Source organism: Panthera leo, chromosome A1 (genome assembly GCF_018350215.1).
Source record: "Panthera leo isolate Ple1 chromosome A1, P.leo_Ple1_pat1.1, whole genome shotgun sequence".
NCBI lineage: Eukaryota > Metazoa > Chordata > Mammalia > Carnivora > Felidae > Panthera > Panthera leo.
In genome coordinates this window covers 218710187-218854365 of record NC_056679.1, presented here as the reverse complement: position 1 = coordinate 218854365, position 144179 = coordinate 218710187, and positions in this window count along the sequence as shown.

Genomic DNA, 144179 nt, shown 5'->3' with positions numbered 1-144179 from the left:
AATTCCTCAACAAATCATTATTTGCACTGTCATAACTCTAAGAGCTATTTTATAAAAGTTCAGTATAATTATGAAATTCAATGTTCTGTCTGTATACAAAGATTAGTAAAATCACAGAATTAAAAAGTGTACCACATTCAGGGATGTCTGGGTGGCTCAGGTCATGATCTCATGGTTTGTGACTTTGAGCCCCATCTTGGGCTCTGTGTTAACAGCTCAGAGCCTGGAGACTGCTTTGGATTCTGTGTCTCCCTCTCTCTCTCTGTTCACCCTCTGTCTCTGTCTCTCAAAAATAAACTTTGAAAAAAACTTATTTAAAAAATGTGCTGCATTCAGATTTAATGTCTACATATAATTGTTCTTGAGACAATTATCTCTGTATTGTATTTCTTGAATTTAGAAAGAAAACACAACTGAAATGACATAGGTTATAAATGTGTACGTTTGTGAGCAGGTATTTACATGCTTATTTTATATATTAATACATATAAACACAAAACTAGGCACTTAAAATTTTCATGGTGTTTGTAGTTTAACTGTTGAGCTATACCCAAAGCTGAATTTTGTCCTCTATTTATCCATACCTTGTTCGGCAGTGAAAATGTTGGTATGCGTAAATTATCCCATAGATCCTAATAAGAACTCAAAGATAGTAACTTAATACAAAAGAATGTTGTATCAGACATTTTATCATAATGTGGTGCAAAAGGTTATGAGAATGGCTCAAAACAGTTATAAGGAATGGGTTAAAATAAGTTAATGGCCACAAAGGTACCTGTATGTTTTGTTTAATTTTAACAAAAATTTGAAGCTGTTTTTGAAAGATTCTGATGTGATGAGTAGCATCTGCTCTTATTTTGTTATATAACAATTTGCATAAAATCTATTAAGTTTGCTGTACTGCATGCTTCAGGAATTTAATAACCCAGAATTATGGATGATATACAGTACTTGGTAACAAATGTTAATAAACAAAAATTGTACTTCTAGCTAGAAATACATATAGAAACTAATATGTAATTTGAGGGAGAATAAATTGATTGCAAATTGTTTTCATCATTTTTAGTAATTAATTTGTTCTAATTAAGAAGGTGTGATTTGTATTTCTATGCTTCTAATTCTTTGGAGTACTACAGAAAATGCAGTTTCATCATTAACTTGATTGCACATAATGGGTATCATAAAATGCCTTTCATAGACTCTCTTTCTCTCTTGCACTCCTTCTTCTTTATAAAGTAATGAATCCATATGAAATTATCTGTTAGTTGTAAAAATGAGAAGGTTACATGATATCTATGAGGCCTTGGGTACAACAAGGTTGCCATCCCTTTCTATTCTTCTAGAAAAGTTATTGCTCTCTCTCTTCCAAAATGAATTATTTCTGTTTGACCTCCACTGGGGCAAAGAATATACTCAAGACATATTTTTACATCAATCTTTTAGCATAATATCTATACTTTAGGCACATACATTCCATTCCTATACTGTGCTAAAGCCAAGGTTATTACATAATGCAAATGTATTCAGCCTTTCATTAACGACCTTTATTATAAACTGTAAAGGTTTAAGAGTCTGTGCAGGTGTTTCTGAACAAGTGGAATATAGGACGATACATTAAAAACATAAGGTTTAGAGTCTTAGATCCCTATACCCAAATTTGGATTTTACCTCATATTAGCTGAGAGAACTTAGACAAAGTTATTTTCTAATCATAAGATTCTTTCCAGAAATAAGGAAACCCAAGGATTAACCTGTAGATTAAATGGAACAGAAAATATGTAGCTGGTGCCCAGCACAGAGAAATGACATAATAAATGCTGGTATCTTTAAAGCAATTCATGTTGATGTCTGTTCAAAACCACGAAGCATTCTGACTTTGCAAACAATAATTTGCAGAGCCAAATAGAAATTATTATAATATTCCTGACACATTTTATTTTGTCAAACAGTGGCACAGAGAGACATTCTAAGTGTGTGTGGGGTGTGTGCGTGTATTTTCTCCTTTGTATCTGTCAGTCCATTAACAATAAACAAATAAGGATAATTTTGAGCGACAAAAATGAAGTATTTTCGGTATATTCTGGGCATTTCAAGTCAACCAAAGCCTATTATTCCAATCTATTAATCTTTGCAAAATTGTTATTTTTGGAAGTGGCTAAAAATAATTTTGCTTTTATTTATCTTAAAAGTTTCTCTTAATTCCTCATGTTTTATTCACTTTGAACAAAAATTGACAAAAATGGCCTCAGTCAGCCAGCCAGCCAACCAATCAAAAATTGAATATCGAGGATGTATTATATGCCAGACACAGATGATAGGCCTCCAAGAAACAATAAAATAGTCATATTTCCTACATGAAGAAGGTCTCAGTTTAGTCAAATATACACAAGTACAATGCATTAAAATGTGTTTTATATCAGGAATATATAAAAGACACTAAAAGAACACAGAGTGAATGACCCTATTATTGGCTTAGCAGAGATATGATAGTCAAAATAATCCTTGAAAATGTTCTGGAAGTATGAAAAGGAATTCATGGTAGGGAAAAAACATGTCAGTTTTTTTTTTTTTTTAATAACAACAGAAACTAAAGTCCTAATAGGATTGAAAACAGGAAGAGTTTCAAATGATTACAACTCCTAATATCTCTATTCAGTATCTTTCCCAAATAATTATATATTACCCCAACATAAATCAGTACAATCTTGCTTACAGTAATTATTTTAGAGTAAAAAATTGAGGATAATAAACCATATTTAACTATTATTTTACAATGTTATCAAAAACTTCTAAATATCAAAAGCCTTCGACATAATATTTGATAATGTTGCTATTATCTCTCTAATAAACACACTGTAGTGAAACAGGATAACAATGTCATCTGTGATCATATAGCCAATAAATGAATGCAGTTGTATCAAAATAACATCCAGCTTACTAAAACTTGTGCACTTTCGACTCTACCACTTCTGACTCTTATCATTTTTAAACCCTTTTATCCTTTTGTTGTTGTTGTTGTTGTTGTTCACAGGGTAACTAGTTTAGTGGCTTGGACAGACCTATTTATCTATATCATATTCATGTCACTCAAAACACATGCAGTGAGTGCCTGTTATCAACCGAATACCCTTCTCGTCATGAGACATACAGGAGAAAACTAAACTACTCTTGCCTAGGAACCTGCCCAATGGGCAAAATCCATTGAACACAAGTAACTGCAGTGTGTAATCTGAACAAATGAGTCTAACATGCCTGGAGTATAATTAATCACATTCCTCCTATTTCTCTAAATGAAGTTTAAAATGTTGAAACACTGTCAAAACAAAAATTACACTGAACAAATTTCAACAGTCAAGGAAGACTTTCTTCATGGCTATTGGAAGAGTGGAGAAGGGACAGAATTCACTTTGACCTCAATTCCACTCAGAGGAAAGGTGGGAGGGTTCTTAAGCCCTGGAGTAAGTAAGTTAGTACAAAAGTACTGAGGACCTCAGAGGGGTGGCATTGGTGTATAGGATGTGCCAGGTGCATTCAGTTTTTCCTGAGTTTGCAAGGGTTTTGTTTTTTTTTTTTTTTTTTTCACGGTCATTTGTATTTGCTCATTACTGCCCATTACAGTTAGCCTCTTGCCTTCTTACTGACAGAGGCAGATGGTAGTGCTGTTATCCTTGATGATTACAGTTCAAAGGGATGGCTCCCAGGAACTTGACAAGGGCTTTACTGGTTTGTAAAACTGGCAAGAAACTTCATCTCAACAGGGCACAGAAAGAGTTTATAAGTTTTCTAGAGTAAATATTCTAAGAAAAAAAGAGGTCAGGGTCTAGAGTCAGGTAGAAGCATCTAAAAGTTAGTCAAGCTGAGGGAAACGTAAGTCTTCCTTGGGTACTAAACATGTTTGATTGCCAGGAGCACGGTTTTTACATGCTGTTTCTTCCTTCTTATCTCCACTGTATTATTCAAGGCCCTTGGGCACTTAAATCACACTCTGGTCACTCATGTGGTAGAAACGTCTTGTTTAATGTATTTTGTTTAGACTGCAAATTGTTGTTTCTAAAACTAATATAGGCAATATTTTCAATTGGGAAATCTCATATATTTCAATAACTAGATATTTTGCTGTCCCCTTCAAAATGTAAAAAAAAATCTGCCTTCTTGAGCATTTGTATTTGCAACCCCCACCTTATATAATCTAAAGGAAAATAACACTCTCCATAAGCAAGTAATAGGAAGCCTGGTGTCTAAAAGTCCACTGTTGCCATTTCTGTCACTGATCCACTCCACCATGTGGTGTAGCTGTTGGATATTAATTAGCTTTCTTTAAGTGTTCTTTGGCTTTCTCTAAGCCCAGCACAGTGTGGTCTTCCAATGAAGAAATCTATGAAGAAACCTGTGTTTGCATAAGCCATAATGAATTCACCTTATTTAAGTAGACTTACCTATAATCAAGGCATAGTCTGTATTTACTACAGATAACTAATTTCAGAGCATGTTTTAAGAACCTTGTATCTCAGATGTACACCAGATCATGTTCTTGTTTGGAAGGTGTTCTATTTAGTTGAAAAACTGTTGAATAATGGACCATTTTCAAATGTCATCATTACATATAAGTACTTCTTTATTTATTCAATGACTTAAATGGAGACATGGAGTTTGATTTAACAATATTAGCAGATGTCTCTGGGTTATTTGCAATAACTAATTTAACTCTTTTATATGGTTGCATTGCACTAGACATCTTGACCAGCATTGAAAGGACAAAATTTAGCAGACACAATTTTTGGAAAGTAATCAGTCCATGTAAACAAAGGGTTTTAGAATTTTAGTTCGTTTGCTTTACGACTCTGCTTCCTGAAACAGTTAATCAGGCTTATTTACATTACTCAACTGACAGTATTCAGACATAAGGGTAAAAAATAACAATTCTCTTAACTTATATTAGTGAAATATTTCAGTAGTGTTGAGTTCAGTCTGCAGGCAACCTTTAGGAGTGGGATCAATAGTTTACAGTAAATCCAGTAGCTATACATAATTATTAAATCAATCAATAAACAAATTAATACAGACCTTATAGGAGGTCTGAAAAACTTATAATTCAAGGGAAAGAGAAGGCTAACTCTGTTAGTTGATAATAAGGCTATATTGTAAAAGATGAGCCTATATTTTTAAGTGTTCTCCTTAAAATAAATTATGTATTTTTCTAAAGAATATTATTTTTATTTTACATTTCAATATTCATTATGATAGTATTTTACATCTCTATATGTAAACCGATGTTGAGGACCCAGAATAATAAAATTTGAACAAATATGCTGTAATATTGGCACCAATTGATTTGTGATTTAACACATACAAAAAATAAGTTTTAAATACAGTCCATTAAATTAAAATGGGACATTTATAATTCAAATTCACATAGATAATCCTATATAAATAAATAATCCTCAGAGTCTTCATACACCGGACAAAATTCTTCTGCAGTGTTTATCTAGCAGCCGTTTTTAAAGCTGTGTCTGGAAAAATCAATAAAAATAAGATTCAGGAAGTTTTTGTAGTTTAATTTTAACACAGAGCTTATAAGATTTAGCCTAATAAAATTGGAAAAACAAGAAAAATTAAGTTTGTAAAATTGATTTTTAAGGAGTAGAGATTTTCTAGAGCTCAGCAGGTATGTGATAGGATTAAATACTTTCATAGCTAAAAATATGATTCAACAAACAAACGTGTGTTCAACATGAGCTTGGATGTTATAATTGTCTGTGGAATCAGGATTTAACTATAATTTTTAAATTATACTTTAAAAGCGGTAATAATGTAAGTGTGTGTATGTGTGTGCATGTGTAAGTTTTTATATTTTAACACAAAATATGGTGAATAGAAACTATCCGGAGGTTAATTTTAATTAAGTTGCACCAAGAAGCAAAACACAGAACCATTTCAGGATCAGAATGATGCTGGCTCTCTGGTAGAACATCAAATAAGGGAGATTTTAAAAGAGAAGCTTTTCTATTTATTGCCATTTCTATAGTCACAGAGTAAATCAATTAAATGAGACTCCTCACCTTCAAAGGTCAAAATATGGGCATTGTAAGTTTGTAGAAAACATACTGGAAGTTCTATGGCCATTATCAATTTTAGCTCTTTAAAATGCAAATGATCAAAAACACATATTGACTTAAGAAAAAAGGAACATTTATTAGCTTATGTAACTCAAAGGTTCCAATATGGCTATAGATGAACATTCAGATGGTCTAATAACATCATGCTCTTGCTTCTTTATTTCCACCCTAAGTTCAGCTGAATCTCCCCACAAAACAAGTTGATCTCCAGCAACATCTAACTTTACATTTTATTTTTTTGGCAACACAAAGAAACGGACTGATTACACTTATAATAGCTCCAGCAACAATTTAAACTAAGTCTCACCGGCCTGGGGTTGCATGCCCATCCCTGTCAGTCGGAGTAGGTTTAGGACTTGCTGCAGTCGTAAGTACATACCGTAATGGTAGCTTAACGTAAGGAAGCATTATTTGTTGCTCAAGCCATGACTGATGTAGGTCAAAAGACTCTTTCCCACCCTTCCGTCATGCCATCTCTAACTCATGACCTTAAAATCTCCATAGCAGGGGAAGAGAGAGAAAACACACACACACAAAAATACACTCTGAACTGACTTGCCAAGAATTCAGTAACATCCAGCTACCTGAGTGAAGGAGATGCTGGAAAATATATTTTCTCATATGTCCAGAAAGAAGGAAGTGAAACAGGATTTGTTTCTGCCATGTATTTCCTTTCCCAATCACTTTTCAGAGAGGTTTGGTTCTCTAATGGACCAGACATATCCACTCCTCAATTGGGGGGAATTAGGGAGGTCAATACCATTCAATTGCAGTGACAATGAAGTTGGGCTGTTTGCCAAAAGAATACATAGTTGTCTTTAGAGCCAAATGAGGGAAAGGAGGCTCAAAAAACAAACTGCCCAGAAATATAAACAGTTGTTCTTTACAAAGTGCAAATAGTGAAATATATCCCTTTTCAACTTTACCAAATGATAATGCAGTCAGTCACACTTGAGTTACTGGTTTTTAAAATTATCCTTATCTTCTCCAACCAAACATATATAATTAAACTGATAGGCTAAATCATTGATTAAAAAATGTGATGGAAAATGTTATGCTTAATGATGCTGTATTTTATTAAGTATAATAAAAGAATCAGATTACTACATGTTACAGGTAATTTGTGGAGTTACAGGTAATTTGTGATACATAACCAAATTTGTGGAGATACATTTAGATTTTTTCAGGAATAATATATTCATAGAATCTTGAAATTTGAAAAAAACATTAAAGTCATTTAATTCACCTAAAATCTTACGTGCAAATAGCTCATCTATGACTGTATGCAGAGTGTATTGAATACATGGTGACTGTGGTCTTTTTTAATGTTTATATACCAATATATTAATAGCTACAACAATTTTATTTATAAAACTATCATCAGAGTTTAGTGAAAATTGAATTTCACCCAAAAGTTTTAGTGAGATTAATAGAATGTTCAATTGTAACCTAATAAATGTGTGGTACAAACAGGAATCAGAGGTTCTGAACAATATTGTATACAAAGCTAACATAACTATTTTATTTCTTGGCATTTTATTTTTCAGGTACGAAGTTGGATTAATCCGCTGTCTTTATCTGAAAAAACAAAAACAAAAACAAACAAAAACAAAAACAACACACACACACACAAACACCTTCATCATAATGTATTATGTAAGTTATTTCTGGTCCATCATAGTCTCATTTAGTTCTTTAAAATATTATACAATAGGCTTAGATTAAAAACATGTGTGGCTACATTCAGTCTGGATGTACCTTTTATTTAGCCCTTTTTCCCACGCCTTTGAAGAAATTCTGCGGTTATCAGGGATCCTAAAAATAGAGATTGTTCAGGGTCACCTGGAAAGGGATCCTGCTGGCTTTGTTATGAGGACACAGCCTAGCTAAGGCTGTGTTGCTTTAGTTAGCAGGGGACAACGATATTTATAAAAGTATTTATTTTAAGAGAAGTGCAGAGATTAGCAATGTAAATCTTTTAAGAAGATGCTGCAACCTGGTGTATAAAAAGATTATTGAAAGACAATAATGTCTCTGTGTTTTCAACTCTTAACAACACATAATCTGCATGTAGTATGTCCCTAGAGAAGAAGAGTAGGACAGGGGAAAGCCATTCTAATTTATATTCATTTACTCGTGCTCTGTGCAGGCAATTACTGAATCCTCAGTTAAGTAAATCAGAAATAAATATGTCTCTTCCCATCAACCCATATTCCATTTGAAAATTTTCAAAGAATATTCATCGAGTTTCCATTTCTATTATAGCTTATTCTTGCAAGGTAATTATTTAACTCAATTATTTAAACCATTTTCCCTTATCTGAGTAACTCAAAATGACCTTGCTAGAATTTATCAAGTGTCAAAATCGTACTTCCCATTCACAGAAAACTTAGGCCATATAGAAATATGCTAAATGATACCATGAAAATGAAACAACCTGAATAGAGAAAGTGGGAAATTCTACAGAGTACAAGGGGTTACATTTAAATAATGAATAAATAAATACAGTCGACCCTTGAACAACATGAGTTTGACCATATAAGTCTACTTATAGGCCTATTTTTATTTTTATAAATGCAGTACAGTACTGTAAATCTATTTTGTCTTCCTTATGATTTTCTTAATAATATTTTCCACTCAGAGAGAAATAAAACAATAAATAGACTCTTAACTATAGATAACAAACTGATGGTTACCAGGATGGAGGTGTGTGGGGTGATGGATGAATAGGTGATGGGGATTAAGGAGTACACTTGTGATGAGCCCCTGGTATTGGATGGCAGTGTTGGATCACTATATTGCATGACTGAAATTAATATTACACTGTATGCTAACTAACTGGAATTCAAATAAAAACTTGAAAAAATTATTTTCTTTTCTCTAGCATACTTTATTATAAGAATATAGTATATAATATATACAACATACACAATATGTTTTAATCAACTGTTCGTGTTATTAGTAAGGCTTATAGTCACTAGTGGGCTATTGGTAGTTAAATTTGGGGGGGATCAAAAGTTATACACAGATTTTCAACTGCATAGGAATTGGCACCCGTAATCCCCATGTTGCTCAAAGGTCAACTACATTCGGCAAGAAAAGATAAACTAAGGGAGAAGCTATAATAAGTTTAAAAATGGGCCATATTTGGATCTTCAATCAAATATCAAAGACAACAACAAAAAAAACAGCAGAACTATATTTTTGATACTCTGGAAAAATAACATAGACTGTAGTTACATGGTATGAATTAATAATTTTAAATATTTTGGTGTGATAATGATATTATAGTGAAATCCTTATGTATTTGTGATACATAGTAATGTGTTTATAGGGGAAAAAGGTGTTATTTAGTCTCCCCTTTTGGGGAAGATGAAGATGAAGAGGAAGTTGGGAGAGACTGCTATTTCAGTGAATTTCCTTATAATTTTATGATGATGACATTCTGAGGTAATAGAACCATGTAGCTGTAGTTAACTGAGAAAGAAATGAGATTATGCTTAATACATCAGGCAATATCACCACACAGGTGGCAATCAGAAGGGTCTGATGTTCAGTTACTAGCAATATTCATTATTACTTTGCATGCATATGTGTAAGTTTTCTTTACCTTTATTTTTTAATGTTTATTTGAGAGATAGAGAAATAGAGAGTGAGAGACAGAGCGGGGTGGAGAGAGAGAGAGAATCCCAAGCAAGATCTGTGCAGTCAGCACAAAACCTGGTGTAGGGCTCAGTCCCATGAACCCAACTCAAGAGTCAGATGCTTAACTGACTGAGCCATATAATATGGCCATAATATATATATGCAAATATGGCCAGAATATATATGCAAATATGCAAATATATATATATGTATATATACACACACACACACACACACATATATACATATATATATATTTTTTAATTTTTTTTAACATTTATTTATTTTTGAGACAGAGAGAAACAGAGCATGAACAGGGGAGGGTCAGAGAGAGGGAGACACAGAATCTGAAACAGCCTCCAGGCTCTGACCGGCAGCACAGAGCCCGACGCAGGGCTCGAACTCACGGACCATGAGATCGTGACCTGAGCCCAAGTCGGCCGCTTAACCGACTGAGCCACCCAGGCGCCCCTATATATATTTTTTTATTTAAGAAATAACAGGTTCACAAATTGAGTCACTTGTGCAAAACTCCACATCAGCAAATGAAGACTGAACACCTAACCTAATTGCATTTTAAGCCCCTCCCAGGAATCTAACCTTAACTAGTCAGTCTGGAATTTCCTTGTCAGCACTACTGAGGTAAGCTGTCCAACAGACCCCTTTCATTCCCTAAAGGAAAGGTGACCTTTCCTGGAACAATCCACTCTTTCCCCATTTCTGGCTATAAAAGCCTTCCATCCTGTACAGCTCATTGGAGATTGTTTCTATTTGCGAGAGGGGATGGTGTCCAATTCATGAACCACTTAATAAAGCCAATTAGATCTTGAAATTTACTCAGTTGAATTTTGCTTTTTAACAATGTTCATGTATATACATATACACATAGACATACACATTTACTTAGTTCTTTTTCTTTTGACCTTGAATATTTCTCAAACTTTGAGGAGGAACCAAAACAATTTAAATTGGCTGTTTAAGAAATTCTGTTATAAAATCTAAAAGTGAAAACTGAACTTCATCCATGCTTAGAAAATTATCATCCCTTACAGTTTGAAAGGGACATATGCCATATTAAAGACAAAAATTCACAACTTTCAAGATTCCTCTATATTTTTATTAGCAAGATGGATATATTTTATTTGAGACCTAGTTTCAATATAACTATTGACATACGAACACCATTAAAATCCTCTAATAATTGGACATTAAAAAAACCCCAAATATTTTGATATTTTAATATGAAATTTAATAAAAACTCTGCATATAGGTACTTTTATAACCCTAACAAGATCTTTAAATAAACATTTAGACATTATGGGCAAGACAGTACCAAACGCTATGATTAATGTTACTAAACAGTTTCTGTTATAAACTTCTGTTTTCAGAACCTGACATGATTCTGAAAAAGTCTCGGTTTGCACTAAAGTGTCGCATGTTTTGCCTCTTTCTCTAGGTGATTTTCTTCTCACATGTGGGAGGAAAATCTGTTCCCTTTTTCCAACAAGTGACAATGTGGAAAATATATTTTTCATTGTAAAAGTAATTTGCTTCCTATTTGTATTTAAAGTAGCTCAAATGACATGCTTGTATAACTACTCTAAATAATTTTATACATTTTATTTTGATTATAAAAATTATACATAATTATTGTAGAATCATTTAGAAACACAGAAGAATTTAAAGAAATATAAAAACCCACACACAAAGATCACAATTCATATTTTTTCTTTTTCTTTGCCGCTTTTAAAAATATATACATATCAAATATTTTAAAAATAAGAATATACAAATATATAACAGCAAGCCAAGTTTTAAATATTTTAACTTGTAATTTTAAATGGCTTCATAATAAATTATTAATACAAGAGCTATACTCATTTAACCAATCATAAATTGTCTCCAGTTTCCTATTATAAAAATTACAACATGATATATAACCTTGCATACCCATATTTGTGTGGCCCCGAATATTTTTACAGAAACTTTCTTGAATTGGGAAAGCCTGCTTGCTACCAACTGACATATGTTCTCCCATTTATTGAGGACAAAACTAGATTATTTTTCCATCCTCCTTTGCAATTAGGTATGGCTATGTGGTTAATTTTTCTCAAATCAAAGATAGGCAGATTCAATAGGCATCACTTCCAGATCTTCCTAATAAAATCTCCTGGTATGATACTCTATGTTCTTTTTCCATCTTGGATGATTGGCAAGTTGCCCTTGGAAACACTGGTTAAATTTAATATCTGTTATGGCCTTAGTTTCTTAATGCATATTCGGCAGAAAAGTGTTCCACTCACCTGCATACTTGTTCAGGACTGTTACTTGAGAAACAATTTCTTGTTCTTTAAATGACTAAAATTTTTGAGTAACTTATTACACTACAGTTTAGCCTATTCTAACTAATAACTTTTGAGGATTTTTAATACATATGATAAAAATGCCTTCTGAAAACTTTGCAGTAATCTATAGCTAAAACAGTACTTGAAAATATTACCAAGTCAGCACTCTTGCAAATATTGGGAACCTTATCGAAAGGGCCCTACTAGGAAAAAAAATGAAAAGCTTATATTCTAATATACTGAACTTTTATTTAAAACATTATTTACAAGAGTATGGATTGTGTGTAATGAAATTACAAGGGATAGAATCCTGCGCCTAGTAATAATTGGGCTTCACTACCACCTCAAGACCTGAAACACAAAGGGAGGGAGGAATTACCTCAGTTTGAGACAGAGAAGCTATGTTGAGTGACTGCTTGACAGAAGCCAGAAGGCAGAAATAGCCAACTTTGATTTTGTGCACATATCCCAGACACTTAAGCATAGAAAACAAGGTCAGAGAGTAATTCTAAAAAGAAACCTAAGAGAGTGGGCCCAATGCACCTCGTTTGCCCCTTGGTGTATATTTTTGTAACTTCTGTGGGCAAAAGGTACACAAATCTCTTCAGTGTCTCTCTATTGTCAAGAGTTAGTGAAAATTTGGTCACTGTTACACATGAAATCTAAGAGGTGAGTTGACAATATTCTTCATACAAGATAGTGTGAAACAAAGAAGGAAAAAATAGCCAAATTTGGTCTTTGCTATTTTTTTAAGTCTAGAAACTGTATTCTTTACCTTTGTTGAAAGGAAGACACTCATTCAATATCTGCAAAAGAAAATCTGAGCTTTAATGCATGGGACTACATTGCTAACCAATCAAACTGCTAAGGTTGGGGGAAGCATGGGATCAGGAATTACATAACATGGCTGCTTACCTCCCTACTTTAAGAGCTGTTCCTAAAGCCTAAGTCAATGCTTCCTCATATATGGGGCTCCCAGTGCGGCTGGTTAGGGATTCTTTACAAACCTGAATGAACCTTTGCTTTCGCGGAAACTGAGTTTTTGGCAATAATGTCTGTAATATTTATTGGATGATTGTGGATTACTATTGAGTAGAATTTAACAAGAGTCATAAATAACACTCCAGTCAATTTATTGTGTTCTGAACATAGTCAGCATTGCACTGACTATAGAGAAGCATTCCAATTTGCCTGGTAATTCACTTTGGCCAATAGAGGGACCCACATATCTTAATGTTAGTTAAACTATTAATCTAAAATGGCCAAGAGAAGGTCCATCCCCTGCAAGAAGGGAACTGGAGGAAATAAATATCTAAATATCATTCTCCTTTTTTTATTGAAACCTCTGTCAATGCCCTAAGCTGGAGAATTGGCTAGAAGCCAGAGGGTAAGGGTATATACAGACCACAGAAGTTAGCATTGGTGAACACAAAGAGTGAAGAAGTTACAGTGTAGATCAGAAGGAACGAAATAATGATAGCCTGGTAAAATTATATTTTGATATTTCATTTTAAATGGCACTACCTGAATGAATCAATGTTCATCTCTTCCATTTTCAAGTCACGTAACCTTTTAAAAATATACTTATCATTTCTATTCATCACTTCTCTATCTTTCAAAATTATTTATTATTTCTCCATTTGTTTTTAATTTGCAGTAAATTTATGCTAAGGTGTTTTTAATTTTGATTCATCCCTTAGTTGACTAGTCCACATTGTCTGGTATTTTATGAAATCAGAAACAAAGCTTATTTTTCATATTTATGCCTTGCTGCTTAACATAGTGCTTTTATTGGTGTTCTGATGTATGATTACTATCTAGTAGATACGTTTTAGCTTGGATTTAAGAAATCATATTAGGAAACTATGGAATAATATCATAGGCAATCATATGAGAATATGCAACAAATAGGTCAGTAGATGTTTTTAATAACTTGAGAGACCCTGCAATTGGGGCCTGATGACTTTCTTCAGTTTAATGAAATGTTTCTTCATTATTTATGTTTCTTATTTTGTTTCTTTTCTATTTAAGATGAAATATCATATTTCCCATTTTTCTATAAACCAATTGAGGAGGAAATTATGTTCTTCAGCTTTAACTCCTACCACATGATAGGTATTAGACAATTTATTGTTAAATTTTTAAGTTAATTAGGAATTTATCATAACATAAATATAAGCATGCCTTCATTTCCTAACAGAAGACTTGTAGAGTTCATGGGGTCTAGAAACAAAGCAAACCAAACGAAAACAAAACAGGGTTAATAATTTACAATTTATGTATACGATTGTAACACTAAATAGTGCTCTTGAGAATAAAATTTGTCTATGTGGAGAAAAAATATAATTAAAACAAACTAGAAAAGAAAAGGTGATGAAATAGAAAAATATGAATATTTATTACCCTACCACGACATTTTCATGGAAAATAATCCCTTAAAATATCTCACTCTAGGCCTACTGAGTAATAACCTAATTTATGGTTTAATCTCCTGACATTCAGAGTTCTTTGAACCTAACTGGCATAATTCAGCATTTGAGATGCATATGTCATTTTAAATCACGAAGTTGACATTTTTGTTTATATATTAGTCTTATATTAATTTCTTTTAAGAGTGTTTATGACTGACATAATCTTGACCCTTCTTGTTTAATGTGAGAAATTGAATGCAGATGCAAGATCTTCAAGTAATCAGCATCTGTCCAAGACTATTAGAAGAAATTTCTAGAAACAGCAAGTAGCAATTTTCTCAATGTCCTTTGCATAGTTTTTTTTTTCTTTATTCTTTTGGTTATGCCTTTTCTCATTATTAGTTTAAGTATATTTTCATATACAAAGCCCTTAGTACATCACAAACTAGTTTAAATTTTAGGCAATTAGCTGTAGAATACAAAACAGTTTCAGGAGTTTTATTTTGTTTTAGGCTTGCCAAGAGGGACATAACCACTACTAATGCTAATATTTTACAAAAACATTACAATCTAAAAGAAGGGTTACTTGCCTATCTAAGGTAGACTTGGAATCATAAAGGCTTGTTTTCTTGGTAATATCTCAACAATGATACGTTATGACTACAGAGTGCATTCGGTACCTTCCTAGAATGCTTTTCATTATTATTTGTTTCACATATCTGTTGTCTAGAATCTTGAATGTCTCCAGGCAACACAGATTTCAAAAAAAAAATTAAAAATTAAAAGAGGATGAAATAATATTGATCAACTTTCAAACCATGTATACAACCTCCACATGATCTTCTGAAGAAGAATCATGAAGAATCATGAAGAATCAACACACAGTTAAGAATCAGGACAATTGATGATGGGCTCTCCTACAGGAATGATTCAAAGGGGAGAAAAAAATCACACACACACACACACACACAAAAGTGAACACAAAGAGTGAAGTTAGCCTTCTAATATATATTTAGTGTGTGTGTGTGTGTGTGTGTGTGTATGTATATATATATTATATATATAATATATATATATATATTTTATATATAATATATATATAAAAAATATATATATAATATATATATAATATATATATAATATATATATATATATATATATATATATATATATATATATATATATTAAACTATTAATCTAAAATGGCCAAGAGAAGGTCCATCCCCTGCAAAGGGAACTGGAGGAAATAAATATCTAAATATCATTCTCCTTTTTTTCTTGAAACCTCTGAGCTGGAGAATTGGCTAGAAGCGAGAGGGTAAGGGTATGTACAGACCACAGAAGTTAGCATTTTATATACATATATGTATATATATATATATATGATTATATTAGCTAGAGCTGCCATAATACAACACTATGAACTGGGTGGCTTGAGTAACAGATATTTATTTTCTCACTGCTCTGCAGAGTATAAGTCCTAAGATCAAGGTACCAGTAGGGTTAGTTTATGGTGAGACTTCTCTCCCTGGTTTGCTGATGGCTACCTTCCAGTCCTCACAAGGCCTTTCCACTGTGCTTAGCAGTCCCAGTGTCTCCTCCTCTTATTATAAAGATGTTAGTCTTATTGGATTAGGGCCCCACCCTGATAACTTCATTTAACCTTAATTACCTCTTTAAAGACTTTATCTCCATATACAGTCACACTGGGGATTAGGGCTTCAACATATGAATTTGGGGGATGCAGGAGGCACAATTCAGTCTGTAATACTAACCAATCAATGACAACCTTCATTAGTAACCAGCTTCTGAAAGCCAGTGAAATCAACCAGAAATATCCAAATTCTAGTCAATATGCTTCCTTGACTAAAGTTCAAACTCTCTATACACACCTGCTTCTAAAAGAGTACTAATTCCTGATCCCATGCTTCCCCCAACCTTAGCAGTTTGATTGGTTAGCAATGTAGTCCCATGCATTAAAGCTCAGATTTTCTTTTGCAGATATTGAATGAGTGTCTTCCTTTCAACAAAGGTAAAGAATACAATTTCTAGACTTAAAAAAATAACAAAGAACAAATTTTAAAGTGTGGGTTTTACATTAATTGCATGATGACTTCTCACCTAAATATCTCCCTATCTCCTCTTTGGTTTATCATCACTCTTTCTTCTCATTGTTGTTCCTCCACAAATACCTTTTCCCTTTTATGCTTTCTTCAAATCACTTAGAATAACTCAGTTTTCTTTAATCTCCCCAGACAATTTCTAGTGACACTGGTCTTGAACTGTAGTTTTTATTACCTGGTATCTTATATTATTAGGAATATAGAATAGCAAAATTAAGAAAATGTTCTAAGTCCCTTTGGGTATTTTTATATATATATTTGCTTTGCCACCTTGGTATTTGTAAGTTATATGGCATGTGCTTTTAAAGAAACACAACTGCACAGTTTTTAGTTTTCTGTCTTCTTGTTTTCTATGTTTCTTGAGGAAATCAATTTTGGTTACTTTGTCTAATGGTGCTAATATAGATGATTTAGGCTGTATGGGGAATGTACTAAAATATATATAAAAATATATTCATAATGGTAAGAATGGTTTGTATAGTTTTCAAGAGAACTTTTATTATTTAAGATGTCATATTTAATATTATATTTTATATTGTTACATTTAATATGCTGATAATAATTTTATTTTTATTTTAAAGCTACGGTATGATCTTTAAAGTTATTATTTGCTTGTACACTTATAATAATTTACATTACATATTGTACATGACAATTATTTATATAACAAATACAATATATTGTTTATATTCCTATAAGATATGTATCAAGTTATCTTAAGACTAGATTTAAAAACTTACAAATATACTAAAAGGCAATATTTCATAAAATAATGAAACCTTTAGTTTCTCTGGGATTTTTGCCATAACTTAATCAAATCATTTTTGAAGTTCTTTATTTTTAGAAAGAAAGTATTAAAGGTTTCTAATAATCATTGATATTCATTTCTGAGTTTAAAAATAGTTCCATAACTATTTCTTACATATAAATATTATGTATATTCATATCTTATCTCTTCTCAAAATTCTCTTTGATTTTGCTTTTCCCAGGTTCAGGATTCAAATTCGGATTAATATAACTGTTAAGTCTCTATGGCCACAGGTAAAGCAAAGATTTGTTTCCTCACCTTAAGAAAAAGAAAAATAATGGGAATAGTGTAGTTTGTTTGACATACTTTAGATTTTAATTATCTCTCATTGTGAGAGCTCCTTTATTTACCAAATCTAGGTATGCCAAAAGAGATATGCCAAAAGAGAAGTGAAGGCTTCTAGGTTAACTACGTATAATTAAAACATATTAATATGACTATGTTTTAATGACTGCATACTTCTCAGGTTAAAAGAAGCATACTTAAGTTTTATTCATGGAATGATATAATAACTATCAACAAATTAATTTTCAAAGGAACAAAACAACTTGTAGATACTGACATCCACAATACACTTCATAGGAAAATTAAAGTCTCCAGAGATGTGCTAATGTCCTCATTGTCACGTTTCTCTCACTTCACTATCCATCAATGTAACACCCTGAACCCACTGACTCCATTAGGGAAATATTCATGCCTAATACAGACCTTACAAAAACTCCTTTGAATAACCCTGATTTAATGTTTTGTGTTGATGATTCATACCAAGCAGGTGTAAAGCTGACTACAGTACCATAGACATAAATTCACCATTAAAATACCAAGGTCTCCCAGAAGTTAAATCAACTCAAATAACTAAATTGCTCATACTTACCCAAGCTTTGCAGCTAACAAAAGACAAAAACTGAGTATTTATACAGATAGTAGGTATGCTTTAGGGGTGGGCCTTCATCATTTTGAATGATTTGGCAAAAGAAGTTTCCTGAACTCTTTGGATCTCCCATAAAAATAGAACAAACCAATTGAAATGAATTTTACATGACTTGCTGGTTCATTGGTAGCTGACATAAAAGTGGAATGCCAGCCGAAGCACTGGCTTAGAATCTCAGAATGTCTTAGCTAAAAACCACTATTAACCAAACCAACTGCCCTCAGGAATGAACTATAAATATTACGTGGTCATTGTCAGATCATTTTCATGATGGATTGATTGAGGCTTGTCCTTGCCAGAGAGCTACCATTTAATAGTAGAAAAAAAAAAATTGCTTGTTTTTCTTCAACTGGGGAATTCCAACCTACCTTTCTGGTGTCAAGGATACAATTTCACTGGGGCTATCTTGAAAGAATTTGGCATAGCCTCACTGTTAGTCAAAATATCCATTTGCCATATCATACTCATCTATAGTGTTAAGGGTATGCAGAGAAATGTAAAAGAAAGCAAGTGTGCTTAATTTAGGAGAGCTCCCTTGAGGAATAATAATCTACTCCCTCCTCACGTATACTTTGTGAGCTGCAATCCAGTTGTGGAATAATGCAACTAAAAAAGAGTTCTGAATTTTGTTTCTGACTTGTTTTATTTTTAATTTTTTTTAATGTTTGTTTATTTTTGAGAGACAGAGTGTGAGCAGGGGAGGGGCAGAGAGAGAAAGAGAGAGAGAGAGAGAGAGGGAGAAAGACACAGAATCTGAAGAGGCTCCAGGCTCTGAGCTGTCAGCACAGAGCCTGACGTGGGGCTTAAACTCACAAGCCGTGAGATCACAACCTGAGCCAAAGTCGGACGCTTAACCGACTGAGCCACCCAGGCACCCCATGTTTCTAACTTGTTTTTAATCACAAATGACCATAAGTCTGCTCTAGAGGCTTAACCAAGTAGTTTAAATCTAAGAGCTGGTGTTATTTTAGACAATCACTTGGGCCCCGAGTTATCCTTGGCTAGTCAATGGTAACTTGTGCTCTAGAAAACACTTCTTGTACCTATAAACAAAAAGCAATGATTGGGTAGAACAATAAATGAATAGTCTAATGAAAATGACCACTTGGCTGTCCAGAAGAAGCCTAGCTATTCTTTAAGATATGTTTTCCTGGGGGCGCCTGGGTGGCGCAGTCGGTTAAGCGTCCGACTTCAGCCAGGTCACGATCTCGCGGTCCGTGAGTTCGAGCCCCGCGTCAGGCTCTGGGCTGATGGCTCGGAGCCTGGAGCCTGTTTCCGATTCTGTGTCTCCCTCTCTCTCTGCCCCTCCCCCGTTCATGCTCTGTCTCTCTCTGTCCCAAAAATAAATAAAAAACGTTGAAAAAAAAAATTAAAAAAAAAAAAAAAAAAGATATGTTTTCCTGGTCTGTGGTTGTGATTCTATCTTTCTGCTTTCAGAGTTTATTAGGACTTATAATTATTTTCCAAATGGAAATTGCCTGTATTAAAATTGGCCAACACATTCTGTCCAGAGACTTAAATGCTATTGTGCAGGCACTGTCACAGAACATGATTAAACAACACATCTTGCAGTCAAACATGAGATAATTATTCTAGTTCAACTTCTCATCAACACAACTCTAAAAATTTATGGAATTAGATTCTATAGAACAAAATATGAGTTCCAAGTAGCTAGGCCATTACAAAGAACACTCACAGAATATACACAAAGATCAAACAAGGCCCCTCTGTGACTACCTTCTGACAATTTGTAAAATAAGACAGATACAAAGACACTACATATTGAAAACAATGACTATGCAGTCTTCATTTTCAGACTACTTCTTTTACACAACATTAGCCAAGCTTCTTCTCCCCTTCTAGATAAAATCAAACAATATGCCCAATAACCTAATTAATAGCACCTGCTTCCTGCCAGCACTTAATCCAGAAGTATTGTTGGTTACCTTAAATCCCCTTGAGCATCATCCAGCCCAGTCCCACATCCTATAAAAAGCCCCTCACAACTTTCTCTTACCAAGAAAGTCCTGATTCTCGTATTCTCTTGCTGCTGAACTCTAAATAGGCTCAACTATGAATTCAAGAATGGTTGTGATGGTCTTTGGTGAGCTCCTTTTTAAGAAATTACTTTTTTAGGGGCTTTATTTATTTTTTTATTTTTTTTAATGTTTGTTTATTTTTGCATGACAGAGAGAGAGAGAGAGAGAGAGCTCACAAGCAGGGGAAGGGCAGACAGGAAGCGAGACATAGAATCTGAAGCAGGCTCTAGGCTCTGAACTGTCAGCACAGAGACCGACGCTGGGCTTGAACTCACGAACCTTGAGATCATGACCTGAGCCAAAGTCAGATGCTGGATGCTTAACCTACTGAGCCACCCAGGTGTCCCTACTTTTTAGGTGTTTTAAAGAAATTCTTTAATATTATTCTTTTAAAAGTTATTCTTTTATTTACTATTAGAAAAAATAGATAAAACACACAAAGACAAAAACAAATGATATATCACTGAAGAGACAAAACCACTAAGCTTCATTGGGATAAATATGTACCTCAGGAAACGGCTTTGGCTACCAGCTGTCAAATATCACAAATCTAATAATTTCAATTGATTTCTCATGTATATCCAGATCTGCAGGGCCCACAAATCTCCAAACCTGGTTTCTTCTATTTTCCAAAATCATCATCCACAAAGTCAGTGGAATTCTTCACTGTTCACTCAGCTTTGTTAAAGTCCTCTGAGTCCACGGATATCAAGACATGTAAGGTGAGTTGGGAAGTAGATGTTATTTGAGTTTCAAGGAGCACAAAAATTTATTTACAAAAGAGTGAAGTTCACGTGTGACATTTGCAACATTTGTTCACGTGCAACATTTGTTAAAAGGAAAAATATATTCTTTTTAATTTTATTTAACATGTAAATGTCTTTCATATAAAGATATGGGTAAAATTACTTTTCCTTAGCTAAAGGTGTGTTGAAAAATTACTATCAGACCTGAATGTATTTTATGAGTATGAAGTATATGCAGCAGTAGAACTTTGGAATACGTTTCTCACGGTGCCACCTTTGCGAGTGGTTTCTTCTTTGTCTGGAATGACTTTTGTCCCATCAAGCTGATGGCTAATTTGCTGTGTTGTCTTTGGCTCATGTGTCATCTCTGGGAATCTATCCTTGACCTGTTTAGACTGAATTAGTCTGCCCTTTTCTGTGATTCCATGATACTCTGTACAAATCTATCATTCCATATACCTAAAGGATGTTTTTCTGAGTCTTTATGCCCCCACAGACTATGGGTTTCTTGAGAAAAACTTATCTAACTCATTTTGCATCCACAGTGTCTAGCTCAGTGATTGTACAATAATCTTCCAGTAAGTGTGTGAAAAAATAAATGAATAGATATAATCTCTTCTTATTTAAGAAGTAAAATCTTAGTAGAGACAACCAGGTGCTTCTTATTTAAAACACATCACTTTGAAAACCTAACAAATACTCCCATATTTGCTATTATGACTGATTAATGTTCTCTACAGTGTATAATGAAATTACTTTCTTTGTATTGAGAGAGATTCTATTGCACTATTGAAAAAATATCAATTAGATACTAATTAGTCTTGCTTTCTGCTTGTGGAGGGCTTGAGGTGAATGGGTGTGGAAGAGAATGGGAGCAATAATTAAGTAAACATTTAGGCAATTCAAACCTTGTGCTCCCAGCAGATAAAAATGCAAATCATGTTTGCAGTATAACCTTCACACAGACAACCAGGGCAGATGCTAATGAATCTAACATGTTTGTCATGAGTAGTTTAGTTTTAAAATCATTGATTTCTTTACAAAGAGAAGCAGTGAAACATAAACTGAAGTTGTTATGTTGCACCAAACCTGGAAAATTAAAGGCTGCTAATGGTCTTTTGTAATACATTGTGAGAATGATGATTATGAAAATGCTCAGCAGTTTTGATGAATCACTCTCATCTGGCAAGAGGTCCTGACTTATTTGACAGAAGGTGCCTTGCATAGATCAGCAGAGAGAAGTGAGAGATAACAGCTATTGTGTTACATAATAGTGTAATAATACAACATTTACAGGGTTTTAAGTGCAAGTGAGAAACAATAAAAGTGAAGAATTTCACACTTAAGGAGGAAACATACCAGTCTGCCCTTTAGCACAAAGTCACAACCCAGAATTAAGGGACTCATGATTCAGGGTGAAAAGCGTGGCTGCTTGCTCAAAAAAAAAAAAAAAATAGCACGCACCAATGACTTAAGCCTTACATTATTTCATTTTTTGTTTTGTTTTGTTTTACACTGAGGACTACACAAACTTTCTTTATAATACCAGGATAACCCACCTTAAATCTTATCATTTTATTTCTCAGCTCAAAAAAGATGGTGACTAATTGCCGATTTTATGAAATCTAAGCATTCTGGTTCACCTTTCTTGTATGCCCCAATCTGGTATACCTCACTTCTCTGTTTCTTAATTCCCTCTCCTCTCCAGTTACACGCTCTGCTGGAATTAATGTGTCCTTGTTGAGTGCTTTTATTTGCATGAGTCAATCTCTTTTTTCAAAGTTCCTTTCTTCCCTATGTCTAATCCATAATAATTCTTACCCATATTTTTAGAGGCCATTGCAAACCCTAACTTCAATAAGAATAACAATTTTTACTGAATGCTTATTATGTGCCCAAATGGGCGCACTGGTTCACGTACAGTGTCTTATTTGATCTTCATAAAATCCTGAGGAGGTCATAATAGTTATAACCATTTCACAGATGAGAAAACTCAGATTGAAAGAGGTTATGTAATGGTCCCTAGGTCTAATGTCTAGCAAATAGCAGGATTTGAATTTAGCTCTGATGATGGACTGACTACAAAGATTCCTTTCTCTGCTCCTTATGAACTTAATGCCATTAACTCATAAATTAGTTATCAATTATCATTATTTTCACATGAATAATATAACCAAGGCTAAACTATAAGATGTAAGAAATTACAAGTATTTTTTTTCTTTCTGAATCTCCAGAATACTGAAGATATTTACTATGAAACTTATTTAATACACAATGATAGGAAACACATACACACACATGCACACACACACACACACACACACACACACACAAATCCTGGTTTTAAAGAACATATATCACTTTGAAAACTAAATTTCTTAAAATTGAAAGTTAATATCACAATTAAAGTAATAATTCAAAAGATAAAATATAGATATTTGGTGGAAATACAGAAAATAGCAACTAGGAAAGAGAGTTTTATTAGATGTCTACAATGAAATTCCACACTAACCTGGGGACTATGCAATCCCCAATGAATTTGCAGTTAATAAGCAGAAACAGATCAATAAGCCAGTGAATAAAATGCAAAACAACAAGGACTACGAGAAACATATTTTTCAAGAGTTATTGTACACGTGAAAGCAATGTAGACTTCTCCTAGGAATACTTTCCTAGACACTTGGACGCCCAAGATGATCTGGGATGACTGAGAGTGAGCCAGGGTAATGAAGTGGAGAAAGATAATCTAGGAAAAGATAAAAAGGGATAAAATGGGCACCAGGGAAGAGTGGTCATAGCACATTAAAAGCGATTCAAATGATTCAACGAAACTGAACTCAAAGGTGCAAAGGAAGTAGTGGCCAGTGATGAAGTCAAACAAAGTAAACACATGCTGTGTTCCTCACTGTCTTTCCTGCGTCACTACAAAGCTTTGAGCTTTTCCTGGGAACTTTGGCATTCAACAAAACTTTTTACAAAGAGAGGTATGCGATTAAATTCCTGATTTATAAAATCCCTGTGGTAAAAATGCTGAAGGTGATTAGAGGGGTTAACGGTAAAATGTGAGATACATCGTTACATATCAAGAATGAAATAACAGGGGTGCCTGGGTGGCTCAGTCAGTTAAGTGTCCGATTCTTGATTTCGGCTCAGGTCATGATCTCAAGGTTCATGGGATAGAGCCCTGCAGCAGGCTCTGTGCTGACAGCACAAAGCCTGCTTGGGATTCTCTCTCTCTCTCTTTCTCTGCCCCTCCCCTTTCCCCCATTCACTCTCACCCCCTCTCAAAATAAATAAATAAACTTAAAAAAAAGAGAATGAAACAACAAAGCAGCAGGGAAGGATATTCAACATATACTCAGACACCAGAAGCCATAAATCTAGGGCTACATTGGTTTGAAAGAATAAGAGAGAGGGAACTGCAAAGAAAGAAATCTAGTATATAATTTAAGAAACTGTATAGATGGGGAACAACTGGCTGAAATGGCAGAACACACATACTGACAGGTCACTGAAGATGATAGGATCAATGTGAATATTTATATTTGTAATGCCAAGAGGAAATTCTCAGTTGACAGTCTTGTTCTCAGAGTGAGATTTCACATGAGATAAAGATATGGGGGAGTATTTGGTATTTAGGCAACAAAGTAAACTTCATCACCCCAGGTGCACGGATATGGCACAAAAATAGTAAGCCAGTAATTGATCCCCAAAGAAAGCAAACATTTACAGGATAAGCAATAGTAGAGAAAGCAGAATAAAGAGTGGGCCACACGTGAAAGAAGGATAAAGTGGAAACAAGGAAGAGATGTCTGGCAGTCAGTTTGTTCTAGAAAACAGAACCACTCTCTATTTCAAATGGAGAGGATTTGAAACAGAGGATTGTTTAAAAGTGTCTGACAATGGATGGGAGAACAAAAATCCCAAACAGAGGTTGTTCTGAGATTAATAATTTCAATAAACCCTACCACCCCTAGGCTGGAAAAGCAAAACTGTGTTGCACATATTGTAAAATTGCTCTGCCTCTGAATCGGCAAAAGATCCCGCAGCTTTCTTGGCTGCCTTACCACACCACCACAGCCATCAAAAAACCCAGGAGTCCACAGGACTTTTTATGCTATAATACCAGGGAAACTTAAAGGCACTTACTGATGGTGTTTCCTCCAGCAAAACCAGATCCCTTATAAGGTCCACACCACCAAGGTCACTACCGGTACTTCTAAGGTCATAGCAACCCCTTGCCACTGTCAATGCTGGACCCACATAGCCTGAGCAGGAACTGCACTGAAACCTATTGCTGCTGGGGGTTCATCCAGATGCCAAAGATGACCTCTTTCTTTCTTCCATTTTGCAGAGCCAGTGCCTTCCATTAGGAAAATCTATCAAGAAATGTACTTTTCAGGCATCAAACAGAGCAGAGAAGGATGGAATTAGAGTTGAGACAAAACAGGTACACACATTTTAAGAAGGATGGATGACTGACATAAGTGAGGGGTTTTGGTCAGATTGCTTTTCTTTTTTTTTTTTTCTTAGTTTTTTTACTTATTTTTGAGACAGAGAGAGACAGAGTATGAGCAGGGGAGGGGCAGAGAGAGAGGGAGTCACAGAATCCGAAGCAGGCTCCAGGCTCCGAGCTGTCAGCACAGAGCCCGACGCGGGGCTCGAACTCACGGACTGCAAGATCATGACCTGAGCCGAAGTCGGATGCCCAACCGACTGAGCCACCCAGGCGCCCCTCGGATTGCTTTTCTAAAATGAGGTATCAGTTTATTATCTTTATAGAAGTATATGAACTGTTTTTACCCATTTCCCGATATTATCATATATTTTATTTTTTGTAAACTGGATAGTGAAAATAGGTATAAAAGCATTGCTTCCTATTTGAATTCCAGTAATTAGAAGGACTGTACACTGGTTCTGGTTATTTTCCTCAAAATAGTGGAACATATTTCGGTGCTAATTCGACTATATACTGTCAGTTTTAGATACTTCCAGGATAGCCATAACCACACATCTTTACTGATCTTAGGCAACAGTGGTCATAGCAATGATTCTGTTTTCCAGCTAAACTTTCTGCCATTCGGTTTTTAGTTTGAGTTCCTCAAAGGCATATCTTGATACAAAGACTTGGTTGCGAGCATTTTATTTAGTAAATGAACCCAAGAAATATCAAAGGGATAGGGAAGAATATGTTTCAGAATTAGGGGATTTACTGGACTGTTTCATGATGATTTCTTGCTCAGATATAACATGGGGAACTATGAGAAAGTGTGGAAAGGAAGGGAACAAAGTCAATAAAGAATGTGCAAATGGAGGGGCGCCTGGGTGGCTCAGTTGGTTAAGCGGCCGACCTTGGCTCAGGTCATGATCTCACGGTCTGGTCCGTGAGTTTGAGCCCTGCGTCGGACACTGTGCTGACAGCTTAGAGCCTGGAGCCTGTTTCAGATTCTGTGTCTCCCTCTCTCTGACCCTCCCCCGTTCATACTCTGTCTCTCTCTGTCTCAAAAATAAAAAAATGTTAAAAAATTTTTAAAAAAGAATGTGCAATGGACTGGCTATAGCTTTAAGAGCCTGGCATTCTGTGGCCTGTTTCAGAGACAGTGGAGAACATCCCTCAGTATTGTCTCCCAAAAGTGAAGAAAGCTAGGGTATTCTTCAATTCCTAGTTTTCATGCCATTCTCCCTATGTGCATATCTGTGTCCAAATTTCCCCTCATGAAGACACCAGGCATTTGGGATTAGGGACACATCCCACTCCGGTATGATCTCATTTTAGCTAAGCATGTATGCAACAACTCTGTTTCCAAAAAGTTTACATTCTGAGGTACTGGTCATTAAGACTTCAACTTTTAAATGTTTACAGGACACAATCCAATGCATAACAACATCCATAGTTACATAAAGTCCATCCTCTCCAAATGTGGATACTATGAAGACATGTGCTTTCCATACTTGACTGAGCCTACTCCTAAACATATACATGATTGTAGTTGTGCTCATCTGAATCAATGCATGGTGATCCCTCCAGCATATAATGGATGGCCTCTGGTCATGCAGTTTTTTGATATAAACAAGATTAGGCTCAATAGCCTATCAGATGTTCAGATGTTGCTTTTTGAATGGACAAATGCTATCTGCTGCAGATGGTCTTATTCCAGAACCCTAGGGATCTGCATAATATATTTCATACTGGAATTTGCCAGATACACCATATGCCATTCCTCTCCATTGCAGGTAACTCTAGCACTTTAAAGTCTGCTGGGTCAGATTGCTGAATGCAGTGCAACTTGAACAAAGGCTGAATTTGCTGCAGAGATCTCCCTTTCTCTGAACTCCACTCAATAGGGCAGCCTTCTGAGATACCCAGTTAGAGCAGTATTCTCAATTATACTCTACACTGTTTACAAAACATGAAGTGATTTGTCATCATGTCCTGTGCCTTTTCTTCACGGTGAGGATTGCAACATGCAATAATTTATTCTATACCCTGGAGTGGATGTCTCCAAACCACTAGATATTAAAATGTCCCTGATACTATAGGTTCTGTAATTTTGTAGTTTATTTCCTACCATTTTGCAGGGCATGAAGAATACTTTCCACTTTTGACTTTGAGGTTGACACTAATCTTTGCCATACGATCTGATGTGCTTTTCATTTTCTCAATTGATCCCTTGACTAAAAGGGGGGTAGTTTCTACATCTTTAACTTGGCTTATCTTACCACAATCCCATTTACTATATAAGGCATAGGACTCCTGTGAGAATTCTGCCATTGCTGTGTGTGTGTGTGTGTGTGTGTGTGTGTGTGTGTGTGTGCGCGCGCGCACATTTCCGTATTATGTAATGAAAGACCAGAGCAAAGAGCAAGGTAGCTCCATGGAATCACGAGACCCACTATGAGATGGACTGAGTCTAGGTATCTATTACAGCCTCCATTCACCCACTCTAACAGAGATGCTGTGATTGAATTTTGAGTGCCCTGGTATCAGTGTAAACTCATCTTCTAGTCAACCGCTCTAATAAGATTTGGATACTATCTCAACCAAGCATACAGTGGTCCTGATAAATAATTGTAAATCCCTTTAGGAAATAGAAAAAAAAAAATATCATCGATTCTTCCTGTGAATATTCAGTTTCCTTCCTCAAGAAGATGCCTCCTTTTCAACTGATGGTTTTTCAGTCTGAGAGCTGGCTCAGTTCTAGAGACTGGGCAAAAGATAATTATCCTTGAAGGCATGAACATCAACCCTCTCATCAGTAACTTTTGAGATTTTAATTATATAAGCAGGCACTATCTTCATTCGCTGGTCATTTTCCTTCCACTGGGAACATTATGTTCTGTTACTGCCCCTGATCTCTGCATGCCAAGGCCAGAGAGGAGCCATTGAGTCTTGCTGTCCATTTTATTCCACCCATCTTGCCACTGACACTTATGTGCTGCCACCTGGACTAATCCTTTCAGAACTTTATAACCATTGATACCATTAAACACAGTTTAACTGAAAATTATTTTGCTATTAACTCTTGAATGTTAGCTATTTTTACCATGCCATGTTACATTAAAAAAAAAAAAACACTATAAAATTCAATGTCCTGCAAAATGAATGTTTATTTTTTTTCTCTCACTGGTGTGCAGTTCAGCTGGGATGGATCCACTACACGTTGGACATTGGCTGGACTTGGTAATGAGATTTTAACTGGGATCATGTCTCTTCAGAGTTTACCCACATTTTTCTTGGATTAGAGTCTATTTGGGACATGTTCTCATGGTGATTGTGGAGCATATCGGTAGCCAGAAAAACATGTATCTTCAGGTATAGGCTCAATCTAGTATCTATCACTTTCAACTTCATTTTAATGGTCAACATTAATACGTTTGAGCCTTCCCCCTCTGGTTCATGGCATAATCACATACAAGAGGGAACAAAGTAAAGTACTGAGAGGAGTATTCCAATCTATCACAATCCACAGTCTTATGCACATTTCTTTCACGTGTCAGTTAACTCACTCCCTCCACAGGACACCCAGAAAGTCACAACTCATCACACTTGAGGTCTAGAATCTTATAATCTTCAGCAGAATTAGACAGAAATTCTCTTCATAATATTTGTGAAATAAAAATAAAAATTATGTACCCTCCATATACTGAACTTAAAATGGTGGGAAAAGAGAAGATAATCACAGTTGGAAACATACAGTGTTCACTGGGGCAGAGCAATTCTGAAAACCTCTGGGTTATTAATGTGAAGTTCCATTACCCTGGAGATATGGATTGTTTTCTTCTTCTTCTTTTCTTTCTTTCTTTTTTTTCATTTTCCCAACTTAATATTCTGCTCTTAATAGGTAAGACAAAAATAAATATCAAAATTTAAAAAGTGGACCTTTCAGTTTTACAAAACAGCTAGAAATTTTTTTAAAAAAGCAAAAAATATAATAAACTTTCTCTTCTGGAATTTAAATATCAAAAGTTTCTTAACAGTATGAAGAAAAATCGACTATGATTTCCATTTTATACTTTCCTGTTGTTGCAAAATTCCAAACACTTTTTACACTTGTTGCAAATATTGAATTTAAAATTGGTGTGCACTGGGGGTGCCCGGGTGGCTCAGTCAGTTAAGCATCTAACTTTGGCTCACGTCACGACCTCATGGTTTGTGAGTTCAAGCCCCGCATTGGGCTCTGTGCTGAGAGCTCAGAACCTAGAGCCTGCTTTCGATTCTGTGTCTCCCTCTCTCTCTGTACCTTCCCTGCTTGAGCTCTCTCTCCTTCTCAAAAATAAATAAACATTAAAAAAAAAGAAATATGTATGCACTGTATGTTAACTAACATGAATTTAAATATATATACATATATATATATATATATATATATATATATATATATATATATATATATATAACATAAAGACAGTTGGGATTGCTCAAAAAGATAAGATTAAAAATTGCCAGGTTGTTATTTTTTAAATTCAATTTCTCAGAGACAAGTACTCAGAAAGCTAAAAAAATAAAATTAAATAAGTAAATGCCTCATGTGGACTGTTTCTATAACCCAGGTTTGCTCCCTGACAGTATTGTCCAGACCTTTGTTCTTCATGGTTCTTGATTGTGCTTTGGAGAAATCCTTCCTTTTCTATTTTCCATAGTCATATCATATTAGACATTAGAGAATATACCCACCCTGTTAACTGAAGAGTTCTGTCAGCATGCTTTCTGACATGGACTTAAAAGTATTTTTACTTTCTGAAAGCCACCAGTCTTTTTTTTTTTTTAACACATTTTTTAAGTTTATTTATTTTGAAAAAGAGAGAGATAGCACGAGTTGGGGAGGGGCAGAGAGAGAGAGGGAGACAGAGAGAGTTCCAAGCAGGCTCCACACCATCACAGAGCCCTACACAGGACTCAAACCCACAAACCATGAGATCGTGACCTGAGCCAAAAACAAGAGTCAGCTGCTTAACCCATGGAGCCACCAGGGCGCCCCAGTCTCTTTTAATTCAAGCTGGTGGAACTTTTTCCTATAAAGCTTTGGGTTACCACAATGAGATACTGAATAATGTTGAAGTTTTGTTGTTTCTGTTGCTGTTTTTTATCACCTTAATGGAAGCAGTGTCCTCTGGACTGTTTTGGGGAATATATTTATCTTGATTGTTCTCAGTTTTTATGTAATAAATATATAATATATTGCCTGCCTTTCTGAGGTGTTCAACCCTGCCTCAACGCTCTGCCCAACAGTTCCACATCTTCATCTCATTTACCAAGTACTGTCATTGTTTTCTGGCTTGGCAAGCCATTCTAGCAACATAAGTCAAGTTCCTGCGTTATGGGATAATGATCTCATATAAATAAATCTCTACTATCTAGCCTTTCCTATGACCCAGTTCAAAACTTTCAAGTTTCACACCCACAGGTATTATTCTGGTTCCTACTGAAAACTAGTAACCCAATTCTGTTGTGGTTCTTTCTCTTTATTTTTTAACTATATGTGTGTGTGTATATATATGTATATGTATATGTATGTATATAAATATACACACACACATATATACATATATACATTTATCTTTCTTTCTTTCTTTCTTTCTTTCTTTCTTTCTCTCTCTCTTTCTGGGGGTTTGGGTAAAAATCCACTTCCTTTTATTGTAGGAAATGTTTCTTCACTGCTGAGGCTATGCTTATACCTGATTAAATTTTGGTCTAGAAGCAACATGGAGGAAAAACTATATTTCGAGGAGGATAAACATAATCTTTTGAGGTCTTTTCATGGTTTCTTGGCAATGGAAGACTGTTTTGCCACAGCAAGGTGAAAGGGACCCCTTCTACTGGCCAAAATGGTTTAGGCTCTAAACACCAGGCAAACAGGAGGATTGAATGCTCCTATGTCAATTCTCAGGATTCCATATCTTCCTATCAGAGCTTTAACTGTTCTACAGTGTGATTTCATCAACTTTTAAAAACATATAGACTCCCTCTAACCTTGGATTTTCCTGTTTTATCTGATGTTTAAAATAAGATCTCACTTCTTAGCACTAACCTTCTTAGTTTGGGATCCTTCCAAAGAAGGTCCTGAGACAATTGTGCACAAAGTCTATTTAGGAGATGATCCCAGGGAGAACAAAGGGTGAGTGGGTTAGTGATAAAGTCATAAGAAGTATACAAAAGAGATTAGTGATATAACTGAAAGTATAAAAGGCACACTTATAATTGATATTCAGCAGAAGCTTTACTTCTTTTTATTAAAATAGTTTAATTTTATTGGCCAGAGTTGTCATTTATATGCAGTTGTTCTACATAACATGACAACATTTATTATGTTGAAGAATAACTTTTAAATAGCTGACACAATTCTTTAGTGATAAATCACCAATAGAAAAATAGGTCTTCCATTTATAAACTTTAGAGAAGACATTTACAAAGCCCTAAAACCATTTTGTTTATAAGTGTTATGTTTGGCCACACTAAAAGAAATTGTTCTACTTAGACAGATATAGTATAAAGTTTCATTGTAATTTAAAATTTTTATAAAGTTCAGTGGAATGCTGATCATATATCTCTTCCAAACTCATATGCTTCATTGTTAACATTTTGTATTCTAATTCAATAAAGTGAAAATCATGATTTTAGGTAGTTTTTTGGTGTTTTTTAATATTAAAAATGAATATTTTACTATTTATCAAATGAACACATTTTTCACTATATTTTAAAAAGTCATATAGTTATGTCTTAGCTATAAAATCCATAGTGAGAGGACAAGCATCTGGTAAGGTAGACCAGCATTCAAGCAGAAGTTTTAAAAAATTGAAGTCAATTCTAGTAGACAGGAGCAGATAACCATAAAAACAATTCAAAATTGAACATGGATTTTTAGATTTTGTAAACAAAGAGAAACCACTGAATTTATGATTATATTTATTATATAACTATATTTGTTATACATTTATATTTATTATTATACCACATTAATATTTTTATTAATAACAAAGTGCCTACTTCAAGGAGATATACCCATTCTATTGGGTATTATTTAAATTTTTAGATTTTAGATTTTTAAATATTAATTGATTGGTGGAAATTACTCCTATTTACTCTCCATTTATGATATTTATCTGCTTTTATGTTAATGCACAAAATATTCTTTTTGCTTCTTTTTTCTTTTAATATTTAAGTACTTCATAGTTTTTTCCTTTTTTTCACTTTCTTTCTTTCCTAATAGGTAGAAAATAATCAGATACTGGAATAAGATATTTGGAATCAAATTTACACTGATTGAGTCATAAAACCACAATTCCATCTAATAAAATTGTGATTTATTACCCTTAAAATTACATATTCTAACATGTTATTGCAGAAGAGGTAGGCTAAATTTATGAAAATAGCATATTCTTGAAATTTACCTCTTGCACTTGATTTCATGGGCATGGCATTAATAATATCAAGTTCATGAAGTGGTATTATATTTTAAATGCTCATGTTGACATGACTTCTGAAATGGTGTCCTAAGGGCACACAGTTAATAACAACATTTTTTTCACGAAGTATTAAATCTCAGTAAGAACAGCAAGAGTGTGGCATTTGAGCCATGATCCACTCCCTTCTCATCCTGTACCAACTTAATCTAATGGAAGCCATATCTCTGTGAATTCCATGGTAGAATACAGTTTTCACTATCTCCAGCTCCTAGTCTAAGGCTACTGTTTCTTCTCAGGAAGAGTAAGGCACCAGAAATTCTTGTCTCCCTAACTCTGTTGCAGAAGTGCCATTTCAGGCAAGAACAGCTGAGAGGTCTGGGTTTTCTACCTCTATGGAGGGCACAAACTCTACCCCAGATGGGGCAGGCTAAGAACAATCAGACCACCATTAAGGGGCGCCTGGGTGGCTAGGTCGGTTAAGCTTCCGACCTCAGCTCAGGTCATGATCTCATGGTTTGTGGGTTTGAGCCCCCTGTCGGGCTCTGTGCCGACAGCTGGGAGCCTGGACCCTGCTTCAGATTCTGTGTCTCCCTCTCTCTCTGACCCTCCCCCACTAGTACTCTGTCTCTCTCAAAAATAAATAAACATTAAAAAAAATTGGGGGGGGGGCGCCTGGGTGGCTCAGTTGGTTAAGTATCCGACTTCGGCTCAGGTCATGATCTCCCAGTTTGTGAGTTCAAGCCCTGTGTCGGGCTCTGTGCTGACAGTTCAGAGTCTGGAGCCTGCTTCAGATTCTGTGATTCCTTCTCTCTCTCTGCCCCTCCCCCACTTGTGCTCTGTCTCTCAAAAATAAATAAATGTGAAAAAAAAATTTAAAAAAAAGGGTGGGGAAGTTGAAGCCTAAGGGCATTCTCTAAAACAATGGATATTTTGGTGGTAGGTTGTTAAAGGGAGGCCAATAGTTCCACAATGTCAATAAACTTAAATCATAGGCTGACTAAAAACTTAATAGAATTAGGGAAAGAGATAGCTAAGAAGAGCCCTTTTGGGGTTTGAATAAATCTCAAAGACCAGCATCAAAAACCAAACCCACAGAATGGATCAAATATAACTGAAGTACATTGTGGAACAATTTAACCCTAGGACACTGTTGAATACAAAAATATAAGCAGTTGGTAATTACTAGAACAAAAAAAAATTGGGTATAATTTTAAGGTGGGCAGACAGCTTTACAAAGAGATCAAGAAAAGAGACCATCAAAGAGAGCACTATTAAAAACACTATTATCAAAAGGTGACTGTGTGCACATCCAAGGCTAAAGTTTGAGAGGAATAACATCAGCAGCTTTAGACAGTGAGGGAAATATATTTCACTAAAATAGTCCAGTCTACTCACAAATGAACAAATAAACAAGCACATATTACCGAAAACAACTATCAAAAGTCCAAGGAGGGAGTTACTGAAAATAAATTATCTAAAAGGTCCAATTTTCAACAAAAATCATGAGACATGCAAAGAAACAAGAAAGTGTAACCCATCTGCAAGAAAAAGCAGATAATAGAAACTGCCTTTGAAGGGCACAGATGATGGAGTTAAGAGACAAAATCTTCAAAGCAGGTATTACAAATATGTTCAAAAAACAAAAGGAAGCAATGTTTAAAGGGGTAAAGGGAAGTGTGATGATGATGTCTCATTGAATATAAAATATGAATAAAGAGATAAAAAATTATGTGAAAAATAAATTGTAATTTTGGATTTGAAAAATATAATGACTGAAATAAAAAATTCACTAGAGGTATTCAAATATAAATTTGATCTGGCAAAGAATCAGCAAACCTGAAAATAAATCAACAGAGATTTTTTCTGTCTGAATAATAGAGGTAAAAATAATGAAGAAAAATAAACAGACAAATGAAGAATACTCTTTAGTGTGCCAACATGTGCATAAATGGAATATGATGAGATGAGGAGACAGAAAAAGGAGTAGAAAAGATATTAAAAAATAATGACTAAAACTTCCCAATTTGATTTTAAAAAATCCAAAATAGTAATCCATAAATCTAAGAAAGTCAATGAACCTAGCTAGCACAAAGCAAAGAGATATATATGCAGACAGATCAGAGAGAAAAAGTTGGAAGACAAAGACAAAGAGAATATCTTGAAAGCACCAAGAAAAAAATCATTCAACAAATATTAGGAAACCCCCAAAATATTTACACTTCGACTTGTCCTCAGAAACAATGGAGGCCAGAAGGCAATAGGATAACATAGGAAAAATGATGATGGGGAAAAAAAAAAAAGTGAACCTGTCAACCATGAATTTTATAGCAAGCCAAACTATCTTTCAAAAATTATGGTGAAATGGGGGCGCCTGGGTGGCTCAGTCAGTTCAAAATCTGACTCTTAATTTTGGCTCAGGTCATAATCCCAGGATGGTGGTATTGAGTCCCAAGTAGGGCTTCACACTGAGTGTGGAGCCTGCTTAAGTTTCTGTCTCTCTTCTTCTGTCCCTCTCCCCTACTTGTGCACCCTCTCTACCTCTCTCTCAAAAAAAAAAAAAAAAAAAAAAAAAAAAGTGAACAAAAGAATTTTCAGGAAAACAGAACTGAGAAACTTTGGCTAGCAAACCCACCTTAGAAGAAATACTAAAGACAATTCTATAGACTCAGAGCAAGTTATCCCAGACAGTTATTCAAATCCACATGAGAAAACAGGACTAATAACAGTAGCTATGCAAATTATAAAGAAAGTACAAGAGTATATTTCTTCTCTTTGCTTATTTTATTTGATTTTAAAGGACTCAAATAAACCAATATATACATAATTGTATTGGTGGACCCATAATAACACAGAAAAATAATATATTGATAGTAACTACATAAAAGAGATGGGTGGCAGCAAAACTGTAGTGAAGCAAGAAAATGAAACCAGATATATTTTGAATCCATGAGAACAAATAAAGACAACCAGAAATGGTTAGTAAAAAGATTAATAAACTCTATAAACATACACTTGAACTCTTTCCTTTTCTCAGTTCCTTAAAAGGCAGGAAGTTTTATAAAGTAATCATTATATATTATATAATATATATTGCTGAGACATTAACATACATAGATGTAATATTTGTAGCAATAATAACAAAAATGGAGAATACAGTTATATAGTAATTATACATCTGTATCTCACTGGAATTATATTAGTAAAAGTCTGAATAGATTCTGATAGGATGTATATGCTATGCAGTAGTGTAATTAGTAAATAATAACTCAAAAGTATAATGAAATATCATTAAAGGAATTTAAATGTTATAGAAAAATATTTAACATAAAAGAAAGCAGTAGAGGATACATATAGAACAAAAAGCCATTCAACACATAGAAAACAAAAGTAAAATGTAATTTAAAATCTAATTCTATCAATAATAACATTAAATCATGAATTATTTAAATAATCCAATCAAAAGGCAGAGATTACCAGGCTGCATAAAAAAATCCAGCTATATGTTATCTATAAGAATCACACGTTTGATTTAAAGGCACAAATAGTTTGAAAGGTAAAAGATGAAAAAATATATCATGCAAACAATAACCATAATTTTCTTATATCACACAAAATAGTCCCTTAAACAAAATTATGTTGCCAGAGATAAATAGGGACATTTTATAATAATAAGATGGCCAAACTATCAAAAAGATATAACACTTAGAAACATAGGTTCCCCTAAGAAATGCACCAAATTACATGATGCAAAACTTGATAGAATTGAAGGGAGACATAGAAAAGTCAATAATATTTGAAGATTTTAAGATCTTATTTTCAATAATTGGAAGAACAACTAGTCAGAAAATCAACGAGGAAACAGAAGACATGAGCACCACTATAAGCCAATGAGCACTAACAAACATCTATACAACACATAGGTATTTAACTGTATATTTTTCACTGTATACGAGATATATTATGACACTACTTTTTCAAGAATTTTTCTGTTGCATAGATAAACTAGAGACTCCTTGATATAAACTCAGTTTTCAATGAGACATTTTTTCAATACTTTAGTTTTATTTAATCTCCACAATAAATGACTTTCACTAATAAACGCTATATTATAGTTCACTAACGTTTTATTCTGCCATTTGTAATACTGTTTAAAACCCATACAGTGAACTTTTAATTTCAAATATTTTACTTTTAATATCTATCAATTTCACTTGATTTATTTGCATAGCTTTTTGTTTCTTTGCTGATATTCCATATATGTTACTTACTATTAACATATTTCCTTTAAAGGTATTTACCCTAATTGCTTTAAAGGTCTCAAAATCTCACTATTTAGAGATCATCCCTAACTTACAATGGTTCCATTTATGACTTTTGGCTTCACGATGGTGTAAAAGTGATATGCACTCAGCACAAACTGCACTTTGGATTTTGAATTTTGATCTTTTTCCAGACTAGCAATATACAGTTTAATATTCCACTGTGATGGGGGGCAGTGGCAGCAAGCCACAGCTCCCAGTCAGCTGTGTGGTCACAAGGGTAAATACAGCTGTTCTGTACCCACACAACCATTCTGTTTCAATGTCAGTGAAGCTCAATAAACTATATGAGTTATTTAAAACTGTGTATAACATAGGCTCTGTTTGAAATGATTTTGCCCAACTATAGGCTAATAAGTGTTCTGAGCCCACTTAAGGTAAGCTAGGCAAAGCTATGATGTTTGATGGGTAGGTATATTAAATGCATTTTTGACTTACAATATTTTCAGTTTATAATGGGTTTATTGGAACATAAGCCTACTATAAGTCAAGAAAGATTTCTATTTCTATTCTGTTTTGTTTTGTTTTTTGCTATATATCATAGTTATCTTTTCCTTCACAGGCTACATAGTCTGATTACATACAAGACAATATTGATGGTATCTTGTAGGCTTTTTGGATTCTTTTTTTTTCCTCAGGACAGTGTATGTATGTATGTATGTATGTATGTATGTATGTATATATGCGTTCATATCAGATGGTTGATTTCACTGGTCTATTTCTCTTACAGTGAGCAGTAGCTGAAATACTGACTCTACCATTGTTCTTATGAGCTGAATGTTTGTGACCCCCCCCACCCCAGATTCATATGTTGAAATCTTAACTTCAATATGGTGGTATTAGCAGGTGGGGTTTTGGGGAGATGATTAGATAATGAGGATCAAGTCCTCATTAGTGGGTTTAGTGCCCATATAAATGAGAACTCAAAGATCTTTTACCTCTTCTGCTATGTGAGGATGCAGCCTCATAAGAGCTGTCTGCAATTCAGGAAGTACCTTCACCAAAATCCCAGCCATGCTGGCACTCTGATCTTTTCCTTCCAGCCTCCAGAGCTGTGAGAAATAAAATTCTGTTTTTCTTTTTTTCCCTTATTTGAATTTAAATCCAAGTTAGTTAACATATAGTATAATAATGATTTCAGGAATAGAATTTAGTGATTCATCACTTACATGTAACATCCAGTGTTCATTCATCCCAAGTGTCTTTAATGCCCATCACCCATTTCGCCCATCACCCCACCCGACACCCTGCCAGCAACCCTCACTTTGTTCTCTGTATTTAGGAGTCTCTTATGGTTTGTCTCCTTCTCTGTTTTTATCTTATCTTTGCTTCCTTTCCTTTATGTTCATGTGTTTTGTATCTTAAATTCCACATATGAGTGAAATCACATGACATTTGTATTTCTCTGACTTATTGCACTTAGCATAATACACTCTAGGTCAATCCATGTTATTGCATATGGCAAGACTTTATTCTTTTTGATTGCCATATAATATTTCATTTTATTTATACACCACATCTTCTTTCTCCATTCATCAGCCAATGAACATTTGGGCTCTTTCCATAATTTGGCTATTGTCAATAGTGCTGTTATAAACATCGATGTGCATGTGCCCCTTCGAATCAGCACTCCTGTATCATTTGTATAAATACCTAGTAGTGCAATTGCTGGGTCATAGGGTAGTCCTATTTTTAATTTTTTGAGGAACCCCCATACTGTTTTCCGGAGTGGCCGCACCCGTTTGTATCCCTACCAGAATTTCAAAAGGGTTACTCTTTCTCCACATCCTCACCAACATCTTTTGTTGCCTGAGTTACTAGTTTTAGCCACACTGACAGGTGTGAGGTAGTATCTCACTGTGGTTTTGATTTGCATTTCCTTGATGATGAGTAATGTTAAGCATTTTTTTCATGTGTCTGTTAGCCATCTGGCTGTCTCCTTTGGAAAGTGTCTATGCATGTCTTTTACCCATTTCTTCACTGGATTTTTTGTTTTTTGGGTGTTGAATTTGATAAATTCTTTATAGATTTTGGATACTAACCCGTTAACAGAAATGTCAGGGGCGCCTGGGTGGCTCAGTCGGTTGAGCATCCGACTTCGGCTCAGGTCATGATCTCACAGTCAGTGAATTCAAGCCCCGTGTCGGGCTCTGTGCTGACAGCTCAGAGCCTGGAGCCTGCCTCAGATTCTGTGTCTCCCGCTCTCTGCCCCTCCCCCACCATACGTCTCTAGAAACGTATTGAGTAAGAAGTTGCTGCAGCTGAGGTAAAAGAGGTTGTTGCTTGTTTTCTCCTCTGGGATTTTAATGGATTCCTGCGTTACATTTAGACCTTTCATCCATTTTGAGTTTATTTCCGTTATGTTGTAAGAAAGTGGTCTAAGTTCATTCTTCTACATGTCGCTGTCTAATTTTCCCAACACCATTTGCTGAAGAGACTGTCTTACTTCCTTTGGGTATTGTTTCCTGCTTTGTCAAAGTTTTGTTGGCCATATGTTTGTGGGTCCATTTCTGGGTTCTCTATTCTGTTCCATTGATCCATGAGCCTGTTTTTCTGCCAGTACTATAATATCTTGATGATTACAACTTTGCAATACATCTTGAAGTCCAGAATTGTGATGCTTTCAGCTTTGGTTTTCTTTTTCAGGATCGCTTGGGCTATTCAGGGTCTTTTGTGGTTCCATATAAATTTTAGGATTGCTTGTTCCAGCTCTGTGAAGAATGCTGGTGCTATTTTTATTGGGATTGCATCCTAATATTTTTATTGGGATTGGGATTCCAATGGATGAGCATGGAATGCTTTTCCACTTTTTTTGTGTCTTCTTCAATTTCTTTCATAAGCTTTTTATAGTTTTCAGTGTATAGATTTTTCACCTCTTTGGTTAGGTTTATTCCTAGGTATTTTATGGTTTTTTGGTGCAATTGTAAATGGGATCAATTCCTTGATTTCTCTTTCTGCTGCTTCATTATTGATGTCTAGAAATGTAACCAATTTCTGTACATTGATTTTATATCCTGCAACTTTGGTGAATTCATAGATCAGTTCTAGTAGTTTTTTGGTGGAGTCTTTTGGGTTTTCCACATAGAGTATTATGTCATCTGTGAAGAGTGAAAGTTTGACTTCCTCCTTGCCAATGTGGACATCTTTTATTTCTTTGTGGTGTCTGATTACTGAGATTAGGACTTCCAACACAATGTTGAATGAAAGTAGTGAGAGTGGACATCCTTGTTGTGTTCCTAACCCTAGGGGGAAAGCTCTCAGTTTTTCCCCATTGAGGATGATATTAATGGTGGGTCTTTCATATATGACCTTTATGATCTTGAGGTATGATCCTTCTATCCCTAATTTCTTGAGGATTTTTATCACGAAAGGATGCTGTATTTGTCAAATGCTTTTTCGGCATCTATTAAGAGAAATTTTTCATTGAGAAATTTTGCATTCATGTTCATCAGGGAAATTGGTCTTTTTAGTGGGGTCTTTGTCTGGTTTTGGACTCAAGGTAATGCTGGCCTCATAGGATGAGTTTGGAAGTTTTACTTCCATTTCTATTTTTTGGAACAGCTTCAAAAGAATAGGTGTTAACTCTCTTTTACATGTTTGGTAGAATTCCTGTGGAAAGCCATTGGCCCTGGACTCTTGTTTTTTGGGAGATTTTTGATTACTGGTTCAATTTATTTACTGGTTATGGGTTTGTTCAAATTTTCTATTTCTTCACGTTTCAGTTTTGGTAGTTTATATGTTTCTAGGAATTTGTCCATTTTTTCCAGATGGCCCAATTTGTTGGCATATAATTGCTCATAATATTCTGTTATTATTGTTTGTATTTCAGTGATGTTGGTTGTGATCTCTCCTCCTTAATTCATGATTTTATTTATTTGGGCCTTTTTATTTTTGATCAATCTGGCTAGAGGTTTATCAATTTCATTAATTCTTTCAAAGAACCAGCTCCTGGTTTCATTGATCTCTTCTACTGTTTTTTTTTTTTTTTTTTTTTGATATCACTGATTTTTGCTGTAATCTTTATTATTTTCCTCCTTTTGCCAGTTTTGGACTTTATTTACTGTTCTTTTTCCAGCTATTTTGGGTGTAAGTTTACTTGTGTATTTGAGACCTTTCTTCCTTCTTTAGGAAGGCCTTCATTGTTATGTACTTCCCTCTTATGACTGTCTTTGCTGCATCCCAGAGGTTTTGGGCTATCATGTTTTCATTTTCCTTGGCTTCCGTGTACTTTTTAATTTCTTTTTTAATTTATTGGTTAACCCATTCATTCCTTAATAGGATGTGCTTTAATCTTCAAGTATTCATGGTCTTTCCAATTTTTTTTTTGTGGTTGATTTCAAGTTTCATAGCCTTGTGGTCTGAAAATATGCAAGATATGATTTTGATCTTTTTGTACGTATTAAGGGCTGATTTGTGACCCAGTATTTGATCTCTATTGGAGAATGTTCCATGTGCACTCAAGAAGAATGTGTATTCTGCTGCTTCAGGATGAAATGTCCTGAATATATCTGTTAAGTCCATCTGATATAGTGAGTCATTAAAGCCATTGTTTCCTTTTGATTTTCTGCTTAGATGATCTGTCCATTGTTGTAAGTGAGGTGTTGAAGTCCCCTATTATTACTGGTATTATTAGCAATGAGTTTCTTTATGTTTGTGATTAATTGATTTATACAGTTGGGTGCTATCATGTTGGGGGCATAAATGTTTTCAATTGTTAGATTCTGGTGTATAGACCACTTAATTATGATATATTTCCCTTCTTCATCTCTTGTTAGAATCTTTATTTTAAAATCTAGTTTTTCTGATGTAAGTATGGCTACTCCAGCTTTCTTTTGATGATTATTAGCATGATAGATGGTTCTCCATTCCCTTACTTTCAACCTGCAGATGTCTTTCGGTCTAAAATGAGTCTCTTGTAAGCAGCATTAGATGGTTCATGTTTTCTTATTCATTTTGATATCCTATGTCTTTTGATTGGAGCATTTTAGTCCATTGACATTTAGAGTGAGTACTGAAAGATATGAATTTAGTGCCATTATGCTGCTTATAGAGTTGTTGTTTCTGGTGATGGTCTCTGGTTCTTTCTAGTCTTCATTGCTTTTGGTCTATTTTGGTTTCTTTTGTCTTTTCTCCACTCAAAGAGTCCCCCTTAAAATTTCTTGCAGGACTGGTTTGATGGTCACCAACTCCTTTCGTTTTTGTTTGTCTGGGAAACTCTTTATCTCTGTTTCTATTTTGAATGTTTTTAAGCCACTGAATCTATGATTCTCTCTTATAGCAGCCCAAACTAAGAAAACTACTCTTACACATATATGTGAATTTCAGGTATTAGTCAGTGTTTTGAACAAAGTTTATACCAAGATTCCTTCCTTTCTAGAATCCTCTCCCACTATCTAGATGTCTCAGTGGTCCTGAAGTCTCTCGTCTTGTTTTTTACACCAGTCACACTATGTCTTCTAATTTAATTTCATCTTTCCTATATCATGAGTGTAGTTATCAAGTGATAAGGTGCAGAACCACATAATCACTAATGGTAGTTTTCTTTTCTTTTTAATGTTTCACCCTAGCCACTTTTCAATTTTCTCTTGAATTCTGTAATTTTCTGGGTTTTCAAGTATTTTAAAACTATATTCCATTCAATGTGTTTGTGTGTGTGTGCACATGTGTGCATGCATGCGTATGTTTGTGTGTGTGTGAGAGAGAGAGAGAGAGAGAGAGAGATCTAAGAAAGTGTTTGACCAAGATACTTGACGATTATCAGAAGAAACTCTTGAAGTGTGAAATAAAATTTCAGTTAAGAGTTTTCAATTTTCCCCAAGCATTTGTTCCTCAAACATTACTATATATTAAGTGTCTTATAGCACTGATTCAGACTCTGAATATCAGTTGTTTCAAATACCTGTAAATTGAGACACTGATTTCATATAAAACCATTTGCCTTGGCATATTTTATGTCATAAACATCATGGGGTGTCCAACACTGACATTGGTAAAATTACTTTTGTCAAAAATTAGTTATGATCTCTCCTTTTTATCCCTCCCTGATCACCCTTCCCTCTCTCTTTCCCTCTTTCTCTCTGAATGTATTTGTCATTGCTTTGACAACCAATTATGACATAACTTTTTTAAAAAAAGTAAATTTTGGAACAAATGTTTGTTTCTGGCTGGAAGTTGTTTTATGATTTTATTATATCAAAACAAGAGGTCAGTATATTTTAATTGAAATTTACTTTGGAACTTTGATAGATTCCTGCTGATTTTGATGATTTTGAAAATATTTTATAACATATAGTGACATGGTAACTGCAATGATTATATCAGAGGAACAATAAAATGTAATTTTCACTGCTCACTTTTTAATTTTTAACATTCAAAATTATATTTTGGCTTGTTTTACAAAAAAGTTACACTTACAAAATTGTTTGTAGATACTCATATTATACATTCCTAATTCAAGACCTATTCATAATTTATATTTATGGCATATGAGGGAAATATTTGTGTTACCCCTTTTTTTAAAATATTAAATTTTAATGAGCCATTTATTAATAATTTGTATTGTTTCTATGAATGGAAAACACACCACAAGACAGTAGTAGAACTGGAAATAAAAAGATTAACACATATAAAAATATCACACACCATAACAGAGCTTATTGTAATAAAAATTAAAAATTAAAATAATGGGAAAATGACAAGTTACACTCTGTTCATTTAAGGTTGACTAAGATCAAGTGGCCAATATTGTCTTTTTAAGAAATGTACACACTTTAAAAGTACATTTTGAAGAACATAATGCCATATCCAAAAGAATCATTACAGTTTTATTCCAAATAAATGTCAAATACATGTACAAAGTTAAGTCATTAATTTTTTCTCTGATATCACCAAGAAGACATTTGATAGATCATACTCCTAAAAGTAAGCAAGCTTTTAAAGTAAGCACCACTCATGGATTAAAAACTAATAAAGATAAGTAGCAAAAACAAAAACAAAAAATTAGTGTAAGAATTGATTGTTCCACAAATATTATTATCTACCGTCTATAATCACTTTCTATTTCATAGAGCTTTCGTGATTGGCTAATGTGGTACAAGTGTGACATTGATGTATCAGTAATAACATTTCCTGATCTGTTTCTTCTTTATATACTTTTATATTGATTTGAAATAAGAATTATTATTAGAATTATTACTATGGAATGCATATAAGTAGAAGCTGATATCACTGAGGTACTTTTTGAAAATTTTGTCTTATGAAGCAGATGGAGTATTACAGTTACAGAATTTTGGTTTTATCCTGCATGCTCTATGATAAGCACAGCTGATATATAAGGAGCACTATAATCATTAAATACTAAAGGGCAGAGAATGGTTAGTTCATTGTATTTATTATTAGAGTAAAATGTTCAAAAGGATACATCGACAATGTCTATTAAAAAAACATCATTGACTTAGTACTTAAATTTTTCATTAGAAATTTACCATAGAAAGCAATCTTTATGAGTACTTAAAAGACCACAGAATGGAAGACATTCTTGTCATTCACGGAAGAGCATTTAAATTCAAAATGAAATTGAGAATTTCCGGACATAATCAGCAATTCTTAAATTAAAAATTAACAGAGAAAGATGCAATGAAGAAGAAAAACAAATTAAAAAATTGGCAAAACAGTTTTTATAAGCAATGTACTGAATATCATTATCCATGCTATCATTAACCATGAGTTATCAACATCAATACAAAAAAACAATGAGAGATGTATTCTCATAATATAAAAATAACTGAAGGAAATATTAGAGTATCAGAATTTTAGTCAGTAACTTTCATAGGTATAATAAATATCTCTATTCTGTCCTAGTTTCTAAAACTTGGGATAAATCATTTGGGGAAGTATAAAGCAGAGTAATTAAAAGGATTAAATAATTAAAGTGTAAAATATTTATTAAGATTAAAGGATTTCAGATTATTCAACCAGAAGTTGAAAAGTCTCTTGATAATGATAGAATACCTTATATTCTTTACAAAAAAGCTGAATCTCTGTGCAAACTTGAGCTTACATATCTGTTTATAATTAGTACTGATGCCATGACTGATTTTGCTCTTACTAGAAAGAGTAGTGGCAGCAGCAACAGAGAGCAACTACAACGATGAAAACCTGTTGCTCAAAACCCACACTGTCTGCTGGTTGAGATGTTGTACATGGTACCTACAGTTGCACATTGCCTTCCGTCCTCACTGAATTGGCTGCTATGTTAGCTTGTCCAGGAGTCACTGGGAAAACACTGTCAAGTTCTGTCATACTCGGCCACTGATCACCTCTGCTGTCATTTCTGTCAGTCTTCAAGGGCTCTACTCTTCACAGGCTGCTGTCTCAGACCTTAGACGTCTGCGCATCCGGTGCCTGGCACAACCACTGTCTGTCTCTTTATCAGAGCCTTGGAATATGATCATCCAGAGTGAACTCTGAGACAAAACGCATTTTAGCATCCAAATAAGCATATTCCTTCTCTAATACAGGAATAAGCCAGGTGTGAAACCTGGCTTCACCACCCAAACCACAGAGCACAGAAAATTATTTGTGTGACTATTCTCCCAATTATCTCATGGATGGTACTAGTATCATTGATGCATAGGAAGTTTTCATTATACATAATGGACAATGTAAGGCATTAAAGCTTGATCCTCTTTGGATCTCTGGTGGTGACATTTTAGGTGTCTAGGCCATTTGCAACTTCTTTCACACGATGTATAATCCTCTAGATATAGACTCTGAGAGTTTAGGGGTGGGAGTGGAGGAGATGGCTCCAAAATTAATTCTATCCCATCCTTATTCTTTGCTTTTCCTCTAAATAAGTGGGAAGAGACCAACTTACTTCCCTTTGTTCTCTCGACCTCTCCCACCCTCCCTCTCTTTTGTGCCCCCAGAGACTTTCCCTGTGTCATTTCCTCTTTGCTCTGCCAAAGGTGGTAGTGAGGGGTGGAGACAAAGCTCCATGGATCCTACAAACTAGTGGAAGTGTCTGCCTCCACACATTTTTTGAGTAAATTCTATGGCTCCGAGTTGACCACACATGACTTTTGATAAAGGAGTTTTTAGATGACTAGGAATTACTAAAAATACGAAGATATTGGTTTAATATCAACTTGATATTTTGAAAACATTAACCCTGTAAAGCAACAATTTAAATATGATTCTGAAGCTTTCTGTAGCGAATCTAAATTTGTGTAGGCTGTACAAGAGTTTACATGAATGAGTTGGATCAACCCCAACAAAATACCATGCTGATTTTAAAATAGATCATATTTTGAGGGGCACCTGGGTGGCTCAGTCAGTTAAGCATCCTACTTCAGCTCAGGTCATGATCTCGCAGTTCCTGAGGTCGAGCCCCGCGTCGGGCTCTGTGCTGACAGTTCAGAGCCCAGAGCCTGTTTTGGATTCTGTGTCTCCCTCTCTCTCTGACCCTGCCCTGTTGATTCTCTGTCTCTGTCTCAAAAATAAATAAACGTTAAAAAATTAAAAAAAAAATAAATAAAACATATCATATTTTGAAAATATTGCAAAGAAACAGAAGACAAATTTCCATGCATTCTGTCACTGACAACTAGTTTGACTTTGACAAGTTCCCAGTTCTCTTTGAGTTTTATTTTTCTCTTCAGTAAAATAGGAATAATGACCTACTTGTCTCACAGTATGTTATTAAAATCATAAGGCATCATTTTTGCAAAAGGGATATTACAAGCTATAAATCACTCTTAAAATAACATCATTTTCTTTAAGCTTTTGTCTAAGGTAGAAAGTCTCCTCTTAAGCATGCTTGAACATTCAGTATCATTTTATTTGGAGAAACCACCGGTAATTAGTTAAGATGTTAAGATTTGGAATTCATTGTCACAGCTTGTACTTTCTAAGCTCTCACCCATATGAACTGCACTCATTTCCTTTTCACAGCTTGACCTTTTCTAATTAATGCACAGGACTGCCTAACTGCAACGTGCATTGACATGCTGTGCCTATCACGAATTGAAAAAGTTTCAGCTCTATGAATTTCCAAACACTTGCTCTGAAAAAAATATATACATATCTTTAAAATTTAGTTTGTCAGATAGTACCCAAATTATTCTTAGTTCATTATTTCATACTTTTCAGAAGCAAATATCATCTAGACAATTTCTTAATATTCTTAAATTAATACTAAGTAAATAATTTTATCCTTTAAAATTCTTCTTTCAAAATGGTGGATGCATTTATTGTTTTTTTAACAAATGAGAGTGACACATTTAAACTAACAATCTGACATTAATAAAAATTGTTAGGGTGATCTAATAAATGGGATAATCTAGAGCAATTTTAAGTAATAGATCTCATGTATTTTCCTTAATTTCTTTTTATCAATACATTCTTAGTGTATAATTCATCTTTTTTCTTAGTACTCTACAGTCCAGTAAAAGATTATATTTAATTTTTAAAGAAAATTGATTGAAGGTTCAAAAGAAGCTACAACAGAGCATAAGCCCCAATTACTACATAAGTTCAGGGATCTTTAGGATCACTTAATGAGCTACTTTTCTGAATATCTCATAGCCTCTCACCTCCCCCTCCTTCCATATGGTGTGAGTCAGCCTATGTGTTTCTACCAAGGTCTTTCTGGCATCTGTCCTAGAATTCAGACCTAAAATTCTCAAGAACACCAAGTTGTCAAAAAACAAGCAGAACTCAAAAATTTTGTAAGTACCTGTTTCTTTCCTCTACCTTCTTATTACCTACCAAAATTATAATAGATGACCCAAGGAAATGCACCAAGTTTAACCTATGACTTCTATCATTCCCTGGAACATCCACATATGCATTTACAGTTTAAGAAACAATTCAATAAATGAATCTCTCTTAAGCAGAAAAAAAAACCAGGTTGTAATACTAAGTTGCTGAGAGCTGACACTTATCATGCCCTTTCCTTAGAAGAATATCCACAGCTGGGAGAGAGATACCTTGAGAGTAGGCAGGGAGGTAATTGCCTGCTATTTTAGATGAGATCAGCAAATTTCAAAATAGAAATATGAGTACTGTACAGCTTATAAGAAGGGGAAGCTGAACATCCCATCCAAGGTCTGATCCTCTTTTGAAACGTAAGAAAATGGTAACAGATCTTGAGATGGAGGGAGAAGGGAAAAAACAACTTATTCTTTGCATTTCAATTTTCAAAGCTTGAATGCTTTGGGAAAACTGTTCCTATTATATTTATAAAGAAAAAATAGGTAATGAAACAGTATATAGAAAATATAATATAAGAAATATATTTACACACACACACACACACACACACACACTCCATATGCCCTGGTATTGCAAGTCTCTGTCTATGAAATTAGTAACATTTAATGTTCACTTAGGAGGACTTGTGTTCCCAGCAGCATGCTTTCTGTTCCTTGGAATCACTATCCTGAAAACCCCTTAGCGCTTGCCTTTGGATATCAGCTTGAGAAGACCCACATGAGCTTACCATAGAGCTTTGCAAAGACAGTATCTCTGTGGTTTCTGCCATGATATTTTTCTCCAGCTCAGACTTTCTGCAGCTGATGACTACCCCTCAGAGACAGCTGCAGCTGGGAAGCCATGACCAACAGCATCCCTTGTGAAACCCCAGTTCTAAGACAAGGGTATTGTGTTGGGTCTCTCCCAAAGCTGCCGCTCTTTCAGGTGACAGAGTGGTGCTGAACTGCATTCAGAGCTGGTATATTGGATCTTCCCACAGTTCCCACAAATTGTCACTTAGATTTCTAAGTGATGTTGCACGTTCCATTGCCAAATTCCAAATTCCATTCCAAATTTGTGAAAACTGAATTTTCAGTTTTTCTGATTCAATCTTTTCCTATAATGTCAACCAACCAATGGAGATATTAAGAATAGCAAAAACAAAAACTACCCTCCAAAAAAGAAAAGCGAAATTTTATTTTCTTGTGAAATAACAAAAACTCTTTAGGCACAAAACTGTAGAGATTTATATTCTATCTAGACATGTGTCTGTTTTTTTTTTTTTTTTTTTTTTTTTTGTCTCCTAACACCCATCCAAAAAAAGAGAATTTCTTAAATAAAAATAAAATGGCACTCTCAGTCTTTGAACATAATCTGACAAATATCAATGTAACTAAACCATAATATACTAATATCTGTATTCAAATTAAACATGGCTTTATTCCTACTCTGAAACAATGAATATGCAAGTATTTGTTGAATTTATACAACAAATGGCCATTTCTGGTTTTTTTCCTAAAGTCATAAAATGATCTTCTCAAATCACAGATTAGAAGGAATAGTGGGAGGAAAGTCCAGAAAAAAATGCAACAGATTCTAAATTCAAATAGTTATCCCTGAAATTATGGAAAGAGGTACAATTTATATATATTTTTAAATGCTGTGCAAAAAAAACACATTAAAATGATCAAAGAATGCCATTTAAATGTGCGTGCATATTTATATTCTTAAGGATTGTGAAAACATATATGGGAGAGAAGTGTGTGCAATTATTTTTACTGATCCTGTCTTACACTGCCATTCAGCATTGGAAGCAGTGGTGCAGAGCTAGGGGGTAGGATCCACACTCTCAAAGTGGAGTCTACATTTCAAGGCTAATTCTTACTGCACAAACACTGCGTTGCATTCTTTGGGCTTCTGATATAGTATCTGAACAGTTGCAGTTAAATGGTTCAAAGGTTTTTTGCATAGGTAGCTGCTTTAATACATGCAAAGTTTTAATTTCTTAAGTTGGAGATTACGAAGATGATGGAGTTTATTGACTGGGTGTTTAAGCCTGTGTATGAACTTACAAACTTACTGTGAATCTGGTCCTCCACTGACTGCCGTTTGAAGATAATCTTTGTGCAATCAAATCTTCCCATAATCCTGAACTTCTCAAACATCTCTGGGTTGAAATGTGGTATTTTTTGCTCTGTCCTCAGAGAGAAGCGAAATTAAATGTATAATGAGTTCAGAAAATTTCTGAAGTTCCTAACAGAATTCCGTTTTCATATTAATGCATTTCCTCCTAATGTAGTTGTCACAGCGGTGTTATTTCTGATAGTCTATGTTACCAGCCTTATTTCACATGACCATATGTTTATCTGGTAACATGTAGACCACTGCAGTCATGTTATTGTACCCTCTGGAAACACACGCTTCCTTCTTTCTTCAGCAATTAGTACAGGATTCTCTGTACTGACTTTCAAATCCACTTAAAAAAAAAAAAAACAACAAAACTTTTGCTTTCTCTGTGTTTTTTTGTTTTGGGTTTTTTTGTTGTTGTTTGTTTGTTTGTTTCCTTTTCATTAGGCTGCATTACCTGATATTCTTCAAATCCTTAACCTGATCAGGCAGCAGCCTCTCTTGGGTACCATTCCTGCAGTGATGTGCAGTAGGCTAAGCTCTGGATGGGAAACTGAAAACCCCAAGGAGACTGTGCATGTCCAGCAGAGCAGTGAGAGCCGTTCCTGGTATTTCTCCCATCGGATTCGCTCTTCTTCAATTAAATGAGGTTGGAGTTACAAACAGGGCCCTCACTGTTCAGCCATTCAGCTGAGAAACTACTTTCCAATCAAAAACCAAGACAGGTAAAATAAGAGTCATCTTTTATGTTTGTTTAATAGTTCCTCAGGAGACAGGATTAAGAAAAGCTGTGATGATGCTTAGGAGTAAGAGAATTGGTAAGAAATCCGCAGAAAAAAATACTACTTTTTCTAGATTTCTTCAACTGCCATCTGTGGCAGCCAAATACCACTTGGTTTAAGATCTGCTTTAAGATCAATTCGCTGTGGCACATGCAAATCTCCGCAAAAAGATTAGAAGTTTCTGAAGGAAAACTAAATACAGATACGCAGATACGCTCAAAATATGTGAGGATCAGTCGTAGTGGGAACTCAGCAAGTGACGATGCTCTCACAGCTGCAAATAGTAAAGGGGTTCACATTTTCATTGGTGCTTTTGTTTCCAACTTTATCAGAAGATTCATGCCCCTTAAATTTTGAAGTTACACCAAGCCTTTCATTTGAGAGTAAAATCAAACTAATGTTTTCCATTTTGTAACATGGTATCAATGAAGCCACAATGAGCATCACTGTTCTGATGACCTTCACATCCATATAATTTCATGTAATTACTTTTGATATTGACAACTGATTCATTTTTTCAATCTTTCAAAACTGTGAGTAAAGGCATCTTCAGAAAATGTTGCTGCTTGCTAGTTACTTTGTGGTATATATTCTAAGTTACTACAAGGTACTCCTGGGTAAGCAGCTTTACTGTAAGTTTCCTATCTTCGCTCTATCCCTAATCCTACCAGATCACTTCTCTTTTAGCTTATTACAGATATTCTGTGCCTGTAGGTCTTGGTGTGTGGGTTGAGTTATTCTGACCGATTATGTATACAGAAGGAGGTGGGAATACTGGAAGGTAGTTTTGTGATGGAAAAAAAAAATCCTATAGTATTTGGGTTCAGTCTTACTGTAGTTTATTTTGCTGAGAATCAAGGACCAGAATTTCACAGAGTCAGGGAAAATAGAGCACATTAATAGAGATTGAAAAATAGAGCATAATACAGGGATTCTACAATTTAAAAAATGGAGCAAAAGTCAGAGAAGTTGTATGGCACAAAAACAAGAAAATCATTGGGGAAATGATGGGATGTTGAGGAAGATCAGTGTGCCTCTGGAAGGCAGAATGATTTCCTGTGTTGGGCTTCTAAGAGAGGTATGTGGCAGAAACACGACAAAGTCAGCAGTTTCACAGAAACCTGGGCCAAAGCAACCATGTGCAAATGAGCCACAGATCTGTTACAAAGGATCTTTGCTTTCAGGAAACAAGCAATTATCAGGGGGGAGCTCATATAGCCCCAGAGGTCATATAATTATCTTTAACTTAGAAAAAATGTGGATGTCCATCAACAGGGCAATATTTGAATAAATTACAGTGAAAGGAGACTTACACAACCACGGACAGTAATTCATCCATATGCATTAGGGTATATGCAGAATTATGCAGCCATAGATAGTATTTTTAATCCATATCTGCTGATGCAAATTAATGTTTAGGGTATGTTTTATCTAAGTGGCAAAAATAAATAAGTTTAGAGGGTAATACTTCATACATATAATTATATTTTTGTAAAAAACACTTTTTTAAAATATGTCTATGAAGAGTGAAGGAAAGAGGGAAAAAAAAAAGAGAGAAAGGCTTCAAACAGTAAATTTCAAGGCCTGAAATGAATCTTCTCGGTGGGAAAGTAAGAGAAAGTTGGCAAACTATCATATTTGAAGTATATCCCTTATTAATATTACTTATTAATAATATTTACTTTCTAAAAATTTAAAGATTATGTGAAAATATAAAAAATCAAATGTCTCCCTAGTTTCATTACTTGCTTTTAGCTTTATTCATGGTCTTTATGATATAGAATCTTTCAATTTCTTAGCAGTAAATCTGTCAAGCTTTACTCTCCTTGGATTTTATGCTTTAACATGTCTTCAAATTATTTCAATATTAGCATTTTATACCTGGTTTGTTTTGGCATAAATTAAAGGACATGCCTAATATCTGACTATAAGTGATTGCATCAGATCTATATAATCTCTGCATTCAGGTGACATTATTATAAATATTTTTTTTCATAGTAATCAAACTGACTTTCAAATTAAACCATACATTTCTTACCATATTTTTCAAATATGTGCTGTCTCTGTTCACATCCCTATAACAAATTACCATAGACTGAGTGACTTAGAGAATAAACTATTTCTTAAAGTTCTGGAGGCTGGGAAGTCCAAAATCAAGACACCTACAGATCCTGTTCTGGTGAGGATTTACTTCCTGGTTCATAGATGACTTTCTTCTTGCTCTGTCCTCATAGGCCAAAAGGACAAGAGGACTCTCTGTGGTCTCCTTTATAAGGCACTAATCTCATTCATGAGGACCCCACCTTCACGATCTCATCACCTCCCAAGCTCCTCATTCCTAACATCATCACACTGGTAATTAAAGTTTCAAATACGGATTTTGAGTGGATACAGTATTCGGTCCATAACACTGCTATCTATTTAAAAGTTTCAAGAATTATTTAAGTAATCACTGAATTAAAAAAAAAAAAAAAAACTAATGCATAATCTTACAAGAAGCAGTTCTTTTAAGGGTATCAGAAATAATTTTATACTTAATCTATACATTTTATAAAAAGTTATTCATGTTATATATTATGTGGGTGGTGTGTGTGTGCATGTGTGTGTGTGCACTTATATTACAGAAGGTTAAGAACCATCGTAGAAAATTTAAATGATTTTTATGGCTAAGGGTACACTGCTACTGCTTATGATTTCTCACCTGAAGGATTATTAATGAATATGAAAGGGTTACCAAATTGAATCTATAATGATCTTTTACAATCTTCAGTTTTAATTCTCTTTGTGGAGTTGTAATTTCTATTTTATTATGCATTAAAATTAATAATAGTACATTTTAGACATTTGTTACACTTGGGTTAATATAATTATGTCGTCCCTATAACAAATGCTACCCACCACATTCCTTCAACCCCATTCATCCAAAAAATAAATTAATGGTGTTTTGAGATTATATATACATATATATATATATATATATATATATATATATATATATATATACACACATACACACACACACACACATATATATATGTATATATTGGGTCTAAAGTTTAATTTTAGGTTACAAAACAATGCATAGATAGTATCCTTCCCTTGTGTTGAAAATATAATCAACTTTGCTGGATCCCATTCAGATGAATTAGTTCTTCATAAGCTTTGATGGGGATATCACTTAGTAGATTAATGTAACTTCAGCCCATTACACATCATGGTGGTCAAATTAATTCACTAAAACTTTGACCACATTCTGGATAGTAAACCAAGGAAAAATTAATCAGCTTGGTACTGTGCATCACATTATACTTAGAAGTGAATCATATGACTGTAAATTATGCAAATTACACCTATGCCATTTCAAACTAGTGGCCGCTATACTGTACAGTAGAACCACGGTAAATTCTATAATTATTAAAGTGTTTAATTATTCACCAACTCTGTTATAAAAGTATCAAACGGTTATAATAAATTGCGCAATCATGTACTTTATAACTGGAGAGAGTATACCTCGATACATTTGTTAATGAAAGCAGTTTAATTGCAACTATAAGAAATCAAGGTATTTGCAAGTGTCTTTGGCAAAATAATCCAGTAAAATAGGTGAACAACACAAATATAATTATTTCGATACATTTTAGTCTACTAAAATATCAGTAGAGAAGATATGAAATTAATTGAAACAAAACCATTTTAAATTGTGTTCAGAACATATCTCTGTGCCTTCGATTCAAAACCAAAATATTGATGGCTTCCACTGTTTCAGACTAGTTAACTTTACTGCAGACATATCTAAACGTGACAGCCTGGAACAAGTGGAAAGCATAGCAGAATAGGGTCAAAGACCCTGTATTTCTAAGTCCAAATTTGTCCCCTGTTTTCTGTAAAACTTTCAGCAAGTTACATAATCAAATGTAATATTTTTCTTAAAGTGTAAACAGAAATAGATGGATAAACTTAAAATCTGAATAAATTGCAGAATGGTAGAGAAACCAATGAAAAACATGACTTCCCTAAAACTCTTGACAGACATACATCAGAGAGTCAGAGTGTTTTAACACTATTAACATAAAAAAGAATACCAATCAAATTTTGCTTTCCACATTGTCTATTGCTTTTTCATTATCAAACTGTAGTTCGAACATGTGCTATATTTGTGTAACACTTGCATTTCATTACCATCTTTAGTTATCCATCCACCCATCCTTCCATTTATTTATTCATCCATTTGTAATAGAGTTGTATCTTGAAATGTTTATGCCATTCTTTTTGAACATTCACATAAATGCTGTTCTCCTCACACTGCCTCGAGATGTATTATGATTGACTTACTGAGAATGCAGAGATAAAAGCCTAAGTACTGAAAATTTGACTATCTAAATAGACTCTTGAAAATCAAAACTAAAATGCCACATAAATTAAAAAAAATAGCATATACTCTTTTTAAGGGAAAATAATGTAATGTTTTCAGCTATTCCTGCAGTCCTAGTAGAGACAAGCAGATAGATTGATGGACTGAGATCTTTGAAGAGAAAGAGATGGGCCATGGTATTAGATATGGTGAGGAACTGCAAACAATAGTGTTTCACAGTGATCAAAGGGACAAAGAATAGAGAGGAATATAGCCTGCTGACCAAGATCCAATCAGCCTCAGAGAGACTAATGGAGCTGAAGCCTTACCTGCATACCACTAACTAGCACTGGGTAAACACCTCCTGTTTGCTTTACTGGCCCACTTGAGCTTTTCTTTTTGCTGTGGGGAAGATCACCAAGAATTGGTACCATATCAATTAAGGATAATGCGAGAAAACTACACGTCCATCCTGAAACTTGGCTAGGGTAATCCAAACTACCTTGTTTATACATTTGCTGCTTCTTACTTTTTTTCAATCACCCAGGAAATGTAAAATTTCAGCCCAAGACTGTTTTTAACTGAGGAAGTCTCTGCTGAAGAGGAAAGAAAAAAAAAATCACATCTCTTTACCCATGAAACACATTCTTGCTGCTCTTTAAATAAATATATTTTGATCAATTTTATGTCAAAACCCTTCATGGGACAAGGCATATAGTGATAAATAAGGTGGACAAGAATCTTGAACTCATGACAATGACTGCCTGGTTTGTGGAGTAAAAAATGAAACTTTACTTTCTCAAATTACAGGTTGTGAGAAATGTTATGAGGATGCATATAGGTTGACATCAAATATACAAGAGGTAGGTCAAAAGAAACTGGACTGGGTGCAGAATATTCCTCTAATTTGATGAATGAGCAAAGAGTTGAGAAGTTTTGTCATTAAGATTCTCCCACGAAACCTAGCCCCAAAGTTAGTGCTACAAAATCTAGATTTCCCCAAAAGCATCAAATTGTAGTGGGTTAGTCATTATTATGCAAAAACTGAAAATAAATAAATATACAAATGGGATGGGACATTAAAACAAAAGAATATGTAATAGTAAATAACAACTGGTGGAAATAAAAAGGTTTTGAAGTTTGAGTAGGTCAGGACTTTTGGAAAAAAGTGAGTAGTTTGTTTAGGACTGATGCATGTATCAGGAAGGATTCTTCAGAGAATCAATATGATAAATCTACATCTAGATCTAGATGTCTCTCTCTCCCCCCTCCCCCCGCCTAGATAGACAGATCTATACACACGCACACACGCACGCGCGCACACACACACACACACACACACACACAATGTATGTATGTATTTGTATGCATATGTGATAAGAGATTTACTTTAAGGAATTGGTTCATGATTGTTGGGGCTGGAAGGTACAAAACCCATAAATTATGCCAACAATCTCAAAACTCAGGCAGGAGTTAATTTGGAGTCTTGAGTCCAAAACTTGGTTAGCTGGCAGACTAAAACCCTGGTAGGAACTGACACTAGTTTTGAGTCAGAATTTCTTCAGGAAACCTCTGTTTTTGTTCTCAAGCCCTTCATCTGATTGGACGAGGTCTACTCACATTATTGAAGATAATCTCCTTAAAGTCAACTGATGGGCGATGTCAACCCCATCTACAAAATACGTTCCCTGCAACACATAGTGTTTGCTTTAATCACTGGGTACTATAGCTTAGCTAAATTGATATATAAAAGTAAACATTGCTTAGCATAAAAAGTAGAAAAGGAAGGTGTGGCAAGGGATGCTTAATCAAACTCAAAGCAAAGAAATAGATCTATTATTTTTCACATTTCTTTATCTGAAATTTCTAGTTCTAGTTTTTTATTTTATGTTCACATTCTCTTCCATTATTTTCTAAAAACATGCTTTTACTCAGTCATAATGTTCTGTTTTCTGTAGTCTTTGACTATTTTCTAATTTTGTCTTAGTATCCCTTAACGTCTGACTCACTTTGTTTGTCCCCTTAACCGTAAATTTATGAAGTTTTTCACAATACTTAGATACAGAAATTCTATGTTCTGCATTTTTGGATCGTACACTAAATGTTTCAGTCATCTCATTTGAGCCACTCTCAATATTGATTTAACAAGATTAAAATTTATATTATAGGTGTACTATACTATATCGGAACTTTCCTAGTATATAAAGCACTGTTAGCATTAAAAAAAGTTCCCATTTTATTTAAATTAGAAGTCATAAAAAATAAATACATTAAATAAAGTTAGAAACAGCTTGTATCAAGGAAAGTAAATAAAAACTGGGTACTTGATAAACATAAATTATATAATATTAATTACTAGCTTTCAGACTAGACAGCCTTATTTAATAAAAGAGTTTAAGATAATGTAATTTTCTTCAAAGGAAACTGTGAAAATGCTTAAATAGGCATTTCACCCAAAATTAGTGTAAATGTAAATGCCTTCCTAAAAACCAATTTATTTTGCTTTCTACTGATGAATTTGAATACTTATAAAGCTTCTTTATTCACTGTCATTTTTTGGTTTTATTTTTTATAAATGTGGAATGTGTTTTATTTTAAATTTTTTGAATTTTTTCAAGTTTTTATTTAAATTCCAGTTAACATATAGTGTAACATTAGTTTCAGATGTAGAGTCTAGTGATTTATCACTTACATACAACACCCAGTGCTCATCTCAAGTGCCCTCCTTATAATCCCCATCACTCATTTAACCCATTCCCCTGCCCACCTTTCCTCCAGTAACCATCAGTTTGTTCTCTACAGTTAAGAGTCTGTTTTCTGAGTTATTTGTTAAATAATTTTAGGTTAAATGAGGAAATTCAGTATCACTTCAACACTGTTTAATAACATGTATACCTAAACACAGACCATGATCTTATCTGTGTGCTTCATATATGAGTCTACGATATAATGGCTAAAATGGAGTTAAATGCCAAAAGAGTGAGCAAGAAGAATAATAAACATTTTACTGTGTATACCCATTTTATTGGGTATTGACTTTGCTTGAAAACAAAGCTAAGATGTCCTCATGGTAAGCTGTCAAGTAGACGTCATTGGTAGCACTATCGTTCAGCCAAAGACACAAACATTGAAAATTGTTAAATAATTTTTATGGCTAAAAATGGTCATGCAACCAGACTCTCAAGGTGACCTTTATGATCCCTACTTCCTGGCATTCTTGCCCTTATGTGATTTTGTGTGATCCCTTGAATGTGGGTAGGACATGTGACTTGCTTCTAATCAACAGAAAATTATGAAAGTGACAGGAGATATGGATTATGTATATGTTATTAAGTGATGGCATTACATAAACTAGAAGCATCCATCTTGATGGAGTATCTCTTTCTCTCCTTTGCTGATTTTGAACAAAGAAGTAGCTATTTTGAGAATTTCACTTGGCAAGTAACTGTGAGAGGCTCTAGTCACTGAGAAAAGAATTTGGCTGGCAGACAGCAAGATAATGAAGTCCTTAATCCTACAGTTGCAAAGAACTGAATTCTGCTAATAAACTGACTGATCTTGAAAGTGGATCCCTTCCCAGTCAAGCCTCAGATCAGACATCAGCCCCATCCTACGTGTTGAGTGAAGCCTTGTGAGATTCTAAGCCAAGGACCTAGATAAAACAATTCCTGACTTCTGCTTTACACCAAAACTTTGAGATAATGACTGTGTATTGTTTTAAGCTGCTGATTTTGTGCAAATATCTATTACAGCAATAGATAACTAACAGAGCTCCTCAATTTTCCATTTTAGGTTTTTCATTAAGAGTGACATCTGGCTGATACCCAGTCACATAATGTTCCTCACTGTCATTTTAAAATGTTTATAAGGTACTGAAAAAGATAATCCATACTCATATACAGAAATATACCACAATCCTGAAACATAAACCAAAACATCCTATATGTTTCTAAACAGAATCTTGCTTACATATAAATTGCAATGACAAGTGTAATCTTCAATGGCTTAAAACAATATTTACTATATCACTCCTAAGTCCATAGATGTTTTAGACACTCTCCAGAAATAGAATAGACCAGCCCCTCCCACCCTAAAATTATTTCAGATGTTAAGACAGATGATACCGCACATAGAAAAAAGAGGGTATAAAATTTATTACTTATCAAATGAATTTTTCTGGTAGGAGCAGGGTAGGGAAGCCTTCCATGCTGGTTTACAAATGGTTCAAGAAGGCATGGAAAGGAGGCTGGCTTGAGGTTTTTATGGTGGTTTGGGAATGGGTCAAGGGTGTGTTTCTTGTGTGCAGTCAGAGGCTTATATGGTTTCAAATCCTGGCAGTCCCACTGGAGGGGGTGCACAGATATTCTTATCAGCTTTCCCAGATTTTAGGCAAAAGGGAAAGAGACAGAGTTGTGGTTTAAAAGTTATCAGCAGTTGGGGCACCTGGGTGGCTAAGTCAATTAAGCAACTGACTCCAGCTCAGATCATGATCTCATGGTTTGTTAATTCGAGCCCCATGTCAGGATCTTTGCCGACAGCTCAGAGCTTGAAGCCCGTTTCGGATTCTGTGTCTCCCTCTCTCTCTGCCCCTCCCCTGCTCATGCTCTGTCTCTCTTTCCTTCAAAAATAAATAAACATTAAAAACATTTTAAAAATTAAAATAAAAGTTATCAGCAGTTAAATATATATACATATAAAAAATGGAGTCAGATAATGAAGGAGTAAGACTTCATTATCTTTCTTTATTATAGTAAGTTCAGTGGCTTTTTCTGGTTTCACCTCTGCTCTCTCACATGTCTGTAGTTGCCTGCAGGCAGCTCTGTTGACTGCTGATCTTCAATGGACACATTTGGAAAATGGAGCTTTCCTCCAGCATTATCCCAGAGTAATGGAGGGGACTCAACCGGGAGAGTTGAAACATTCAGATATTTGAGCTATGGCTTGGAACTGGAAACCTGCCACTTTATATTATATTAGCTATAAATAAATCATGAGGCCAACTTGGATTCAAAAAGTGGAAGAGACTCCTTTTGATGTAAAGCATTTCAAAATCAAATTGCAAGGGAACATGATCATGAAAGTGGAATAATTAGTCATTTTTGTTAACAATCTACTATAGAGTTGAATAGAGGAAAAAATTAAATTATCCATGTTTCATTTTAAGGCATACAAATTTCAGCACACGGAATTGAACTGAAACAAGAGAAAAAGTTATAATTTACACCTCACATTCAGTTCCCTAATCCATAAAATCAAGATGATTGTAACCAAAGATGTGAGTGACCATCTTTCTGCAATGCTAGTTGATAAACTAATTTTCAATCACTCAGAAGCTTTCTTCCTTGAAAAAATACTGAATCATAGTAAACAGTAAATAGTGACCAAAATTATTTTAAGTTAACCTATTTAGAAATAGTACTTTCCATGGAAAATACTTGTGCAAAGCAGAAGTAGGGGACAGTGAGATTTATAGAATTCTTAATTAAACTAAGAGGTTGTGGCACAAAGAGGAAGATTCCTACAAGCAGTGTATCAATGGATTGCATTTTCTCATGCATTTTACCAATTCAGAGAATTAGAAAGTGAGGACACAGTTGTAATGATTCCCCCATCTTTGCAGTGCATGTTTGGACCATGAGAATATGGGTTAAAAAGTGCAAACTTAATTGGCTGCATCTAAACCTTCCCAGAACATCTAATTTAATAAAGAATCTCACTGTAATATTAGAAGTTAAATCGAAGCCAACTTCAGGCCTACATTCTGTCCATTGGGAAGTAGAATGCTATAACTGATCCCACTTTATCCAAAAATTAATCACATGATACATATATCATTAAGGTATTTCTGAAAAGTAATTTCAACATAACGGACTGGATTATTTTAGAAGAAAGAAAATACCATAATTTGAGATAAAGAGAATTCTGAACATGGCTATTAATCTATTACACAGTAACATAACTTAATGGTAAATCACTAGCTGAAGTCTATTGAAAATTGAAAAAAAAGAAGATAATGTCCACAAATTATTTAATGATGTCCCAGAAGAAGTAGAAAAATAATAAATAAAATGGATATTGGTAAATTATTTTAAATAAGAGAGGATATGTGTGTCTTCTTGGAAACAATGCAAGTAGCTAATATATCATTAGAATATATACGATATTATAAGAGCTTGGTGCACAAGTCTGTTACAATATAAAATTATAGAAGTCAATAGCTATCACATAGATTGCCAGAAATAAAACAGAAATTAAGTGTGTTTAGAAGTAGGTAGAAACTGAAACAGAATGAATATTCCACACACCAAAAAACCCCAAATAATAGGCCTTTCCCAGAAGTTCATTCACCTACAAATGTGCAATACTGATTTTTAAAAAAGCACAATTGGATACTTGTCCAAAAATGATTCTGAATAAAATTCTCATTCAAATCTACTCTATTAAAATAAATCTAATATATTTTTGAATTACACAAAGTTATTCTTAACTTTCAATACAAGCACAAATAAATAGCAAACCCAATATATTTTTAAGAAATGTAGACTAGTTGTTCTACCATAGATTTAAGTAGATTCTTTATAAAAAATAAAATAATGTTGTACTGAAACAAAAACTATGTGTATTAAATCAATGCAAATAGTAGAAAATCTAGTTTTAGAGCATTTTGTTAAATACAAATTTAAGAGGATACACACATACTCAAACATCCATGCATACATAGACCTAGATACTAACAGGACTAGAATATAACAGTACTTTAGAATGGATATTATTTTTGTACATTATATAAAGACAATAAGTAACACAATGTTATTGTGATGTTAAGGGAATTCATGAAACAGTATGATTCATTCATTGCATATGCTGAGACTTCAGATAATTTAAATATTCTTCTTTATATTCTTTGTTTTTTTCATTTTTCAACAGTGACTGGAACACACATTTACACTTCCATTTCAGAAAGAAAACCCAGAAAATATTTAAAGTAATTTGAATGCTGAATTAAAAATACTAAAGAACATATTTACACTAGAAACATTCCAAGTGTAGTTTTATTAATTATCTGAAAAATATTAAACAAAGAGACCCAATAATTTTGCACCTACATTAGAAAATATGCTTGCAGACTTCCGTGGTATGAGAGTGTTCAACATATTTATCTTTTTCCTTACTTACAGTCAATTCATATAGATGCATAGAAGAAAAAAAAAAGAGGTTTGCAAAGGGAAAATTTTCCTAGGAAGTAAAATAAATATAAATGTTCTGGAATTGGGAATCGTTCCATAAACAGCAGTTCTTAAAGGCTGATTAAGAATCCTTTCAGAGAGACCCGAGGTCAAATGTCTTTCCATAATAGCACTAAAACAGTATTTTTTGCCTTCATGTTTGTTCTCTTATAATTGTAGAGTGGAATTATCTCAAAGACATGACTCATGATGGGATAATTACTTTTATGACTTACAGAATGAGTGTGGTATTGTGTGTTGTGTATCCTTATGTGTATTCTTATGTTTCTTAAAATATTCTGAGGTAGCCAATGGATGGATGGATGGACAGACATCATTTCCAGAAATTAACTACATTTGCTTTCAGAATTCTCACTGTGCTCTTACCATTTTCAGTTACAACTACTATGGTCTCTGTAATATCATTATTGTTGAATATTTATATATACATGCATATAGATAGTATTGAAATATTTTTAAATATTGGGGGAACTTTTATGTGTCTGAGCCTGTTACTGCTTTTAGAATTTTAGAATATATTTTCTTATAGTTAAGAATAAATATGTGGCATAAAAAGGGAGATTAAATGACCTACTTTTTCAACTCACTGTTGTAACATCTATGTATAAATTTTCTTAGAAAAGATAAAATCAACACAGATAAAAGATAAAATCAGAGATCTCTATTGAAAATGTAGAGATGTCTCTTATAATATCATATTTTCAAAAGAGAAATTAAAAAGCCCCCGTCTTAATTAAAAACTGTTACATCATTATAAAATGATTAATAATGAATGCATAATAATTATGAAATGGAGCTAGAATAGGAAACATACACACGTGCACATATGCATACCACCTGAAGTTCTCCTGCAACTAATCTAATTAGTGAAAGTACTACTCAGTTGTACCTTACATACATAATTTACTCTTAATTTTATAAACTACATAATTAAGTTCACTTTATATTTGACATTTGACTAGCATCCTTTTTTTGAAAGAGTAAAAGTAAAAAGTAATGTCGTAAGTAATGATTTTATTGTGGTTTCCAATATAGACATTAAAATCTACTCACGCTGGAAAAACATGTAAAAATATACAATGCATTTAGATTATTTTGAATGTAGGACTAGTCAATCTCTACCAAATATTGAATAGAAATTAAAGTCACAAATAATTTTTTAAAAGAACAGTGTAACATGCTCTAGCTTGAAGAAAGATTAACTTTCATTTGTCTCTGGTTTTGTCTCCAACATATTACTCCATCGTCTCACTATCCATTGCTGCTCCCATTGCGATAGTGTTACATGATGTTTGCTAGAGAATGAAACCATTCCTCTCTATTCTTTCCAAAATTCCACCTCACTCTACAGGGTCCTGCTTCCAAAACAGTTGCAGCTTTTACTGATGATACAGATATTTTTGTGTTTGATTTCAATGCCCTAAAAATATTTTATTCAAAGAGCTCATTTTAATTTTTATTCACACTTTATTTTAGATCTTTTACAAGCACTTTTGCACATCCTTAGTCTAATAACTTTGTACCACAGGACAAGGCAATCTGAATACTCAGTATTGAGCATCTCAGAATTCTTCCTCTGACACCCTGCCCCTTAATTCTTTGAACCAAACTTGTGCTTTGTTTGGGCTTTTCCCATATGTTGAGTCATTGCTGGATGGTTCTTCTAATTGTTCATGTCTAAATAGTCACCCTAATTGGTATTTACCCAAAAAATACAAAACACTGATTCAAAGGGATAGATACAACCCCTCTGTTTATTGCAGCATTATTTACAATAGCCAAACTATGGAAGCAGCTCACGAGTCATATATATATATATATATATATATATATATATATATATATATATATGGAATTATATGGAATTTATGTATATGGAATTATATGGAATTTATATATATATATGAAACATATATGTGGAATATATATATATATGTGGAATATATATATATGTGGAATATATATATATATATATAAAATGTAATATTACTCATCTATAAAAAGAACGAAATCTTGCCATTTGCAACAACATAGAGCTAGGGAGTATAATGCTAAGCAAATAAGCAAAATAAGTCAGGCAGCGAGAGATAAATACTACATGACTTCACTTATATGTGGAATTGAAGAAACAAAACAAGGAGCAAAGAAAAAAGAGAGAGAGAAAGAGAAATCAAGAAATATACTCAACTATAGAGACCAAACTGATGGTTACCGGAGGGGAGGTGCAAGGGGGGATGGATGAAACAGGTGATGGGGTTTAAAGCGTACACTTACCAAGATGCAAAATAATAATAATAATAATAATAATAATAATCACCTTATTGAACTAGTGAACATTACAAATGCTCCAAAAAATTCATATATATATCTATCTAAATTCTAGGTAAACACTATGTACACTTAATATTTAAAAGAAAGAGAATTTAGTACAAATGTTTTTAAATTTTTTTTTTTAATTTTGAGAGATAGCGAGAGAGAGAGAGGGAGAGAGAGAGAGAGAGAGAGAGAGAGAGAGAGAGAATCAGTGGGGGAGGGGCAGAGAGTGGACTCTGTGCTGACAGCAGCAAGCCCAATGCAGGATTGAACCATGAGATCATGACCTGAGCCGAAGTCAAATGCTCAACAAACAGAGGCACCCAGGAGCCCCAAGAGTCTAGTGCAATTGTAAATTCGTTTTGAAGCAACTCTGCAAAACAGTATGGAATTTCCTCAAAAATTTAAAAGTAGAACTACCCTATGGCTTAGGAATTGTGCTGTTAGGTATTGATCCAAAGGATACAAAAATGCAGATTTGAAAGGACACATGCACCCCAATGTTTATAGTAGCATTATCAACAATAGCCAAATTATGGAAAGAGCCCAAATGTCCATTAACTGATAAGTAGATAAAGAAGATGTGGTATATATATACAATGGAACATTATTCAACCATAAAATAAAGAAGGACATCTCACCATTTGCAAGGACATGGATGAAGCTAGAGACTATTATACTAAGTGAAATAAGTCATGGAGCGAAACACAGATAACATGATTTCACTCATATATGAAATTTAAGAAACAAAACATGAACATACAGAAAAAAAAGAGAGAGAGGCAATTCATAAAACAGACTCTTAACTATAGACAGTAAATTGAGGGTTGCTGAAGGGGAACTGAGCAGGGGGATGGGCTAAATGGGTGATGGGTATTAGGGAGGGCACTTGTGATGAGCACGGGTGTTTTTTATAAATTATGAATCACTAAATACTATGCCTGAAATGAATGATAAGAAAAGAAAAGGAAAGAAAAGAAAAGAAAAGAATAGAAAAGAGAAAAAAGAAAAGAAAGAAAAGGAAAGAAAAGAAAAGAAAAGAAAAGAAAAGAAAAGAAAAGAAAGGGAAGGGAAGAGAAGGGAAGGGAAGGGAAGAGAAGAAAAAAGAAAAAAGAAAGAAGAAAAAAGAAAAAAGAAAAGAAAGAAAAGAGAAAATAGAAAATAGAATCTAATTACCCCGAGTCGCTAGGAGTTAGCAAGTTATTTTGGGACTTGTGTTTTAATGAATACATAAATGTAATTATGTATCTGTCTTTTAAGTTTTTTGGTGTGTGAAAAATACCGTTCTAAAGCAGGTATAATCTTCCTTGTTTAACTATAGTTGCTATATTTTACTTGTTTTTGTTGTTGTTTATTACTGTTTGAATATTTGTTTTTATGCTTTGATTTGATAACATCATATGAAAAGTTCAGATTATCTAACAGTTTAGAACACATATTGATCACCTCTTGGCTCATCTTTTCAATGATTATTTTACTAAATTATAGGTACACATCAAGCACTATAAATGATAGCTACTAATAGAAAGATGTTCAAATTCTTTTTAAGTTCATTTATTTATTTTGAGAGATAGAGTGAGCGTGCTTGTGGCTATATGTACACATGCGCATGAGGGGCAGAGAGAGAGAGGGAGAGAGAGAATCACAAGTGGGCTCCATGCTTAGTCCTGAGTGATGAGGGGCTGGACCCCAGGGCCATGAGTTCATGACCTGAGCTGAGATCAAGAGTCAGACGCTTAACTGACTGAGCCACCCAGGCCCCCCCTCAAAATCAATTCTTTAATTTGTCTTTATTAACTTTTCAAATGTAAATCTGAAACATAAAATACGTAGTATTAATATTGGTTATAAAATAATACAATACATGCTCTGAGCTCATCACAAAAACTAGAAAATCACCAACACCATGGAAATTATTACTTAAATTATATTAATGCTGATTTGCTTTGCCAACATTTTTGTTAAAACTTTAAAAATTTATCTTCACACGTTAGATAATCCTATATACTTGTTTCATGCCATTGTTCTTTTCTTGTTAAAATATTTTTTAAATGATTGGTTTGACATACGAGTTTATATACAAGATAGGAGTAGTTTTTTCCTTAAGAATTTGATCAAATATGTAAGGGTATTTGCCTCGTTGTGTTTTTTTTTTTTTTTCTTTCTTTGCAGGAATCTTCCTAAATATTTCTAAAATTTGTTTATAATTGCTCTATAGCATTTTACTTATTTCTAAGTTTTATTAAGCTCTTTGGGGACTGTTAGACTTTCAACTATTCAAGAGATAGAGGAAGAGCCCAGGAGTAGTAGGTAGAATGAAAACAAAAGTTGTTTTCTTTTTTACTGAGGGATGCTTAGTTATGAAATGTGTATACTTAATGTATACAACTTGATGAGTTTGGAAGTAAGTATGGACCTATAAAACCATCTACACCAAAATCTACACCAAAAATATATCTATCACATATAAAAGTTTCTTCCCTCCTATCTATTATGACTATGACTTTTATGTTTTTATCCAAAGGTTTGTATTAATACATAATTTTACCAATATTATGACCTTTATTTATGATATGTGAATACAAATTTATGAGATAATAATTACAGTGAAAGGCAACATATGATTATAGTTTTCGACAAGTTTATTATGAAACTGGTTATTGAAAAAGGGTTATATTACAGAGATAATAAAGTTGTCTATTTAAATTGTGGGCATTTAGAAAGTGCGGATATGCTAGCAATGTTTGCTCAATCTGCATTAAATACATAATGTTTCTGAAATGGCCAGAAGTATACCATTGGCTGTAATTTGGAAAAATCTGTGTTACTCTTCTGGGTACACATAATTTTTGTGAACTTGGTGGAGGTATTATTTCAATATGTAAAATCAGGAAATAAATATAATAATCACTATGCATCTCACTGTTCTGCCATCTAATAGAATACTTAATAAAGATGGCATTAATTATGCATAAATTGCATGAATGAATGACTGAATCTCATGAGAACTACTTTTCCCTAAACATATGGTGTACTTATTGATTATATAAAGTCTGTTAAAATTTTTCAAGGGCATTATATTAGTGTAAACAAAATGAGTTTATTATGCTATCATTAAATGTGACAGTCAATATATTCTTCTCAGATTTCTGGGTTTTTTTTAAATTTTTTAATGTTTATTTATTTTTGAGAGAGACGGAAACAGAATGCGAGTGGGGAAGGGGCAGAGAGAGAGGGAGACACAAAATCCGAAGCAGGCTCCAAGCTCTGAGCTGTCAGCACAGAGCCCAATGTGGGGCTCAAACTCACAGAGCTGTGAGATCATGACCTGAGCCGAAGTCGGACGCTCAACCAACTGAGCTACCCAGGTGCCCCTGAGATTTCTCTTGTTTTAAGATTTGGAGTCACGTCCTGGTAAACCCATAGCTAAATGAGGCTAGAAGTTGTCCCTGTGCTGGTATATAAGATTTTAATTCAGACCTGCAGAGCATATTATTCAGGTTACATGGTTCATTAATACACACAAATGCTTTGGTCAAGTATCTAAATCTACTCCAGAGTTGACTGTGGCCCAAATTTTGGATTTTAGACTTTAGAGATTAAAATAAATATATATTAATTTGGACAGTTTAGATTACCTAAGAATGTTTCAGGATGCCTTCTATTTATCATGAAATGAAAGCCACAAGATTTAAGAAAAGATTGGAATTATCAGTATGAATCCAAAACCGGTTTAAAAAAAATACGCCTCAGTGTTGATCAGCGTGCAGAGCTGACTTAATGGGGTGATTAAGAATTGCCGTTGGTTCTAACTGAATTACATTCAAGCCAACAGAAGCCAGTAAAATCACCCAAGAAACATGTAGTGGTTGTCAAACAGACCTATGCTTGCCTGTAAACAACATAACACTTTGAACACAGATGTCTAGAACTGCCCAAATAGGCTTCATGGCTCATGGTAGAATCTACCAACTTTTAGCCAGGTTTTCATGCTAAACAAGTAGCAGTTTCCAACAAATGTACTTTGTATGAATATGTGAGGGCAGGTGGAAGGAAGGAGGGAGGTAGAAAAAGTAGAACAACAAATAGCATATAGGGCTTTTCTGTAATCCTGGTAAAGGAAGGTCCTGCTGGCTTTAAGATCTACAGAACTCAGAAAGATTCCCCAGGACAGATTGGTATCAACATTATGTGTCCTTTACTTAGGCTATTAAAGTCGGTTTCTGTGAGGTTCATAGCATCAGGGTGAAAACAGTTATATACAGATAAAACTAGGAGTTATGTTGGGCCCTTGGACATTACAATGAGTACCTAACTATGTTCTTCAAAAATGATGTGCATAGTGTTGTTTTTTTGACCTATACAATACATTTTCCATAGGATTTAACTGCTCCAAATTGGCCAATAGTATAAAAATAAATTCAGAGCTTATGCATATATTTATCATACTGATAAATGATGAAACCAGATACCTAAGCATGACATTCAGAGGTAGACTGCTACTAAATTGCATATAGTAACACACCAATCAAGCGACAAAAGTTTGCTTAATAGTTCAATATCAATCATTATGTGCACCATATTAATGAAAAGGTATTGAGGCAATGTTTGTTTTCCACTTAAATTACCTGAAATGCCAATCAGGGCCATTTAAGATAATCAATAAAGAATTTATGCCACATTATACATGTTGCCTAGAAAATCACAATTATGAAGCAAGCTCTAGATTTTAACTAATATTAAAAAAAATCCTTCCAAAGGCAGATATTTATATTTGGTATTCAATCAACTTAATGCTTTCTAAATCCAGAAATAATACTTACAAATTCCCACACATACAGCAAATGTCTAGCATGGTTTTGTTCTTATTATTTTCAAATATATACCATAACTGAATGTAAATAAATACTAAATCAATATATATCAAGCTTCTTATATTTTCCTAAATGTATTCTTGTCCATGTTAGAAACGAAGTAGGATAAAAACAACTGATGGTTGTATATCCATATAAAGTAGAACTTTAAAAAAAAATTTAATGTTTTATTTATTTTTGAGACAGAGAGAGACAGAGCATGAACGGGGGAGGGTCAGAGAGAGAGGGAGACACAGAATTTGAAGCAGGCTCCAGGCTCTGAGCTGTCAGCACAGAGCCCGACGCGGGGCTCGAACCCACGGACCGTGAGATCATGACCTGAGCCGAAGTCGGATGCTTAACCGACTGAGCCACCCAGGCCCCCAAGTAGAACTTTTTAAAATAGTTTATTTTAAACTACTTGTTTTCCAGTTTGTTCTTGAGTATTAGTGTTTTTGCACGTATGCAGTAAAATTCAGACGATACTAGTTAAGCTTAAATTCTAAACCCATTTTTCACATTCTGTAAAAGTCTTTATCAAATTACTGGGTATAATTGACAACTGAAAATGAACTGAAATATTAAGGCACTGATTAATATAAATCACAGCCAATTTGCAACTTAAAATAGCATTTTGAATCAAAATCTTGTGTTAATTTCTGTATGTACAAACCTCTGTCTATACAAGAATATAAATTCATTCTCATACACACACATACATGTGCATGTACACAAACATATATGTACTCATTTATTTCTAAATGACTTAACAAAGATGTATTTTAGTATTGCTATTTTGCAAATAAGTGAATGAAATTTAGATTTGTTAAACATTTTTTTTTTTTTTTAACATAGCAAACCACACATTCAGACCAAGTTCTACCTGCTGAGAACATCTGGGTCTTTTTAGTACCTCACCTGCCTCTTCTTAAAATCATATCTATGTGGTTAAATCTAAGAGGTAGTATTTGAATTTGTTTCTGATTTGATGCAAACAGAATTGGATCTCATTTTAATCCCAGAGACTGCATGTATTAGAATTTATTGCTCACATAAAAAGAACAGGAAATTATTTGAATAAAAATGAGGATCATGGTATTATGGTAATGTATAGTATGTGTTTCTTATTCAAAATTTGATAATCTTTTTCAAATATACATTTTGGGGCTCTGTAATTAACTTAATTTCACAAGAAAAATGACATACTTGGTATTTTTTCTAAATAAAACTTTTAATTTAACTTTCCTGAACTTAAAAAAAAATGATTAAGGTTATTTCTTACCTTTCTTAAGACACTTCTTGCTTTTTCTTTTTTTCCTCCTGTCTTACCCTTTCCCTCCCCTCTTACACTTTTCTCTCTGACTTTCTCCCCAGTTAGATATCAGCAAGAGACTTTTGATGTGTTACCACATTTAAAATGTTTGGGAGTGATTCTAAGCTGTTACTGAGTGTTAATTTATACGATTGAATAGCTTCCAAATAGCCCAGCAGACATGACTGAATTTATTTCAGTATTGGGAGAAATTATACTTTTTGTCCTAAGACTCTAAAGAGGAATATAATGGTGAATAATTAAGTGCAGAACATGGTCTATAGTTAGTAAATCAATTTATGGACTGTTTCTTGTTCTCTAAATTGAATATGCTATGTAAATATAAAGGGTTTCTCTTAAAGGCTTAAAATCAGAGGTTAAAAAATAATAGTCATGATTTAAAGTAAAACGTAGGAGGCATGTCAGCACCGTTCAAATCACTCAAATATATTTTAGTACTGTTTATTTCAAATTCATGACAGACAGAATATTATTAAAAATATCTTCAAATCCTGCCCTACTTTCTGGGACGAATTAGCTTTAAAAAATCAATGTTAGGCTATCTCTTCAGGGGAAAATATATATAATCCTCATTTTGAATAATTCTTTCCTTTCCTTCCCCTGGGTTTGTAGGAGGGGTAAAATCAGTATATTGATTCACAAAGTTTTTCCTGATAAGCCAACCATTACCAGCATTGTTAGTGTGAAAAATACACTTGGTTATGTGCTTATTACTTGTGTTTCCTTTCTCTTACAGAAAGCCTCCTCCCCCCGAACTGGTCCACATCCTTCACTCCATCCTCTACAGAGGTGGGGATTAATTTTCATTAGGTTAAAACAATCATGGTCATTCCTTTCCCAGTTCTAGAGATTCATTCCGAATGGGCATGTCATGCCATTCTGATCAAAGGAAGCAAAATGGAATCTTTACAGATATCTCTAGGAAAATTTTCCACCTTGGTACAAATGCCAAACAGCTGAGGAAGGCAGGGTAGAGGATGAAAAACTCCTGTGTTGTGGATGGCTTTCTTATGCCTCTGCATTAACCTATCTAAATAGTCATACCTTCCAATACTGAAGTGAGCTAATAAATGCCTAACTGTTCAAACCCTTTGGAGCTGGGATATTAATACTAACATTCATCAGTATCTTAGGTGATAATATTAGTTAGGAACTGCTGTGTACGCTTGGGTCCATGTAAGACCATGTTGCTTAAATGTAATAAATATAAACTACCCCATCCACTTTTGAAATTATATTAAATTTTATATTAAATTAAGTTGAAACATAAATAAATTATATTTTTAGATTTTTTTAAAGCTGTATTTACTCCAGAGGCCAATGTCTTCTAATGGAAAACAAATTATTCTGGGAATTCTACTTATAAAGCTTATAAGTAGAATTGGTGATAATCCTTGATTATGAAGTACATTTTAGTTGTCAAGTTTGCTTTGTTTTGTCATTATTTACTTAAAGTAATAAAGTAAAAAAATATATTACTTAATAATTAAAATGAGTCCTAAAACCACTTTTGTATTAGATTAAAATGATCTAAAATATCAGTGATTCTACAAGGAGTGCAAATGATGGACATCATATGAATTGGGAGTAAAGTGTAGCTCAGTAACCTTTTTTATTAGTTTTTTCAGTTGTACTTCTCTGATTAGAGATCATCAAATTGCTCCCGGGGTTTAGATCAATAAAAGTCTTGGGGTGGCTGTCGTAAAAGTAAAGAAGTAAAAAAAGTATTTCTTCCTTGAATTTTTTTGTAGAACTATTTCTACATTCCACTTGACTTCTGCTAAAGAAACCTGGCTATAAAAATTGCGTTTTAATATTACAGAGTGAAATGCCACATAAAGGGCTACATTTCCAAAGAGAGCCTCTGAAAATGACCTATGTGTTGTGTGCAAAAAGTAATCACCCTCTTCTTCAATGAAGAATTTTATTAATTCCCAAAGTTTGATAATCTTTATTTTCATATTAACCACTGTATTCATGGCTCTATTCTTAAAAATCAGGATGCTGTTCTGAAACTGATAGCTGACATTTACTTGAATGAAAAGAGGCATCATTTAGTGTGAACTTTCATTTTGATCTTTCCATACCCTGATTTCATTCCACACACTTTTTTTCCCTCCTTTTTCATAGACTCGCAACCAGTATTCTATGAAAAAATTCATTTTTAAGTGACTCATCTAAGATATAAAATTTATTTATATTCTGGGTGTCCAGAATATAAACACTGTAATATTAACTTTTTTTTTAACAGCAGGGTGATTATAATTAAAGATCTAGCGCATGCATTTAGACCTTGTGACATTCTGCACTTATGAGATGTAGTCTAATATGAATGAAATTTGTGAAGCCTGAAGGTTAAATTGACATTTAGGTGCCAGAAACAGTCTATGAGTGTTATATTCACATGATAAAAAAATGAAGTAAATAATGGTTTTAAACGAGGATGGTCAAGCTCTATAGTTTCTTCCACTATACTTTAACATGTATAATACCGCTCAGTTTTTCCACTTAGACATAAAGTCAGTAAGTATATAACTACTACTAATATAATAACTTTCCATAGCAGAAATCCATAATTCAACCACTGACTCATCTATTGGAGGAATAACTGGCAGACTCTGAAGCCCCAGACAGAATATCTGTGATTTTAATTAGGCACCTGATTCAAGGAATTTAATGAGGTTGGCAAAGCATTTTGAACCCAGTAAGTTTAAAATGTAGATCTAACTTTTCTTAAGTCTCCACTTTTGACACACAAAATTGCAAACCATTATTACATAATTTATTATTCTTATTGCAAAAGATTGGTAAATAAAAAAAGAATTTAAAGATTGGAAGCCCAAGGATAATTTTAGGCTATATTTTACATTTTTACTGAATTTCTGCTTCTTTTTGTTGTGATATATGCTTTTGGTTTATCTATTTTCACACATTTATTTTTATATGTACTATTCACTGAATGAAGACATTTAATAGAGTTAAAGTGAGATAAAAATGTTATTTATGTTTATAATAGTTAAATAGAAAAATACTATAAATATAAATACATAAGTACTATAAATATAAATATTAGAAATAAATATAAATATAACATACTATAAATATAATTATAAGCATAAATACTATAAAATATCACAACACAATGACAGACATAGGGAAGATACTATGTTAACCTACACTTCAACATAGGAATAATTATCATCATAGTCATTAATATAATGCTCACTTTTCATTGTGGAAAATAATCTTTCACAACTTAATTTTGTACAATAACAAGTTAGATGTTTTGTTCTTTGCCAAGCACTAAATCATTTTCAGTATGAATCACAGTAGAGTTCTGGAGGCTCTTCCTCTGTTCTGGGGGTCCCATTTGAAATTCCTCATAAATGAGTGAATCCATTCATTTTAAGATATACCCTTGCAGCTCATTAAATTCCAAAAGTTTGGCAAAAATCATAATGAAGTATTTGTTCCCATAATTCCCTTAAATAAGCAAACTCAGCCTCTAAATCATGTCCTATGAATTATGTTTCTTATATTTCCAACACTCTCACTTTGTGAAATTCTCATATTAATTAGTATACACACCTTTGCCCATCTCAGCCCTTATGATGGCAGGAACACTGTTCTTATTATTGACTATTGTACCTATCACTCATTTAAAAAAAGCCACATGTATCATAGATTTTTCAATGACTATATGTTGAATAAATTACATATTATGAAACTAGAGAATGTGTTAATGGTATTCCGTAATATTAGGCATAACTTTGTGGAAAGATGCATAGTCATGTTCTCCAATATTTGTGACCTAAATATTTTTCCTATAGTTTGTAGTTATTCAAATTCTATAGGTTTAATGTTTTACTTAAAACTTGATATAATTGTATTCATTTTTGGTTATATGGTTATAATTTGCAAATATTCAAATGTTTTTGAATAAATGTTTCCATATGTTGATCATTTTGGGGTGTCTTATAGCATTTTTATCCTCATCTCTGTCCCTTTAATGTATTTTTTGCATGTTAGACTTTTAACTGGCATATTTGAGGAATATTAAAAGAGCAATATACACTGAAATAGTTAAGACATGGTTTGTGGTTACCCCATTTCCCCAAATTATATTTAAATAAAAACTATACCACTGGAAAATATGGTATAACTAACCTCTGCTTTGTGGTTGTACTGGAAAAACAGAATAACTAACTGAAGTATTTTTAAACAAGGAGAATGATACCCTTCAACATATGTTTATTTGGTGGAATGAGTGGTTCAAGCCAATTTTCATATGACTATATAAATCCATTCTCTTTTTTCCACTGTTTTGGAATGAAGACTTCTACATTATATTGAAAGATTGTCAAAATCTTCCAAATGTCTCCTGACTTAGTGAATGAGTTTTGCTCAGCCACTTTTAAAATGTTAACTAAATCTCTGGTTGTTAAGGGGAAGTCTCAAAGCCTTGATAAAGTGAGCTTACAAAGAAAGAATGAACATTATAGACCTATGTTGAGCCAACTCCTCCATGCGTACAAAATCCAAAGTCTATGTTTGTTTTCTATATTAATTACGGCTCATGGTGGTACTTTTAAAAACAAAGCATTTATTAAATTGAATCCTGATTAAGACCATATAATATTTTAATTAATGATTTTTATAAAACTAAAGAATTCTAGTTTCCAATTCTGTTTCCAAACAGAACTCTATTTAAAAAATATTCAATTGACTTCACAGTCGCAGAAAACTATCTGAAGTAATATATCAAGAAACATGATAAATAGCAATACAGTATATTGAGGAACTTGTCTTATGGTCTGTCACAGAGGTCATTCTTTGCCTCCATCTGATTTAATATCCTGTTTAGCATTTTAATTAAGAATTTTAGAAGAGCAAGTAAATGGAATATTAATAAGGTTCTCATATGATACAAAATAGAGAGGTGTTAGAAACTATATCAAAAACAGAGAAATAATACAAACAGACATGATGAGGTTAGTAGCAGGGACAGTATAGAACAAAATGAAATATGTTTGTAGGAAAGATGAGTTAATGCGCATTTTACAGTTGGGAATGTAAGTTTTTCAAAAAAGGAAAAGGTTTAGATTAAGAAGATGAACAAAGGGAAAAAACTGTGCACGGGAAGTGCTTGGACATATTGTAATACTGTAACTTATACAAAGATGCTAGTTACATGGATTCAACTATGGAAATTAAGATCTAAAGTAGTGAAGGCAATACTAAATCTAACCCAATATTTGCAAGAGTTTAAGTTAAGATCCACAAATATTTGTTAAATAATTAAAATATGTAAATAAGATATGATCATTAAGTAAATAATTTTCAGTCCCCCTCCCTTGAAAATATATCTTTATAGTCACTTGAAAGGTCAGGTATGAGTTTTTAACTCTCACTCTTAAGAACTGTCTTGGAACATGGTGATATGAGGGGAGCCAGCAACCTGAACCCGAGAGCCTCTAGCTCCGTATCATACAGCAAGGGGCCTTGCACTCACTTTAGTGGATATCCCCACCTACACACTCTACAGTTTCCAAAAGAGCAGCTGCATGATTTTCTCTCAGGCCTAGCGATGAACATGATCCTTCCTCAGGACAACATAGCTTAGGACAAAGGCAACACTAGTCATACATGAGGTCACTGTAGTGGTAAGAAGTCCAATATCCTGAGAACTGGGCCACAATTTACAGAAGTGACATAAGATCAGGTGTATAAGAACCCTTGGTCCTATAAATGCCTTAACCAATGGTAAGAGATACAGCAGGAAAACAGCGATAATATTATTCTATATTACAGCCAAGCAAATTATGTCTTTCCGGCATTTGAAAACTGTACTGTATGATACAATAAAATAAACCACTATTGCATCATTATACTAGTCAGTGGATTGAAAGAACGATATTAAGAATTATAGAGTGACATATTTTGTAAGACTTATATCTATGTGCAATGGCAGGAACACATATTTTTAATGGATTACAACAGAGAAAGCAGGTTCTAATTTAATACCTCATGGTCACAGTATCTTAGGTAGGCTTTCCTGCAAGCAGAGCCTATCACAGGGATATAGGTGCCCATGGTTTGTTGAAGGAATTCTCTATTTATCTCAGAAGAAAAGGAATGAAGTAAGCAGAATAGCACAGGAGTCTGAACTAATCAGGGATGACATACAGGTGGAAATTCCACACAAGATGTCTGATTTTCCACGCAAAGTTCCAGAGCATGAATAGTTCCACAAACTTGTTTCAGCTTGAAGAAAGAAGATGGTCTTCAACATTCCTATAAGCCAATTATTGACTATATGCAGGTTGCTCCTGCACGGAGTATTACCTATATTTGGACAACAGTAAATCTTTGAAAGAAGAGGAAGCCCTGCACCATTAAAAGCTTACTCTCAGGGCACCTGGGTGGCTCAGTTGGTTAAGCGTCCAACTCTCAATTTCTTCAGCTCAGGTCATGATCTCACTGTTTGTGGGTTTGAGGGCTGCATGGGACTCTGTGCTGACTGTGTTGAGTCTGCTTGGGATTCTCTCTTCCTCTTTCTCTCTGCCCCTCCCCTGCTCACTCTGTCTCTCTCTCTCTCTCAAAAATAAATAAACATTAAAAAAAAAAAAAAAGCTAACTCTCAAGGCAGCTGGGATACACTGTCCTAGTAAAAGGGATCCAAATGGGATACCATTAAGCTCCACTATGGTCTACTCATTGTATTGCTTAGATGTGCTTAATTTCCATATTTAGTTCACTGCATCTAGGCCAATGGTTGCTCATAATTTCTTAGAAAATTTACAATACAAGGGTAAGTTCAGTGAATGGCAGCATACAATGTTATAATTTCTGTAAGGCTGTAATCGATATTCATCATCTACTTATTTTTTAATGTTTATTTAGTTTTGAGAGAGAGACAGAGTGAAGCAGGAAGGGGCAGAGAGAGAGGGAGACACAGAATCTGAAGAAGGCTCCAGAGTCTGAGGTGTCAGCACAGAGCCCGATGTAGGGCTTAAACTCATGAACAGTGAGATCATGACCTGAGCTGAAGTCAGAAGCTTAACCGACTGAGCCACCCAGGTGCCCCCATCATCTACTTCTTTTGTTACCCAGTCAAGGTGTCTCTTTCCCTTAACAAGTACTTCTACAGAGCTATGTGGTTGATTGGTTTGGACTCTGATCCCCAAGGATTCTGAGTCCTAGTTACTGTGTATTTATCAGGTTGTATCTCTTTACTGACCCATTTATAGTTAAAACTAAGTAGAAAAACACCAAGAAGTACCCAGAGGATCTCTTGATTGTCAAGTGCATTTTTACTTGCCTTTGCGATGGAACAGCAGCTCTCACGATGATCAAAATTAATTACCTTTGCTGGTAAAGTGACTTCCTTCTGCACCTAATGGTCAACTGGCACAAAGAACCCAAGTTATAAGTTATAATTTTAGAGATAGTTGTAGGGCATCTTCTTGTGGGAATGACCTACTGTAGACTAGAGAGTCTAGAAAGGACAGGACGAACAGATTCTTCACCTGGTCACTCGGATTGATGGTGAGTGTGATCACTGTCACTTATATTCCTTCAGTCCCACACCCATGTTTCCATATATTGGAAATAAAGCACTGTGACACGGCCATTGGCTTAAAGATTATTCTACATTCTGAATTAGAGAATCTCATCCTCTCAGAATTCACCTGCAAACTGGTACTTCATCTTTTTCTTCAAGCTGTTAATGTACTTTACCAGAGAAACAATTTGAGGACAGTAAAGTCTGTGGCTGAATGATGGTCATGACCATGCTGCTACAGCACTTTTACCAAACAGGTTCCTTGGTTTGAGAACATATTATGTATAGGAAAGCCCATGCTCGTAGATCAGACACATTCTGGGTATTTAAATAATGGGGCTGGATGAGCCATAGCATAGAAGGAAAGCGAAAACATTTCTAGAATATGTGACACTTCCATTCAGGATTAATCATTACCCTGTCTAGATTCTAAGAAGTTCATTGTAACCAAACTTCCAGGAAATGACTAACTTCATCTAATTTGAGAGATTGGGCTGTATTGTGGACTCAGCATTATTCTCTGTTACTAGCAGACCAAATACTCAGTAGCACCAAGAGCTGGATCACACTGGTGTGAGATATTCCAAGCTGCTGGACTACACATAATCTCCATGCATACTACCATGACTATTCCTTTGATAATCTATGGCATAAGCACTGGGATGCCCAATGAAAATGCTGGCTGACATTTAATGGCATTTGATTGAATAAGGTGTCTTGTGCACTCGGTAGTTTATTGCTTCTTCTTATTTTATTGTTTTAAAAAATTTTATTTTTGAGACAGAGAGAGAGAATAATGCATGGGCAAGGGGCAGAAAGAGAGGGTGACAGAGGATCCAAAGTGGGCTCATCACTGATAGCAGTGGACCTGATGTGGGGATTAAACTCACAAACCATACGATCTTGACCTGAGCCGAAGTTGGATGCTTAACCTACTGAGCCACCCAGGTGCCCCTATTGCCTTTTCTGCAGCGGATACTGTCTGATGGGCATTAACTTTCAATGCAAATATTCATAAACTATGTTGTGTCTTATAGGTGTATGTGCCTCATAAGATTATATATATATATATATATATATATATATATATATGATTTTATATATATATATGATTTTATATATATATATGATTTTATATATATATATGATTTTATATATATATAGATATGATTATATATATATATATATATATATCCTTACCCCAGGTTAATTCTTTCTACACAAAGTGGATAATCAGGTACACTGCCCAAACTCTGACTACTGAGAGTGCACCCCTGACCACTGTCTTTCAGGAACAAGCTTGCTAAGGACTATAGAGCATAAACAGTCTGTGATGTGCTCATACATACCAAACTAATCCAAACTTGTAATAACCTTGGACTTTTCCTTTCTCCATCAGTTAGGTATAGAAAACACCAATAAGGCCATACATGTCATTTGACTAAAAAGCATCAGTAAAACAGTGGAAGATAACGTCGGAGTTTGTTCATGTTTGCAGCTTACATACGCTCTCTGGATTCCCTAAGCCCAGTTTTAGGTTGACCACTTTTATTCTATAATGAATACCTTCTGGGCTCACCTGAACTTAGACTTAGTTGTCAATCCTGGCTATGTGGTAAATTGATGTTGTTTCTAGGAGGGACCAGTAGCATGCAAGAGGTGCTTTTCAAACGGCGTATAATTATATGCACATGCTGGAGTATCAGGTTCTTGTCCTAAATCCAAGGATCAGTGTGCAAGTCTCCTACTAGACCTTGTCATTAATTTTACCAACTTCACTTCTTACTACAGAGGCCTCTAATCCCTTGGGATTGATTTATTCACATGACTCAAGTGGCAAGGTTTCTTGTACTAGAGTGTTGACCTGTAGCAGAGACCTTAATGCTCAGAGCCACATTCAAAATAAGCAACTTTCCATTGTAACCTGATAAACAGATCATTAATTTCAGAGCTTTCTTCCAAGCATTAAATATACTGTCTGTAAACCTCAAGAAGTCTGCCATGTGTCATGTTTTCTTCTAAATAGAGGAAGTACAAATTGTTCTATTTTGTGTTTAACTTTGCAAGGGATATCCCAGTGTGCCACAAAATACTATACCCCCTAAAATAATCACATCTGTGTCAGGCATCTTAGTAGTTTTATGATTAAGATTACATCAGACCTTGCTAAGTGAAATAAGCCATACAGAGAAAGACAGATACCATATGGTTTCACTCTTATGTGGATCCTGAGAAACATAACAGAAACCCATGGGGGAGGGGAAGGAAAAAAAAAAAAAAAAAAAAAAAAGAGGTTAGAGTGGGAGAGAGCCAAAGCATTAGAGACTGTTAAAAAACTGAGAACAAACTGAGGGTTGATGGGGGGTGGGAGGGAGGGCAGGGTGGGAGGGAGGACAGGGTGGGTGATGGGTATTGAGGAGGGCACCTTTTGGGATGAGCACTGGGTGTTGTATGGAAACCAATTTGACAGTAAATTTCATATATTAAAAAAAAAAAAAAAAAAAAAAAAAAAAAAAAAAGATTACATCAGACCTACAACACTTGCATATTCTGCAAACATCACATTGGTCCTCTATATTGATAACATCATGTTAATTAAGTTTTATCAGAGGAAGTGGAAAGTATTTTGGATACTTTGGTCACACACACACACACACACCAGCATAATCTCCTAGACAGACAGCTCTTAGTTAATTGTAAGTTAGTAGGAGTTAGTAACTTTTCTGGAGAAGGGTACAGCTGTGAGATTTCATCAGCTATCAGTGACAACAAGCAGTTGCAGGGTGTGTGTACTGGAATAATACAAATACTGTAAATGCGTACTCCTCCCAGGTAAATAATTAGGAATCCAGAGTTGGCTTGTAAGTATTCTTTCTCAAACCATTACTCTGTGTATTATGCATGTGATGTGTGTGCGTGTGTGTGTGTGTGTGTGTGTGTGTGCACGTGCGCGCATGTGTGTGTGTATGTCTTTTGGGCATATATTATAGATTTTATTCATTTCAAGTACCAATAAAATTAAATAAGAGTGATTTATAAAAACAATGGCAGAGTTTTATTTTTTTAATGTTTACTTTTTCTCTCTTCACGTAAAAGATGTCTGGGGGTGCTTGGCAGGCTTTGTGTGGTATCCTCCTGGAACCAGGCTTCCTTGACATATCAGGCTACAAAATGGTGTGTACCTATTGAGTCTGATCTTCCTTTTAGAGCTTCTATATAAGTCCTTCTCACAACTTCTTCGTATGATGTTAGAACTGTGTTCCCTGGTCACTCTAGCTGAAAAACTTCTGAGAAGTATGTATTTTTTAGGTCTCTACATTGCCACAGTCAATGATGTAGAAAGAAGTCAACAACAAAAGAAGATTGATTGAATTAGACAGGCAATTAGCAATCATTTAAAAGCTCATGTGTATATATGATTGCATAGCTCAAAGGCATATATATATATATATATATATATATATATATATATAGACAACAAAAATACAAAAAACAGTAAAAAGTTTTCTATAGAAACTGACATTTTCCAGTTATGCCATGATTTTAAACAATTTTCTTAAAGTGAGATTGCTACTGTTGCTATAGATTTAACAAGTATAGACTTTATCTATTGCTTCATTTCTAAAATGATAAAAATTTATTTTATAATCATGCCTGCAATTTAAGTGTTCCCTTCTGTTTTATTATTAACTCTTCCTAGTTGTTTGGTGATATTTTAGCTTTATTAGAATATAAATTGTAAGTTACAGTATTTATAGGCAAATATTTAGTAAGGTTTGACATATGTATGAAATCATACAACATTGAAATAATCATCAAAAAAAAAAGAACATACACATAAACTCCTAAAGTTTCTTCATGCTCCCTTTAATTCCTCTTTCTGACCCTCCCCACATAAGTCCATACCCCCAAGCAACCACTGATCTGCTTTCTGTCATTATAGATTAGTTTCCATTTTCTAAAGTTTTAAATAAATGGAATAACATAGTATGTGCTTTTCTGTTGTCTGACTTCTTTCAGCAAAATTATTTTGAGATCCATCCATGATATTTCATCAATAGTTCAGTTTTCATAGCTTAATAGTATCCACTTGTAGATATACACAATAATTTGTAATTTTTTGTTTCATTAACCTGCTGATGAGCATTTGGGTTTCCATATTTGGGATATTACCTATAACATTGTTATGAATATCTCTGGACATGTGCTTTTATATATTTTGGATATATTTTGTCAGAATTATCCTTAAGTATGATCTATTTTTAACACTATTTTAAGTGGTATTATATTTTATTGTAATTTTTGGTTATTAATATATAGAAATATAATTTATTTTATTTTCTATACTTAAATGCTAATTTGAATCATGGAACTTTGCTAAATTTAGTTATTATCTCTAGTATATTGTTGTAGATTCCATTGGAATTTCTACAGATGATCACGTAACTTGCAAATAAGTTTTAGTTCCGGTCCAAAGTAGATGTTTTTCTTTTTTCTTTCTTTTGCCTTACAAAGTACTAATAAGAACCTTGAGGGTAATGCTTAAGAATTGGTAAGAGGAGACATTCTTTCCTTGTTGCTGAACTTAGGGGGAAACCAGGTAGTCTTTTAACATTCAACATTAGGGTACAAAGTTATCATTAGGTTTTCAACCTGTGCCCCTTGAACTCCTGGTTTTGCTGAGATTTTATATCAGTAGTGGATGATTAATTTTGTTAAATGATTTCTGTACCTAGGCTATTAAGATGAGCCTAGGTATAAAACAGATTTATTTCAAGGAATTGGCTTATGAAGTTGTGAGGGCTGGAAAGTCCATTTTCCGTAAGGCAAGTTGGCAGCCTGGAGGCTCTCTGATAGGTATGATGCTGCTGCAGTCCAGGTAGAATTTCTTATTCCTTAAGGAAACTATAGTTTTGCTCTTAAGGTCTTTCAACTGATTAGATGAGAACTACCTGGATTATCAAAGATACCTTTCTTAAAAAGTTAACAGATTGTAGATGCTAACCATATCTATAGATATCTTCATAACTACACCTATAATACTGTTTACGTAAGTGGTTACTATAGTCTAGCCAAATTGATGCATAAAACTGTCAAACACATCGACCAAAAAGATTTGAATATGTGACTCTTTATTTTATGGTTGATCCCTAGTTTTCAAATGATTGTACTGTAAGATAAAATCTGAATTCTTTAGCTTGGTTATTGAGATAAGTTTTCCCTCTATACCCATGCTCTGTCTTGTGTCTTTGTCCTTGCTTTACTCTTGCTGTGATGGCCCCATTCTGTTATATAATTTATTACAACTCCCTTAGCTCAGTAAATTAGAGATTGATTTGTCCCTCTTTTTAATTGCTATAACACATACTATTCTACACCTTAGGATATAAATATGTATGTTATATATATATATATATATATATATATATATATATATATATATATATATATATCAAATCATATATAAAACATAAGCATATATAATCTATCAAATATCCTTATGTATACCTATAACCAGTTATAATTCCTCTGCAGGACAAGGATGTGGCTTATACATGTTGTATCCTCCACTTTCAATGCCAAATAAGTGATATACAGTAGATATTTTCAAAATAATTATGACAAAAAATGATAGAACTTGACAGAATCCTTATAGCTAAAATTTTACTCTGGTAAAGAAATCATCAAAATCACAATAAACTATTTTTAAACACAATGCTCTCAAATAGAACAGAAGGTTATTGCCTACCTTATCTTTGCTTCTTCATGGGATCACACTGAAATATGTTGTGCAGCTCAGCCAGGTTCCTTTCCAATTGATATGACCTAATGAAATGGACAAAACGTATTTGAGTAGTACAAAAAATTCCTGGAATTTGTTTTGGTAAATAAACATATTTAAAAAGTAGTAATTGTTTTATAAGTAGTTTAAAACCATAGCTTGAAATAGGTTCTTGGTCCAGTATTCTATTTATATGTATTATTTCCAGTAGAAATAACAGGGATGTTGGAATTATCAAAACATTTATGATATATATGCTAAGGCCGCTAAGGGATAAATTAAATCATGTAAGACAGATAGGCAATGTAAGCAGAGAGATGTAAATCCTAAGAAAGAACCAAAAAGAAATGCTAAAGGTAAAAACAAATAACAAGCAAAGAAACAAAAACAGAAATAAAGAATACCTTTGATGAACTTAGTAGACTATACATGGCCAAGGAAAGAATTTCTGAGATAGAAGATATATTTTTTTAATATTTTTTAAAAGTTTATTTATTTTTGAGAGAGAGAGTGTAGGTGGGAGAGGTACAGAGAGAGAGGGAGACATAGGGTCCAAATTGGGCTCCGTGTTGATAGCAGAGAGCCAGATGTGGAGCTTGAACTCATGAGTTGTGAGATAATGACCTGACTGAAGTCAGACATTTAACCAACTGAGGTACCCAGGCACCCCAGGAGGGTATTTTAATAGAACCTAGAAAACTGAAAAGCAGAGAGAACAAAAATGGAACTAAACAAAATATAACATCCAAGGACTGTGGGATAACTATTAAAGGTATAACATACACAGTCAATTAAACTAGAAGCAAATAATAGAAAGATAACTGGATAACACCAAAATACGTACAGATTAAACAACACATTTCTAAATAACACAGCTCAAAGAAGAAACCTCAAGAGAAATTTAAAATATTTTGAAGTAAATGAAAATAAACATAACTTTTCAAAAATGTGTGGGATGCTGTGACAACAATGCTTAGAGGAAAATGTATGGCGTTGAATGCATTTATTAGAAACGAAGACACCTAAAATCAGTAATGGAAGTTTCTACCTTGGGAAATAAGAAAAATAAGAGAAAAGTAGATCTAAAGTAAGCAGAAGAAAAATAGTAGCAAAAGCTAGAGCAGGAATAAATGAAATTGAAAACAAGAAATTGATGGGGAAAAATCAATAAAACAACAAAAAAAAACAGTTCTTCACAAAGATCAATAAAAGTGATAGATCTCTAGTAAGGCTAACTAAAAACAAAAGACAGAGGACACAAATTAATAATATTAGAAATGAAAGGGAGGTCATCCTTAGAGATCCTACAAATATTAAAATGATAATAAAGAATACTATGAACAAGCCTAAACCCATATTTGATAACCTGTATAAGATGGGCCAATTTCTTTAAAGGCATAACTTGCCAAAATTCACACAAGGAGAAAGAGAGAATCTGAATAGGCCTATATCTAATATAGCAATTGAATCAATAATTAATAACTTTCTCAAACACAAAGCACTCAACTCAGACAGGTTCACTGTGAATTCTACTAACATTTAAAAAAAATCCTTCTTTCAGAGGATAGAAGCAGAGGAAATACTTTCTAACTCATTCTATGAAGACAGTATTAATCTGATACCAAAAGTAAACAAATAAAAATACAAATATCTGTCCAAAAAAATATATAAACATTTTCAACAAAATATTAGCAAATCAAATACAAAAATGTTTAAATATAATTATACACCACAAGCAACAGAGGGCCTGCTTGGGATTCTCTCTCTCCCTCTCTCTCTGCCCCTCCCCCATTCTCTCTGTCTCTCTCTTTCAAAATAAACAAATAAGCATAAAAAATCAATTTCTTTACTATATATCAGCAATGAGCAAGTGAATCTGAAATTTAAAAATGGTACACAGTACCACTTATGTTAGTACCCTTCAAAAAATTAACTCAAGGACGCCTGGGTGTAAGTTAAGCATTCCACTCTTGATTTTGGCTCAGGTCATGATCTCACAATTGGTGAGATTGAGCCCCACATGCTGTGAGCATGGAGTCTGCTTGAGATTCTCTCTCCCTCTCTCTCTACTCCTCTTCCTCGCTCTCTCTCTCAAAATACATAAACTTAAAAAAATAAAATGAAATAATTAACTCAAAATGACCACAGACCTACATGTAAAAGTAACAACTGCAAAACTCTGAGAAGATAACATAGGAAAAAAACCCCATAAATGATCTTGAGTTTGGCACTGACTTTTTAGATACACCAACAAATGAATAATCCATGAAAGAAATAATTGACAAGCTGGAGTTCACTAACATTAAAAATTTCTACTCCATGAAAGATCATGTCAAGAGAATGAGAGAAAGGCCACAGACTTACAAAAACACATCTGATAAAGGATTGTTGTCAAAAATATAAAATGAACTCTTAAAACTCAACAAAAAGAAAACAAACAACAGTACTAATAAATGAGACAAAAATCTTAGCAGACACTCTACCCGAGATAAATAGGTGATAAATGAGCATATGAAAATATGCTCCGAATCAAATGTCATCAATAAAATGAGGATTAAAACAGCAATGGAATACCACCACATGCCTACTAGAATGGCCAAAATCCAGAACACTGACAGAAGCAAATACTGGTGAAGATGTGGAACCCCAGGAACTCTCATACTTTATTGGTAGGAATGCAAAACGGTGCAACCATTTTGGAGAAGTTTGGTTTCTTACAAAACTGAACATACTTTTTTTTTAAACTGAAGTATACTTAACATACAATGTTACATTAGTTTCAGGTGTAAAACATAGGGATTTGACAACTCTGTACATTATGCTAGGCTTACCACAAGTGTAGTAGCTATTATCTGTCACCATACAACACTGTTACAATACCACTGACTATATTCCCTATGCTGTAATTTCATCACCATGATTTATTCATTCCATAAGTGGAAGCTGGTACTTCCCATTCCCCTTCACCCATTATGTCTCTCCCTCCCTACTCCCTCCCCTCTGGCAACCATCAGTTTCTTCTCTGTATTTATGGGTCTGTTTCTGCTTTGTGGTTACTTGTTCATTTGTTTGTTTATTAGGTTCCACATATAAATAAAACCATACAGTATGTGTCTTTTTCTGTCTGATTTATTTCACTTAGCATAATAGCCTCTAGGTCCATCCTTGTTGTCACAGATGGCAAGATCTCATTAATTTTTAAGGCTGAGTAATATTTCACTATATGTATATATATATATATATATATATATATATATATATATATATATATATATATAATCTTCTTTATCCATTCCATTGATGAAGACTTAGTTTGCTTCCACATTTTGGCTATTGTAAATAATGCTGCAAAAAACACAGAGGTGTATGTATCTGTCTTTTCAAATTAGTGTTTTTGCTTCTTTTGGATAAATACTTGGTAGTGAAATTACTGGATCATATGACATTTCTATTTTTAATTTTTTGAGGCGTCTCCATACTGTTTTCATAGTGACTGCACCAATTTACATTCCCACCAACAGTGCACTAAGGTTTCTTTTTCTCCATATCCTTGCCAACACTTGTTATTTCTTATCTTTTTTATTGTAGTCATTTTGACAGGTGTAAGGTGATGTCCCATTGTGGTTTTGATTCGCATTTCCTGATAATTAGTAATGTTGAGCATGTTTTCATGTGTCTGTTGGCTACCTATATCTCTAAAAGTGTCCATTCAGGTTCCCTGCCCCTCTTTAAACCGGTTTATTTGTTTGTCTAATGTTTTTGGTGTTGAATTGTATAAGTTCTTTATATATTTTGAATATTAAATCAAGTTATCAATTTGATTTAATTGAATATATCATTTCAAATATATCATTTGCACTTATCTTCTTCCATTCAGTAGGTTGTATTTTCATTTTGTTGATTGTTTCCTTTCCAGTGCAAAAGGTTGTTAATTTGGTGCAGCCCCAGTAGTTCATTTTTGGTTTTGTTTCTCTTGCCTGAGGAGATTTCTCTTGAAAAATGTTGCTAAGGCCAGTGTCAGAAAGATTACTGTCTATATTTTCTTCTAGTAGTTTTACCGTTTCAGGTACCACATATATCTTTAATCCATTTTGAGTTTATTTTTATGTGTGAAGAAAGTGGTCCAGTTTCACCCATGTGCATGTTGCTGTCCAGCTTTTCCAGCACTATTTGTTGAAGAGACCATCTTTTCTCCATTGTATATTCTTACCTCCTTTGTTGTAGATTTATTGACCATACAAGAGTGGGATTATTTCTGGGCTCTCTATTCTATTCCATTCATCTATATGCCTATTTTTGTGCCCATTTTGATTACTACAGCTTTGTGATATATCTTGAAATCTGGGATTATGATACCTCCAGCTTTATTCTTCTTTCTCAGATTACTTTGGCTATTCAGGGTCTTTTGTGAACACATACAAATTTTAAGATTGTTTGTTCAGGTTCTGTGAAAAATACTATTGGAATCTTGATACAGATCACTTTGCTTTAAATGGTGTGGGCATTTTAACAATATTAATTCTTCCAACCCGTGAACATGCTGTGTTTTTTTCATTTATTTGTATTGTCTTCTATTTCTCTCATCAATGTTTTATAGTTTTCGAAGTACAGGTCTTTCACCCTCTAGGTTAGGTTTATTCCTTTTTGTTTGTTTGTTTGTTTGTTTTGGTGAAAAAAAACCAAAACCTCTAAATATTCTGCCAGAAACTATTAGAAGTAATAACTGAACATACCTTTGTCATACAGTTGAGCAATCATGCTCCTTGATATCCACCCAAAGGAGCTGAAACTTATGTCCATACAAAACCCTGCACACGTAAATTTATAGCAGTTTTATTTGTAACTGCCAAAATTTGGAAGTAATCAAAATGTTCTTCAGTAGATGAAATTATAAACAAATTATGGTAGATTCAGATAATAGAATATGATTTAGCACTACAAAAACAGGGCTATCAAGCCATGAAAAGACATAGACAAATCTTAAATGCATAATATTAGACATAAGAAGCCCCTCTTAAAATGCTATGTACTGTATGAGTCCAACAATATGACATTCCAGAAAAGGCAAAACAAGAGAGACAGTAAAAAGATTACTGGTTGCCAGGAGCTTGGTAAGGGAAGAGATAAATAGGCAGAGCACAGAGGATTTTTAGAACAGTGAAAATACTCTGTGTGATAATATGATGGATACGTGTCACTTTATGTTTGTCCAAATCCATAGAATGCACAATACCAACAGTGGGCCCAAAGGTAAATTATGGACTTTAGGTGATTATGATGTGCCAGAGTAAGTTCATTAATTGTAACACATGTACCGTTCCAGTAAGTGATGCTGATGATGGGAGGAGACTATGCATGTGTTCGGGTAGGGGGCGGTATGTGAGAAATCTCTACCTTTTCCTAAACCTACTTGAAAAAAAAGACAGCCTTAATAAAAAAAAAAGTGTTACCAAGTCTAAAATTAAATTTACATTTTGAAATAGTGCTAAAAATATTTATAATTATTAGAAACCAAGAAGGCAAGATATTCCTTGTATCATGATAAAATTGTAAAGTGAAATGTTACCCTTGTGCCTAGTTAGACTGTGATACAACTGTTTTATCAGATCTAAAACATTTCCAGAAAAGTTTATTTCTGTTTTAAATACCAAATATTAATTGGTAATATATACTTATACATATGACAACTTCTATATAAATTAATTAAAATATCCTGTGACAGTCAAGATGTTATCATTAATATTGTGTTCAGGGATTTTGTAGGTGTATACATTTTTTTTAAATGTTTATGTGTTTTGAAAGAGAGAGAGAGCACACATATGTGCATGCAAGTGGTGGACGGGCAGAGAGAAAGAGGGAGAGAGAGAATCCTAAATAGGCTCCATGCTCTAATCTAAACACAGAGCCTGACATGGGATTTGATCTAATGAATCACGAGATCATGACCTAAGCCAAAATCAAGAGTGAGACTGAGCCACCACTTAAGTGACTAAGCACCTCAGGAGCCCCTATAGGTGCATACCTTTTAAAATTAGAATAAGTGTTTCTTTCCAGGACTTATACGTGATTCGTTAAAAAAATGAAGAACTGTAGAGGCTCCTGGGTGGCTCAGTCAGTTAAGCATCCATCTTCAGCTCAGGTCATGATCTCACAGTTTGTGAGTTTGAGCCCACATAGGGCTCTATGCTGACAGCTCGGAGCCTGGGGCCTGCTTTGGATCCTGTGTCTCCCTCTCTCTCTCTCTATCCCTCTCCTGCTCCCACTCTGTCTCTCAAAAATAAATAAATGTTAAAAAAATTTTATTTAAAAATGAAGAAATTTAAAATGCTATTTCAAATATAAGGACATATTTTTAGATTCAATGTAATGTAAAAGAGAGTTTCTCTATACTAATAAACTTCAAAACAAAAATATAAAAGCTATGCCTTTGAATACACTTTTACCAATCTCTTCAAATATACATGACTAATTAATGACCATTTTGTGTAAAATTTTAGGAAAAAAATACTTTTTTCAGCTGATACCTAAAGAGAACCAATTAAAAAAATTTTAATGTTTATCTTTGAGAGAGAGAGAGAGAGAGAGAGAGAGAGGAGAGAGGGAGCAGGGGAGGGGCAGAGAGCGAGGGAAACAGCAGATCTGAAGCAGGCTCCAGGCCCTGAGCTGTCCACATTGATCACAATGCAGGGCTCGAACCCACAAACCATGTGATCATGACCTCAGTCAAAGTTGGAAACTCAACCCTGATGAATATGAATGAAAAAATTCTCAAGATACTAGCAAATCAAATTCAACATTTATTCATTTTTGAAAGACAGAGAGAGACAGAGTGCGGATGGGGAAGGGGCAGAGAGAGAGGGAGACATAGAATTCGAAGCACACTCCAGGCTCCAAGGTGTCAGCACATAGCCAGATGCGGGGTTTGAACTCACAGACCACAAGATCATGACCTGAGCCGAAGTCAGCCACCCAACCGACTGAGCCACCTAGGAGCCCCTGTTTTAATTTGTATTTTTAATTTTTTTAATGATTACTTATTTTTGAGAGAAGGGAAGAAGAGCGAGAGACAGACAGACAGAGTGTGAGCAAGGGAAGGGCAGAGAGAGACACAGAAGCAGGCTCCAGGCTCTGAGCTGTCAGCACAGAGCCCAATGCGGAGCTGGAACTAATGAACCATGAGATCATTACCTGAGCTGAAGTCAGACACTTAACTGACTGAGCCACCCACATGCCCCTTGTCTGTATTTTTAGAAGAAAGCACAAGAATATCACAAACTGTGAAGAAATTAATGATTGCCAAAACTTTGCATTTAGAAATCTTAATTTGTATCTTGTTTCTCTTTCATTCAAGCTTTTTGACTTTTGTAAGTTACTTAGTTTCTCAGCATCAGTGTTTTGTTTCCTATAAAATAGAAGTAACAATACATTTATTAACTGTCATCATGATTATAAAAGTTGCATGAACACAGGCATGTATTTGGAACTCTCATGTAAATTTATTAAATTATTACAAACCTTTGATTCAACTGAATTGCTGGCTTCTATTGATTTTTAAAGATTGACATAGGAAAGGGAAAGTAACACAGGTAATATGGAGTCAATGGTCTCTTCAATAAAACAGTAAAATAAAGTAAAAGAATAAATGGGTGGGAAAAAGCTGAGGCTTAGATACTAGAAAGATACCCAGAGTCAAAAAGAAAGAGGACGACAAGAATTTTTTGCAGGCAATGATTCTCATCCTGTAAATCTGTATCTCTCTATATTACTTTGAAAAGAATTCTCCTATATGCCCTCGTTGCCCCCATTTCTGTTCAAACTCATTTTCCCTTACAGCCACTGCTTTCCCTGAGATTCCTCCTGCCACCTCTCTGTGAAAGAAGTATTGATTGAGTGATAAAGCAAATCCAGTTACATGGCTGTAGTGATCTCATTTCACAAAAGGGTCTGGAGAAATAAATGCATCCTTAGAGTAAACCTCAGATCACTTAAGAATTTTGAAATCCTGAAATGCCATCCAAAAGAACACTTCCAGGGGAAAGGAATAGCTGAAAAGAGCAGGAGTCAGAATAATTTCGGAAGCCAGAAAAAGCAAAAGCAAAATATTCAGCCCTGGAAGAGACTGGTTGAAGAGAAAGAGTAAGTGGTGGTGTTTAAACTTTCTCTGGATGTTTCTAGTGTTAGGAACAGGCATTCAGCACTATTCAAAATATATATAAAAATGAAACCATGACAGTTTGTGTATCGTTTTCCTCTTCTCTTCCATCCTTCTTGTCTCTTTTCAGTTTAAGCCCTCCAGATCATTTATTTCTAAAATCTTCTTAGCACTACTTACAATGCCTTAAACATGCAGATTTAATTAAAAACTAATTGTAGCATCCATAATGCCTTGGGTAGAGGTGGTATAAGGGTATTGTGAGACATAATTTGATGGGAGGCTAAAGATCTGTACTTAGGGAACGACCAGGAGAGAAAGGAACACTGGCAACAATCAAATAATCCAATTTTGGGATTTAGGGCTAAGAGTTAGGTCAAATGGTGCCGAAGACCTCTAATGCTGAGAGAAAGGGACAGTCCATATCAGCAAAATATCATATACAGTACAAGTCAGATTATGAAACCAGTGGTAGGAATAGTATTAATTGACTGAGTGAAGGAAACAATAAGACAATGATCAACAGTTTATTAGGCTAAAAGAGCAAGAAAAAATATCAAAATAAAGCACAAAATCAATGATCCAATGACTGAAGTCACATGTTTAAATTTGTACTTATGTGTATAATATGCTCAGGTTACAGCCATACCTCCTGTTCACCATGCGATGGAATCAGAGCTTAAGGAGAAATTATGGTATTGTCTTTGTCTTTATCTTAAATATCTAACAAGAATCCAACCCCCCTCCCATTGTATTGGTATTCATTTTATTTTTCTAGCTCATTTCCTCACTTTCCTTAACTTGGTGGAAACAATCAGATATTCAACATTACTAGTCATTAGGCAAATGCAAATTGAAACCACAATGAGCTATCACTTCACACCTGTTAGAATGGCCATCATTAAACAGATGAAAGGTAAGGAGCGCTAGTGAGAAGGTGGAGAAAAGGCAATCCTTGTGCACTGGTGGTTGTAATTTGGTACTGACACTATGGAAAACAGTATGAGGAGTCTCAAAACATTAAAAATAGAACTACTATATAGTCCAGGAATACTACTTCTGAGAATATATCCAAAGGAAACAAAAACACTAACTTGAAAATATATCTGCACCCCCATGTTCATAGTAGCATTATTAACAATGGCCAAGACATAGAAACATTCTAAGTGTCATCAACTGATCAATGCAAAAGGAGTTGTGTCTATCATCTATCTATCTATCTATCTATCTATCTATCTATAGATACATAGCAATATGCTAAGAGAAATAAGTCATACAAAGAAAGACAAATACTCTATGATCTGCATGATATGTGGAAACTTAGACAAGAAAGAGAAAAAAATAACTCATAGAAAAAGAGATCAGATTTGTGGTTACCAAAGGCAGAGAGGATGGAGATAGGGGAAATTGTAGGAATATGGTTGAAATGTATAAACTCCCAATTATAAGTACTAGAGACGTAATGTACAACATGATGACTGTAGCTAACACTGCTGTATGATATATAGAAAAGTTATTAAATGAGTAAATCCTATGAGCTACTTTTTTAATTTTATTTAAATCCAAGTTAGTTAACATATAGTGTAAAAATGGTTTCAGGAGTAGAATTTAGTGATTCATCACCTACATATAAACAACCAGTGCTCATCCCAACAAGTGCCCTCCTTGATGCCTATCACCCATTTAGCTAATCCCCCCACATACATTTCCCCTCCAGCAACCCTCAGTTTGTTCCCTGTATTTAAGAGTCTCTTATGGTTTGCCTCCCTCTCTGTTTTTATCTTATTTTCCCTTCCCTTCCGCTATGTTCATATGTTTTATTTCTTAATTTCCACATATGAGTGAAATCATATATATATCCTTCTCCCACTGACTTATTTTGCTTAGTATAATGCTTTCTAGTTCTACCCACATTGTGGTAAATGGCAAGATTTCATTCTTTTTGACTACACACACACACACACACACACACACACACACACACACACACACAAAACCACGTCTTCTTTATCCATTCATCGGTTGATGGACATTTGGGCTCTTTCCATAATTTGGCTGTTGTTGATAGTTCTGCTATAAACATTGGGGTGCACATGCCCCTTCAAGTCAGCATTTTGTATGTTTTGAATAAACACCTAGTAGTGCATTTGCTGAGTTGTAGGGTAGTTCTAGCTTTAATTTTTTGAGGTACCTCCATACTCTTTCCAGGGTGGCTGCACTAGTTTGCATTCCAACCACCAGTGCAAAAGTGTTCCCCTTTATCCATATCCTCTCCAATATCTATTGTTTCTTGAGTTGTTAATTTTAGCCATTCTGACAGGTGTGAGGTGATTTTGATTTGTATTTCCCTGATGATGAGTGATGTTGAGCATCTTTTCATGTGACTGTCAGCCATCTGCCTAAATCCTATGAGTTCTTATAATGAGAAAGAAATATTTTATTTTCTTCTACCTCTTCTTGCCCTCCTCCTCCTCTTTCTTCTTCTTCTTTTTGTATCTATATGAGAGATGGATATTAGCTGAACCTATTACAGTGATCATTTCACAATATATGTAAGTCAAACCATCATTCTCAATGATTTAAACTTATACACTGATGAATGTCAATTATCTTTCAATAATACTGGGAAAAAAATCTTGGGAATAAATCTGATGTGAGACATGCATGATTGTTACAAAAATTTGAAATATGAGATATTAAAAAGAAATAAAGGATTGAAGAGTTTATAAAGTCTATGAATCAGAACCCAAAATAGTAATGATAAGAATGTTCTCCCCAATTAATATATGGATTCAAAAATCCCAAATAAATCCAGAAGGGATTTTGTTTTTGTTTTTGTTTTCACAGATAGACTTGGTGATTGCAGAATGTACATGGCAATGTAAAGGGATACTACACTGGCAAGGCATGCTTTAGATTGCAATAAGTAAGGCTGTAAAATACTGCTCCAAGAAGAGACAATAGACCTATGTGACAGAAATCAGTCCAGAAATAGACCAATGGATGTATGAACATTTGGTTCATAGCACATGTCGGCATTGCAGAGCAGTCAGGAAAAGATAATGTTTTCAAAGTATGATGTTCCATCAACTGGATATTTGTATATCTATAAAGAAATACATAAAAATAGCTGCCACATAATAAATAAACAAAATTACTTTTGAGTGAGTTGTAGATCTAAATGTGAAAGGCAAACAAAAAGCTTGAAGAAAATAAATTAGGAAGATAATTTCATAATCCTGAGGTTGAGAAAGATGACTTAAGTGAGACAAAAAGTCACCAACTATAAAGAAAAAGATAATAAATCATACAACATCAAATTAGAGAATTTCTTTCTGCTCATGAATAAACATCATTAAAAAAGGAAAACAGTATAGTTCACTTGTATTGTTATAGAGAGTTCAATTAATGTTATATTCATATAAAGGAAGAGAGTACAGAAATCAAAACAGGAAAATGAGTTTACACAATCACGTGGTTTTCAAAAATGTAGTATGGTAAAACAAAAAAAGGCTGGCATTATGGAATAAATACTGAATGTTTCCATATGCATATTAAAAAGTAAACAGGCAAAACATAGGATTAATGTTTCTTTGGGGATGGGAAGAAGATGTGGATATTGGGAAGGACAAAAGGGAGTCTTTAGTGTTTTGGGCATTGATCTAATTACTTGAACTAGATGATAGTTAAATGTCACTACTTTGTTACAACTTGCTGAGTTCTACACATAATGGATTTTAACTTTTTTATATGTTATACTTCAGTAAAAACTAAATTAATAAAATACCAACACACTACTATATTCCAGACACTGTTTTATGTCCCTTTACACATAGTATCTCATATACTTCTCACCAATATATGAGGCACTCATTATTATGCCTGTTTTAAAGATTAAAACATAATTTAACATTATTAAATAATACAGAGTATTTAAATAGCTTAAGGAGGAAGTTGCTGATCCAGGATGTGAATCTAGATATCTGGCTATAAAATCCATGTTATTAACTAGAATATTATATTTCAAATTCAAGCTTTGCATAGGTGAACTTTTTTCAATCTCCAAATGCAATAGTGTTCCATTTCCCATGACTCCCAAGTCTGAAATAACCCATTACTGGAGAAAGGTTTTAGGGTCATCATTTCCTCAATCTATTCCCCCCACATATATGCAACACATTGTGTCTACATATGCTTATTGCTTTTTTGCAGCAGTATCTCAAGTATGTTATTTTAATATGTAACTTTAAATTGTGTATACAATCACTAATAATAGTTATATTTAAATAATTATTATTTTTTGTATTTAAAAATCAACATATGGAATATGTCCTGAGAATACTAAGTTTCAAAATTTAGTGCATTATATAGTAACAAAATGAAACCAAAAACAAAATAAGGGATGAGTCTCTTTCTTAGTAACTCAATTTATTAAACAGACTACATACAGATAAATCTAGTTACTAAACTACACTAAATTGTTGTGTGGATTGGTGATTCACAGAATTTCTGGAGTTAATAATATGGGCCACACTATTCTTCTATTACAAAGCATAAGTATATTTTAGTTTTTACATATCTGTGTGTAACATACTTGTGTAATTTTAGAAACAAAGGGCATCTTTTATGAGCACATTTATATCTTGAGAAGACTGGACAAAACAATTTCTTTCGAGTTTTTCTTTAAATTCTAGCTAGTTAACATATATGGTAAAATTGGTTTCAGGTACAGAATTTAGTGGCTCATCACTTACATATAACAGCCAGTGCTCATCATAACAAGTGCCGGTCCTTAATACCCATCAACCATTTAGCCCATCCCCACCACACCTCCCTCCATCAATCGTGTTTGTTCTTTATAGATAAAACTCTTATGATTTGCTTCTCTCTTGTTTTTTTTTATTCCCATTGGTTCATCAGTTTTGTTTCTTAAATTCCACACGAGTGAAATCATATTGTAGTTGACTTTCTCTGACTTACTTCACTTCAGTAATACACTCCAGTTCCATCCATGTCTTTGTAAATGGTAAGATTTAATTATTTTTGATTGCCAAGTAATATTCCTGTGTGTGTGTGTGTGTGTGTGTGTGTGTATCATATCTTCTTCATTCATCAGTTGATGGACATTTGGGCTCATTCCATAGTTTGGCAATTGTTTACAATGTTGATATAAAAATCAGCACCCTTTGAATATGTATTTTGTATCCTTTGGGTAAATACCTAGAAGTGCTATTGCTGTGTCATAGGGTAGTCCTATTTTTAACTTTGTGAGGAGCCTCCACACTCTTATCCAGAGTGGCTGTGCCAGTTTGCATTGCCACCAAAAATATAAGAGGGTTCCCCTTTCTCTGCATCCTCACCAACATCTGATGTTTCTTGTGTTGTTAATTTTAGCCATTCTGACAGATGTGAGGTGGTATCTCATTGTGGTTTTGATTTGTATTTCCTTGATGATGAGTGATGTTGAGCATCTTGTCATGTCGTTTAGCTATCTATATGTCTTCTTTGGAAAACATGTCTATTTATGTCTCCTGCCCATATTTTAACTGGGTTATGTGTTTTTTGTGTGTAGAGTTGTATAAATTCTTCATAGATGTTGGATACTAACCCTTTATCAGATGTGCCATTTGCAAATATCTTCTTCCATTCCATAGGCTGTCCTTTAGTTTTGTTGATTATTTTCCTGGCTGTGCAGGAATTTTTTATCTTGATGAAGTTCCAGTGGTTCATGTAGTAGTTCATGTTTCCCTTGCCTCCAGACACGTGTCTAGTAAGAAGTTGCTGTGGCCAAAGTCAAAGAAGTTTCTGCCTATGTCCTCTTCTAGAATTTTGATGGTTTTCTTTTCTTTCCCACATTTAGGTCTTTAATCCATTTTGAATTTATTTTTGTGTTTGGTGTAAGAGGTCAAGAGTCATTGTTTTGCATGTTGCTGTCCAATAGTCCCAACACCATTTGTTGAAGAGACCGTCTTTTTCCCATTGGATATTCTTTCTTGGTTTGTCGAAGATTAGTTGAACATATAGTTGTGGGTCCATTTCTGGATTTTCTATTCTGTTCCATTGATCCATATGTGTGTTTTTGTGCCAGTACCATACTGTCTTGATGTAACTTTAAGTGTGGAATTATGATGCCGCCAGCTTTGCTTTTCTTTTTCAAGAATGCTTTGGCTAATCAGGGTCTTTTGTGTTTCCATACAAATTTGAGGATTGTTTGTTCTAGCTCTGAAAAATCCTGGTGGTATTTTGATAGGGATTGCATCAAAGGTATACAATGCTTTGGGTAGTATAGACATTTTAACAGTATTTGTCTTTCCAAGCCATGAGCATGGAATATTTTTCCATTTTTGTGCCATTCAATTTTTTTTCATAAGTATTCTACAGTTTTCAGAGTACAGCTGTTTTATCCCTTTGATTAGGTTTATTCCTAGGTATCTCATGATTTTTGCTGCAATTATAAATGGAGTTAACTCCTTGATTTCTTTTTCTGCTGCTTCATTATTGGTGTATAGGAATGCAACAGATTTCTGTAAATTGATTTTATATCCTACAACCTTGCTGAATTCATGTATATGTTCTAGTAATTTTGGGGTAGAGTCTTTTGGGTTTTCTATATAGAGTATCATGTGATCTGTGAATAGCACTGTTTGACTTCTTCCTTGCCAATTTGGATGCTTTTATTTCTTTCGTTGTCTGATTGCTGAGGCTAGGACTTCCAGGACTATGTTAAATAACAATGGTGAGAGTGGACATCCTTGTCTTGTTCCTGACTGTAGATGAAAAGCTTTCATTTTCTGCCCATTGAGGATGATACTAGCTGTGGGTCTTTTGTATTTGGCTTTTATGATGTGAGGTATGTTCCATCTATACATACTTTGTTGAGGGTTTTATATTAAGAATGGATACTGCGTTATGTCAAATGTTGTTTCTGCATCTATTGAGAGGGTCATATGGTTCTTATCCTTTCTTTTTACTAATGTGGTATATCACATTGATTGATTTGTGGATATTGAACCACTTCTGAAGCCCAGGAATAAATCCCACTTGATCGTGGTGAATAATTCTTTCGAGTACTGTTGGATTTGATTTGTTAGTATCTTGTTGAGCTTTTTTTCATCCATGTTCATCAGGAATATTGGCCTGTAATTCTCCTTTATAGTGAAGTCTTTGGTTTTGGAATCAAGGTGATTCCAGCCTTGTAGAATGAGTTTAGAAGTTTTCTTTTCATTTCTATTTTTTCGAACAGTTTGAGAAGAATAGGAATTAACTCTTCATTAGATGTCTGGTAGAATTGCCCTGAGAGGCCATCTGGGCCTCCTTTGTTTGTTGGGAGATTTCTGATTACTGATTCAATTTCCTTGGTGGTTATGGGTCTGTTCAAATTTTCTCTTTCTTCCTGTTTCAGTTTTGGTAGTTTGTATCTCTCTAGGAACTTAGATTTCTAGAATTTAGATTTGTATTTCTTCTAAATTACCCAGTTTGTTGGCATATAATTTTTCAAAATATTCTCTTGTAATTGTTTGTATTTCTGTGGTGTTTGATGTGATCTCTCGTCTTCCACTCATTATTTTATTAATTTGGATCCTTTCTATTTTCTTTCTGATAAATTAGGCGAGGGGGTTATCGATTTTATTAATTCTTCCAAAGAACCAGCTCTTAGTTTCATGGACCTGTTCTACATTGATGTTGCTGTTTTTCCTATATAATTTAGTTTGTGCTATTTTTTGTTATCTCCCCTTTTCTGCTGGTTTTAGACTCTATTTGTTGTTTCTTTTGTAGCCTAAACAATTGTGAAGATAACCTGTGATTTCAGGCTTCCTACAATCAAGGTATCCTGTGAATGCAGTTTCAGCAAGTTGACAGTAGGTGGGGTTTATCATTTCACTTTCAGGCAAAATTCAAGTTCTTTGATTTTCAAAAAATCCCAAGACAACCATTCCTCAAATATTTAATCATTTTTGATTTATTAAAACTTAACTTTTAAAACTCAGCAATAATTAACATCATTATAATTAGCTTATTTGAGAGAAAAATAAAAGTATAAAACATAACTATATGACTAATTCCCTGCAGAACCTGTTCATAGCATTTCAAATTATCTCTGTGATCTTGCCAAGCCAAGATATTTCACATCTCTGGGACTCTCTTGGGGTAGAATTAAATTAGTGTTTTGAAAAGATATTTAATGGAAGAATTCTTTTGAAAGAAAAATACACATACAAATAAATATAGATGCTTTGGCTGAATTGGGTGTACAGTCTCCTTTATCTTCCACCTAATATAATGTTCCAAATCCTGCTGTCAAAATCAAATATCTAAACAATGCTCTAAAAAACACTGATTTCTCCCTTTCCCTGAAGCTTTCTGATTAAAGATCATTTTTGTAGAATACTGTTGCCCAATCCTCTCAAATTTAGCATCATCTTGGGCCTATTAAAAAAAATCCTAATACCTGGGTTCAACCTTAGCCCATGTAAAACTGAATCTGTGCAGGTGGACCCCAAACACTTGTTTTTAAAACACTGTCTTGTAATTTAGGGGCAGAAAGTGATAAGAACCATTATATATGATAGCTGTAATTCTCAATTCCTCTAGAAGTCTGATTTTTTGCAAACCTCCATAAATGACTTCAGTAATGATTACATTGGCATGTTTACATTTTATGATATAGAAAGGACATCATATCTCTTATGCTATTTGTACTCCAATTTGCAATTCTGAAAGATTAGGTAACACTGGACTATCCATCTCCAAGTAAACCATATCAATAGTCATGTCAATCATAGGAAGGGGCTGAAATCCAAGGATTTATCAGAGACAAACTGACAATTCTTCCTTTCTACTCATTTATATGCCACATATCTAATTATTCAATTTTGCTATATTGTACCTGGAAAGATTTTTCAATACAAATTTAAATTCAGTAAAAGCAATTCAACTACTGGTTTGATTTTTATCAGGCCAACAGATAATTTTCCCAGACAAAATTATATGAACATACATATCATATATAAACAATAAATGTTTGCTTTAATCACAAAATGTTAAGCAAATTTCTTTATGTTGAATCATATTTTTCTCTTCCTTCCCATTTTCAAGTGAAAATTGCTTTCTGAAAATAATAAAATTGATCTTAAATATTTTGGAATAATTACAAATTGAATAACTACAAGAGAATAATAAAATCAGATGTCAAAATGTTCAGTGATGTTATTCATACTCACATGTGAAAATATTAATCTAATATATTAACCTTAACTATAATAATTTTAATTTATGAGCCATGGTTCACAGCTTGCATTTTAAACTTGCATCTTAAAATATTCACTTTTTAAGTTTTTCAAGTACCTAGAATATTTCCCTTAAAATAACATTGTGTATAAGTTCATTTTACCCATTTCATTATTTTAGATGTGCACAAAATAATCAAAAAAAAGACTGATTGATTTTGGAAATTGTAAGTAGTAGAAAGTATAAGGCAGTGACACCAGATTTAATATTGTTTCATGCAAAGCCTAACTATGGAATTTGTCCTTTATACCTTAATACAAGCTCCTCCTTCACAAACTATATAGTTTATATTTTCAAAAACAAGGATACTATCCTAAGTAGCCACAATATGACCACCAATATCAGAAAACTAACACTGATATATTATTACTATCTAATCTTTGGACCCTATTTAAGTTTCAACACTTGTTCTTATAACATTCTTTGTAGCAAAATGACCCAGTTCAGAATGAAGGTTCCATAGAGTTGACATATCTTTTTATGGTCTTTCAGTGTTGAGCAGTTTCTTCCTTTTGCTTAGATTTACATGATCATGATTCTGATGATTACAAGTCACTTTCTAGAATATCCCTCAGTTTGGGTTTTGTTTTGTTTTGTTTTGTTTTGTTTTGTTTTGTTTTGTTTTGTTTTTTCTCATGGTAAAGTTCAAGGTGTGCTTCTTTGGTGGGCATATAACAAAGTGATGCTGCATTCTCATTGCATCTTCTCAGGTGATGTATGCTTTTGACTTATCCTGATGATATTCACACTGATTACTTATTTGATTAAGGTGTGGCCAGCCCGTCTTGTCTCCTAGAAAGATACTTTCTACTAATTTTTCTTAAGTATTTTGTAGTGAGGTTCTTTGAAACTATGTATATAGCTCATATCTAATCTTCCAATAAATGCGTTAATTTATTTATATCAATATGGACTAATAATTTTCTCTTGTACTCAGTGGTTATAATACAGTTAGCACAGTAATTATTTTCATGTTCACGCCATCAACAATTTGGTCTTTCATGATGCTTTCATTATTCTTTGAGCATCTTCTTTCTTTTTGGCACAATACATTCCAGAATCATCTTATAATTTTCTTGCTCCAGCCTTGGAATCAGCTATATCTCCAGGGAACCCTGAGTCTTTTCTTTTCAATGTAAAACCGTATTGACAACCAAAATCTGGGCACTTAGTGTCCTCATTGCTTCTCTCAAAGGCTCATTCTCTGTCTTGATTGATAGATAGATAGATAGATAGATAGACAGACAGACAGACATAGTAATGTATTTGTGTGTGCATATATACACATAATAGATATATATATAATAAATGTAAAATTTATACTTCTAAATATCTACATTACACAAACATAGATGCATTTACATAATATTTATTTCTATATTTTGAAAACCATTATTTCATTATCAGTACATCCAATTTCAATCCAATATCAATATTCATATTGTTTATTCATATTCTATATTGTAACTCATTCTCTGACATTGAAAAATCTGCCTCCTGTTTTTGTTTTTTTTATTTTTTCAACTTTATTTATTTGATCTATTCTTTCAGTGTAACCAATCTCTCATCTCTGTCACCTTCTTAGCAGAGATTCCTCCTCACCCTGACATCCTGAGCCAAAATGGCTTTTCCAGATCCTTAATTACATAACAAATAAAGAGGGGGGGGAAACAACCAAAAAACAAATAACTGCCACATACATTTCACCATTGTGATATTTCAAGTTTACTCCAGTATTAACTTTCTCAGAAAACTGAAAAAAAAATCATATTACATGACAGAGGTAGAGCAAATGATTTCTGTACTGATGATAGGTCTAAGAGTTTTACCTTAACTCAGATATGTTTGCTGGGAATTCTGGAGATATTCCTATCATCTAATTGTCAGTCCTCAGTCTATTATGGCACTCAGCCTGTCACCTTTTAACTGTGAAGCTTGTTAATTCACTCATGTATTCAACAAATGCTTACTGACCTTGTACTCAACACTGGAGAGGTGGAGGGGCATAAAGCTAGTCATGATCCCTTTCCTTTTACACCTTATCTTACAGTCGTGGAAAAAAAAAAAATAAAAAGGAGTGGGAAACAAACAAATGGTAATACTTTATGCAATGCATCATGGAGGAAAGAGTATTTTGAGAAAACACATATCTGGGAAGACAACGTTCGGACTTAACTGTATAGGGACAATTTCTCTAAGTTAGTGATATATAAGCTGACAAATAAGACTTAAGCAAGAGATTCCAGTGAGAGTAAAGTATGTGTGAGGTAGAAAATGGCAGGAGAAAAAGGTCCTGGAGCAGGAAACAACTGAAATAAACAAGTTTGTGTTCAGCATAACCAGAAACTGGGAAGAAATTATAATAGGTTGGAGATAGACTAGAAGTGGAAGAGGCTGTATCTTGCCCACAATGGTGTATTTGAAAATCATTGATGGGGATGCCTGGGTGGCTCAGTAAGTTAAGCGTCTGACTCTTGATTTCTGCTCAGGTCTTACAGTTCAATTCATTTGAGCCCTGTATCGGGCTTTGTGCTGACAGAGTTTCTCTCTCCTTCCCTCTGCCCCTCCCCTGCTCATGTGCCCTCTCTCTCTTTCTCAAATAAAAATATCTAAAAAATAAACAAACATTTTTAAAAAAGAAAATCACTGATGTATTTAATAAATAACACTCTGCAATTCTGTGTACAACAGATGACAGTGTATTTTAGTTTAGACCAAGAATAACCAAATGATGACTTTCATGCCAAATCTGACCTACTGCTTTTTTGTTTCGTTCGAAGCTTTAATAGACATAAGTTTTTAGGGCAGTTTTAGATTCACAGAAAACTTGAAAAGAAGGTACAGATATTCCCCACATATCCCTTGCACCTGTGCATGCATATCTTCTGCTATTATTAGCATAGCCCACCAAAGTGCTACACTTGCTATATTTGATGAATTTACATGGACACATTATCACCCAAAGTCCCTGGTTTACCTTATGCTTAAGTCCTGGTGTTGTACATTCTATGGGTTATATGTATAATGACATATATCCATAGCTATAGTATCGTGCAGAGTAGTTTCACTGTGCTCTGCCTTCCCTTCCCAGACCCCTGGTAACCACTGATCTTTTCACTGTCTTCATAATTTTGCCCTTTTCAGAATGTTTTATATTTGAAATTATACAGGCATACGGACTTGTCAGATTGGTTCTTTATCTTAGTAATATACATTTAAGGTTACCCTGTGTCTTTTCATGGGTTGATAGCCCATTAATTTCTTTAGTACTGAATGCTATCCCTTTGTCTGAATGCACACAATTATTTACCTATTCACCTACTGAAGGACATCTTGTTTCCCTCCATGTTTTGGCAATTATGAAAAAAGCTGCTATAAACATGGGTGTGCCAATTTTTGTGCAGATACACTTTTTCACTTCCTATTTTTGTAAATAAACTTTTACTGGAATGCAGCCATCCTCACTTTGTAAGTACTGTTTATGGCTGCTTTCTAACTATAATGGAAGGATTCAGTAGTTGCCACAGAGACCCTATGATTCATAAACACTAAAATATTTATTATGCGAGTGGGTGTTAGTAGAAAATATTTTTTTTTTGATTACTGGTTTTGGTAAGAAATAATAGTATATGTGACCAAGTATCTGGACAGTTTTGAGATCCAAGCTGGCAAACAGGATGAAAAGAGAAATGGATGATGGCTCCTAATATTTCCATTTTAGGTAAAGTTGGATTGTGTTTTTTTTTACTGTGAGTAGCATTAGGTTTTCTTAGTTTTTTTTCCTTCTGCTGTCACAGAATACCATAAACTTGTTGGCTTACAAAAACATCAATTAATTCTCTTACAATGCTATAGGTCAGAAGTTCTTTGCAAACCTCCCTGGGCTAAAATCAAGGTCTCGATTTAGCTATATTATTTTCCAGAGATATTACAAGAGAATCTGTTTCCTTTGCTTCCTCTAGTTCCCAGAAAATAATTTTCATCTTTTTTTTCTTTTAATTGAGTGGAAATGAGCATTACTAATTACATATCATGGGTTAGAAAAAAAATACAAGATGCTTTACACGTGTTGTCTCATTTAATTGTCAAAACAACTCAGTGAAATAGACATTATTTTTACCATTATAAAATTGAAAAATTAGGGTTTAAAACCACACAAGTTCATCCCATAATCCTTTTAATGAGCTACATTTCAAACCTGTGTTGATCAGTAAGAATATGAATTATAGAAATGTAATAGTTATGCATTTCTCCTTCTTATCACTGTGACCTGATTATCACTATGAATATTACTACATTTAAAGCAACAACATTGTAAATTTCTGACCATTCTTTTATAGTCACATCTTTCTCATATTTGACTTCAGGCAGGAAAGGTTCTTAGCTTTTAAGGACCCATGTGATTATATTGTGCACTTGGATAATCCAAGATGCTGTTCCATCTAAAGATCCTTGAGCTTCATTGTATCTACAAAGTTCCTTTTTCCATATAACATATTCACAGGTTCCAAGGATTAGTATGTGGCCATTTGGGGAGGGTGTTTTAGTACCTGCTACTTGTAGATTCACAGAAAACTTTACAAGTTCAGTCTGTGATGTTGCTAGGATCCCTAAGCAGATGTAACTAATAGGGAGTTGTTTTGTTTTGTTTTGTTTTGAACAACAGCTTTACTGAGATATCATTCATATACAATACAATTCACCCATTTAAATTGTACAAGTCAAGAATTGTGCAAACATTTCCACAATATGGTTTTAGGACATTTTCATTACACCCAAAATAAATTCTTTATCCATTTAACCATCACTTCCTACCCTCCTCCTTTCCCCTGGCCCTATACTACCACTGATCTAATTTTCATCTCTATGGAATTGCCTAATCTGGAGATTATATGTAAATGGACCACACAGCATGATATCTGGTGATAGGATTCTTTCACTTTACATAATGTTTTCAAAGTACATCCATATTGTGGATGTATTGATATTTATCCATATTTATTGCTCAATAATATGCCATTGTATGGATATAGCACATTTGATGGACATTTAGGTTGCTTCCATTATTTGACTATAAGGAATCATGCCATTATAAAAAATTATGTTTGTGTGGACATTCATTTTTATTTCTCTTGAGTATATACTTAGGAATAGAATTACTGAGGCAGACAGTGATTCGATCATTACCATTCTAAGGAACTCCTGACCTATTTTCCAAAGTGGCTGCAACATTTCATAATCCAGCAAGGCATATGGGTTCCAATTTCCCACATTATCAAAAACACTAGTTTTTGTCTGTCTTTTAGTCCCCTTTTTTTAAAAAAATTTTTTTTAACGTTTATTTATTTTTGAGACAGAGAGAGACAGAGCATGAACGGGGGAGGGTCAGAGAGAGAGGGAGACACAGAATCTGAAACAGGCTCCAGGCTCTGAGCTGTCAGCACAGAGCCCAACGTGGGGCTCGAACTCACGGACCGTGAGATTGTGACCTGAGCGGAAGTCGGCCGCCCAACCGACTGAGCCACCCAGGTGCCCCAGTCTTTTAGTCCTCCTAATGGGTGTAAATTGACATCTCGTTGTGGATTTGATCTGCATTTCCCTGATTATTAAATATATTGAGCATCTTTTCATGTGCTTATTGGTCTCTTGTGTATGTTCTTTAAAGACATGCTTATTCAAATCCTTTGCCCTATTTAAAACTTGAGTTGTCTTTTTATTGTTTAGCCATACGTAAATTAGCCATAAGTATACGGGCTTATTTCTGGACTTTCAATTCTGTTCCATTAAACTCACATTTATATTTATCCTAGTAATGAACTGGCTTCTTTACTCTAGATTTAAAGTAGGTTTTGAAATCAGGAAGTGCAAATCCTCCAACTTTGCTCTTTATTTTCAAAATAGTCTTGGCATTCTTGGCCCTCTGCATTTCTGTATGAATTTTAAAATCATCTTGTCAATTGCTGCAAAAAACTGTTAACTCTATTTTTATTGAGATTGTGCTGAATTTGTGGATCATTTGGGGATGTATCAACATTCTGTATTAAGTCTTCTTGTTAAACATGGATTGTCTTCTGTTTACTTAGGTCTTTTGAAAATTTTGTTAACAATGCTTTGGAGTTTTCAAAGTACAGGTTTGCATTTCTTTTAGCTAAATATATTCCTAAGTATTTTTAAAATATAATTATAAAGATATTATGGTGTTTATTTCACTTTTGGAATATTCCTTTTTAGTGTATGGGCATACAACTAATTTTTGTATAGTGTGTTACATTCTACAATCTTGTTGAACTTGTTTATTAGTTCCAATAGATTTTTAGAGTATTTCTTAGAGTAAAATCTTATGATTTTATGCATGCAAAATCATGTCATTTACAGATAGAATTTTGCTTCTTCCTTTCCAAACTGGGCATCACTCATTCATTCATTCATTCATTTATTCATTTATTGCCTAACTGTCCTGGCTATAACCTCTAATAAAATGCTGAATAGAAATGGTGAGAGAAAAATCCTTGTCTAATACCTGATCTTAGGGAAAAATTCACTCTTTCACCATCAAGTATGCTATTTGCTGTGTGTATTCTCTTGACATCTTTTATAAGATTGAGAAAGCTCCCTTCCATTCCTTGTTTGTGGAGTGTCTTTGTCAAAAAGGTAGTTGATATTGGTGGTCTGTATATATCTGCTTCCAGAAGCAAAAACCATGTTATAAAATAGTGGACCTTGGATCTGTGGGGGCAAAATTAAAACAAATTAAATAAAGAGTCAACCACTTTTATTCCTCATTACTCAATTTGTTCCTTCTTCGAGGTGATGTACATTGTGTTATGAACATAGAAGATTCACAAAGTCTCATTCTAAGATAATGTCACCATTCATTTTCAGGTGAATTTATCACTATTCACCTGAACTCTAAATTATTATGTACCATCGTAGTAGTTCACATAAGGTAGCAAGATACAAAAGAGAATATGGACTACAAAAATAATATAAAGAAGCTTGATCCCCACTGTTGTAGTGGGTCTTGACGACTAAGTCAAAAATCAAAACTACTGTATCATATCACTAGTTTCATATTCCCTTTACTTTATCTCAGCAGATGACTGAACTAGATTCTTCATCCAAATGGATATTTATATGTGTGTATACACACACACATACACACACATGTGTATAAGATGTATATGTACGTGAATGTATACATATATGATTTGAATCCTTGAGTAATGTATATGAGATTGTCATAATGTTCCGCTGAGGAGTGTTATTAGACAAAGACGTCTTAATCAGCATCCCAATGAATCTCTTAGATTCCAAACATAAGTCTGTGCTTCTAATATATTTGGCCACTTGAATCCATACCTTCCCACTCTGACCTGTAGAAATCACTTTTAGGAGGACCTGAGAGAGTACAATAATCTCACTCTCTGCCTTTTGGTATAGTGGCATAAGTAACCTAACTAGAGCAGCCTCTATTTCCAATATATTAATTGGAATATAATTATATCCATAATCATAGAATTATGATTGTTCCCTGGTAACATTATTCACCCCCTGGGCATTAAAACCACAGGATCACAGACATTCAACTCACAGAGATGTGAGGAAAATTATTCTTCCTATGTGTTATTAGGTATAATGATGATTTTTCACCCTTGGCTCTGAGAAACGGATAACCAAATACTGGCAACTGGTAAACCAAAGTCCATATCTTATAGGATTAAATGTAGTATATGCCTTAAATCAGGATGTGGTCTCCTAGAGTCATAGAACACATCAAAATCTATGGGCATGATCACATCGCCCTACTTCCCTAATTATGATAGTTGCCACGGAGTTGGAAAAAAAAAAGAAAAGGTTGTAAAAGATACCATGATGTTGATTGAAGTTATTGAGTAAGTACTGTGCTTGTAGAAGCACTTTGATCAAGTATTTTGAGCAAGCACTTTGTTTGAATCTGGACAGGCTTGTGAATGATTTGTTTCATAGAATGCAGAAGAAGCATTACTATGTGACTTGTGAGGGTAAGTTCTAAAAAGCCAAATGACTTCTGATCCACTCACTGAGAATATCCAGTCTTGGAACCCTAAGCCACCTTATTAAAAGTTCTATTTCCTTAAGCTACCAAGCTACAAATGTCATAATTAGGTCATCCACTTGACAACCCCAGCTTAATGTAGCCTTCCTATTATACACACCCAATCACCTGGCATGTGAGTGAGGCCACTTTAGACATTCCGGATGGACAACCCACTGGATAAATACCATCATATGACCTTCATTAGTACCACATAGAACAAATGGTTCACTCAGCTTAGCCCTGCAAATTCCTGACAAATAAAACCATGAGGTGTGATGAATTGATTATTATTTTGGAGTTGTCTGTTATAGCACTGTGGAGAACCAGAGCACAAGGTGACCCCTGAGTCACGTTGGCTGTAATACAATAAAAATGCACTTCTGCTTATGTCCCCCATAAATAAGACCTACATTTTCATTATTCATTAACTAATCTTATGGAATTCCTCATGAGGGCTTTGGGATCATTTGAAAAACAAAATAAAAACAAACAAACAAACAAACAAAGAAAACACTGTAGCATCAGGGATAAGTACCCTGGGAATCTGAGGAACATTTGTTTGCAATTAACATTTGGCTTCGAGGGCTATTTGAGTCCATTTACATTTATGCTATTTTTAATTAATGATGCAATGATCTATCATCAATCAACTCTCTAATTTATTGAATCACTTAACACTAAAGATAAGTAGTTTAGGTAATATATTCACTTATCCCATTGTTACATATTCTTTCTAAGAACTCATTGGCAAATGAGGAGGGCCCAACAGAGAAAGGAGTAGTCAGTGAGGAGTCCCAGCACTGTTGCAAATAAATATGGAAGACAGAAGTGAAGAAATATCCTGATCTTACTCCTTCCCTGTCCTGTAAACTCCCGAAGAGTGTCATTTTGGTCAAGTCAAACAAATCTATGCAGTAAGGCAAAACAGGTGATTGCTCCACAGTGCTTAGGCTCCTGACTCAGAGAACAAGACTAGAAAGAACTGAAAATATAGCTTAGCACAGTTAAATAAATATTAGTGCACAGTGCATGATCTCTCTGACTTGAAGGCATGAACATCCATAATCTTGAAAAACCAGAGGCAATTTCCTAGGCATAGAACATTTAGGACAAATCTGTGCTTGATTACATAAGATCAATTATTATTATTTTTAATGTTTATTTATTTTTGAGAGAGAGAAACAGAGTACGGGCAGGGGAGGGGCAGAAAGAGAGGAAGACACAGAATCTGAAACAGGATCCAGGCTCTGAGCTGTCAGCACAGAGCCTAATGTGGGCCTCAAACTTGTGAACTCAAGATCATGACCTGAGTTGAAGTCAGACACTTAATCAACTGAGTCACCCAGGGACTCCTTAAGATCAATTATTAACGTGTGTACAACAGAACCATTTTCTGGTAACATTCAGATTGATTTTTGTTAGGATTATGTGATCATGATCTTTTATTGCTTCCTGAGCCATACAACCAGAGTCTGAGAGGGATTTCCCTAGGCTAAATAGTAGGGTTTCTGTTAATCCTGTTGAAGACCACTGTTTTCTGCCTTGTGTTAGACCCTGAACTGATAAAGCCTATGGCAGAAGGTGCATGGTTACTTTGTTGTGATTTGGCTTCTCATGTGTCAAATCATATACCCAGGATAGAGTGTGGTAACATATCTCTAAGAAAGATACTGCGTCCCAACTTGGATATTAGAGGAAGAAGCATAGAGGCTCCTGGGTGGCTCAGCCAGTTAAGCATCCAACTTCAGCTCATGATCTCACAGTTCATGAGTTTGAGCCCCTTATGGGGCTTTCTGCTGCCACACATAGTCTACTTCAGATCCTCTGTCCCCCTCTCTCTACCCCTCTCCCACTCTTATCTCTCTCTCAAAAAATTAAAAATTAAAAAAAAGAAGAAGCATAGCTTATAAAGGCAGTAAAAATATATTTTTAGTTTGATGTTTTCAGAGTGATATATTTGGAAATATAATTGTTTTGATAATCCCTAATAAAAGGCTTCCCTCAATCTGGCCACATTGCAACCACTAGTTTCCTGCAAAAATCAGGATACAGTTAAGAAACTGTTCTCATTGAATATATGCCAGCTCATTGGCTCCTAGTGCTGCTGCAAATATAGTCTTAGCACTTTGTTAAAGCAAACTCATGTGTCACGAGTTATCTATTTCTCCAAGCTTCCATGCTAGCCAACTGAAAGACTTTAGACATCAACTCACTACTAGCAGGGTCAGCTTATTCTAATCCTCCCAAACCTCTCTGAGTCATAGCCTATTCAAATTAAGCATCTTAACACCCAAACTCTTAAAGCAGATAATTATATCATGGTGAAGCAGAATGCGACATTCCTTTTGCCTCCTAGGTTTGTGATAGAAAGACCACAACTTCCAACTTAGCTCTTGCTTTTCAGTCTGGAGATTATTACAGGGAAAATGTTCAGTTGCTCTAACCATCCTGTGCATGGAAGAAATATTTTCTATTCTTGTTGGACAAAGCCTCACATTTACTCTGTAAAGTTTTACTGAGGCATGAACAGAAGCAGAGCAGAGGCAGAAGAACAAGGATGCCTTGTTTCTTATTTCATTTAACACGCCCACTTGCAAGTGCCTTCTCTTCCTACTACCTTCTGTGCTTTGGGAATTGAGGAATATCTGACTAGACAGTACATGCTTCACAAAGTTCAAACTATAGTCTAGTTCTTCCCATTATGGTTCATCTTTCATGCATTTAGTAAAGAAATTGATTTCAAAATCTACTCTATAGTCTCAGGGTGTTTTTTTGTTGTTTTTTTTTTTTTTGTTTTGTTTTGTTTTGTTCAGGGGATATAGAGTAGTTTCATGTAGAGGTTAACAGTATGTGCAAACTTCGTGCATCATTTACAAAAGATCTGCTTTTTTAGGATTTTCCTGTGATGATTGCCATGATACTAATACACTATATATTTTCTATTTTTCTCTTATAATATGTTCACATGGAAGGAAATATGAATATAGTATTAAGTCAATAAAACCTAAACAGTACAGCATGGCATAATCTTCCATTTACTTGTTGATTCCTATGATAAGACAGTTATCTGAAAATTTGTGTCCTAGGAGGGAAAAAGCAGAGTGTACAAGTGAGTTGACAATTATCAAAACAACCCCATATGCCAGGTCATTGGGAAAAAACAAGTTGGGAAGGTAACAAGAGCTAATTCAGAGTTGACCTGGTTTCTTGCGATGCTATCTGACTTACCAACATCTACACTGATCACTTTGCTCAATACAGAGAATTCATACTTTGAGGCTTCATATTATTTCAACGATCAAAGCAAACAAACAAACAAACAAACAAACAAACAAACAAAAACCTGTAGATATTTGGCTTCCTATACTGTAGGATTAAAGAGCAATGGTAATGGGTTAGTTATTCTGTCATTTTTTCATTAAATATCTGATGAAATGTCTTCTACTGAATAAATACTCAACCAATACTCTTATCTTTCACATAGAAAAAAATGCTAGCATGTATGATATCCTATACCTCATAGCAACTAACGTGTTTGAGATGACATTTTTTCGCATTCTTCCAAAGAATAAGCAACAGACAAAATGACAGAATATAATGAGAAGTTGTTGATTAATATTTCACTAACAAGAACATGCTCATATCCAAATTAGTATAATACCTTTGATAATATCTAGTGGACCATCATTCTGGGGAGCCTGACTTCACCTCAGGTCATGATCTCATGCTTCATGGGTTTAAGCCCAGCATCAGGGCCTCTGCTGTCAGTGTTGAGCCTGCTTCAGATCCTCTGAATCCCTCCTCTGCCCCTCCCCCGCATGCTCTCTCTCTCAAAAATAAACATTAAAAATAAAATAAATTTCTTATAAAAATACTCTATCATTCCATATAGTTTCTATTTTATAGTTCCATTTTTATATATATTATAAATGTTTTTGGTGGCAAATATATTTTTGGTGGCAAATGTTTTTAATTTCATAGCAAACGTACCATATTTTATTTCATTTTGAGACATTTATTCTCTTAAATATAATTATTCCATTCTTATATCAGCAATTAAATTTATTTTAGCTGTTTCATAATATTCTATTGTATGAATATACCATCATTCATTTTTTACTCACCCATAGGTAAGCTTTCTACTGATTTGAGGTATCTACCATTGAGATCAATACAACTATCAATGCACTATATATCAATACTCCTAGTCTAAAGGCATATGTGTTCTTTTACTGTTAAAAATAAATATTTTTTCATATGCTTATTGATGTAAGTGATTCCTGTTCTGTGAAATACCTGCTTAACTCTTTTAGCCATTGTTGGAATTTATGTTTTCTAGTGCATATTTTCTATATTTTCAGAGTAATTGATGTCTACTGTGTGTAAGCATGACTTTTTGTATTTGATTATTTCATTTAACCAAGTATCATGAACATTTTCCTTTCTGTAACATGTAGTTAAAAACATAATTTGTAATTGCTGGTGTATATTTCTTCCGTTGTGTACTTCCTTACTGTTTCCAGTCTGACTGAGATATCTAAAAATTGGAAAGGTAATAACCTATGTTCTATCCCAAGTTCAGTGGTTCCAATTAGGTGTCAGTTTTGTCAGGAATGGGAAGTCCCTTTATATTATCAGAAATACATACATATATACATACATGCATCCATATATACATACATACATAGGTAATGGCTGCTGGTTATGACCTTTTAGAAAATTTTGTATTTGCTGGTTTTCCAGGAAATTTCATTTACTTCCAAGTTTTCTAAGAAATCACAGTTTGAATGAATCCTATTTTAAGGTACTCTTTTTTACACCCTAATACAAATTCACAGTTTTGATATGATACAGTTATCTTTGCTAGCACTCAGTATGAAAAAAGATAACCATGTTAATGGTTATCTATGGAAAGACATTTAGACATGGATGCTCTATGTTTAGACATATACTTTTGCCTGGTTAATATCCTAGTTGTTACAAAGTATTAATGATACAAAAAAGAAAGATAAAGAAAAAGAAAGAAAGCAAGAAGGTGGGAGATACTAACAGGAAAGAAAATACTAATAGGAAAAACTAATAAAAACCATCTTATTACTATAACATAATGATATCATTTTTAACATTTCTGCTGTTTTGCTTACTTGAAACTAACAATAGTATAGGAATTGTTAGTCATCTCTACAATTTCTCATTGAGCAGTATAAAAGGAAAACAACAAACAAACAAAACCTTGTTTCTTACTCTATTCACAGAATACTTCCATATTTCAAATGTGTGTATTTCCCAAACCAAGCAATGTTCCAATCCTCAGTGGACACCAACTGGGTGTCTTATGAACTTAATTCTGACACTATCTACCTGTTCTCACTATCTACCTGTTAGCCCAGCTCAACAAGGCTTCCCTCACTTCAGACACCAATTGCAAGTCCAGATGGTCATCTATACTTCTGAACAACCCGTTATGAATTAAGGTTTCCACGACTCCCTTTCTCAGGCTCAATAATTTGCTGGAATGGCTCATAAAATTCAGAGCAATGTTTACTTACATTTACCAGTTTATTATAAAAAAATACAACTCAACAATAGCCAGATGGAAAAGTCCCTGAGGGCAAGGTATAGGAGAAGGAGCACAGAGTTTCCAGGTCTTCTTGAGGTACACCATTCTCCCCAAACCTCCACATCTTCCCCAACATGGAAGCACATCAAATGTCATTGCTCAAGAGTTTTTATAGAGCTTAATCCCCAGCCCCACCCTTTTCTCTTTCCCAGGGGACTGTGGGTTGGACTGAAAATTTCAACTTTAATCACGGAGTCCTTCTGATGACCAGCTCCATGCTATGGCTATCCAGAGGTACCACCTTAAGTCAACTGACTATCTTTTTGATAAGCTTTTCTTTGACTAGTAATTAAGTATACACTCTTTTCGTATATATCAATTGGATATTTCTACCATCTTCTGTGGATTTTGTCCTTATAATTTTGACCCATTTAAATTAGATTGTTTACTTTTTCTATCATATGTTGTAAGTCTTTTTTTTGTATTTATAATTTCTAGTATTCTCTACTAGGTGTTTTCTATATTTACTTTTCGCCTTTAATCTTTGGGTAGCATTTTTGTATAATTATAAAACTACTATAACTATGTATAATAACAGCAGAAACATGAACATACAAGTAGAGCAATTATTAACATTTGGGTAATCAATTATTTAAAAAATATTAACTGAATTTAGCATAGTTGTAATATGCCTGGAATATTCTTATTATACTCACTTTTAAACTTCTTTTGTGTATGTCCATCTAGGACTTTTCATACCAAAGTTTATATCTGTTGTCAGTGGCCTTTTCAGGCAGAGATCAAAGGGAGAATATTCGATATAGATTCCACACACAGAGAAAAGATCTGAAGCGGGGAATCAAAGAGGAGTTTCCCCTGAGATTTCATTTTCTCATTTCTTCTCACTGTGGTGAGGAATCAAAATGTTAAATTCTAAATTCTAAGAAAAAGATGAACCAAAAATCACTCTAGAATGAATTCAGTGCTCAGATTCTAATCTACCATCAAATTTAACAGTTTTCTATCACTCAGATTGTAATGACACTATTTTCCTCTTTTTTATTATTTTTGCTTAAAAAACCCTCTGTCATACGCATGTGTGCTTAAGGTGTTATATGAAATATTATATTACAGTGCAATATTTTACATAATTGTTTTCATTTAATCCTTATAATTCTGAGGTGTGAATTTTTTTTTTTCACATTTATAACTGAAAACAACACAGAATAAAAGGCTAACTGACCTTTGGAAGATTACATAGGAGTAGAACAAGACTCTGGGACTGAAAGTTCATTTTTGTATTTTTGATTAACATTACTCATAAATCTTAATATACACTCCTTACTAATAAATCTTAATATACACTCCTTCTAATATGAGGTGACACTTGTCTATATATCATTTACAAAGATGATGTTTTCTTCCAGGGATATAAGTTGGCTTATTTGCTATCTATGCTTTTACAGTTATTCTGGTGTAAAGATGGCCAGGGTTAGGGAACAGGGAAGAAGAAAATTTTAGTATAAATACAGGATCTTAGTCTTTTTATCATTAAGCAATGTAAAATAAAATATATTTATGTGTCTTACATGGTAAATTTTTAATTCTGTATTAAATAGTTTCTACTTATCATTTCAAAATATGTCAATTTTTTTCTATCCATTACTCTATGTTTCGACTTTTTGTTTATAATAAACATCTTGTTGATTATGCAAGGGGTTAGCATATTCCTGGTGGATTCCAGGAAGACAATAGTCTTCTTAAAACTGATTTTTTTAATATAATTTAATTTTTTTTTAACATTTATTTATTTTTGAGACAGAGAGAGACAGAGCATGAGCAAGGGAGGGATAGAGAGAGAAGGAGATACAGAATCCAAAGCAGGATCCAGGCTCTAAGCTGTCAGCACAGAGCTTGATGCCAGACTCAAACCCATGGACTGAGAGACATTGACCGACCGGAAATCGGACGCTCAACTGACTGAGCCACCCAGGTGCCCAAAACTGATTTTTTATCTAGTTATTTAGTGCTACTGATAGATTAACAGAGGGTTATGTGTCTTCTTTTTTGTGTTCTTCTATAACACTACCATAAAAGCCCAGAGATTTTTAGATTACTTAACTAAGATCAGTTCTATAGGATACATATTTAGCATTTAATTTTACCAACTTCAATTAATAACAAAATATATATTGAATACCTATCAAATATTTTGATATGAATTGTCAAATAAAAAATGAAGTGGGATACTTCGTGCCCATTTCAATGAGCCTACGGGTACTATATGAAGCACTTAGAGACACAAACAAATCTAATCATTAGTCCTTCATTTTTTCTGTTCCCATTGCTAGGAGTGAGGGCTGCTCACTACCATCTCCCTCTCAGCAGCAGTCTCCTAAATGAAACCATCCACAGTGGCATCCATGTTAAATTTATTGTATCTTTTTTCAAAGTGTTATGTTTCTCTTAGATTTGAATTTTTATATATACTATTTGCTTTGATATAGAAGTGTTTCTGTTATTAGTCTGCTTGGGCTGTCAACAAATACCACAAAATTTTGGCTTAAACAACCAAAATTTATTTTCTCAAAAATTCTGGAGGCTGGAAGGCTGAGATCAAGATGCTGACGGTGCTGGTTGATGTTGAGGCCTCTCTCCTGGATTTGCAGAAGGCCGCCTTCTCAACTCATGTTCTTTACGTGGTCTTTGCTCTGTGCAAGCACACAGGTACAAATGTGTCCTTCTTATAAGGACACCAGTCCTATTGTTTTAAGATCCCATCTTTTTGAACTCATTTAACTTTAATTACTGCCAAAAAAGGTCTTATCTACAAATATAGTCACATTGGTGGGTAGGTCTTCCACATATGAATTTGGGAGGATAACATAATTCATTGTATATGCATCTACAGACTCTCAAAATGAGTGAATAGGAAAAAATATTTTCTATAGCCTAACTGATTTATATATTTCACTGATTCAAACTATGTATATATTATATATTATATTTCTATGTTTAAAACGTATAGAAACCATCAAATTATTTTTAATGATTGAGATGATATTATTCAATAGATAGCATTTTAAGTAATATAAAATTATTATTCTCCATCTTTTTATTAAAAAGGAGAAGTAAGGTGATTAAAATTTGGTGAAATATGGGCTACCTGCCTGGGTGGCTCAGTGGGTTAAGTGTCCGACTTTGGCTCAGGTCATAATCTCACGGTACATGAGTTCAAGCCCTGCATTGGGCTCTGTGCTGACAGCTCAGAGCATGGAGCCTGCTTCGGATTCTGTGTCTCCCCCTCTCTCTGCCCCTCCCCTGCTCACGCTCTGTCTCCCTCCTTCTCAAAAAATGAATAAATGTTAATTTTTTTTTAATTTAGTGAAAAAAAACATTTAAGAGATTGGATAATTCATGCTAGTGAATGGGTTATACTTCTAAAAATAACTAAAATAACAAATTAGTCATACACATATGTAGACACAGTTTTAATATATTTATTTTATATTATTGTGCAGTATATAATGTTAATTTAATCTCTTTTGTTACACTCACTATAGATTAGACAGCATATAATTAGCACACATGATGTCTTATTAGTAACATAAAAATGGATGACATATGCGATAATAGCATAATGTTGATTAATAACATACTGTTGATTAACCATTAAGAAAATCCAGATAAAATTTGTGATAACTTTATTTCTATGTTATTATTAAAATGCAATTCTTTTTATGGTGTAGATTTCTTTTTAAAAATTGTGTAATGATTTCTAGCCCTTAAAGTGAAAGCCTTTATTTTTTTCTTTTTTTAAAGTAAGTCTTCTCTGTTGACTGTAGCCTATGGTTTTCTCTCCATGAAATTTTTAAAAATTCAAAATGTTACATATCTTAATGTTGAATTTGAAGGCTAAAATGGTGTGTAAATATGTGGTGCTTTTGCCTTGTTACCTATAGCTCTACTTTCAAAATGAATGGCAACATAATAAACAATTAGATTATAATAAACTCTTACATGACAATCACTTCTGTACTTATCAGTCTAAACCTGCTAACTTTTCTTTTTTTCAGAAACATTTGTTCTTTCTTGAAAACGGTATATATCTTGTCTTAGAACTGAAATAGGTGCCTAAATATTGCTTTATTTAAAATACAAAACCCAAATAGTCATATTTGCATATTTCTCATGTCTTGCATACTGAAACCTATGTTTATGAGGAAGAGAAAGGAATAATCAACCATATTGATTTAATCACAATGGATAAATATCAATAGGAAGATAAATACAACAAAAATGACAAAGAATGTGGGGAAAAAACTACTAAGATTCATACTTAACACTAAAGAAAACTTAAAGGGTGGGCATGAATTATTTTGAACTCGTTATCTGTGTTGGTGGACAATTAAAGGTGTTGCTACAGAGAGATATAAATGCAATCAATGAAGTAATATTTAGGGTAGAAATGTTTTATAATGAAGCATAAAACTATTTTGTGTGTATCACATGATGGCAAAGCTAGACTGTACTCTGTAAATTCTTGAAAGGAATAGAATGAATAGGATAATATACTGTATTAAATTGCATTTACTCTCAATAAGTACCACAAGAGGGACAAATAAACTCACAGGAAATTCTGAAAGAAGGGAATTTTAATTTCTGTTTAATAATAGAAGAATCACTGGGGGAAGAGACAATGGAAGGTTCATAATTTAGGTCATTATTCTTGTTTAATATTCACAATTTACTTAGGTAATTTTGAAATATCTAGGATTGACCTTTGGTTTGGCCTCTCAGATGTATCCTTCTGACCTATATTGGAGAAACAAGAAGGAGATTTGAACTTTCAAAGAAATTCCCAAGATGAATAAACTCAGATCCTTAAAAATTATTTGTAAAGTTCTCCTCTCAGTTTTTAAAATCATCCTATCATTCATTCTACAAATATTTGTTCAAAATTCTCTTAATATTTCTCTTATTATGTGTGCACATGTGTGATCTAGGCACTAACCAGTGTTGAGGGAGATGAAGATTTACTTCTAACTAGATTGTGTTGGGACACAAAATACACCACTTAACCATGCACTAATTGTACAATTTCAGAGTGACAAAAAAAAACTAAAAATAATAAAACTGAGTAACTGTCTTTTGGAGCCAGGAATTCAAATCAGATTGAGTGGCTAAAGAAAGTTTTGATGTCGAGGTGAGTCTGAGTTAAGATCTCAATAACAAGAAGGACTCATTTGTGGGATGAACTGGACATAGGACATTCCAGACAGAGGAAACATCAAAAACAAGGTCCGAAGACAGGTACAAATTTGTAGTAACATTTAGAATTCTAGCATGGCTTAAACATATTGAGGGAAGGATGACTGGGAAATGACATAGAAAAAAAACATATGAAATATACTCTGTCCTGAAAGTAGCGAACTAAAGAATTTAAGGGTGGGAAGGGGTAATATACCTCCATTGATTTTCATGAACCAGAAATACATGGTAAAGCATATTGTCCCCTAATCATGGCAGACCACAGCAGCTCCCATCCAAAGTGTTCTAGCAATTTGTTCCAAGTGAGTGTTTACATTTCATATCATGATGAGAAATTTTTATTTTGTAATTTTAATGAAAAAATAATAATGGTGCATATGTTCCAAAAGTCACAAAGCTTATAACCTACAATTTTGACACTTCTATAATATTTAATACGGAGACTAAACCCTTTACCCCTTTGAGAAGTTGTGTGGCGTTGAGGAAGGCACACAAGTTTTGACTGATTCATTACCCTGATCACATGGATTGTTCTGGGGCCTTCATTCTGGCACAACAGCAGAAAGAAATTGAAGGAATAGATAGAATGGCTTCTCCAGAATTAATTTATTTTAAGTTTATTTATTTATTTTGAGAGAGAGAGGGGCAGAGACAGAGGGAGAGAGAGAATCCCAAGCAGGCTCTGCACTATCATCACGGAGCCTGAAGTGTGGAGTCTGACTCAGAGCTCGATCCCGCTAAGGTGAGATCATGACCTGAGCCAAAATCTAGAGTCTGATGTTTAACCAACTGAGCCACCTGGGTGCCCTTCTCTAGAATTCTTTTAAACAACCTGAAGCCACCTCTGAAGCCATCTGAAGCCAACCTGAAGCCATCTCTGTTCTAAGGAAAGGGAATGAATTAAATTTTACTGATTTCCTCTTGTACAAACTGAGATGTCCCAGATGAGCTATTAAAAAGTCTTTTTGATCTCTAATGCTTCATAAATTATTAAAATTATGTAATAATTTCATTGTAAATGCTAATATCCTCAGCACCAACATGGAATTGAAATGCAGTCATTCTCAGAGGGTCACGATGAGCTGATAAGGTAAGTTCAAGAGTTAATGGTTGCATTGTGAAATGAGTGAAGACCCTACTTTCTGATTCATGATCCTTTCGGTTGCTAATTTTGCCAGTATTGCATATTGCTTCACTTAGTACCCACTCTAGTAAATTCTATAGTGCTATATGCCATAGAGGATAGAAAGGAAGGATAGAAGAACACTTCCAGTATTTTCTCAGAGCTAAGAGACACACAAGATTCTGAAGGCAGAATTGAGTGATATAACATTGGTCTGGGAAGAGGCCATTTCTTTATAAGAAAAGTAGCAGCAGACATAGGTTTTCTGGAGTCACTGTAGTGGACTTTCTAATCCACGGTCCCTGTCACCATGGAGGTTGGAAGATGGATAGTGATATAGTAAAAATCACATTTCCTGGCTAGTAGACTTAAAGATATTTCCTTGTCCATTCCATAAATTCTAAAACCTAATAATCGGTAATGAATTCTTGTGTGATTAAGCTAGCTACAGTAGATTACATGTCAGCAATAAAATAAAACCATGCCTGAGAAACCAGATTATATGGTTTAAGTAAATAAAAGAAATTATTGACACATGGAAATATCAAGACAAGGTTAAGCTATCTTCAGAAATGTCTGGTGCCAGAGTCTCAGTGTTTCAATTTCCTCCTCTACTTTCCTTTTAGGTCCTTTCCCTACAGTGTTGCAAATGAAGCTTAAAATATCTATATACCTTACAATCACAATAGAAAGAGGAAAAAAAGAAAGGATTACTTTCACTCAAATGCTATCAAATGTCATGGGAAGGAGTCTCACTGGATTAAGTGTAGTCCCAGATTGGATCATCCCCAATCCAAGCATTATATAGCGAGGTTGGAATAAACGCATTGACCAGTAGAGGGCAGTGGCGAGAGTGAGCAGGGCTTCCATTCCCCTTGGACCACATATAAATGCGAGTGGAGGGGAGTGATTTCCCAAAGAAAGTAGTTTTTCCAAAAGAGAGTGCATGCCAGCATAAGAAAACACAAACATACACACTCCCTGTCTCTGTTTCTGTCTGTCTGTCCCCCATACACACTCACACACACTCCATTAAGGATTTAAATTTCAGAAGTGAGGAAATTCAAGCATTGTTGAAGAAAGCTGATTAACTTAAATGTCAGCGTTGTTATAAGACTTAAAACACCCAGAGTAAAAGTAAATTCATCTTGCAAACTTTCAGTAACAAGATGAATACATTCCCAGAATCTAAGGTACAGCATGGTGACTGTAATTAATGATACTATGTTGTAGACTTGAAAGCTGCTACGACAGTAGAGCTTTAATGTTCTTACCATAAAATGGTAATGAGATGAAAGATGTTTTGACTAACCTTATTGTGGTAAACATTGCACAATATATATGTGTATCAAATCATCACATTACATACTTTGAATTTACACAATGTTATATGTCAGTCTATCTCAATAAAGCAGGAAAAAAATAATGCCAGGAATTTTACTGAAATGGAATGGAATGGTAAATCTCAGGTTCATAGCTTCAGCTGGAATAATTTCAAATGCTGCAATTCTAAGAAATCTTAATACCTGGAAATGCCCCCTATGGTGTGCTGATTATAATTGTGGTTTATGGATGAAGTACTTCTAGGTTTAAACCCTAAATCAGCCCCTTATTAATATATGTCCTTCAGTAGTGTAATGTCAGTAAAAGTTGGTTTCCTTAGTTTTTTTTTTTTTAATTTTTTTAATGTTTATTTATTTTTGAGACAGAGAGAGACAGAGCATGAATGGGGGAGGGTCAGAGAGAGGGAGACACAGAATCTGAAACAGGCTCCAGGCTCTGAGCTGTCAGCACAGAGCCTGATGCGGGGCTTGAACTCATGGACCGCGAGATCATGACCTGAGCCGAATCCGGCCGCTTAAACGACTGAGCCACCCAGGCGCCCCGGTTTCCTTAGTTTTAAAATATCAATAACAGTACTGCTAACTTCAAGATATTGTAAAAAAAAAAAAAAAGTAGGTAAAATGCTTAGGACAAATTAATGGCCAAATATGTATATATTATCTTTTGTCAATTTATTAATAATATATAAGTATATATAATATATTATTTATTATAATATATAACTGAGTAGGAATATATAATTTTTGGAAACAAAGATATAATCCCAGAAAATCAGAAATGCTGTTTGTTTCATATGATATGGCTTATATATTACTATATTTTAAAAGTAACTATTAATTGGGGTGCCTGGGTGGCTCAGTCAGTTGAACACTGGACTTCAGCTCAGGTCACGATCTCACAGTTCATGGGTTCCAGCCCCATGTCAGGCTCTGTGCTGTGGGCTCAGAGCCTGGAGCCTGCTTCGGATTCTGTGTCTCCCTCTCTCTCTGCCCCTTCTCGGCTCATGTTAGCTCTCTCTCTCTCAAAAATAAATAAACGTTTAAAAATTTAGAAAAATAAAAATAAAAGTAAAAATTAATTGGAGAAATAGAAGTCTGATTAATATGTTGACATCTGCAATATCATTTAGTTAATCTCAGCAAGTACAGTCGATGGGAACAAAAAGTCTCCACATTTCTTCAGCATTTCTGTGGCCACAAGAGAATTTGTACAAATCAGATAAAATGAATGAATATTATTAGTATGTTATTCGTATAAAGAAAACAATCCCTGTGGCGTGAGCATCTTAGAATACATTATACTGTATCTGTCCCACCAATATTATTTTGCAGGGAAATTAGAGCTAAATTAACCATGTGTGACAAATTTAATGGCAGAAATATGTAATACAACACATAGCCTAGAACTGCCTAAAATAATATAAGAAAAGTTAACACAATTGCTATTGTCTTGGTAAATTAATCATCACATTTTTGTTCTGATTTTGTGATAAACTATATGGCTCTAAATTATTCATAGTCATTCTTTGGTAATGGATATGATAGTGGTAGTTGTGATGTTAAAACGAATAGGACAAAAACACCCAAAACTTCACTGGGTATAGTGTGATAACCTAATGAAAGAAGATATCAATATATACGTGCCTATAATAAAAGTTTAATTAAAAACTATAAATTGTGCCATTTGCAACAATGTGGATGGAGCTAGAGAGTATTATGCTAAGCAAAATAAGTCAAAGAAAGACAAATACCATATGATTTCATTCACGTGGGGTGGGGGCTAAATGGGTAACAGGCATTAAGGAGAGCACTTTTGGGGATGAGCACTGGGGGTCATATGTAAGAGATGAATCACTGGGTTCTACTGTTAAAGTCAAGACTACACTGTAGGTTAACTACCTCGAATATAAATTAAAAAAATTGAATTTAAGAAACAAAAAAGATGAACATATGGAGGGGAAAGAGACAGGCAAATCATAAAATAGACTTATAACTCCAGAGAGCAAACAGGGTTGCTGGAGGAAAGGTGGGTGGGGAGTTGGGTTAACTGGGTGATCGCATTAAGGAAGGTATTTGTGATGAGCAGTGGGTGTTGTCGTAAGTGATCGATCACTAAATTCTATACCTGAAACTAATGTTACACTGTATGTTAACTAACTGGAATTTATTTTTTTTTATTTTTTTATTTTTTTAAATTTTTTTTAACGTTTATTTATTTTTGAGACAGAGAGAGACAGAGCATGAACGGGGGAGGGTCAGAGAGAGGGAGACACAGAATCTGAAACAGGCTCCAGGCTCTGAGCTGTCAGCACAGAGCCCGACGTGGGGCTCGAACTCACGGACCGTGAGATCATGACCTGAGCCGAAGTCGGCCACTTAACCGACTGAGCCACCCAGGCGCCCCTAACTAACTGGAATTTAAATAAAAACTAGAAAAAATAAAAAAATCTACAGTTAAATGAACTACCATTGCAAATTTGAAAGGAATTAAATCACAAGACTGTAATTGAATACAGAGCAGTAATCTAAAGAGGCCCCCAAATTGTCTTCCCCTTTCACGGTCTTTATACTTTGCCTGCTTTGGTTTCTTTCTGTTACCACGCCTCAATCTGAGTTCCTATTCTATTTAAACAAACAAAAAAAAAAACAAACAACAGAAAATGGAGAGCAAAGGGGAATCAGGAATGGAGGGAAGACAGGGATGCAAGCACAAAAGTGAGGAGAAAATATTTTGAAGGGATGTGGATTCGGATAAAACATTTTGATACAAAGAGAAATAGTGAAAACAAGGAAGTAACCTCAGTACAGAATGAAGAAGCCAGGAGTGAAACTGAGCAGAGCCTTTATTCAGATTCTGAAATTATCTGGAAGTAACTCTGCATTTTCCTTAGTTCCATTCCCAAGCACTTAATTTTTTTTCTGGAATATTCCTAATATGCCTCAGCTTTTTTTTTAAGACTTATGTTTAATTATGATATTTGATGCTGTTTTATACATGATATCATGCTAAGAACAAAGATTAAATGATGAATAAGATTTTCTGATTCTTGTTAAATTGGCTTACAAAGAGGTGGGACAGGTGTCTTGATAACTGTGGTTTAAGCAGTGCCATGAGCAGGCTGTGTTGGGCAGAATAATGTCCCACAAAGATCTCCATGCCTTAATTCCTGTAACCTTTGAATATGTTACCTTCTACAGTGAAGGGGAAATGAAGTGGCAGATGGAATTAATTGGCTGATCAGCTGACCTATAAATAGGAATACTATCCTTGATTATTCTTGTGGGCCCAATGTAATCAAAGGGGCACTTAAAAATGAAAGAAAGATGTAGAAGTCAGGGTCAGAATGATATAATGTAAGAAAATTTCCACCGTCCTTTGTTGGCTTTGAGGTAGGAATGGGACAACGAGCCAAGGAGTGAGGGCAGCCTCTAGAAGCTAAAAAAGCCGAGGAAATGAATTCTCCCTACATCCTCTCAGAAGGAACACAGACACACTGAGAGCTTGATTTTAGCTCAGTTAGATGTGAGTCAGACTTCTGACCTATAGAACTGTGAGATAATCCATTTGTGTTGTTTTAATCCTCTAAGTTTGTGGTAATTTGCTGCAGAAGCAGTAGAAAAGTAATGCATAGTCCATGGAATACACTGGGCTGGCACAGAAGCTACCTGAGAAAAAAGTGTCATTATAGCAGACAACTGAAATAAGCAATTCAAAAGATTCAAGGGGAGTACTGAGCAAGCAAACATTTTACAGGGACAAGATATGAGTTGTGCAGTGAACTGAATAGGAGAGAAAGTACTACAGATTTTGAAAAAACTGAAAAGAAGTTCAGTATGGGTATATCCAAAACATTCTACAGTGTGTATTTGGGGGTTTGGACTGGGGCAAGAAGCATTTCAGAATGAACACTCATGAGTTTGGCTATTAATTTATACAGATACTAACAGGGATTTGAAAGCCATGGTAACAAATTTGAAATTATTGCAAAAGACTACAGGAAGTCACTAAAGGTCTTCATAGGTGTGTGAGAGAGTGATTCAATTTGCATTTCAGAAATATTGCTGAGGCTGCCCATGAAGGACAGACTGCAGTGGACTGAACCAATACTAATCTATGGGAAAGATGTGATCATAGCCTTAACTAGCACTGTGACACATGGAATCCAGATAAGGTACTTGAAATCCTGGGTAGTTTCCATTTCTTTAATCATCTTGACTAGCAATGGGTTGGTGGCTCTACCTGAATTTTGTATCCTTAGCCTCCAGAAAGATTCATCCTGGTTTGGAAATAGAATAGCTCTCTGGACATTACCATTTTTTTTTTAATGTGAAAAAACATACGCTATTTACTCCAATGTATGATTTTTAAAAGCATGGTTTTACTTAATATTTTATATAAGCAAAAGAAAAATGTAATGGAAGGGTTTTCTTCTATTTCCATTCCAATTAGTAAATAACTGTGAATGCCAGAAAAATTCAAATCTCTCTAGACCCTATCATCCTTATGTTAGAAATGTTAGACACGTTGGATTTTATAGTATAGGTCAAATTAAATCAAATTGCCAATACTTGACCAATGTTAACTTACAAAACTAGCAAATTTGCACAGTTCCATCTAATATTTTTCTTCCCTTAACAAAATCGTGTGTACTGCTTTTTAACATGGCCAAGAACCAAAAACCAGGACACTATGTATTTACTTTCGATGACTGGAAAACAAAGCAAATATGCTTTCCTATTTACTTGAAATGACTCATTTAGGCATATACAAAGTCTACAAAATTATGTTTTACGATCTACAAATAACTCACGACACCAGCTCTCTACTTCTGCTGCATTTTCTAATGCCTTAGGCACATCTCTAAGGACAGAATATTGTCTAATAAATATGTACGATACTCATAATTATAGGAACAAAAATTAAAATTAATTTTTTACCCAACTATTTTCCTTTGTAATCTTAACAATGTGGGGTCCCATGTTCATTATTTCTTACAATAAAACTACTCCAGAATGCCTTAGGAAATTGACCTATAATGATGATAATTTTCTCTTTGCCTGAGAAAATTACTTTTAATTTTAAATTTCTACTTAATCTTAAGGGAATGAATCACCTTTCAATTCATTTGTTTTTGATTTCCCATTTTAATTAGTCTCAGTTTAATTACAATTGATTGAGTTAAAATATCAAGAAACTACCTGCATAAATAAGAAAATCTCATTTTCCCAATAAGTATTAACTTACACTTTAGAGAAAAAAATATCCAGACTGATTTGTCTGTGCTTCTGTATATGAGCTTCCAAGTTTTCCAGAGATTAAAAACATAATAATAACTTGTTTGTAAAAATGATAATTCATTCATGGGGCCACCTAAATCATTTTACTCTTCTTTTGTTAAAACACAGAAACAGAGAGAGGAGAAAACAAACAAACAAACAAACAAACAAACAAACAAACGTAATTCTGATACAGGATCAAGGCTGAGAAACACAAAATTATTTTATTCTCTGTAATTGCCTTATTCTCTACCATTGCTTAATCTAATGAAAATACATTTATATAGCTAAGCACCTTTTAAGGGAAATATAATCTCAATGAGAAAGTATCAAAAAATTAGGTTCAATTTGTTTTTCTTTTTCCCTACTGATTATAAGAATAGCTGTCATTTCTCCTCATTCTATGTTCATCCATTTTTCCCTGTTGTACAAATGAGATTTAAGGAATGAGTGTCAAAAGAGTATTTTTAGGAGAAAGTCTTATTAAATACTACCATGTGGGAGATTAAATCCAGGGCAATTCTTCTAGGACAGAAACCTCTATTTCTCCTTCCTGTTTCAATTCCAATTTATCCATCATGTTCATTCCTAATTGTGACCAGAATATTTTCAATTTTTTATTACAGTTTTTAGAAGATTCCCAAATGCTGAGTTTAAATTTTTTTAGCAGAATGCAATATATGAGAAAATTATCATTTAATATCTGCTTAAAATAAGATTATATAAAATTTCTACTGCAACTACAGTTGATTTTAATACTAACTAGTAGGTAATGAACATTCTTTATGTTCTACACTTTTTTTTTCATAAAACATTAGTTTCAAATGATAAAATTTCAATATATTTAAATAAAAATGTTAAAAATGACTCCTGATGAAATGGTTCATTTGTATATCAGACAACACCATGAAATAGAATTTTCATTGATAATATATGTATTTATATATGATGCATTTTATGCTACATAAATATGAAATATGATAGCTCACTATTAAATAAGCCTTTCCATTTTCATGTATGTAAATGTATGTCATATTTCATAATGTTTTCTTGGAAGTATATATATATAAATGAACTATAGTCCAATAGGTTTTGAGAATTCTTCAATTGAATGGTCTTCAAAGGTTTAATTTTTATCATCAAACATAAAAATCGGGAGGTGTTTCATTTTTGGAGCCACTAATTCCAAAATGATGTATTGAAACATAGGTTTCTAGCATGAAGGATACAGTAATGAAAACATCAGATAAAATCCTACCTTTCCAGTCTTATTTTTTTGTAATTAGACACTAAAATTAAGTAGTGTTAAGTCTGCTAAATGTTCAGCAATTAGATACGGTTTAAAAATTAATTCTAAGACAGAAAGCAAAATGGCCATTGCCACGGTTTAGAGGACAGGAAAATGGGGAGTTTTCTAAAGGGTATAAAGCTTTAATTTTGATATATGAAAAGAGTCTGTACATTGGTTGCACAACAATGTGAATGCTACTGAAATATAAACTTAAAAAAGCGTTAAAGGTGCTAAATTTTATGATATGTGTATAAGGATACAGGTAGGAGCTAATGTTATGGTAGCAATCATTATGCAATATATGAATATATCAAATCAACATGTTTAACTTAAACTTACACAACGTGATGTGATTTTATCTCAAATAATGAAATTAAAAAAAAAAACAAAACAAAAAACTAGTGTTTTGATAAATGGGCCAATACAGTGATTACATGATAATATAAAATATAAGAAGACAAAGGTATAGTTCAAGGTAGCATCGCATGTACAACTGCCCAAAAGTTAACAAAATAAACAAAAAAAAATTAAAAAAAATGGGAAAATATGAGTAGAATCAAAATTTGAGTAGGTCAAATGAATTAAAAGAATTAAAAAGTGAAATCCAGAGTAGATAAGCAACATCTTTGCCATCTTATAAGTATTGAGGGGAAGAAGGTGATTGATTAACAAATAAATAAACAACAATAATGACAGGGGAAAAAAAAGACAAAAAACAACCGACTGATACCCCTTATGAGAGAATCAGAATAATATACTTTTATGTCATGATTAATAAATGGCAACCCACCAGAAGCTTAAAGGCAAAAACAAACAAACACACAAACAAACAAAACCACCAAAACCCCAAATAAACCCATTTTAATTTTCTCTCTGGGAAGAAATTAGAATGTCAAGAGAATAACTTTCCACAATGCAATTATCTCCATTAGCATTATCTTTCCAAATGGAAATAGGGAAAATACATTTTCAAAAAGGCTATATGAATAAAACTAAAATCAGAAAAATTAGGAATCAACTTAAAGAAAATAGGCTAGAACTATTAAATAAAAATAAAAACTGATAATCTGAAAAAGTAAATTTCTCCCTCCTCCACAAAAATTATAGTTAATAAAAAATAAAATAAATTGAAAAAAAAAAACCTAATATAGTTAATTAGAAAAAGAAACAAAGGAAAATAAGTCATCCAGGAAAATAAAATAAATTATGTATAAAACAATTTTGTCAATATTTTCAAAATGTGAATAATATAAATATATTTGAAGAAAAACAAAGAGTATAAAACATACTTAAAGGCAATTAGAAAGCTAAGTATATTGATGGAAGACAGCAGGAAGCATGCTAGAGAGTTTTATATTCACTTTTACCACCTACCACCCACACAAAATGAGAAAGTTTTGTATTATTTTTTTCCAAAGTCAGAGACCATGGTATACAATTTTATAAAAATATCAAGAGCCAAGAAAGTTCTGACAAATCTCACACAACAGTATTAATGAAGAAATAATTTTAAAAATACTTCCAAAGTGAAACTATTATTTTTTAAGTTGATTTATTTATATTTGAGAGAGAAAGAGAGAGAGAGAGGGAGAGAGAGAGAGAGAGAGAGAGAGAGAGAATCCAAGGATGCTCCACACTGCCAACAGATCTAAATGTGGGGCCCAAACCCATGAACCACGAGATCATGACCTCTGCCAAAGTCAGGTATTTAACCAATTGAGCCACCCAGGTGCCCCCAAAATGAAACTATTAGTGATTCAATTATAATACATGATGTTCAAGCTGTGTTAATTTTGAGTAGGCAAATGCATTTCATTAGAATTTGTGGTGATTTAACATATCATAGCATTAGTTTAAAGGAAAGTGTATATAATTATCTTATCACCTTATTATGCATATAGCTATGAAAAATATTTTGATAAAGTTTAACATAAAAGGAAACTCAAAAAATAATTACATATTTTCATAAATGAGGAATGAATGGATAAATTGCTTCTTAGATTGCAACTGCTATGAGAAAGGCAATGCCTTTCTATGTCCATGCTAGCATATGCTCTGTAAGATCAGAGTCATTTGACACTTTTCCACCTCAACCTCTCACCATCAGGCATTGCTTTTTTATCTCATGGTCTTCTCCAAAGTCTCATGAACCTGCTTGACCAAATTGGAAACACATTTTGGAAGTGTAGGAAAATCAATGTTTTCAGGGCAATAGTCAACCAATGGAAGATGGGAGCCAGTAGATGAAGGTCCAGCTGGTGGTCCTCAGGATGGGCAATTCTCGCAGACATTCTTTATACTTCCAAGTTGTTCAACGATATACTCATATCAGTTTTTCATTGTGCCTTTTGTCACTCTTGCTGTTCCCTTACTTCCATCTGGGACCACCTCCCAAATTCAAACAAACAGATGGTGCAGGGGTTGGATCTTCTCTCAAGTCTTTGTCTCATATTTTGCTTTGAGAGAACCCAATCTAAGACAATAGGTATAAGAATGATCTGTAAAAAGAGATCCTCATGATGGATTTCTGGAATTGAATCTCTTAGTTGCAGATGGCAATAGATTCCCATGATTATTGGTGGTTATACATCCTATTACGGTACCTTTGAAATTACTACGACTTTAAATTTTAGTCTGTTAGACTAAGGAATAAGTGGAAGAGAACAATTTGGGTTGTCTAGAACCTCTAGCAGTCTTATATATTAGAGCAACAGTAATTATAAATATTGTATAATTGGCTGACTTTTGTCAACTGCTTAAAGGCCTTGAAGAAAACAAACAGCCGATTCAGGTCAGCCAACTATTAACTCAAAGCATGTGGTAAAAACTAGAATGCTTCCATGACAGTGTTTACAGAGTCCCTCATCTCTTAAAGCTAGATGGCAGATTACTAAAAATTGGGCATGCAATTTAATATTCAGGTTAGCAGAATTGCAAAAGGAAATGCAAGCCGAGCCACAACACAATCCCTATGGCAATACCAACACAAGTTAAAAAGTATTGGGGTCCCTATACAGAGAATGGGGAAGTTTGATAGTACAAACCTCCAATCTTCAGGTTCTGAGAAAACTTAAGGTCAACAAAATAAAGTCCTCCTTCTTAGAAGAAAGCAGGAGCCTCACATTACATGAGACACACCTGAGCCAGGTGATTACTAAGATGATGCTCATTCCCCTCAAGTCCTGCCCATATTTTAAAAAAATGCTTCTGGACAGTAACCAGAGTCAGATTACTCCCTGAAAAGTTGAAAGGGCTTTCTAAGACGTGTTGACAGGAACCCATGAAGTGTGTGTGGAAGAAAAGGTTTAGAGTGTTTTTTAACAGAAGTGGTGAGTCTGACACAGGTAGTCACTTTCCTGTGACTCTAGACTTAAGAATCAGGCAAGACCACCAGAAGAGGATTCCAAAATTTAGCTGCTGAGATGGTCTTCATCGGATGAAGTGGAGATGCTGTCCCTATTTCGCTAAGGCCATATGAATGCACTATTGTTGATGATATTCAATGGCTCAGTGCTTTTTATCACGACTAGGCCAGAATCGGTAGTAGGAAATACTGCATGAAACTAGTATGCCCAGAGAGAATGGCTCTGCAGAATTCTTGAAAACCTTAGTCCAGGTGGTGACACTTGGTCATTCAAAGGTAGAGTGGATGTATTAACTGTACTGAGCAGTAAGACCAGAGTGACAAGCAGGATGCCTTTTCTGTAAGGATCTGTTGCGATATAAAATAGACTCTGAGGGGTGCCTGGGTGGCTCAGTCAACTGAGCGTCCGACTTCGGCTCAGGTCATGATCTGGCAGACTGTGAGTTCGAACCCCACATCGGGCTCTGTGCTGACAGCTTGGAGCCTGGAGCCTGCTTCGGATTCTGTGTCTCCCTCTCTCTCTGCCCCTCCCCTGCTCATGTTCTGTCTCTCTCTGTCTCAAAAATAAATTTAAAAAAACATTAAAATAAATAAATAAAATGAAATAGACTATGATTTTCCTAGGGGTAAAATAGATAGCCAGCCAGGCTGCTTCTGGTGTAACAAACCAGAAGATATGATGAATTGGTAAGAAGAAAACTGGCATTATCTGCAATAATAAAAAATCACAACTTCTCACTCACTTTGCCAGTCTGAGCTCATTCTCTGATCCAGAGCCCATCTGTTGAAATGGAGACTAGATAAACTTAAGGAAGGACTCTACAATGACACCACAAATGCAAGGAATAAATATTAAGATATCTTTGTCCGAAGAACCTATGAACATAGGTGACTTTACACGGGGGAAAAAAGACTATTGAGAACTTTGAAGGACTGTTGGATTCGAAGTTTGAGTTTATATTGACAGAAGTATATCCAAATTTCCTTACCAGTTAGACTGAAAGCTTATGAAGAACAGGTGCTTAATGGACCCTCAATTGAAATTAGATTCCATAGTTATCTCTCCAGACCCTGAGTTCATAGTTGTAGTAATATCTAGAAGAGCCAGCACATTAGTTTCCTAATCTGTGTAGTAATAGTTGTTGTGGTAAGTCTTGCCAAATATAAAACCCTGAAGGTGGCCCCTTTCCTAGATAAGACAATAAGTTAGAGATAATATTAATTCCAAAGTTAAATTAAAGAGATTATTCTCAATTAATGAATAGAAGTTCAAGGTCCTATTTCATGTTCAATTTACCTGTAAAGTCCTTTCAAAAACAGCAGATGGACCCATGACAGATGACAGTACACTACTGTAAAGCTAACCAAAAGAGAGTCTTACTTACAGCTGTTATAGTAGGTGTGAGATCCTTACTGAAACAGATTGATTTAGGTAATTTGTATGTGGCTAAAGTCTGGAGACTGTGTTCTTTTCAATTTCCATCACTTAATACGGTAACAACAGATTTATATTTATGTAGGACAAAGAGCACATTTTCTCCCATATCCCAAGTCCATGTGAATTTTCCTGTTCACTGATAAGAGAACAGACCAGAGAAGACTTGATTTTCTATACATTCTGAAAAACATCATGATGATCCATTAAATTGATAGAATTGTGTTAAATGAACCTGATAAATAGAAAGTGGCAAGTACCCTCCATGATTCAATAAGCTACAAGCCATGTGTTAGGAAAATTCCAGGGTTCAAAGATCTGTGATGTGCCAGGGAATCCCTTATAAGATAAAGGATATACTTCATAGCTTGCACATTCTACCACAAAGAAAGAGGAGCAGCACTTTGTGAACATCTTTGGCTGATGGAAGCAGCATTTATAGCTTTTGGGAATGCTGCTCAGACCCTCATATAAGGTGACTTAGAAAGCTGAGTTTTAAAATTAAAAAAAAAACATAATTCCAGTATAATTAACATACAATATTATATTAGTTTCAGGTGTAAAATACAGCAATTCAGCAATTCTATATACTACTCAGTGCTCATAATGATAAATGTACTCTTAATCCCCTTCACCTATTTTGCCCATCCCCCTACACATCCCCCTTCTGGTAACCATCAGTTTGTTCTCTGTAATCAAGAGACTGTTTTTTGTTTTGTTTTGTCTTGTTTTGTCTGTCTTTTTCTTTGGTTTCTTTCTTAAATTCCACACATGAGTGAAATCATATGGTATTTGTCTCTCTGACTGGCTTATTTCACTTAGCATTATATCCTCTGGATCTAGCCATGTTGTTGCAAATGGCAAGATTTCATTCTTTTTTATGGCCAAATAATATTCCATTATGCAAATATTCCATTATTTCATCTTTATTCATTCATCCATTGATAGAAACTTGAGTTGTTTCCATATTTTGGCTACTGTAAATAATGCTGCATATATTTTTTTCAAATTAGTGTTTTCATATCCTTTGGATAAATATCTGGGAATGGTGTTACTGGATCACACAGTAATTTATTTTTAATATTTTGAGGAACCTCTGCACTGTTTTCCATAATGACTGTACCAGTTTGCATTTTAACCAACAGTGCACAAGGGTTCCTTCTTCTCCACATCCTCACCAACACTTGTTTCTTGTGTTTTTGATTTTAGCCACTCTGACTGGTGGGAGGTAATATCCCATTGTGGTTTTCATTTGAATTTCCCTGATGGTGAGTGATATTAAGCATCTTTTCATGTGTCATGTGTCTGCTGTATGTCTTCTTTAAAGAAATCCCTGTTCATGTTTTCTTTTCATTTTTTCATTGGATTATTTTTCTGGTGTTAAGTTGTAAAATACATACATATATATATATATATATATATATATATATATATACACACACACATACGTATATATATGTATACGTATATATATACATATACATATATATACGTATACATATATATACATATATATAGTTTGACAAATCAAACTAGTAATACTCTGTTGCATAAGGCATGGCCTTGACTCAGAACCTTGGTGGTTTGTGTCACAACTCTCCAACTGGGAGTTCCACTAAGGACCTTGGCGACTATAGTTACAAGTACCTATGGGACTTAAGAATCAGAGTAGCTTATACTGTAGCTGTATCTGTTGTAAAGTCCTCCCCCCATTATCTTCATGGGACCTACTTTAAAAATTCAGCCTTCTGAAACAACCAACAAAACTAAAAGACAAGCTACTAAATGGGAGAATATATTTGCAAATGACATTTGATAAATGGTTAGTATCATATATATATATATATGTATGTATATATACGTATATATACGTATATATATATATACGTATATATACGTACGTATATATATCTATATATGTATACATATAAGTATACATATATATGTATACTTATATACATATATGTATACATATATGTATACATATATATGTATACATATAAGTATACATATATGTATATTTATATGTATACATATATATGTATACTTATATGTATACATATATAGTATACATATATATGTATACTTATATGTATACACATATGTATATATGTATATATACGCATATATGTATGTATGTACCTATATATACATATACATATACATATGTATATACATATACATATATATACATATACATATATATGTATGTATATACATATACATATGTATATACATATACATATATACATATACATATACATATACATATACATATACATATACGTATACATATACACTATACATATATGTATGTATATACATACGTATATATGTATTGTGTATATGTATACGTATATGTATACATATATGTATATATGTACGTATATATATGTACATATGTATACATATACTTATAATTACATATATATGTATATATACATATATGTATATATATACGTATATATATATATACGTATATATATATACGTATATATATACACACATACATATATATACACATACATATATATATATATATAGTAGGTTGAATGCCCCACTCTTCATTTCTGTTCAGATCATGATCTCCTGGCTCATGAGTTCAAGCTCTGCATTGGGCTCTGTGTTGACAGTGCTGAGCCTGCTTGGAATTCTCCCTTTCCTGTCTCTCTTCCCTGACCCTGCTCATGCTTTCTCTCTCTCCCTCTCAAAAATAAATAAAGACTAGGGGCGCCTGGGTGGCGCAGTCGGTTAAGCGTCCGACTTCAGCCAGGTCACGATCTCGCGGTCTGTGAGTTCGAGCCCCGCGTCAGGCTCTGGGCTGATGGCTCAGAGCCTGGAGCCTGTTTCCGATTCTGTGTCTCCCTCTCTCTCTGCCCCTCCCCCGTTCATGCTCTGTCTCTCTCTGTCCCAAGAATAAATAAAAAACGTTGAAAAAAAAAAAATAATAATAAATAAATAAATAAAGACTAAAAATACCCTCAAAACCCAAAAAACATATAATCCCTTTAAAAAATGGGCAGAAGACATGGACAGACATTTCTCCAAAGAAGACATACAAATGGCTAACACACTCATGAAAAGAAGTTCATCATCACTTACCATCAGGGAAATGCAAATCAAAACTACAATAAGATATCACTTCAAGATAAGAATGACTGGTAAGAATGACTAAAATCAAAAATACAAGACACAACATGTATTAGCAAAAATGTGGAGAAAAAGGAACCCTCCTGCAATGCTGATGAAAATGCAAATTGGTGCAGTTAATGTGGAAAACAGTATGGAGGTTCCTCAAAAAGCTAAAAGTAGAACTACTCTAATATCCAGCCTTTGCACTATTAGATATTTACTCAAACAACACAAAACACTAATTCTAACTCAAAATTATTCAGGCAACTCTTTGTTTATAGCAGGATTATTTAAAATAGCCAAGATTGGAAGCAGCCCAAGTGTGCATCAACTGATGAATGGATAAAGATATGGCCATAAAAAAGAATGAAATCTTGCCATTTACAATGACATGGATGGAGCTACAGAGTATAATGCTGAGTGAAATAAGTCAGTAAGATAAAGGCAAATACCATATTATTCCATCCATAGGGGAATTTAAAAACAAAACAAATGAGCAAAAGAAAAAGAGAGAAAAAATAATCAAGAAACAGACTTTATCTATAGAGAACAAACTCAAACTGATGGTCTCCAGAAAGGAGGTGGAGGGGGGGAGAATGGGTCAAACTGGTGATGGGGATTAAGGAGTGCACTTGTCAGGGCACCTGGGTGGTTCAGTCTGACTCTTAAAAAAAACAAAGATGTTTGTTTGTTTATTTTAATGTTTATTTATTTTTGAGAGAGAGATAGAGAGAGGCAGTGTGAGCGGGGGAGGTAGGGGGAGGGTCAAAGAGACAGGGAGACACAGAATTCAAAGCAGGTTCCAGGCTCTGAGTTGTCAGCACAGAGCCTGATGGGGGGCTGGAACTCACAAACTGCAAAATCATGACTTGAGCCAAAGTCAGATGCTTAACCTACTGAGCCACCCAGGGATCCCTTGTTCAGTCTGATTCTTGATTTTGGCTCAGGTCATGATCTCATGGTTGGTTGTGGAATTGAGACCCCAGTTAAGCTTCATGCTGGTTGTGGAGACTGCTTGAGCTTTCCTCTCTCTCTCTCTCCCTCTGCCCCTCCCCCAGTCACTAGTGTGTGCTCTCCCTCCCTCTCTCTCTCTCTCTCCCTCTCTCTCAAAAGGAAAAAAAAAAACAAAAAGAGTGCACTTGTCATGATGAGCACCGGGTGATGTATGGAAATTTTGAATCACTATACCGTACACTTGAAACTAACATAACTATATGCTAACTAACTGGAATTAAAATTTAAAAAAACCTAAAAAAAAAGAAACTGCATATGTCTGTGAATACAACTCATTTTCTACAAGCTAGAATTTTCTTTTTATATAATATAATTTATATGTGATATATATATATATCATATATACAATATATATAATATATTGCCCATATTTCAACTGATCGTTATGTAGAGACTTGATTATATTGAAGTTTTTGCTTTTATTTTTGTTGTAATAAAAGAGCTGAAAAGTATTTCTGTGTTCTATTGCAACATATCAAGAGGCACTCATTTTTATTTATCCCTCATTTAGTGATATTATCATTGATCAGTGGTTTCATGTAGTTTCACTGGGTCAACATTTCAATGACTGGGTTTAAAAAATAGTGATAAATATCCATTAATTCTTTAATATTAAAATATGTTAATTTCTAACTCTGGCATTCCTTTTGCATTTATTATTTGTGATTCCTCTGTTAAAAAATCATTATCAACTATTTTGATAATCTAAAACATAGCAAAGACAGACAAAAACTTGATCATTTCTCAATTTTCAGAAGAATGCATTGGTGCTCCAACAAACTCCTAAAGTAGTATTTTGAAGTGTTGTTATGAATTCAGAATAACTATATACTTAAATTTATTAAATTTACTATAGTTATTTTTCTTCCTTGCTATCAGGTTGTCCCATCTTGTCAACGCAGACCTGCTTTACATAGACACATAATATTTTATGACAAAATCTTCATATTTGTTGATGATTCTTTGCTTTCAATTATAACAAGATGACACAAGGCATGAAGCTCCATCAGTAATCCCACCAAGGAACTCTGGATCACTTTAATAAGAAACTGTATCTACGTACAATTACCTGGATAATAGTAGTGATTATTTTACTAGGTTATTCCTTGTTTTTAGAGCTTAGCAATAAACAATGCTAGGAAATAACACTTTAAAATTAGAGAAAAAATACACACTTAAAACACTTAAATACATAATTCCAAATTAACACTTGAAGAACGTTATTCAACTTCTTTTGTTTCATATATGTGTATTTTAACTCTTACGTTGACAATCTTGGTTCCTCATGACATTAACACACACACATGAAATCATACTAAAGGAAATAGTATTTTGAGAAAATATTATTGATCTCTGTTTTCCACTACTTTCTCCCTGCTTCTAGAAGTAATTATTTTTATTTAGGTTTTATCTTTCTACTGTTTCCTCCCTAAATTTTAACAAATGTTCATATATTTCTGTATATTCCTCTTTGATACTCAAAAAGATAGCACACTATATATACATTTACCCACATTGTATTCTTCATTTAACAATGTTCTTTGGAGATAGCTACTTAGAAAATTATAGAGTTCTTTGTCCCATTTTCCAGTGGCTTAGCATTCTTCTGGGTGATTTTGCATAGTTTATTCGACCAGTTTCCTAAGCAACATAATTTTTCCAACCAGTTACCCTAAATAGCATTTATTTCTGGTCTTTAACTATTCTGAATAATGCTAAAATGAATGACCTTGTCCGTAAGTCATTTCATATTTTTTTGCCAATTTGTTTTAGAATAGATTCCTCAAAATAGAATTGCTGGTTCAAAAGGTAAATGAATGCACAATTTTGAAAAATACTGCCAAGTTTCGCACAAAGTGATACCAGCTTGCATTCCCACAAAAACAACAACAAAAACAACAACAACAAAATTAAAATGTGCCTGTGATCCACAACTTGCCAAGTAAATGTATAATCCAATCTTTAGAATTTTACAAATCTAAGAGATAATGAATGGTATTTCAATTCAGTTTTTTTTTTCTTATTACTGAGGTGGACATTCTTGTCACATGTGAAAAAGCCATTGGCTTTTCTTTTTTTTGGCATTTAATATTCACACTATTTTTTTTTGTCCTCTTGTTTTCAATGAATCAATTCTCAAATTCTTTAGAAATAATTTTCTATTTAATAAGTTACAATTTTATTTCTCAGTTTTTCATTGTTGTTCTTAATTCCTTATGGTGTTTTGGTATGCAATGTTTAACATAATCAAATTTATATATCAATTTATATTGTTACTGAATTTTAAAATATTTATAAGATAAATTTTTGATTCATGCATTAAGAATTCACAGTGCGCCCATTTTTTTTCTGGAAATTATATGATTTGACTCTATATACATTTGTTTACCTGATCTATTTATTTGCTGATGTAGAGATGAGAAATTGATCTAGATTTTTTTATCATCAATGTAGTTGTCTCAACAACCATAATTTTTATGTCTTTTTCTCACTGATTTAAAATTTCTCACGACTCTGTACTGAATTTCCAAATACATTTGGTGTAATCCTGAGTTTTCTTTATTTTTAATTTTTTTAACGTTCATTTATTGTTAAAGGAGAGAGAGACAGAGCATGAGCAGGGAAAGAGCAGAGAGAGAGGGAGACACAGAATCTGAAGCAGGCTCCAGGCTCTGAGCTGTCAGCAGAGAGCCTGATGCAGGGCTCGAACTCATAAGCTGTGAGATCATGACCTCAGACAAAGCCAGAGGCTTAACCAACTGAGCTACCCAGGTGCCCCAGGTGTAATTCTGAGTTTTCCATCTTTATTTCATTGGTATGTCAGTCAATTCACATGTTGATACTAAACTGCTCTGATTGTAGATGTGGTAAGTTTAAAACTTTGGTAGGAGTAAATACTCTTTTAAACATTTCTTCCAAATTCCACAGGCAGCTTCTCTAATTATAAACATTAAACTATGACATTTCCTGAAACTGAATCAACTCATAAATTAACTTAGAGAGACTTTATATAATAATGATATTGACTTACTATTTAGAAATATGGTGTATCTTTATACTTGTTCATGTGTTTATATAACTTTAAGTAGTATCCTGCTTATATTCAATAAACATACTATAAAACACACACAGATAAGATACTATATTTAAAGAAAATAAATAAAAGACAAGGAACAGAATGATTAGAAGGAAATTTTAAGGAAAAGCATTGAGTAGAGAAAAAATATCAAGAGATAGAAATATCAAAGAAATGTTTAAATGTAGATATTGGGGCACCCGGGTGGCTCAGTCGGTTGAGCGTCCGACTTCGGCTCAGGTCATGATCTCACGGTTTGTGAGTTCGAACCCCACGTCGGGCTCTGTGCTGACAGCTCAGAGCCTAGAGCCTGCTTCTGCTTCTGTGTCTCCCTCTCTCTCTGCCCCTAACCCACTCGCATTCTGTCTCTGACTCTGTCAAAAATAAATAAACATTAAAAAATATTAAAAAAAATAAAAAAATTAAAAAAAAATAAATGTAGAGATCAATATAAGACTGTAAATATATTACGATCTAGAATGCAAAAATAGTGTTAAGTCAATAATGTTTAGGAATAGGAATGAAATAAAATACCCAGATATATCTCTGTGACATTTCAGATCATCATTGACTTTTTTAATCTTAAAAAGCATTGAGTGCCAGTTGGTAGTAAAAATACAATACATCAATAAAATGATATTAGACTTGAAAAAATTAGTATTAATAAAATTAATGGAGAAATTGGAGAAAAATTAGTTGATATCTTCCAGTTATAGCAAAAATTATTTTGAACCTATGGTTCCATCCATAGTCATTCAAATATCAATTGTGTGCAAAACAACATTAATATCGGTCTAGGAAGAAATTAATATTTACCTATTTCTTTTTTTTTTTAAGTTTATGTATTACTTTGAGAGAGAGCAAGAGAGAGAGAGAGAGAGAGAGAGAGTGCACAGTGGGGGAAGGGCAGAGAGAGAGGGAAAGAGAGAGAATCCCAAGCAGTCTCTGCACTAACAGTGCAGATACAGGGCTTGTACTCACAAACCATGAGATTATGACCTGAGCTGAAGTCAGACACAACCGACTGAGCCACCCGAGTGCCTCAACTTCCAATTTCTAAGTAAGCAAATACAAGTATTTCCCAGGCAAAAAAAGATGTAAGTTCATCCCAAGTTCAATAAAAATAAATTATAGAATAATAGCTTCATAGAAATTATAAATAACAGATTTGTATAGAAGAAACTGTGAATATTAAAGTTGGATGGCCTTATGTGTATGAGCGATAATTTAACAACTAAAAGAAAGTGTAAAGAAAAAAAGGAGAAACCATGTATTAAGGAGGTGGATGTAGCATTAAAATATTTTGAAGAATGGATGAAGTATAAGAAAAAACAATCTATTATACCTCAATGCTTAGGACATTTTCTTAATGATATTCATTAGGTGACTTTGAGATACATTCATTGATGTTACATGATTGTGCAGAAAATAATAAATCAAAATTCGAGTCTTGTTTATTTTATATTCTCAGAATAAACAATGACAAAATAGGTAAAGATAGATATAGGAAAAGCTGCTGTTAAATACATTGAAAATGCAAACGTAATGGTAAGGCTGACATGCTTGAAATAAGAGATGATAGAAAGGTAATCGAGAATGTAAGACTTCACATTACCTTATCCTCTCAGCATAGCAATCGAATACTAAGTTTTAGAATTTGTGGATGATAAAGGTCTTATTTATGAACTTTGTGATCAAAGACACTAAAAGGACTTAAATTACAGATACACCAATAAAACTGGTGAAGAGAAGATGAAGAAGGGAGATGGTTTCTCAGTTAAATTCCTCATTTTTGAATGAGGGAAGAAATTAAATACTGTTTAATTTTTTTAAATAAGAACTAATGGTATGTTAGAATTCTCTAGCAAAAGTTATAACACTTAAAAAATAAGTAGTGACCCAGGGAGAGATCAGTATACAATTAAGAAGAGAAAGGATAAAGGATAGTGTTAGAGAATATTACAAAAACAAGATAAGTGTTAATGGAAGAGACATAAAAATATTCAAGGGGAAATTTTAACACCAATTTCTTTCTCAGTATTTTTGTCGGTGGATTAGTCATAAGGAATGAGGGAAAAGAGGAGAAACAGATTCTTATTTTAGCATCTCAGTGAATAGGTGGCATGGTGAGGAAGAAGGGGGATGATACAGGTTTGGGGAAGGAAGATAATATGATCAGTTATAAACAGGATTATATAGAGATCATGCAACACATTCACTTTCATGTTTTCAAGGTGAAGTTTAGATAAATAGGTCTGAAATTGGGAAAAGCAAACTAAAGTTGT